The 144,179-nt window shown below is 34.5% G+C and overlaps 1 pseudogene; it reads right to left on the reverse strand.

Moving 5' to 3' along the window:
- Window positions 1–21,614: 21,614 nt before the first annotated feature.
- Window positions 21,615–96,128, reverse strand: LOC112923663 (MIF4G domain-containing protein pseudogene; annotated as a pseudogene).
- Window positions 96,129–144,179: the final 48,051 nt, after the last annotated feature.

Below are 144,179 nucleotides of genomic sequence, written 5' to 3' on the forward strand. Positions count from 1 at the left end.
ATCAAATGAATTTTTCTTTTAATTTCAGATAATATAATATTCTATTCTAGAACTTCTTTTCTGTTCGACAGTTTCATTTCTCTGCTGACATTCCTTATTCATTTCTTCGTTATGTCTCCTTATTCCTTTTATTCCTAGAATATATTTATAATGGAGGATTAAGTCTTTGTGTGTCAATTATAACAGGTAGGTCACATTGACATGTAGATTATGGGCCTTATTTTCCTGCTTCTTTACATGTATAATAATGTGTGATTACATGCTGAACATTGTATGACACATTGAGTAGAGTCTGAATTGTGTGACCTTCCTTTGAAGAATATTGAATTATAGTCTTGTAAGCATTAAACTACTGGTGGATTCTTTCAATATTTCCAGGTATTTATTTATTTATAATTTATTTAGGTGTGTTTCTGTTTGTCCTTAGTCCTAGGTACACAATTCTTTCTCCTAAAATATGGCCTTTTTGGAATCACAACTAAATGCCTGGGATACATGTAATTATGCTCTCTACTCTGAGAAGTGCAACATACCCCAAGCACTGTGCAAACTTGGGTGTCTTCACTTACCCCTCAGTTCTGTAATAACTGTTGTGCCCTAAGCATTGGAAATTCTGTGTATACATATTCCAAACTTTTGTGAAAACCATACAGTGTAACTCGCACAGCATCGGAGGTTTTCTGCTTCACAGTTCCCTTCTCAACAATATGCTGCTTCACAAATTCTAAGCATTTTAGCCACCATCTCTGCCTCCTCACCTCAGAATACTACATGCTCTGCTTAGGTTTTATCTTCATGTACTCTGAATGTGTCTCCAGGAGGAGTCGAAGCAAGCCCATAGCTGTCTCCATAAAAATACAGTTTATTACTTCTTATTTCCTAATGTCTAAAACAGTTGATTCATATTTTTTACCTAGTTTTATAGATGCTTCAGAAGGGCATGTCTGGTACCAGTTACCTCATCATGGCTACATGCAGATTACTTTTATTTATTTCTATGCTAAAAAACAAACAAAATAAGTGTAAAGTGAAGGGATCATTTTCTCCCATGTAAAATCCTAAATAAAAAAAAAATACACCTCTGCAATTTAATAATATTTAAAAATTAAATCTGGAAGGGTGAAGATGGTGGAATAGGACAACCCTAGGTGCATCTTGTCCCATAAATACGACATAACCATCAAATCATCTTAAACATTTGAGAAATCAACCTGAAGACTAGCAGAAAAAACTCTGCAACTAAAAGTAAAGAGCCCATATCAAAGAAATTAGGAAGTGCAGAAATATGGTTTAGGGAAGAAATGGATCCTGGAGGGAGCCATGGTCATGAAGAAGAGAGAATGGAGCACACAAGACACTATACAAAGAAAACATTTGCCCATAGCCATTGACTTGGAAACTGGAAGTGTTGAATTTCATGAGCTCTTGCAAACAGTGGAGCTTAAAGACTGGTTTTAAAGGTCAGTGGACTTGGCTAGGATAGAGCCCCAAGGGCACTGTGATGCTCTTGGAGAGAAGGTAGGCAAATAACCTGGGGGCATGAAATGTAGAAACAGTCATCCAGAGAATGCTTAGGGCGCTCAGTGGGGAGATTATTTGCTCTTTTAAGAGCATATCCCTGAGAGGCAGCATTCACAAAGACACCTCTCTAGTGACAAAAAAGCTAGCCAGTGTCATTTTCCTCCCCTGTGCCTCAGCAAAACTGAACCACCTATAGGAATCAATGCAGTATCACAGTGGCTGCCTAAATTGCTTACACTGAGCCCCACTCTCATGTGCTCCAGTGGAACTGCCCTTCTCAGTCACATTTACTTCAGTCCCAATGTGGCAGCTCCTCCTCCAGAAGACCAGAACAAACCCATGCCCACACCTTATCTCCCAACCCAGAAAGTTATACAGGGCCCTGCTCCAGGGGAGGTGTTGACAGGTCTCATTTCACAAGCAGACCAGAGCACACATAGTTAAAAATCACCACCTTTAGGCCAAGGACCAAATACTGCCCACAGAGGGCAAGGAGAGCCTCTGCAAACAAATGACCTGAAGGACAGAACAGTCAGAACACAATAGCAGAGTGGATGCAGCACACACAGGAGACACCCCCTGAAGCACCAGCTCCTGGGCACTATATGACTTCTTCATAGGCCATGACTTTCAGGAGCAGGAACTAGAACTGGTTTTTCTAACACAGAGAAGAAGGCAGAGACTTAGACAAAATGTGAAGACAGAGGAATTTATTCCAAATGGAAGGGCAAAGTAAGGCCATGGCCAGAGATCTAAGCAAAACAAATATAATAAGTAACATACTTGAGGGAGAATTTAAAGCAATGATCATAAGGATACTCATTGGGCATGAGAAAGAATAGAAGACATCAATGAGACCCTTACCAGAAAGATAGAAGTTAAAAAAAATTAATCAGCGATGAAAAGTATAATAAATGACATTAGAAACAGGTCTGATGAAATGAACAGCAGGCTGGAAAGGTAGAGGAATGAATTAATGACATAGAAGACAAAGTAATGGAAAACAATGACTGAACAAAAGAAAGAAAGAGTTATGCAAAATGAGAATAGATTTAAGAGATCTCAGTTACTCCATCAAACATAGCATAGTAACATTCAGATTATAAAAGTCCCAGAAGAGGGAGAACGGGGGCAGAAAATTTATTCAAAAAATAATAGCAAAAAGCTTCCCCAATACGGGGAAGGACACAGACATCCAGAAGGCACAGAGAACTCCCATGAAAATCAATAAAAACAGGCCAAACCAAGATATATTACAATTAAATTTGCAAAATATGACAACAAAGAAAAAAAAATCTTAAAAGCAGCAAGACAAGTCATTAACTCACAAGGGAAAAATCCATAAGGCTAGCTGAATATTTTCAACAGAAATTTGGGAAGCCAGAAGAGAGTGGCATGATATAGACAAAGTGCTCAATAGAAAAAAAAACTGCAGCCAAGAATATTCTATCTAGCAATTCTTCATTAAGAAGAAGAGAAAATAAAAAAAATAAAAAAAAAAGAAGAGAAAATGTTTTTCCTAGATAAACAAAATCTAAAGGAGTTTGTGGCTGCTAAACCAGTCGAATAAAAAATATTAAAGGAACTCTTTGAGTAGAAAGAGGAGACCAAAAGTGACAGTATAGAGGTAGGAAACACAAAAGCAGTAAAAATATATGCAGAAGAGGTTATCTAAAAACCTAATGGCAACCATATACCAAAACCATTAATGAACATGTAAAAAATAAAGAGAATGAAATCAAAATATATCACTGAAGAAGATCAGCAAAACATGACAAGACAGAATCAAGAGAAAATCTCCAGAATCAATGACAAAACAAATAATAAAATGGCAATAAATACATATCTATCAATAATTACTTTGAATTTAAATGCACTAAACACTCAAATCAAAAGATATGAGATGACAAAATAGATAAAACAAAACAAACAAACAAACAAAAAAACCAAGATCCACCTATATGCTGCCCATAAGAGACTCATTTAGACCTAAAGATATCTGCAGATTGAAAGTGAGGGGGTGGAAAATATTTACCACGCAAATGGATATTGAAAGAAAGCCAGAATAGCAATACTCATATTGGAAAAACTAAATGTTAAAACAAAGACTATAAGAAGAGACAAAGAAGGGTACTATATAATAATAGAAGAGACAATCCAACAAGAAGATCTAACAATTGTAAATATTTATGCACCCAACATGGGAGCACCCAAATAAATAAAACAATTAATAACACACATAAAAAAATAAAGGAACTAATCAATAATAGCATAATAATAATAGGGGACTTTAACACAACCACTTACATCAATGGACAGATCGGCTAAACAGAAAATAAGGAAGAAAACATTCTTTGGAAGTTCACATGGAACATTCTCCAGAATAGATCACATTTAGGTCACAAAAATGGCCTCAACAAATTCAAGATCAAATTCACACTATGCAGTGTGACTACAGTGCTATGAAACTAGAAGTTAACCACAAGAAAACAATCTGGAAAGACCACAAATACACAGAAGTTAAATAGCATGCTATAAACAATGAATGGGTAAACCAGGAAATGAAAGAAGAAATACAAAATTAGGAGGAAACAAATGAAAATGAAAATACAATGGAAACAAAACAAAACAAAACAAAAAAACCCAAAACTTTGGGACACAGCAAAAATGATTCTAAGGATGCATACAGCAATACAGGCCTACCTCAAGAAGAAAGAAAAAAAAAAAAAAACTTAAATAAACAACCTAATCTTACTACCTAATGGACCTAGAAAAAGAAAAACAAAGGATGTCTAAAACCAGCAAAAGAAAGGTAATAATAAATATTAGAGTAGAAATTTATCATATGAAAATTTAAAAAACAAACAAAACAAACTAGAGCATATCAATGAAACCAGGAACTATTTTTGAAAAAAATAATAAAATTGATAAACCTCCAACCTGATTTATCCAAAGGAAAAGAGAAAGTACAAAAATAAATAAAATCAAAAGTGAGAGAGAAATAGCAACCACCACCACAGGAATATAAACAATTAGAAGAAAATATTAAGAAAACTATATGCCAACAAGTTGGATAAACTAGAGGAAATGGATATATTCCTAGAAATAAATAATCTAACAAAATTGAAACAGGAAGAAATAGAAAGTTTGAACAGATTGAAAACCAGCAAAGAAATTGAATCAGTGATCAAACATTCCCAACAAACAAAAGTCCAGGGCCAGATGGCTTTACAGGCTAATTCTACCAAATATCTAAAAATAATACTATTCTTTCAAACTATTCAAAAAAATAAAAGAGGAAGGACAACTTTCAAATTCATTCTATGAGGCCAGCATTACACTATAATAACAAAACCAGATAAAGACTCTATTAAAAAAAAGGAACTACAGGCCAATATCTTTGATGAACATAGATGCAAAAATCTTCAACAAAATATTAGCAAACCAAATCCAACAATACATTAAAAAGAATCTTTCACCCTCACCTGGTGGGATTTATTCCTGGTTTTGCAAATGTGGTTCAATATTGGCAATCAATGTGGTACACATGACATGAATAAAAGAAAAGATTAGAACCATATGATCATTTCAATAGATGCAGAAAAAGCATTTGACATGTCAAATGTACATGTCACATGAACATCCGTTCATGATAAGAACTCTCAACAAAGTTGGTTTAGAGGAAACATACCTCAACTAAATAAAGGCCACATACAAAAATCCCGCAGCTGATATGATCCTCAATGGGGTAAAACTGAAAGTTTTTCTTCTATGGTCAGGAGCAAGACATGGATGTTCACTCTTACCACTTTTATTCAAAATAGAAATGGAAGTCCTAGCCACAGCAATTAGACAACAAACAGAAATAAAAGGCATCTAATTTGGCAAGGAAGAAGTAAAAATTTCGCTATTTGTAGATAACATGATACTGTATATGGAAAACCAAAAATACCACAGCATTTTCCACAGAGCAAGGAAAAACAATCATAGACGTTTTATGGAACTGCATAGTACCTGGAATAGCCAAAGCAACCTAGAAGAAGAAAAGCAAAGCTGAATGCATCACAATCCCAGACTTTACAAAGCTGTAGTAATCAAAGCACTATGGAAAGAAAGAAAAGAAGAAAGAAGAAAGAAAAGAAAAAAAAGAAAAGGAAAGAAGAAAGAAAGAAAGAAAGAAAGAAAGAAAGAAAGAAAGAAAGAAAGAAAGAAAGAAAAGATATGGATCAATGGAACAGAATAGAAAACCCAGAAATGAACAACCTACAATTATATGATCAATTAATCTTTGACATAGGAAGAAAAAACATATGGTGGGAAAAAGACAATCTTTTCAACGATTGTGTTGGGAAAACTGGACAGCTACATGCAAAAGAAGGGTACTGGGCCATTCTCTTTCACCATACATAAAAATAAATTCAAAGGGAACTAAAGACCTAAGTGTGAGACCTAAAACCATAAAAAATCCTTGAAGAAAGCCCATCTCTGACATTGGCTGTAGCAACTTTTTTTTTCTAGATAGGCCTCTGAGGCAAGGTCAACAGAAGCAAAAATAAACTATTGGGATTACATTAAAAAAAAAAAACCTTCTGTATGGCAAAAGAAACAATCAACTAAACTAAAAGACAACCTACTGAATGGGAGAAAGTATTTGCAAATAACATATCCAGTAATGGGTTAGTATCCTAAATATAACACTGAACACCCAAAAAGTAAATAATCCAATTAAAGAATAAGCGAAGACATAAATAGACATTTATCCAAAGAAGATATACAGATGGCCAACACGCACATGAAAAGATCCTCAATGTCACTCATCATCATCAGCTCATTCATTATCAGGGAAATTCAAAACAATACCACAATAAGATATCACCTCACACTAGTCAGAGTAGCTAAAATCAACAACTCAGGAGACAACAGGTATTGTTGAGGATGTGGAGGGAAGAGAACCCACTGGTACTGTTGGTAGAATGCAAACTGGTTCACCCATTGTGGAAAACAATATGGAGTTTCCTCAAAAAGTTGAAAATAGAACTATCTTAGGATCCAGCAATCATACAATATATTTACCCAAAGAATACAAAAATACTGATTCAAAGGGATACATTCACCCTGACATTTATAGCACCATTATCTACAATAGCCAAATTATGGAAAAAGCTCAAGTGTCCACTAATTGATGCATGGATAAAAGATAATGGTATATTTATACAATAGAATATCACTCAGCCATAAAAAGAATGAGATCTTGCCATTTGTAATGACATGAAGAGAACTAGAGAGTATTATGCTAAGCAAAATAAGTCAGAGAAAGGCAAATACCATGTGATTTCACTCAAATGTGGAATTAAAAAAAATGCACAAAGGGAAAAAAAAAGAAAAGAAAAGAGAGGTAAGTCAAGAAATCACTCTTAACCATAGAGAACAAATTGATGGTTACCAAAAGGAGAGGTAGATAGGGGGATGGGTGAAGTAGGTGATGGGGATTAAGGAGGGCACTTGTGATAAGCATCACTTATTGTATGGAAGTATTGAATCACTATATTGTACACCTGAAATTAATATTACTCTGTATGTAAACTAATTGGAATTTAAACACAAACTTTAAAAAAATTCAAAAACTAATAACTTCATCCATCCCCTCTTCATTTTCTCAAATTAAAAAAAAAAAATGTTAGAAGGAAGCAATATAAATAATTCTACAAATAACATTAGCATGCGAATTCACCAGTTACTAATACTTGCCATTTTCATTTCCTGTCTTTCTAGATAATAAAACATAGAAATGTGTGGTTCAGGAGGTCTGGGTGACTCAGTTGGTTGAGTGTCAAACTCTTGGTTTCAGCTCAGGTCATGATCTCATCAATTGTGGAATGAAGCCTTGCTTTGGGCTCCCTGTTCAGTGGCAAGTTGGCTTGAAGATTCTCTCCGTCTGCCCCTCCCCCGCTCCAATTAGATAAATAAATCTTTAAAGAAAAAAAAAGAAATGCTTGGATGTACTTGGTTAGTCCTTTGAGAGTACTGAAAGCCACCATCCCTCTCTCTATAAAAAAAGAAAGTACACATTCACAGACACATATAACATTGCCTAAAATTTCTTATAATGGATTACATAGATCCCACTTTAAGCACCCTGTAGGCAAATTATCTAGGCAATTTGACTCAAATCTCTGTTTTCCTGAAGCCATATCACGAGGGCAGAAAACATTTAAAAAAACGCTTTAAGTTAAAAAAATATAAACTACTCTATGAAGTGGTCTTTTTGTAGATTTCTCCTACTGTTAAAAAGTTTTTCCTTTGCTTAAATAGAAAGTGATCTCCCTATATGCCCCATCACATTTCTATTTATTGAGATCTTAAAGATTTAGATTTAATTCCTCATTCATGGCATAGTCTTTCAAATACTTGAAGGCATCTCTTGGAAGTCTCATCATTAGTTTTTATAATTACTTACATAATACTACAGTAATTTACCTGTTTGTTCTATTTATTTGCCAATTGGTATTTTAATTCTTACAAGTGGAATCTTCACAACTGATTCCAAAAATCTAATAACATGTTATAAGTATACTCCTGTGTTCTGGAAATACTGATTAATTTTGTTTGGCTGGGAATACATCCTCTACGAAGGGGAATAGTAAGAAATGAATCTAGAAATTACATTGCGGTAAGCTCCTGAAGGGGCTTTCATGTTTCCAAGTACTTTATATTTTATTCTATGTCTAATAAGAAACTGTTTTTGCTTTAAACAGGATTTTCTTATGATTACAGCCACACTTTGGAATAATTACTTTGACAGTGGTATGCAATTTGGACTGGAAAGTTTAGAGAAGGCACTTAAAAAATGCTGAATGAAGAAAGGCAGGCAAAAGTTCAATTAAGAGGCTCATATAATTGCATTACTGAAAAACAATAAAGTTCTGAACTTTATGTCAGTGATGATAGAAATATAAATTACACACATGATGGAGCTATCAAAGAGGCAATGTCAATAATAGCCAATTACCTGGTTGGAAATTTAAAAATGAAGTAAGAAATAATTTCTTTTTTGTGTGTTTTTACTGACACCACCAACAGAAAAGATCAATCAGAACAGGATTTGGGGCACTTGGGTGCCTCAGTGGGTTTAGCATCCAACCCTGGATTTTGGTTTAGGTCATGATCTAAGGATCCTAGGATCAAGCCTTGTGCTGGTTCCACACTCAGCGAGGAGTCTGCTTGAGATTCTCTCCCTCGCCATCTGTCCCTCCCCCTACTTGTGCTCTCTCTCACTCTCAAGTAATTTTTTCTTTTTTAAGAGCAGGATTGGGTAGAGAGGAGAAAGATGATAACAATTGTAATCATAATAACAACTATGTCATTAATATGCTCAAACATGGTTCTAAGTATTAAATCTTGTAAATTTTACATTTTACTGTATGATAAATACCATTATTATTGCCATTTTACAGATGAGGAAACTGACACACATGATTAGGAAATCTGCTGAAGTTCATTCAGGCAGTAAGTCATAAAAGCAAGATTTTAAATCGATATAGTCTAGTGCAAAAGTCTGTACTCTTAACTCATTGTGCTATATACTGCCTCTATATGACAGTCCAGATTATTATTCAAATAGTTCTTACAATAATAAAACCCTCTAATTTTCAAGAATATATTTAAAGCCTTTAAGAAAATTATTATAGCCAGAACATAAAATTATAATTAGAAGCAGCATTTCTCATAGCGCACCTCTGGCTCAGATCTATGTCTCTCTTTAATCAAGGTTAGTAGGTGGAGATTAACCTCTTCAGTGATGTGTGTCGAGTAGCAGAATGGAGCTATGCTGGAAAGCATGAAATTCTCCTTATCCCATGCAAATCAGTGAGGTATTATTTCTGATTTTATTAACATTATCCACAAAATATTAGTCCTTTTTTATTAGGTATATTATTAATTTCCTTTTCCCACCAAATATCCTAAAAATATTAATACCAGCTGATGACTAATACTTTCCAACTTTCTGAGCCAGTACAGTGACAGAGCTCTTGCCAAGTGGAAAAAACAAAACAAAAAAATTATTGGAAATATGTCTCAGACCAAAAGAATACCTCATGAACTATAATCAATGTTAATTCAGTAATATGTTGGTCTCATATTTTATATTAGATCTATGTCAGCCCCAAATCTCTATGAAACGAGGTGTAGAATATTTTACATGAGGTAAGAAACAAATAAATGCATATTTGAATAAATAAGCTGGCTAGAACTAAAACTTCTCACTATTTGGGAATTGAAAGGAAGGTAAGAGAAGAATAATTTAAATAATGTTAAGTATATGGCTATATGGCCAAAATCAATCACACACTGACTGCTTAATTAGTTAAATTTCAACCCTCAATTCATTTCTCAGTAATTGTATGTTAAGTTCATTACATGCAATATCTCATTTTATGCCTAAAACAAATGATTTATGAATTATTAGCAGTTTCTCATTGACACATGATGTGAGTGAAATTATTTCATCCACATGAGGCCCAATATTAAAGCAATATAGTGAGTCATGGAATGCACAGATCTCCTAATGAAAGATATGAAGTTAAAGGGGAAAAAACACTATTTCCTCTTTTTCAATGTTGATGAGGGCTCTCTGTGACTGTAGTTGCTACAGCCACAATTCAGGTCAAATATTTATCCCAATATTACAAATTTTATATTATCACATATATTTTTTCCTGTACTTTATATCTGTACAGAAAACCTGTTAGGGGATCCCTGGGTGGCTCAGCGGCTTAGTGCCTGCCTTTGGCCCAGGGTGTGATCCTGGAGACCTGGGATCAAATCCCACATCAGGCTCCCTGCGTGGAGCCTGCTTCTCTCTCTCTCTCTCTCTCTCTCATGAATAAATAAATAAAATCTTTAAAAAAAACTGTTAAAGTTTAGGATGATGAGAAATGTAATCTCAGTTAATATTTGAAGGTTAGCTTTTTTTCTTAACAACTGAGAAAAAAATATATTACTCCTACCTCAAATGTAGGCAATTTCGGAACTGAGATAAACATATGGGATAAAAGTCAGAAATATTAAATATATATATATATATATATATATATATATATAGCATATTGCAGTTTAGAGTTTAAAATGCCACACTGAGAGCATCTAGGTTTTCAGGAATGAAGTGTTATAATTACATTATGTATAACAATTTCAAAGACTCAAGGTGAATAAACAAAAAGTCTACTGTAATATGGGTACTGAGTAATTGAAATAATACTGAGCTATAGTATACTACATCTTCAGGAACTTATAGATCATTTTGTTTGGGTGTCTCTCTCTCTCTCTCTCTCTCTCTCTCTCTCTTTTAAAAAGATTTTATTTATTTACTCATGAGGGACACAGAGAGAGAGGCAGAGACACAGGCAGTGGCAGAAGCAGGCTTCTTGAGAGGGAGTCTGCTGTGATTCGATTCCAGGAACCCAGATTCACACCCTGCACCAAAGGCAGATTCTCAACTCCTGAGCCACCCTGGTGTCCCTCTCTCTGTGTGTGTGTGTGTGTGTGTGTGTGTGTGTGTTTTAAGTTTGGTTTATATTTTAACTCAAAGAGAAGTTGCTTATTCTGTACCTAGATTTTCTAAGAGAAATTTCAAGTCAACTCTTTTACTTCTGCTTATTTTAAAAATTCAAAATTCCTTCTGAAAAATGCACCATGTTTATTTGCACCTATGAGCATTTCTCTTCAACTTGCATTATTCAAAAGAATATTAAGTCAATTTATATGATTAATTCATCAAATATAACTTCATATTTAACAGAACTTCAAAGTATGCAGCATTATAAGAAAAAATAAAAATTGTAAAAAGCCCTACTCTTCACCTCCAAGGAATCTAACTTGCATAAGTACTCAAAATTTTATTTTCTACTGCCTATCTACCTATCTATCATCTTTCTCTCTCTTCTTACCTACCTATTGTCTAACTATCTTCTCAAACATATCCTTTAAGTTGGATTAAAAGTGGAGAGTGACAAAGCCACTATCAATTCTCCCAATTTTCCTATTAAACAATATTGAATTTAGGTAGACAGAAATTGATCTAATTAAAAATTCATTTTTTTTTCCAGGCCACTGTGTTCCAGGGCCAGAGAGGTTGAGGGAATGAGGAATATGACATAATTCTGGCTAATGATATGTAGCAGAGTATGTTGGGTATTTCTGTAAGATCTTTATTTGTTAAAAGTTGACAAATGTAAAGATTGCTTTTTCTCTTCCTATTTCCCCCTTCCCCGCCCCTCTCCCTCCTCTTCCTTCATCTTCTTCCTCTTCCTCTTCTCTCATTCTTCTTGCATTGAATATGGATATGATGGCTGGACCTACAGCAACCATCTTGAAATCAAAAGGAAAAGTAGTAACAACCAAAATTATAAAAAGTAAATATTAAATAATAGCAGATTTTAGGCAAAGTAATGAAATATTAGTCAGATACATATCATTTATATGAAAATGTTTTTGGCAAGGACACATTATATTGCAAAAGTTTTAAATGGTGTACAAAATATTCACAAAGGTAATACTGTTTTGTAAACATATATAGAGGGAAAAAATGTAGAGAGTCTGAGTATTCCCTGGGAGTGGAATAAAAAAATAGGGGTGATAGAAGTGGTTTATACCCGATGCAGCCAATAATGGGTTGTGTTCTTAATTATAGGTCTTAAAAACAGTAATAAAGTTAACCAAAAGCTAATAAGTGATTTATTGCTAACATGTACCAGCTTATTTTTGTTTGTTTGGCAGAAATGATATTTTCAAAGGATAGAAAACTGGGAAAATAAGAATATAATTTTACAAATGTCATTTGTAATCATCCCACCAAATTTTCCCCCATTTTTTTCATACCACTTCAAATGAAGTGGCTCAAAACAACAATTTGTCATTGTTTCATTTCAATATTATGTGGGTCAAAAATATGAGTAGGGTCCATAGGCTTATCTCACCTCTATAACATTTGAGGCCTCTGCAGGGATAATGTGAATGATGGGGCTGCTGGAGCTTCTCTCTGTCTCTGTCTGTCTCTCTTTCCTCCACGCCCCTCATGACCTCTCTCCATGTGGTTACTTTGCACTCTGTATGACCGTCACATGGAATGATCCTACTTCTTAAATGAAAGTTAAGGGCTTCCTCCCCACCCCACCACAAAAAAAAAAAAAAAAAAAAGTAAAAGAAACTGACAAACCTCTTAAAGGTTAGGTCCCAATCTGTCCAGCATCTTCAAAGCTTGGATTCAAGAAAATGGGATATAGTCTCCACCTTTCCACAGAAGGGATGTCAAAGAATTCCCTGGCCATTTTTTATGTGTCACCACGTATATACATGTTTTATTTAAGTATTTGATTAAATGGCCAGATATCTTTCATTCAAAATGAAACTCAATATAGGTTAATGAAAAAAAAAAAAAAACTCTAATAAAAAAAAAGAAGTATACAATAAATTGTCAGATTGATAGAGAAGATTAAAAAGAGGCAGTAAATATATTGGCTAATTTAACTGAAACATCCACAGTTAGTTATCAAGCAAGGCTAGAGTGTTCAAATCATATTCTCTTTCTTTCACCTGCTCTTTCACGATGGAATAACTCAAACATAGAGACTTTGTCATAAGGCAATACCTATAACAACACTGTAGCTTGGAAAGAAGGGTGTCTGGTTAGTCAGCCTGAACCACAGAACCAACCCTGTGGCTAGAGAGAAGGGGCCATGTAATTTTATCGCCAGCCCCATGAGGTGAAACAAGTATATTTCAAAAGGAAGCATTAGACATTAGTTTTTATGAAAATTTATGTTCACATACTTTAAAAGGAATATAGGTATCGTAATAATATTATCAACAATAAAAGATATTTTAACCTTCTACATGGATTTCCTGTTTGTATTATTTGTATTCTGAATTAATACCTGCTATTAGGTAGAATTATAGTTATTTTAAATATAAGAAAATTAACAGTACTTATTACAGTTTAAATAACAATAACTGTGACTTGAACATATGCCAGGGAAATGTATCTCAAGATTTTACATAAACTAATGATTTTCAAAATACCATTATAGCTTGTTAAATATGCACAGAGAATTAAATCATAAAGATAGAGAATCACAGAGTAGAAGGTAGGTATCTCCCCCATCTGAGCATTAGCCCAAGCAGCCAGACCAACTACTGACTTTTTTCTAGGTCAGCCTTAAATAGTTTCACTAGAAGGTTAAAAATCACTCCCTGTCAACCATTACCCATCAGCACTAACATCAAGCAGAGGAGAGATGATAGTCGAAATGAAGGTCTTCAGATAGAACAAAACCTACTGCAACATGGATTATTCTCAATATCTCCCCAGTTGGAGAACTTTAAAGCCCATGGGTGAATCAGGCTTCTGAGTCCAGTCCAATTAGCACTTGTGTTGCATTCACTGTTTTCCACATCAAGGAGACCTATGTGCTAGGGAATTTCCAGAAATATCTTTCAAATGAAGTGAGGTTAAGAAATAAAATGTGGCATACCTGAATTTGTCCCCATAACCTATACATGGGTATGTTTCAAGAATCTGACAGTTTCGATCAAACACAAATTTAGGAATAGTAGTGAGTCTCAAAGATGATGTTTTTGTTAGTAGTTAGTAGCTCATAAATGGGATTATATGCTGTTAGGATGATGCTGGTGAGAGAAAGAGTAAATTGTAATGATTAGAAAAGAACAAAAAAGTAGTTCTAGGAGTTGAAGAAGATGTAATTGATGAAACATGTCATATATGCCATTACCCAATTGAAAACAATCTTTAATAGTCATTTAGATCAATGCTTTTCAAACGGTGCTACCACCGTCCAGGGCTCTTCAGCTGTTGAGATAAGTCAAGAAAGAGTGTACTGGGTGATTGGAATTTTTCATATACACTTCAAAGTCCAAAGCAAATCCAGCTGGATCAAAATAATTTTGTTTTGTATTAATGTATGTGGGTGGATGTGAATGAAGATTTTATTTGAAGGGAAGAGTCCATAGCTATAAAAATATAGAAATTACTGAGCTAGACCAAATATTCTTCAAATATTAATATGGATTTAGTTATAAATGCCATGTCATTGTAAATACTACATTCATTATGATGAATGTCTATCAGAGATTTTTAAAGGATATAAGACATATTTCAAATTTACTTATTGTACAAGGTTTTAGGCCTTATTAAAGTATTATATTAATAATATTTTAATGAAAAAAATATGATTGATCTTGCAGGTTTATTTCTGACCATTTTTATTTATAAATTTGTGGCTTAACAATTTGAGCCTTAATACATTTTACAACTGTCTTTTAATAACTCTCATTCCTGAAAAATATACATGAAAGCTGTATAGGTCTAAAAGGAAGACCATTGATAGCTGTGATAACTTTGTGCTGGTCAGCATATTTATCTTAAACAACCAATTGTTCACAGATTTTTTTGACATGTTGCAAATAAATAATAGACTAATAGAATGTTCGTTTGTTTTTAAATTGTTAGTAAACTGGCTTAAATATCTCCTGAATCTTTTCATTTAGATTTTTTAAAGAGATAAGACACGTATATTTTCAATAATCTTTTTTATTTTTATGTGCATTATATAAGAGATTTTAAAGGTATTATTAATCTTATTATGACAATAAAATCACATAACTGGCACAACTCCAAACACCTGTTTTCAAAATGACACTGTCCATTGCATGAATTTCTTTTTATTTATTTTTTAGTTTAATTTTTTAAAGATTTTATTTATTTATTCATAAGAGACACACAGAGAGAGAGAGAGGCAGAAACACAGACAGAGAAGTATTCTCCATGCAGGAAACCTGATATGGGAATTGATCCTGGAACTCCAGGATCATGCCCTGGGCTGAAGGCAGGTGCCAAACTGCTGAGCCACCCAGGAATCCCAAGTTTCTTTTTAAAAGCATTAGCTTTCTCATTCATTGTAAAAAAGTCACTTTTATGTTGAAAGAACAGAACTTTTATACTTATTTTCAGTTATAATAGCTCAATAGGTTATTATTAATAGTCCCTTGTCATTCCACAAAATGTCGACAAATTCAGAGCAATATTTTTTTGTAAAAGAAGAATACATAATTCATATTTAACTTGGCAAGTTGTCTTTTAGGGACTACACAGAGGTAACTAGTAAAATGTTGGGCTATATAAGGTTTTTATGATATCTTGATAGAAACATAATACAATTTTATAATTTAAATGTGTTTTATTATAACACTAACCACATTTAGGAAATGTTGGTATACAAGTATAGTACATTGAATAAGCTGAAAGTGTATGCCAGTGAAAGCAAAGTGGCACAGCCTTTGCATCCGTGAGAACACATGCTCTATGAAATGAGCGAGAGTTCCAATGAAAGCCATGTATTAAATTGTAAAAACTGAATGCTGTCATGATTTAGGTAAAAAATATATAAATATGATCCTTTTTTTAAAGGTTTTATTTATTTTATTTGAGAAAGAGGAGGGTGGAGAAGCAGGCTTTCTGCTGAGCAGAGAGCCGATGCATGGCTAGATCCCAGGACCCCAAGATCATGACCTGAGCTGAAGGCAGACACTTAACAGACTGAGCCACCCAGATGCCCTAAATAAAATCTAATATTTCTTTCTATACTTATACAAAACATATAATAAATACACTGATGCATATGCTTGCCTCTGTGCAGACAACACTATTCTGTCAACAGTCCATACCTATTTAATTGCTGTGAGAATTCAGCCTATATGCCATTAACAGAGAGAGTAAATCTCATTAAGTTGGAGCTCAAAAAGCTTTATGTGCTCCCCCTTGGCTAAAGATAATGCGCAGATGACTCACCATAGCAATCATGGCTCCTATTTTCATATCTAAATCAGCCTCTCCCCGTGACCTTCCCTGGAAAAATTAATTATATACATCGGTCATATCTAGAGACTTTTAACTGGATGCGGCCTATGTTTTCCCACCTTGGGGCTGGTGCTATTTTAATTCCTTCTGCGTCTCTTTTACAATCATCACTGCTTCTACAAACCCTACTTCCCTCAAATACACCACATATTTTCCTCATTTTTGTTCCCCTGAATTAGAACTGCCAATTATGTGTATGTTTATGTATATGTGCGTGGCTGTGTGTGTGTTTTAACAACACAGAGTGCACTGTCATTAGTTTTATATGACCATGGGAATGTGTCCTTTCTCTACTATATTAAAAGGGAGGATCATGCCTTGCTCATGTTTATGTTCTAATATCCTGGATTAGCAATAAGGAAGGAATAGCTTGTCAACTTCTTAGCTTTCTAAGAAGCTGATGCCAGTTCAGCATCAGGAACAATATTAAATTGTCTTTCCGTGTTATTTACTTTTTAAATAACACTGTTATTTTATATATAATTCTTTTGCATGGCGATAATATTGTTTTTATAAAGTTAGGATGACTTTTTTCCTAGATGAATTACAGTTAACATAAGAAACTACAAATACTATTGCAATAATGTAAGATCATAAAGGGAAAATGCATAAAATCTTTAATTACAGAAGGAAATGCTCTAGTATTTTTATATATACAATGAGGGAAACATCCTGTACTATAATTATTAAGCATTGATAGGTACAATGCCCAATTTTACTACTTATCCAAGCGCATAAAATAAATAAACCCTGAACTTGACATTCCAGAGACCTACTTACAAAATCTTGGAAGATAATAATGTATTTTTAAAGTCATTTAATAAGCATTCAGCTACATCTCTTTTTTGAAATAAGATTTTTCCAATTAAATTGAAGAAGTGAAAATGGTTTATGCTTTTATTTGATGTGATAACCCCACATGTCAGAGTTAATGGCATACAATTCCAGATAACACAAAGAAATAGACTAGCTTTAGGGTATTTTTTTCTGATATACAGTTTTTTTATTATAATAAATATTTCTTTATTAAAACCTCATGTTATCTGTTGATTTAAAGTACATTAGATTAACAGCAGACATTGAAAGCACTAGATTTTAAAGTGGGTTGTTACAAAACACTTCACTGACATGAGTATTGAATTTAGAGAATTGCTTGAGAAACCCATTGGGGTAAAGATGTGATATGTGTGTGTGTACACACACACACACACACACACACTGGAAAATAATCTAAAAAATCTTTTAAAAATCTAAAAAATAATCTTCAAAAATAATCTTTAAAAAATCTTTAAAAAATTTCTGTCATCTCATAATATTATTTATTTATTTATTCTTTTTAAAGTTTTTTAAAAAATTTTATTTATTCATGAAATACAGAGAGAAAGAGACGCAGAGACACAGGCAGAAGGAGAAGCAGGCTCCATGCAGGGAGCCTGACGTGGGACTTGATCCCACGGCTCCAGGATCAGGCCCTGGGCTGAGGGCAGTACTAAACCACTGAGCCACCTGGGCTGCCCATCATAATCTTTTATTTAAATGGTACATTTTATTGACTATTACTGTTATTGCCTATTGACTTAGTATTCTAACATTTTGAAAAGCAGAAACATGAATAGGAATGAAATATTTGGTCTCAACAATGGAATGGAGTTCTCCTAGTTAAAGATTATCAAAATGTTTGTTTGACCAGAAAAAAAGAAAAATGATTTGTTCAACATGAGCAGTTGTCTCTTGGATTCTTGAATCATTGGTGACCTTACAATGAATCTTTGGTGGATTTACTGCTCAGGATAAAAAATCTGAGATCTAAAATCGTGGTTTTAAAAAAGGCTTCACCTCTCAACACTGAATGTGCCTGTCTGAAAAAAGAATATCCCTAGAGATATTAGTAAGTGAATAAGAAGGCTCTCTAAAGCTGCTTTAAGGGCATATGTTTTGAAATTTACCGAAGTAATTTATGGTGGAGGCAAATACTTTAGTTTCTCTCAATTCTAAAGAGAGGATTAAAGTGTACAATATGAAAATGGTGAGCATATTAGTCCCATTCTCCTATTCAAGATTTCAAAACATTTATAATGTATGTAGACATTCTGCTCCAGTGGGAAATATCAGAAACATTTTCTGACTTGACTTTTTCATTTCTTATCTTTTAAGTAAATATCAACTGACTGTCTAACATATGTTAGTTACGGGGCTTAATTCGAAGATAAGTCTCATGACCTAATTTCAAGGAGCACCAATCCTAGTAGAGGAGATAAATGTAATGATAACAAATGTGTACAGAGTATGTGAACAGGAAGAGGGAACAGGGATTCCAAACTGAAGTTAGTTAGAAACAGCTTACCCAAGGAAATGCCAGGCTGAATTTCAGTAGGTGAATAAGGATTATTTATTTAGACCCAGAGAGAAGAGGATATTCCAGAAAAGAAAAAGATAATAATGTTGTATGGAAGTGTTGAATTACTATATTGTACATCTGAAAGTAATATTATAATGTTAACTAATTGGACTTTATTTATTTATTTAATTTATTTATTCATGAGAGACACACACACACACACACAGAGGCAGAGACATAGGCAGAGGGAGATGCAGGCTCCCCATACGGAGCCGATGCGGGACTCAATCCCAGGACCCCGTGATCACGACCAGAGCTGAAGGCAGACCCTCAACCACTGAGCCACCCAGGTGCCCTACTAACTGGAATTTAAATAAAAACTGAAAAGGAAAAGATAGCAAATGCCTATATATATATATGTGGGAAAAACCAAATAGGGCTTCAGAAACATAAAATGTAAGGTACCACATGATGGGTCTGAGAAATAGCACATCATGACCACCTTTGAATGTTATGTAAATTGCCCTATAAGTGGGAGGAAATCATCCCCATGCTTTTAAATTGCATTTGTGAATGATACCTTGTGGCTTTGTAAACTGAATTTGAATGGAGAAAGGAGAAAGCAGGAAGACTGCTAAAACCGAAAAATAAAAATAAGGCCCTGGGCTGTGTTGGGAGGGCTGTGTGTTTGTTTCTAAAGAATTGGTCGTTGAACAATGACCAGCACATGACTGGCCGTATTCCACTCGTGACATACAGACACGAGTGGAATAAATTTATTAATAAATTTTCAGAAGTAAAAACAGACAATGTGATATGATACTCTTCTGAAAAATCTGCCCATGTGGCATAAAACCGTATTCACGCAGTACCAGATTAATTGACGACACGTTGAAATCAGCAAAAAGCATGCGTGTCTTTAGCTAAACTAAAATACACATAAATTTTCAAAATTTAAAGGGCTTGCACGTATAATCTGTAAAGTGATGGCTTTCTCTTTGGAAATTACTGCCTTCAACAAGGACAGAAGTTATTTGCGGTCATGCTTTCCTATCCAGGGACCTCTACTCCAGTCCTGTCATCTATTTCTCAATACTGGGAACAAATTTCTGTTTTTTTTCCCCCAGAGGTTGTCTTATGTCAAAACCACCTTCAGAAATCTCTGCATAAAAAAAGTGTTATCAAAAAGGAAAAAAAATGTCAGTGACTTAAAAGGCACATACGAAATGACACATACATAATTTGGTGTTTATCATTCATACAAATGTTTTAATACCTAAACTACATAGGTATGTTTCTATGAACAATATCTAGCATTGCACTGCATACTTTTTAAGCTTTATATAAATTGTGCCATACTTAAGTATCCTGGGGCAATTTGATTTTTTCACTCACATTCTGCAAGATTTTTTCTGATGACATCACAATTTATTGATTCACTTTCCTATCATTGGACCTTTAGGTTGATTCTAATATTTCTCCATTACAAACTATGCTCAATTTTTTGAAGATGTTTTCCCATGCACATGTATGAGAATTTCTACATAGTTGATGGTAGAATGTTGATTTCTAGGGTTTACAGATCTTATATTTAGTAGCAGCTCCTCTCCAAAAATTATATTTAAGTAAAAAAATGCAAATGTTATATATCAAATGACAAATAATACATGTATAAGTATGCCAGTTTGTGAGATACTATGTTACATGCTGTGTTAATGTTTTACATATTATCTCATTGAATCCTCCTGAAAACTAAGGCTCAGAGTGATGGTGACATGCTGGGGGCTTCACAGTCTAAAATTGGCTGAGTCATGATTGAAACCTAAGTCTGAGATCCCAGACCTCTTTCTTGTCTGCCTGTCTAATCTGCCCTAACATTTCCTACACTAAGTATCTTTGGAAAGAAATGAAAGAGGAGAGTCATTTGAAAATCTCACAAAGTACAAGAAAAGAATACTGATATAGAAGTGAATATTAGAAGAGAAAACTGCTTTTAGGAGTCAGGCTCTGGTTTTAGAGTCAAAGAGCACTGGTTTTGGAGTCAGATCTTAATGAAATGTTCTGCTCTATTAGTCAGATGCACTGTGTGAATAAGGGGAAATTAGTCATTCTGAGTCTCAGTGTTGTCCTCCATAGCACAGTTATGATATTAAATATGAAATTGCCCGTAAAGCCTCAAGTGCAGACTCAGGTTCTGAGTGCTTATTAACAGGTTGTATTGCTCTTGCTGAAAGATGAACCAGAATAAGAAGAGAAGAGAATGAAAATACCAATATTGATTTCGCTCCCCAAAGCAACTTGCAATTGAGTCAACAACAATACTTTCAGACATGAGTTTGATGTCTTTCACTAAGTAATTCTTTGTTTCTTATATTTATTTTTAGTATTAGAAAAGGTTAGAAAATTCTCACCCTGAACTGGTGTAGCCTGTGATGTAGTACTGTCATTTATTAAAACCCACTAGAAGCAGGTTTGTTTCTAGAGTGGTCCTTGCACAAAATGTATAAAAAAGCAATTTCTGGTATGACTTGTGTTCTGTCCCTTGATATGCCAAAGTATCCCACCAGTAGCTATGGGTACTCGCTTTACAGATGGGGAAACTGAGGCATCAAGATGGCTGTTGCACCAGTGGATATACAGTGGACTGGTTGTTTGAAACTGCCTTTCTCTGCCTGGCCCAGGTGGGAAGTTATGGAGGGGGAGGCTGATGGGATGGTGGGGATGAGTCTGTTCAGTGTCTCCCCAAACCCTGAATCCAGGAAGGAAGGTGCTCCAGGAAGGACTAGGTTGTAAGTAGGAAGCATCTCAGGAATTGCTGAAAGTCTAGAAGGGACAGTCCTTGGGAGATGCCATTTCCACTGCAAACCTGGGAGATAGGTTAGGTGAAAGGCCTGTGCTGCTGGTGAGGCGGCCTAATCTGGATGCCTCCTGGGAGACTTCACTATGTAACCCTGGACAGCAGCCAGGGTTATCTATCTTCCAGCTGGCTGTGGGAAATTCGAGGATTTCCAGTAGCAGCACCTGGGCGAGAGAGCTGAAGCCGCTTGGGAGCAAGAAGCCAACTCAGATCAACACCAAGAGCTCATCCATACATTCTGTTCATCTTCTTCAGCTACATCCCCCTGCGGTGCAGCTATAGCACCAGGAGGTCCACCTCCTTCTCCACGCTCAGACCATCAGGCTGGGCCAGCTAGAAGAGGCAGTGGTGGACGGGGTTCATCTGGCCCATTAGGTGGGATGTTGTTCACCCTCAGGTGGTCAACGATGTTGCAGATAAAGGTGACCTAGCCTCCCCATCCCTGCAGGAACCGGCCTCACAGCTCTTCCCCAGCCTGTACTCCCACTGCAGTGGCCAGTTCAGTCCCCACCAGACGACACTGTGATCTTCTTGCTTGCTCTTGGCCTGAATGATGTTCCACTTGTTTGCTGAACACAGAGTCCTCCAGAGAATGCTCCACAGTCATGTTAGCCACTTGCTCCAAGTCTAGGTAGGGCACCCGGAAGATTGGATTTTATAGTCCTATCAGCCTTCCCCATGACCATCTAGCCCAGGTGGGACACCCATGACAGCACCTGCAGGCCCAGTGCCACACCCACTTGCTGGGAGGCCTCTGGGCAATGGGCGGGAGGTGGGGGCAGTGGGCTCCCCACACTCTAGCTGCTCCCGCAGCCCACCTCGCCTCCCCTCACCTCAGCTTAGATCATTTTCCCTCACAGTGCCAAGACTGTTGTACATATTTTTATTTTGTTTTCTGCTTCAGTTATAAGCCGAGGCTCCAAAGGGAAAGAATAAGGAAATGAGAAAAGGATAGAGAACTGACCAGCTCTATCTCATGCTAAAACAACCAGTACATTGTGACTAAGATGAAAACAATGTCACCAAATCAAATTGTAACCCATCATTATAAATCTGTACAGTGTATGTGAACATTAAGGACACCGTTTTGAAAATTAGTGAGGAGAAAGAGAATGAGTAGGTGTGCTATTTGCAAAATATTAGACAAGAAGAGATATTCTTGCTTTATATTAGCCCACGCAAAATGAATTTGTGGGAGTGAACTGTAGAGTGGAAGCAGTATGGGCCAAGAAAGGAAGTGATTAGTATGACCCAGTATCTTCTTCTGCCCCCAAAAAATGATCTCAAAGGTTTAACATTCTGACAAATGCTTTCACTCATACCTCACAGCAATTAATCATTCCTGTTAGAGGTGGTACCACTGTCACTTTCCCACAGACAACACTTCTCAGGTCATGTCAGTGTCTCCAGGCAACACCAACATCACTTGTTGGTTCTCTTTCCACACTTACAGCAATGAACTGAGGGTAAAAGCAAGGCTACTGTTGATAATTGGCAAGATATATTCAAGACTCAGAAACCTGCTTTCTGGATTAAGACATCCATCAATGTCTTAGCCATCCTCCCCATCTGTCTCCCACTGGAGATAAAAAAAAAACTATCTGAGAGGGAAGAACTTTTGATTCTTTGATATTTAGAAAGTTACATAATTCACAGAAAATCATTTTAATCCTTTTCCCCTGATTTGTCATTGAAATTTTTTAAATGAATTAGCACATGATTCTGAAATTTCCACTTCATAGAACTTTAATTTGCTGTATAATACTATTTACTATTTAATTCACTACTTAATATGTTTCTATAGAATAATGGATTCATAAAAATGAATTTTTGTTCTATATATGTAAATCATAAATCAAATGGGCATAATTTTATCAAATCCTTGAGCAGTATACAGGAGAATTTCATACCTGTGCCCTATCATAGTAAATAATAACCACATACATGGGCACTCACATGGACAAATATACACACAGTCATGAGAATGTAGTAAGGGTTTTCAAAAGTGTCATGAGGCAGAAAGTTTCTTTTTAAGGACAGAATATATTTGAGTAATGCTCTTGATTAAAACATATTATTGTCATTCATATTACTATATTGACTGAGAAGGCAAAATAGATTTCAGTATTTTCACCTAGTTTTTTTTTTTTAAGATTTTTTATTTTTTCATTTGAGAAAGAGAGAGAGACACACAGCATGAGCAGGGGGAGGGGCAGAGGGAGAAGCAGACTCCTGGCTGAGCTGAAAGCCTGACATGGGGCTCAATCCCAGGAGATCATGACCTGAGCTGAAGGTAGATGCTTAACCAACTGAGCCACCCAGGTATCCCTTCACCTAGCTTTAATAACAGTAGTGCATATTATTTTTATTGAATTTTATCATGCATAAAGTATCTTTATAAATGTCATTATTTGTGATCCTCATAGCAACTTAGAAGTAGGCAGGGTAGGATTACTCTTCCTTATCTACTACACATAAGGAACCTGGGGTTTACACAGTCATGTGGCTAGTAGGCAGTAGTGCTGAAATAATAATCCAGTCCCTCTGATTCTCATATCACTGCTCATTTTCCTTTATCAAATAATCTGTTAAACTACAGTGACCTTTAAAAATACTTAAGTCAAAATACACAATATTTAAAAGAATGAGAAAATTCAACATGTCAAAACAAGAACATGTCAAGCACCAAATGAAACACCTGGATCCAAAGATGAGTGGAATAAAATTCAAGCTCTCAGTAACTTTAAGGTCTCATAGAAGGGAAATTATATTTCAAAAAACAATTATAATACAACATATTTAAGAAAATACCGCTATATAGGATATGTTTCGTAGTGTCAGGAAATGAGGATTGATGCATAGCCAGATCTTAGATCCTGGAAAGCCTTAAACGACAGTGCGAGGAATTGATTTGTTTTTCCTTACAAGTAAACATAATACAAATGAAACGTGAGCAGTATAGTGACAAAACAAGACTTGCATTTGGAATTTCATGCCAGGAGTAGTGTAGAGAATGAAATGGAGGGATATGAGAGAGTTCAGAAGCTATTTGAAAAATATAGAAGAGAAGGGAGAGAGATTAAATAGGTATGAAAAACACAAAAGGGGGGATTTACATACCATTAAATATTAGAAATAATGAGTGCTTCCAGAATATTTATAGAGAAAATTATGGATGAAGGTACCATTCAACAAAACATGAATGGATGATAACATACAAGTCTCATGGGAGGATGTGAAGGAAAGGTGTTTCATGGCATCTGAACACTATGAGTTGTTGTTGTTTTTAAGTTTTTTTTTAAGGCTTTATTCATTTATTCATGAGAGTGACAGAGAGAGAGAGAGAGAGAGAGAGAGAGAGTCAGAGACATAGGCAGAGGGAGGAGCTGGCTCCCTATGGGGAGCATGATGTGGGACTTGATCCCAGGATCACACCCTGAGCCAAAGGTAGACGCTCAACCACTGAGCCACCCAGGCATCCTGACCACTCTGAATTTGAAGAAGCATAGAGACAGTGAAGCACAAACTCCTAGTGAAACTAGGGAGAGAATGATTATTGAGAAAATGGCTTTAATAAAAATAATTGCAAATCTGAAAATCAACCAGTTTCTAGGGTTTGTGTGTGTGTGTGTATGTATGTGTGTTTTAAGGTAGAAAGAAAGAAAAGAATTTCAGCCAGATTCCTCAAATGTCAAAACTACTTCTCAGTTTCAAGTTAACCATATTTGTATCTAAAGCTATCATTTAAAACACTAATAGAACACAATGGAGAGGAATCAGTTATTTAGAATCTTTTTAAAAATATATTTATTTATTTATGTTTTATTTTTTTATTAAATTCAATTTACCAACATATAGTATAACACATTGGAACATATTTGTTAAGGAGAAATATAATTACACACTTAGAAAATGTGAATCAGTATTTCCCTACTTCCTTTGGTAGAATTTGAGTTATCTGGGGCTGATGGGTGACAAATGAAAAACAATGGATGAACCTTTCTTTACCATAAACAAGTATTTAAATTTGCAACATTTAATGTTTACACTATGGCAAAGTAGCCATCTATTATTGTCACTAAGATACCCAGTAAAAAATTGAAAAAGCATGACTTTTTGGATCCTTCATGACACCAATTAGAGATGGATGAAATTTCCTTTTCATTCTCCCTACTCCAGAACCCCAAAAGATCCAATTTATATTAGATGAATCTGTTCGACTATACATTAAAGCAATATCATACAACTGTAATTTTTTGCTATCTAAACAAATAATATACTGACTACCATATGGTTAGCTTTAGATGGTAAAATGTAATTCTTTCAAAGATGGAAATATAATTATATTCTAGGACTTTAACTGGTTAAAATAAATTTTACTTTAAGGGCACCATTAACTCTCTATCATAGTGGGGATAAGTTATCTGCCTGGTAAAGTTACAATACAAAGAACTTGAAGTAGAATCAAAGCAGAACCATGTAAAATATACTATATAAGTGCATTAAAAAAAGAGGAGGGGAATGGCCTGCAGGGGCCTACACTGAAGGACCTATAGCCCAATGTGTTATAAGGAAGACTGATTAATTGTAAAAAATTGGAAACACCTCAGATTTTCTATAAATATAGGTAATTGGTTTCAAGCCTGTTATCAAAATGACTAACATGATCAAATAAATGTATTAATGTTTTCTACCTTTCCAATTACAATACATGGAGTTGCAAATATGATTTTTTCAAAGCTATGGTATATTTTAATTCATAGAGATGAAGAGATAAATAACAAGGACTCTGAACTCTATACAAGATGATTTGAATAAAACTCCATTCGCTAGTTTTCCATTAATGAATGTTAAAACTACTGAAAAAATTTGAATTTTTCATGCAAAAACTTATCACCAGTGGTCAGAAAAAATAAGCTATATTCATGGGGCTTTATACAAAGAAAAGTTTGCATAATTAAAAGTGCAAATTTTTAAATAAACTCACACACACACACTTGAATTTATTAGAATCCTAGTCCCAATGAATGATTAAACTATCCTATGTTTCTCTAAGACTTATTTTCTCATCTGTTAAAATAGGAAGAATAATAACTAACTTTAAAGTTAGTATTAGATTGGGAAGCATAATATCAAGCAAGTCTCCTGATACTTAATACACTCTCAAAACTAAAAATGCAGGAGCTTCACTTTAGAGTCTTGTTCTGTCATAGGCAACACACTTCCCTTCAAACAGTTTCTAATCAGCAAATTGTGCAATCCCCTGATTTATTTCTCTATTAGGCTTTTTCACATAAACCCACATGAACAAATCAATCACATTCTTGAAGATTTTGCTCAAAAGTTACCTTATCAATGCTCACCCTGAATTATAAAACTAATTTTCATAATTATTGGATACTAGGGGTGGTTTTTATACTTTCCAACCTAGTATTTCTATACCTAGAAAGTATTTTATACTTTCCCACACTTAGTATGCCTCTTAAGTTGGTCTATTGTTTTTCTCTTTTCTATAGTAGTAACCTCCTTTTAACATACAATTTATCTGTTCATTATATGTCTTTATTTTTTTTAAGTTGGAGTCTGACACCGGGCTTGATCCTTCAACCCTGATATCATGACCCAAACCAAAATCAAGAGATGACCACTTAACTGACTGAGCCACCCAGGCACCCCTATATTTATTAATTTTTATCTACATTTTCTTCCTCACCTGTAGACAAGTAATGAAAATGAATACTATGAATGCATATAATAAATTAGATAATCCCTGATTCTAAAGAAGTAAAGATACAATTTTCCATGAATATTGCCCAAAATAGAAGAAAAAGATGAAAATAATTGCCCCTATTCAAACACTTATAAACAAACAAACATCAGAATGACAGTCTTCTGGAGGGTGAGGTGGGGAATAAAGCAAACTAATCTACTTTGGAAGTGTCACCTACCCAATAGCTACTTATGCAACCTTACTAGACAACTCCAGGCATTTTACCTAACTCACCGATTGCCTTTTTTTTAAAGATTTTATTTATTTATTCATAAGAGACACAGAGAGACAGCGAGAGGCAGAGGTACAGGCAGAGGGAGAAGCAGGCTCCACTCAGGGAGCCTGATGTGGGACTCAATCCTGAGTCTCCAGGATCACGCCTTGGGCCGAAGGCAGATGCTCAACTACTTGGCCACCCAGGTGTCCCAATGCCTTTTGAAATTTCTTTCTACATCATTATATTTGGAGATAGTATTTAACATGTCAATCTCTCTTATCCATAGAGTTGTTCAGAGTACATTTTTGTTAAGTAGAATATTAGACGTATTTTCATGAGAAGAACTGGGAGTTCGAGAGCAAAATATAATGTTATATATAAAGGCTTTAAATATTCAAATACAGAAATTCATATTTATCTACCTTTCCATCTCATCTGCACGATATAAGACCTGTAGTCTCCTTGGATTCCATGGAATTTATTTTATTTCTTTTTAGTATAGTGATATATCCAGATATGCATTCTCTTCACTTTGAAAGGATACCACATTGGGATGTGCTTTGCATTTACATAATGCAGGAAGAGGAACACTTAAATTATTGGGGACATCTCTATTTAGGAGTCTTCATCAAATAGTGTATTTAGGATGGCTACACTTCTTATCCCTGACCCTTGCATAATGGTTCAGTGCACTTTTCAGGCCTGGAAAGATGATTAGCTTCAGCTAAACCACAGGCATATTTCTTAGAGGAACAAATGTTTCATAGAGATCTCAGAATTGACAGATCTGAATCTCTTTATTCTCTGAAACTTGACAGAATTCAAGTTCAAAGACAGGAGGATACAAAGTACAGGTTGTTTTATTGAGACTAACATAGAAGTTGATCTATGTCTATTTTATATATGAAAACTATGATCATTAAAATCTAAAATAGCCATTTAGCCACTTCAATTTCTTGAGTTTAAATATAACCAAATTTATAAATTAATCTATTTTCCACACAAAAGCTTGATTTGTTAAAAATAAAAAATCTGCAATGAATGCCTACTACACACAAGGCACAACTGCTGTTCCCAGAGAATGAAAAACTGAGTAAGAAACAATCCTGGTCCTCAAGAAGTTCATAGTTTTAACAAACTAAAGCAAAAATTAGGTTTATAAGGAGTACAAAGCAGAAGTGCTTAATTTTGACTGTAGAGATGAATAAAGGAGGTTGTAGTTGATGAGACTTTGAAGAATCTTTGTGGATTTTGCTGAGTGACATAAAGGATTTCTAGCTAGTCAACACAGAAAGGGCATATAGATATGAAGTTGCTCAAATTATTAGAGGATTTCATGGGAGATCATTTTGAATGGAATATTAGTGTCATGAGAAGATCCACAGGGTAAGAAAAAGCTGTAAAAGAAAACTGAGAATTGTTTAAAGTCATATATATTTTTTAATCTTAAGTGGCAAATTTAAGAAAATAGGTTTTACTGTATTTGCAATGAATATTTTGAAACCACTTAAAGTATCATTATTTAGAGAGAGATAGTTATTTTAGATAGAAATCTAATGATTAGAGACTGGAATATTAATTAAAATTTAAAATGAGCCTTTCTGTTTTTCCCTGTTTGATAGACAGCTGCACCTTCTGGTGCAGTGCCAGCCACATCCCTGAAACATGATCGTGAAGGCTGCAGTAAACTGATTTGGCCATACTGGGCTCCTAGTCATGTTTTTAACTCTGGCAAAGTGGACACTGTCTCCATCACTGACACCTTCATTGACTTAAACTACATGGTCTACATAGTCCAGTATGATTCCACCCATGGCAAATTCAACTACACAGTCAAGGCTGAAAAAGGGAAATCTGTCATCTGTGGAAAACTCTCTGCATCTCCCACAAGCAAGATCCAATCAAATCAAATGAGGTAATACTGGTGCTCAGTATGATGTGGAATCCACTGGGGCCTTTACCACCATGGAGAAGGCTGGGGCTCACTAGAAGGGTGGGGCCAAGAAAGTCATCATCTCTTACCCTTCTGCTAATGCCCTCATGTTTGTGATGAGCATGAACCACGAAAAGTATGACAACTCCTCAGGATTGTCAGCAATGCTTCCTGCACCTGACCTTGGCCCCTCTAGCCAAGGTCATTCATGACAACTTTGGCATTGTGGAGGGACTCATGACCATCATCCATTAGTTCATTTCATCACTACCACCTGGAATACTGTGGATGGCTGCTCTGGGAATCTGTGGTGTGATTTTAGGAGCTATATAGAACAATCAACCCTGCTCCTATTGTCATCTCCAAGCCTATAGGCAAGGTCATCCCTGAACTGAATGGAAAGCTCACTGGCATGGCCTCTGTGTCCCTTTCCCCAATGTATTACTCATGGGTCTGACCTGCTGCCTAGAAAAAGCTGCTTGCTAAATATGATAACAACAAGAAAATGATGGAGCAGACATTGGAGGGCCCCCTGAAGGGCATGCTGGGCTATGCTGAGGACAAGCTGTCTCCTGTGACTTTAACAGAGACACCAACACTTCCACCTTCCATGCTAGGGCTGGGATTGCTCTCAATGATCACTTTGTCAAGCTCATTTCCTGGTTTGACAATGAATTTGGCTATAGCAACTGGGTGGTGGACCTTATGGTACACATGGCCTCCAAGAAGTAAGAGCTCCCTGTATCACCAACCCCAAGAAGAGCAAGAGGAAGAGAGACTCTCTCCTTGCTAGGGACTTCTTGCCTCAACTCATCCCCCAACACACTGAAAATCTCCCAACCTCTATACAGTTTCCAACCCAGATGCCTGAAAGAAGGGAAGAGACTCAAGGAGCCTTCCTTTGTTTTGTACCGTCAATAAAGTATGCTGTATCCAGCCTAAATTAATAAATAAAATTTAAAACGAGTGACACAATTACATCATTACCTACATCAGGATAATAGTGATGATGATGTCACATTTTTTACCATTGGCACATTTATTTATAATTTCCTCATTAAATTACAGCCCTTTAATGATACTCTTAGTATATAAACCTGTCACTAAAATCACTTTGAAGACACTGTATTCCCGATTTCAGGAAACTGGAAACATAATTTGAGTAAACACTCATGCAAGGCAAGAGACTGAGCCATTAACCTAATGCTAAAGACAGTAAAGTCCCCAAATAAGTTAGGTAAAGTTGTATATGAATGGACCAAGAACAGAGAGCTTTTCAACTGGGATGATAGTAATTTTTAATGACAGTTTACAGATCTGCAGTATGAAATCAGAGTTAAAACTCTTTTATTGAAAAGTATCTCATGCAGTAGAATAAAAACATATGAAATCCTTAGGAATAAATCAAGCAAAACAAAATCCTTAAGGGATTTTGAACACTCTGAAGAACTAGAAACTTTGTTCAGAGTGATTAAAGAAAAACAAAACAAAAACTTGGAAAAGATAAATAATTGTGCAGAAAAAAACTGTTTATGATTATGTTTCAACAAGGTAAAATATGAATTCTAAAATTGATCTATAGGCTCAATATAATCCCAGTCAAAAGATCAGCATGAATTTTTTGTGTAACTAAGCAAGCTTTTTCTAGATTTAAGAACAGGACAAATCTTTCTAAGAATAAAAAATGGAAGAACTGACTGTTCCAGATATCCGTATTAACTATAATGTTATAGTAATTTAGGCAATGTAGTAGGCAGAACAATGTTCCCCTAAAGATTCCCATGCTTTAACTCCCAAGAACTGTGAATATGCTACTTTATGTGGTAAAAGATACTTTGTAGTTGTGATTAAGGTTAAGAACCTTAAAACAGGGAAAATACCCTGGATTATCTGGGTTGAGCTAATATAACGAGGTTATCTTGAATTATCTGGGTGTGCCAAATCAAATCACTGACTGATGTAAATAGAAAAAAAGAAGAAAGAAAGAAAGAAAGAAAGAAAGAAAGAAAGAAAGAAAGAAAGAAAGAAAAGAAAAAGAAAGAAAGAAAGAAAGAAAGAAAAAGAAAGAAAGAAAGAAAGAAAGGCAAAAGAGTGAGAGAAATGTCATGACAAAAGAAGAGGCAGGAGAGATTCAGTCTGAGTGGGACTCAACTCAAAATTGCTACCTTTTAAAGATGGAACCAAGGATTGCAGGTAGCATCTAGAAGCTGAGAACACTCTCAGTCCTATAACCACAAGAAACTGAATCCTGCCATTCTCTCCTAGAAACCCCAGGAAGGAAGGCAGTCCTGTAACACTTTGAATTGAGCCCAGAGACACCAGTATCACATGTGTGACCTACGAGAACTCTAAAAGAATACAGTTCAGTGGTTTCAGCCACTACATTTATGGGAGGAGAAGAAAAAAGACTGGTTTCTGATTCAGCATAGAAGGAGCTTAAAAGTCACTAGCCCATCCTAAGAACAAGCAAAAGCTGAACATAATAAAATATCAAAAAGTTTTCTTAAGGAAGTAAGAAAATGGAGGACACAGGGCAAACTGCTACATCAGGGATTGCAGAGACACACAGATGAATACAGGAAGTCATGGCTTACCAGAGCAGACTCATGAGTAGAAACTGTCTTCAGGACCAGTACCCAGGTAGGAAAACTTGAATTGTAATGACTAGCTGCTGAAGGCTTGGTATAGATAATTTGGAGAGTTAAAACTTCCATGAAGACCCCGTCATGGGAGGAAGAGGGGGGCACACTTTCATAATTTTTACTACCAGGACCTTGATAAAGTTCTCACAGTTAATATTAGAGAAAAATTCCCTCTTGCTTTCAACAGGAAAAGGGAAAGAGGAACCACTTTGAAATAGACCAGAACACTCCGTTCTTAACAAGGCCTGCCTTCAGGTGAAACTAGTTAACTAGAGCCTAACAGTGGGATAAATAGTATCGGAGCATTATTGACCTAGGAGCAGGGAAATACTTAATTCCAGCTGGCCCTAGCCTTCCACACAGTGGAATGGGAATATCCAACTTCAGCCCCCTTGAGCCAACCTGTCTCCCTTAAGTGGGGAGAAAAAAATGAGAAACACTTGTCATGTTCACAGTCCAAAGGAATAGGTTCACTAAAAGACTGACACTTAATCATAGGACAATAGAATGATTGTTTTCCCCAACTCCTCACCATCACATTACTAAAGACCTACTTATAACAGTTACTTTCACCCAGGACATCATGTACAGCTATCAAGGAAAAATCACAGTGCATAACAAGAGGCAAAACACAAACAAAAAAATCCCACAACTTAAAGGCACAGAGCAAGCATCATAACTAGACATGGCAGGAATGTTGGAATTATCAGACCAAGCATTTAAAACAACTCTGATTAGTATGCTAAGGTCTCTAATGGATAAAGTAGATAACATACAGGAACAGATGGGTAATGTAAGCAGAGAAATGGAAATCCTAGAAAGAACCAAAAGAAAAAAAAAAAAAAAGAACCAGAAGAGATGGAGAAATTAGAAAAACAAAAACACTGTAACAAAAATGAAATAGGCCTTTGATGGGCTTATTAGTAATTTGGACACAATTGAGGAAAGAATCTCTGAGCTAAAGGATATATCAATAATAACTGTGAAAACCACAAAAACAAAGAAAATAACGACTGAAGAACACAGAATTGAAAATTCAAAAACTGTGGGACAATGACAAAAGGTGTTACATACACATCCTAGAACTACCAGAAGGAGAAAAGATAAACTACCAAAAGAAATATTTGAAATAATAATTACTGAACATTTCACCCAGATTAATGTCAGACATCAAACCACAAATTCAGGAAGCTCAGAAATAACTAAGTAGGAAAAATGCTTCCTCCTCCTCCCCCCCCCCCCCCCCGCAAAAAACCCCACAGCTATACCTAAGCACATCATCTTCAAACTACAGAAAATCAAAGATAAAGAAAAAAATTTGAAAGAAGCCAAAGGGGGTAAAAAGAAAAATTACATTACCTATGGAGGAATAAAGATAAGAATTCATCTGACTTCTCAGAAAGCATGCAGGCAAGAAGAGAATGAAGTTATATAACTAAAGTGTTGAGAGGAAAATAGAACAAAAACAAAACAAAACAAACAAAAATCTCACCAATCTAGAAATTCTACCTGAGAAAGTAAAGAAGAAAAGAGAGAGAGAGAGACTTTCTCAAAAATTGAGGGAATTCATTTCCAGTAGCATAGAAGGGAATAATATAGGTCAGAAACTGGGATCTACATATGATGAAGAGTATCAAAGAAGGAATAAACAAAGATAAAATAAAAAAGTTCTATTTTTCTTATTCTTTATTGAGGTAACAGATAAGAGTTTGCTCAAAGTAATACTAATAATGTACTTAACTATGTATGCTTATGTATATATCTTATATATATTTTGTTATGTAAACATAAATATAAGCCAAATGAATGATAACAATAATATGAGAGATAAGAGGGAGGAATTATGATTATTTTGTTATAAATTACACCACCTTGATTTGGTGAAGTGTTATTTGAAAGTGGACTTGAATTAGTTGTACAAGTTTACTGCAAAGTTTAGGGCAATAAAGAAAAAGTAAAAAGGGAAGTATAACTGATATACTAAGAAAGGAGAGAAAATGGAATTATATAAAATGCTCAGTTAAAACCATGACAAAAACATGACAAAAAGGAACAAAAACAAATAGAAAAGAGCAATGGATATGGTAGATATATCAATAATCACTTTGAATGTCAACAATCTAAACACATCAATTAAAAGGTAGAGTTTGTCAGATAAGATAAAAAAAGACTAAAGTATATATTGTTTACCAAAAAAAAAAAAAAAAAACTACATTAAATATATAGACCATATGGATCAAAAGTGAATGGATGGACAAAAAATATACTCTCCTAACACTGATCAAAAGAGACTAGGAGCAGCTCTTCAGGTAGAGCAGATTTCAAAGCAAGATAAGTTGCCAGCAATAAAGAAGGAAATTACATAATAATAAAAGAGGGAATACTCCAAGAAAACATAAGAATATCGATTATGTAGGTGCCTAAAAAATGTCAAACTATGTAAGGCAAAAACTGATAGAACTTCAAGAAGAAATAGCTAAACCCACTGTCATTGGTGATTTCAACATCCTTCTCCCAGAAATGGATAGACGTAGCAGACAAAAATCAGGAATAACCTAAAATGCATTTTTAAATAGATTATCATTAGATTATAGTTTTTAGCAAATCCAAACTACAGTAATAGTAGTAAATCAGTAATAACCTAAAATGCATTTTTAAATAGATTATCATTAGATTAGTTTTTAGCAAATCCAAACTACAATGAGATATCACCTCACATCTGTCAGAATGGCTAAAATCAAAAATACAAGAAACAAGAAGTGTTGGGGAAGATTTGGAAAAAAAGGAACCACAGATGGTGGTTATGCAACTGGTGCATCCACTGTGGAAAAAAAAACTATGGAGTTTCCTCAAAAAGTTAAAAATAGAGGGGTACCTGGGTGGCACAGTCAGTTAGTGTCTGCCTTCAGCTCAGGTCGTGATCTAGAGGTCCTGGGATAGAGCCCCATATAGGGCACCCTGCTCAGCAGGGAGTCTGCTTCTCCTTCTGCCCCTCTCTCTGCTCATGCTTGCATTCTCTCTCTCTCTCTCTCTCTCTCTCTCTCTCTCTCTCTCCCTCCCTCTCTCTCTCTCGTAAATAAAATCTTAAAAAAAAAAAAAAAGTAAAATAGAACTACCCTACGGTCAAGCAATTGCACTACTGAGTATTTACCCAAACACACACACACAATTCAAAGGGATATCTGCATCCCTGTGTTTATAGCAGCATTATTAAAATAGCCAAATTATGGGAATATTTCATGTCAATTGAATGATGAATGGATAAAGGAAATGTGTTATATGTCTACAACTGTATATTATTCAGCGATAAAAAGGAATGAAATCTTGCCATTTGCAACAACATGGATAAAGCTAGAGAGTATAATGAAATGGTCAGAAAAAGACAAGTACCATATGATTTTACTCATTTTACTCAATTCCACTCATGTGGAATTTAAGAAACAAAGAGCAAAGGGAACGAGAGAGAGAGAGAGAGAGAGAGACATGCTCTTAGCCATAGAGAATAAATTGATAGTTACTAGAGGGGAGGTGGTTGGGTGGATGAGTGAAAGAGGTGATGGGGATTAAAGAATACGCTTATCATAATAAGCACATGTATAGATATGTCAAATCACTCTATTTTATTTTTTACATTTTCTTCTTTAAAGATTTTATTTATTCATGAAAGACACACAGAGAGAGGCAGAGACATAGGCAGAGGGAGAAGGAGGCTCCCTGTGAGGAGAAGGAGGCTCCCTGTGAGGAGCTGGACGTGGGACTGGATCCCAGGACTCTGGGATCATGACCTGAGCCTAAGGCAGGCACTCAACCACTGAGAGACCCAGGTGCCCCAAATCACTCTATTTTACACCTGAAACTAATATAACACTATATGTAAAGCTGTACTAGAATTAAAACTTTTTAAATTAATAAAAAACTTAAAAATAAATTAAATAAAACAGCAATCAAAGGAATAATCTCAATAGGAATTCAAAATATTTTGAGCAACAACAACAAAAAAAGAAAACACAGCTTATCAAAATTTAAAAGATGCATATAGTGCTTAGTGGAAAATTTGTGTCATGGAATTATTTGAAAACAGTAAAGATTAAGGCACGTGGGTCACACAGTTGGTTAAAGTCTGATGAAAAGACCAATCAAAAGACTTACCAAACTAAGCAAAAAACAAACAAAAACAAAAACAAAACAAAACAAAACAAAAACAAACAGAAGGAGGGAAAAAAAAAACAAGAATTGGAACAAAAATCAATTAAATTCAAAGGAGGAATTTAATGGTACAAAAGTCAATAAAAGAGAAAATTTGGTTTTTCTGAAAGATCAACAAAATCATCAAGCCTCTAGCCCAGCTAAGAAACAAGAGATAGGATACGAATGATTAAAATTATAAATGAAACAGGGGTTATAACTATAGATCATAAATATTGAAAGAATAATTTAAAAGATATGAACAGCTATATGCCCACAAATTTGTTAACTTAGAATTCTTTGAAATATGCAATTTATCAAAACCCACATAAGACGAAATAGACACACTGAATAAATTTATTAAATAAAATAAATCAGTTATTTTAAAACTTCCAAAACAAAAAGGACAAGGCCCAGATTGATCACTGATGAATATTTTACCAAACATTTTTTGTATATATTTTTTATTGGAGTTCGATTTGCCAATATATAGCATAACACCTAATGCTCATCCTGTCAAGTGCCCCTCTCAGTGCCTGTCACCCAGTCACCCCAACCCTCCACCCACCTCTCTTTCCACTACCCCTTGTTCGTTCCCAGAGTTTAGAGTCTCTCATGTTCTGTCTCCCTCACTGATATTTCCCACTCATTTTCTCTCTTTTCCCCTTTATTCTCTTTCACTATTTTTTATATTCCCCAAATGAATGAGACCATAGAATGTTTATTCTTCTCCGATTGATTTACTTCACTCAGCATAACACCCTCCAGTTCCATCCACATTGAAGCAAATGGTGGGTATTTGTCGTTTCTAATGGCTGAGGAATATTCCAGTGTATACATAGACCACATCTTCTCTATCCATTCATCTTCGATGGACACCGAGGCTCCTTCCACAGTTTGGCTATTGTGGACATTGCTGCTAGAAACATCGGGGTGCAGGTGTCCTGGCATTTCACTGCATCTGTATCTTTGGGGTAAATCCCCAGCAGTGCAATTGCCAGGTGGTAGAGTAGTTTTATTTTTACTCTTTGAGGAACCTCCACACAGTTTTCCAGAGTGGCTGCACCAGTTCACATTCCCACCAACAGTGCAAGAGGGTTCCCCTTTCTCCACATCCTCTCCAACATTTGTGGTTTCCTGCCTTGTTAATTTTCCCCATTCTCACTGGTGTGAGGTGGTATCTCATTGTGGTTTTGATTTGTATTTCCCTGATGGCAAGTGATGCAGAGCATTTTCTCATGGGCGTGTTGGCCATGTCTATGTCTTCCTCTGTGAGATTTCTCTTCATGTCTTTTGCCCATTTCATGATTGGATTGTTTGTTTCTTTGCTGTTGAGTTTAATAAGTTCTTTATAGATCTTGGAAACTAGCCCTTTATCTGATATGTCATTTGCAAATATCTTCTCCCATTCTGTAGGTTGTCTTTGAGTTTTGTTGACTGTTTCTTTTGCTGTGCAGAAGCTTTGTATCTTGATGAAGTCCCAACATCTCATTTTTGTTTTGTTTCTTTTGCCTTCATAGATGTGTCTAGGAAGAAGTTGCTGTAGCCAAGTTCAAAAAGGGTGTTGCCTGTGTTCTCGGATTTTGATGGATTCTTGTCTCACATTTAGATCTCTCATCCATTTTGAGTTTATCTTTGTGTCTGGTGTAAGAGAATGGTTTAGGTTCATTCTTCTGCATGTGGATGTCCAATTTCCCCAGCACCATTTATTGAAGAGACTATATTTCTTCCAGTGGATAGTCTTTCCTCCTTTGTTGAATATTAGTTGGCCAAGAGTTGAGAGGCCATTTCTGAGTTCTCTACTCGAAGTTCCATTGATCTATGTGTCTGTTTTTGCGCCAGTACCACACTGCCTTGATGACCACAGCTTTGTAGTACAACCTGAAATCCGTCATTGTGATGCCCCCAACTTTGGCTTTCTTTTTCAATATTTCCCTGGCTATTTGAGGTCTTTTCTGATCCCACACAAATCTAAGATGATTTGTTCCAACTCTCTGAAGAAAGTCCATATATTTTGATAGGGATTGCATTAAATGTGTAAATTGCCCTGGGTAGCATTGACATTTTCACAATATTAATTCTTCCAATCCATAAGCATGGGATATTTTTCCATCTCTTTGTGTCTCCCTCAATTTCTCTCAGAAGTGTTCTGTGGTTTTTAGGGTATAGATCCTTTACCTCTTTGGTTACGTTTATTCCTAGGTATGCTATGATTTTGGGTGCAATTGTAAATGGGATTGACTCCTTAATTTCTCTTTCTTCAGTCTCATTGTTAGTGTATAGAAATGGCACTGATTTCTGGGCATTGATTTTGTATCCTGCCACGCTACCAAATTGCTGTATGAGTTCTAGCAATCTTGGGGTGGAGTCTTTTGGGTTTTCTATGTACAGTATCATGTAATCTGCAAAGAGGGACAGTTTGACTTCTTTGCCAATTTGAATCCCTTTTATTTCTTTTTGTTGCCTGATTGCTGAGGCTAGGACTTCTAGTACTATGTTTAAGGAGTGGTGAGAGTGGAGATCCGTGTCATGTTCCTGATCTTAGGGGAAAGGCTCCCAGTGTTTCCCCATTGAGAATGATATTTGCTGTGGGCTTTTCATAGATGGTTTTTAAGATGCTGAGGAATGTTCCCTCTATCCCTACACTCCGAAGAGTTTTGATCAGGAAGGGATGCTGTATTTTGCCAAATGCTTTCTCTGCATCTATCGAGAGGATCATATGGTTCTTGTTTTTTCCCTTGTTGATATGATCTATCATGTTGATTGCTTTATGAGTGTTGAACCAGCCTTGCATCCCAGGGATAAATTCCACTTGGTCATGGTGAATAATCTTCTTAATGTATTGTTGGATCTTGTTGGCTAGTATCTTGTTGAGAATTTTTGCATCTGTGTTCATCAGGGATATTGGTCTATAATTCTCCTTTTTGGTTGGGTCTTTGGTTTTGGAATTAAGGTGATGCTGGCCTCATAGAACAAGTTTGGAAGTATTCCATCACTTTCTATCTGTTGGAACAGCTTTAGTAGAATAGGTATTGTGTCTTCTTTAAATGTTTGATAGAATTCCCCTGGGAAGCCATCTGGCCTTGGACTTTTGTGTCTTGGGAGGTTTTTGATGACTGCTTCAATTTCCTCCCTGGTTATTGGCTCATTCAGGTTTTCTATTTCTTCCTGTTCCAGTTTTGGTAGTTTGTGGTTTTCCAGAAATGCGTCCATTTCTTCTAGATTGCCTAATTTATTGGCATATAACTGCTCATGAGTTTTTAAATTGTTTATATTTCCTTGGTGTTGATTGTGATCTCTCCTTTTTCATTCCTGATTTTATTATTTAGAGTCTTTTCTTTTTTGTTTTTATAAGGCTGGCTACTGGTTTTTCTATCTTATTAATTTTTTCAAAGAACAGACTCCTGGTTTTGCTGATCTGTTCCACAGTTCTTCTGGTCTCTATTTCATTGAATTCTGCTCAAATCTTTATTAACTCTCTTCTTCAGCTTGAGTAGGTTTTATTTGCTCTTCTTTCTCCAGTTCCTTTAGGTGCAAGGTTAGCTTTCGTACTTGAGTTTTTTCCAATTTTTTGAGGGATGCTTGTATTGTAATGTATTTCCTTCTCAGGACTGCTTTTGCTGTATCCCAAAGATTTTGCATGGTTTTAGCTTCATTCTCACTAGTTTCCATGAATCTTTTTTAATTCTTCTCTAATTTCCTGGTTGCCCTTTCATCTCTTAGCAGAATGCTCTTTAACCTCCATGCATTTAAATTTCTTCCAAATCTCTTCTTGTGATTGAGCTCAAGCTTCAAAACATTATGGTCTGAAAATACGCAGGGGACAATCCCAATATTTTGGTATTGGTTAAGACCTGATTTGTGACCCAGTATGTGGACTATTCTGGAGAAAGTTCCATGTGCACTTGAGAAGAATGTGTATTCAGTTGCATTTGGATGTTAAGTTCTGTGAATATCTGTGAAATCTACCTGGTCCAGTGTATCATTTAATGCTCTTGTTTCTTTGGAGATGTTGTGCTTAGAAAATCTGTCATTTGCAGAATGTGCCATGTTGAAGTATCCCAGTATTAGTGTATTATTAAGTATATCATTACTTTGGTTATTAATTGATATACTTGTCAGCTCCCACATTAGAGGCATAAATATTCATGATTGTTAGGTCCTCTTGTTGGATAGATCCTTTAAGTATGATATAGTGTCCCTCTTCATCTCTCACTACAGTCTTTGGGATAAACTTTAATTTATCTGATATGAGGATGGCTACCCCTGCTTTCTTTTGATGACCATTTGAATGGTAAATGGTTCTGTAACCTTTCATTTTCAGCCTGTAGGTGTCCTTAGGTCTAAAATGAGTCTCTTGTAGACAGCAAATAGGTGGGTCTTGCTTTTTTATCCAGTCTGAAACCCTGCGTCTTTTGATGGGGTCATTTAGCCCATTCACATTCAGAGTTACTATTTAAAAATATGCATTTAGTGTCATCATAATACCTATTCAGTCCCTGTTTTTGTGGATTATTTCTTTGGGCATCCTCTTTCTTTTACAGGGTCCCCCTTCATATTTCTTGCAGAGCTGGTTTGTGGTCACATATTCTTTCAGTTTCTGCCTATCTTGGAAGCTCTTTATCTCTCCTTCTATTCTGAATGAGAGCCTTGCTGGATAGAGTATTCTTGGCTGCATGTTCTTCTCATTTAGGACCCTGAATATATCTTTCCAGCCTTTTCTGGCCTTCCTGGTCTCTGTGGAGAGGTCTGCTGTTACCCTAATACTTCTCCCCATAACCATTAGGGATTTCTTGTCTCTTGCTGCTTTAAGGATTTTCTCTTTATCTTTGGAATTTGCAAGTTTCACTATTAAATGTCGTGGTGTTGAAAGGTTTTTATTGATTTTAGGGGGGATCTCTCTATCTCCTGGATCTGAATGCCTGTTTCCCTCCCCAAATTAGGGAAGTTCTCAGCTATGATTTGTTCAAATATGCTTTATGGTCCTCTGTCCCTTTCAGCGCCCTCTGGATCCCAAATAAAAAGATTTTTCCTTCCGAGGCTGTCATTTATTTCCCTTAACCTTCCTTGTGGTCTTTTAATTGTTTATCTTTTTTTTCCTCAGCTTCCTTCCTTGCCATCAACTTGTCTTCTATGTCACTCACTTGTTCTTCTACCTCATTAACCCTTGTCCTTAAGACCTCCAGTTTGGATTGCATCTCATTTAATTGATTTTTAATTTCGGACTGATTAGATGTAAATTCTGCAGTCATGAAGTCTCGACTCCTTTATGCTTTTTTCCAGAGCCACCAGTAGCTTTATAATTGTGCTTCTGAATTGGCTTTCTGACATTGAATTGTAATCCAAATTCTGTAACTCTGTGGCAGAGAGGACTGTTTCTGATTCTTTCTTTTGTGGTGAGTTCTTTCTAGTCATTTTGCTCAGTGCAGAGTGGCTAAAAACGAGTTGTACTGGATAAAGGAAGGAAAAAAAAAGAAAAAAGGAAAAAAAATCAAGGAGGGGCACCCTCTGGTTCTATATACTGTAAATCCCTCTACTTCCCCTGGAGCTTTCCAGCGCTGCTTGGTGCAGAACTTGCTCTTCCCCTGTCCTTCCAGCTGGTCTTCTGGGGCAGGGGCTGCTGTGCTGGTTCTCAGGTGTGTGCACCTGGGGGAGCTGCCCCCTCTCCCCCGCCAGGTGCAGGGCCCAGTGGGAGCTGTTCACCCCGTGAGGCCCCTGTTCCCTGGCGGCCCCCCCCCCCCCAGGCACAGGGTGACCCCAGGAGGGACACCACCACCGGCGCGGCCAGGTCCCCAGCCCTGGAGTCAGCTCCCCAGGAACCACCGCAGTCTCCCGGTCTGCAGGGGCCTGGGTGCTCCCGGGGCGGGGGGCGCTGCCCTGCACAGCTGGGGGCCCCGGGGCAGGAGCGTCCTCGCTGTCCTGGGCCCTCCCGCCTCCGCCTGTCCCGGGGGGAGCACAGGATCCCAGCCGTGTCCCCAAACCCTTCTCTTCATAGCGTTCAGGCTGTTCTCTCTGTAAATCTCAGGTCGGATTCGGAGATGTTCAGGATGGTTTGAAAGTTATCTAGGTGAGTTGGTGGGACTGGGTGAGGTGAGGACCCTGCTCTCCCAAGAGCTTGCCACGCCCCCTCATACCAAAAATGTAAAGAAATTATATCTAATCTCTATATCTCTTTCTGAGGATAGAAACAAAAGGAATACTTTCTAATTTATTCTATGATGCCAGTATCATTGTGTTACCAAAACCATGTACAGACATTATAAGAAAACTACAAACCAGTATTTCTCATAAACATAGATGTAAAAATCCTCAACAAAATACTAACAACACAATATGTACATACATATCTGTATGCAATGCATATGTAGTAATATATACATATATAATAAAAAAGTCTTCTTGAGAAGACAAGGAATATTGGAAAAAATTTTTGCAAAACACATGCTAGATAAATGACTGTTATCCAAAATCTATGATGATCTCTTAAAATGCAACAGCAATAATTTAAAAAAACAAACAAAAAGCACTTCGTTAAAAAATGGGCCAAAGACTTTAATAGAAATCTCACCAAAGACATACAAATGACAAATAAGCATATGAAAAGATGTTCCGTGTCCTACATCATCAGAAAAAAAACAAATTAAAACAATGAGATACAATTACACATTAACTAGAGTGGGCAAATGCAAAACATGGACAACACCAAATATTAAGGATGATATGAAAAACAGGAACTCTAATTCATTGCTAGTGGGAATGCAAAATGGTACGGCTCTTTAGACAACATTTTGATGATTCCTTAGACAACTAAACACGCTCGTACCATACGACCGAGCAATCACAATCACACTCCCTGGTATTTTCCTGAAGGAGCTGAAAACATGTCCACACAAAAACCTTCACACAGCAGTTTATAGCATCTTTATTCATGATTGCCAAAATTTGTAGGCAATTAAGATGTCCTTCTGTAGATGAATGGATAAATAACTTCTCGTACATCCAGGCAATGGAATATTATTCAGCACTAAAAAGAAAGGAGGTATGAAGCCATGAAAAGACAAGGAGGAAACTTAAATGCATATTACCAAGTGAAAGAAGCCAGTCTGAAAGGCCACATGCTGTCTGATTCCAATTCTATGACATTCTGAAAAACAGGAAACTAAAGACAATAAAATGATCAGAGATTGACAGAGGTTGGAGGTAGGAGGGGTGAGAGGTAGATCACAGGGGACTTTTAGGGTGGTGAAAATACTCTGGATGATATTATAATGATGGATATGTGTCATTATACATTTCAAATCCATAGCATATACACCACCAGGAGTAAATAATAATCCAAACTATGGATTTGGGCTGACAATGGTGTGTCAATATAGTTTCATCAATTGTAACAAATGCACTACTGTGGCAAAGGATATTGCTAATGGGGGAGGCTAAGCATGTGCAGGGGCAAGGGATATATGGGAAATCTTTGTACCTTTCCCTCACTTTTTCTGTGAATCTAAAACTGCTCTTAAAAATGCAAAACTTAATGATAAACCAACAAGTAAATAGAAATTAACCAACAGAGATCACATTCAATAGTTTGCTGCAAACTTAAAAGAAAAAAAAAAAAACCACCTGATAATGCCAAGTATTTTTGAGAAGGTGGAGCAATTGTCTCAATACCGGTGAGAATTGTGATTGAAAATCACTTTGTAAAACAATTTTTCAATATCTGTAAAGGTAAAACTACATATTCTGTGAACTCTCAATTCCATCACTAGGTATTAGCTAGTAAAAACATGTGCTGTGTAATCCAAGATACATATGCATCATTGCTGATAGCAGCATTGTTTATATTAAATTTCCTAACTGGAAGCCTTAAAAATAATCTATCAAAAGTAGAAAAAAATAATTATGAAACCTAATGTACAGAGCAATGCAAATCAACCAATTACATTTATGTATTTCCACCTGAGATGGGAGAATTTCTTTAAAATATTGAGTTAAAATAATTGCCATAAAACAATATGGAGAATGCTTAATTCCCACTTACACAAATTTCAAAACAAGTTTATTATAATGCTTAGAGACATGCACCTATTTGGTATACCTATAAAGCAAGGATATGATTACCATAAAAAGTCAAGAAAATGTTTACTCAAAGTGCAGGAAGGAGATTTTAATTCAAAAGGCAGTTAATGGCTGTGGGCAATCTGGCAAAATTCTGTTTACATAGGCATTTGTGTACAACACAGCAATTATATGTCATGTATTTTTTATTGTTCATGTTTTGAATAGTTTTCTCTAATATATTGCCTCCCACAATGAAAATTTTGAAACAAATGAGATTAAGGGATCTCTTTTCCCTACTGAAAGCCTTGCAATGACTTCAAATTTCACTTAGAGTTAAGCCCAAATTACTTGTAACAAGGTACAAGGACTTAGCTTATATGGCCACTATTATCTGATCTCATCTCCTACTTCTTCTCCCTTGCTCATTCTGCTGTCCACACACTGGCCTCCACCTAATCCCACGTTAGGGCTTTTTCACTTGTTTATTCCTCTCCCTGGGACATGATATCCAAAGATATCCACATGGATTCCCCACACTTGCTCTAGGTCTTTGCTGAAGCTTCACGTTCTCAGTGAACCACCTTTAAAATTGTAAAGTACCATATACCCTGATCCTCATTCCTGAAACCTCACGCCCTCTCCCTTTCTTTATATTTCTCCATATTTCTTATGACCATTTACCTCATTACAATTTTACATATCCATGTAGTCACTTTTTTTGTTTATTTTCATCATCTATGGAGAAACGTTAGCTACATAAGAGCAGGGGATTTCTATTAAATCAGCAAATCAATTAATTGAATGAATATTTATGTTACATAATTTTCTCATGACCTCAAAGGACTTTGCCTATGATGAATGTAAATTTGATGATCATCCTGCATTTACTTTCAAGCCTTCCAACCTCTGTTATCGTATTTTTTTAAAAGAAGTGTTTTTACATAAGATTACTTTATAATCAAGTCCTTATTTTATTTATTACAGTGTGGATTTAATTATTAGTATTCTGAATCCAGAGTTGCATTAAAAAAACAAGGTTTTATTATAAATAAGTCCCTGGTCCCTTGAGGAAAAAAAAATCTATCGTGGCATGATTATGTTACTACACCATAGAAATACCGCATCTCGGGGTTTACTAGACTAAAGATTCCAATAGACTGGTCTTCACCTAGCGAAGATTATATTCTCAACAATCAGTGAATGCCATATATGCAAAGAAAAATTATTAGTAATTTTTTATCTATAAGGAAATTTGGCAGATGTTGTCTGATGAAGGAAACTGACATTTTGGTAATTTTGTAGTTGGCTGTCTATTCCAGATTTAATATGAACAAAAGAAAAAACAAGAATAAGAGCAAACCGGAAAGAAGAGGCAAAGATAGTTAAACACTGAAGAAAAAGACTTGAATGATGTATGGAGATACGCAAAAGTATGTCAAATTATAAGATAGGACTGGGAGATATGAGAATTACATAATGTATAAGAGTTAAAGGTTAAGAGGAATGGAATAAATTGTGAACCAGGAAAAGTGAATTTAAAAAGGGTAACTTTTTGTTCATAGGCACGTTTGGGTAAAAATATTAGTGTTAGAAAAAAAAAAAAGAAGTAGTTAAATCAGGGAGTAAACATTGGGTTGGGAGGGAAAAAAAATCTGTCACTTTCCTCCTTTTGGAGTGATATGTAAGAACAGCAACAATAAAAACAATAGTAGAAAAAATAGTAGAAAATTCCCCTAAGGGAATTGGTGAATTTTAGACAGAAATCTGAAATCTGTGCTTTTGGAAAAAATAATATAAAAGACAAATGGATGAAAAATATCAGCAGAGAGAAATCATCTAAAAGTGGCAATTTTAAAATGCTGTCAAGATTAATGCTATACAGCTTGGGAAAGGTCTAATGGAAGATAAGGTGGGTAAACTTTGTCACTTGGAATGTGAATATATGGATAGCTGTGCCTGGAAGTGCTATTGGCTGATATGAAAGTGAGAAAGGTCAAAATAGATTTTACACATATACACACAGAAGATTGACATATGTATATATATTTTTTACCTATTGACTTTTGAGCCTTGAAAGAAAGCAAATATCCAGGAGATAATGATGAAAAAGTACCAGATTACAATAGCCTAAAATATCAAAAGGCAATCCTCCCATTAAAAACATAAAGGAAAAATTTAATAAAAGTAAAAATAAATATACAAATAATGAGCAAAACCTAATACGAAGACACATTTACAAAGTTCCTTGATGGAAGCCATTACATTCTTCATATACGCATACTAGTAGAAAGATAATAGAACATAGTACCTTAACTAACATAATTCCAAAAACCCCAAGTTAAATTTTAAAAAATTTAAGATGATTAAATTTGAATGTTATTACAGAGTATAAAGGAGCAATGATAAATCAGTGTGAGCTAGAAATGGTAGAAAATATTATTGACTTTCCTATGATTAATGTCCAAAGTTACATTATATCTTTTACTCTGTTTTGAAGAACAGCTAGAAATATAGTTTATCCATGTTCACCTTATTACAAAATTTATTTTAGAATACATTTACATATTAATAAAATGTCCTAATTTAAAATATTGTGCATTACTGTGCATTACTATTAAGATATAAAAAAACAACAACCACTTTTTATCCCTTACTTATAGCTGTATAAGGCAACGTAATAGATGCCATAAAATAGAAAAAAATATGGCTCAGTGGTATAGAAGGAAAAAATGTGTTTGTATATATATACATATATATACAAACACATTTAATATATGTGTTTAATATATATATAAATTTATAACTGAATGCTTAATAAGTCTCAGGAATGCAATGAAACATGTTACATTCTCTCATACAAACACAAACATTTCGATTAAAAGCAAAGTTGTAGGCATTAAAGTGATGATATTCTAAAGGAGAACAAAGATGCTTCAGAAAAGGGAAAATTTCTATTAGCAGGAGGTTCTCCAAAAACTGATATCCTGTAGTAACTTCCTTTAAAGTTTCCCCTCAAAGGAGAGGTAGGTTTTGGATAAATGGACAGAATAATATAGCATTCTATGTGGATGCAGTATTGTCAGTAAAAATATAGAAATTGCCAAACAAGGGACACAGATGAAAAAAGAGGAGATCAGTTTGAGTATACTAAATGTGGGGGGTGGGAAGTAGCAGGAGAAAAGAAAAGCTAGGCTGCTTCACCTTTGCCATATTCCATTATAATATATGAGGTCATGGAACTAAATTTCTTGATTTTTACTGATGTCATTGTGATCACTGCTATTATTTTGAAATCCATGTCCTGATGTAAAAAGTATTATCATTAATATTCTCATTACTAAAAGAAAAAATCAGGTGAAACTATATTTAATGCCCTTTATTCATTAATTATGCCTATACATATTTGTTAAATGTGTAATTATAATCAAAGATGAACATGCCCATCATGACTATTTCCTTACTTCATCCTTACAATTTTTGATAGTAGTAAAACCTATAGGTTTTCCATAAAAGAAAATGACTCTTAGGAACATTCATAGTCAGGATTATTTCTGCCTATGATATACACTTTCTTCTAAAATAGCTTTGGTAGAAACAGCCTACGGAAACCCCCAACCCCCAATGACTCATGGCCTTGTATAATCCCTTCCTTTTGAGTGGGATCACAGCCATCATGACTTGCTGCAAGCCAATAGAATATGGCAAAGATGAGGGAATTTTGCAGATACAATTAAGGCCTCAAGTCACTGGATTATGAGTTTCTCAAAAGAGGGATTATTCTAATTGGTATTTAATCGGGTTAAAACCCTTAAAAGAGGGACCAGTGTCTTCCTTGAAGTCAGAGACTCACTCTCTTCCTAGCCTCAAACAAGTGAGCCACTGTGAGTTCTATAGCCACAAGGAAATAAATTCTACCAGCCATGTGAGAGAGCTTGAAAATGATTTTTTTTTCCTAATGGAAAGACTAATGAAAATTCAGTCTGCCTGAAGCCTTTATTGCAGCTCCAAAATAAGACTATGAGAAGAGGATCCTGCTAACAAGATGCCCTCTTTGACCAAATTTTAGGCAGATTCTTTTCAACCCTCTTCTCAACTAGGCCTTGACCATAGACTTCCATGTCCATTTTTGCATCACTTAATTAATTTTGGCGAAAATCCTAAATCAGTTTATCAAGTTCCTCTTTTTTTTTTCTTTTTTTAGAGAGATAGTATGGGGGGAGGGGAGGAAAGGGGTTTGGAGGGCAGAGCAAGAGGGAGAGAGGATAGTAAGCAGGCTCCACACTCACTGCAGAGCTTGATGCGGAGCTTGATCTCAAGACCCTGAGATCGTGACCTGACCCAAAATCAAGAGCCAGATGATTAACCAACTGAGCCACCCAGGCATCCCAGAAAGACTCCTTACTCTTGATATCTGATCACCTTCAATATCTGATCAAATTTCTTATCCCTTGACCTTTAGGATCTGAGCACCCTAGTCTGCCTGCGGTTAAAACTCTGTCAAGTTGGTTTAGCCAGAATTCCTCCTTACCTTGATTTTTCCTCTGAGTAATTTCCCATCTACTGCCCCCGACCCTGTTCCTTGGTATAAATCCCCACTTGCTCATGCTGCATTTGGAATTTGAGTCCAGTTCTACATTGAGTTATCTGTTTCCCTATTAAAACAGTCCCAAGTAGAATCTGTTTTTACTTTTTTTGTTTTTTAAGATTTTATTTATTTATTCATGAGAAACACAGAGAGAGAGGCAGAGACATAGGCAGAGGAAGAAGTAGGCTCTCCTGCAGGGAGCCTGGTGTGGGACTCGATCCCGGGATCAGGCCCTGAGTCCAAGGCAGACGTTCAATCGCTGAGTCACCCAGGTATCCCAGAATCTGTTTTTACTGTTTTAACCACTATCCAGCTCTGGTTTCTCTTTAACACAGCTAAGCTTTGCCTGGACCCCTGACCCATAATTAGTGTGTTGTTTTCATCTGCCAAGTTTGTGGTAATTTGGTATATCACAAGAAAAAACTAATGCAGCAGCCAACATAGATTTTCTTTTCAGTAATGAAAATGAAAATCCCATATCTGATCACAGACTCCCTCTTCCAGAATAAAAAAAATGAGTACAGATCTGCATGGGAGGACCAAATAATGCTCTCTTAAGCTCATACCCACAGAACACTGATTTCCTCACATCTTTTGTGGATCATGGGGTTAAGTAGTGTTTTCCTTTCTGTTTGGTTTTAGGATCCTTTCAAAGTATCTGTAAATGAGTGAAAAAGTGTTAACAAAGTAAACAATTGTGTTGCAATCAAGAACATTTGTTTCACTAAAGATATTTTAATAATGTGGAAATGTGCCTATGGAAATTTGAGAATTGATTGAACAAATTTTGGGAGATAAGTTTTAATATCTTTTCAATGAACATTGAAATTATTCATAAAATCTTTGTTTAGCCATTAAACAAAAACAACAAAAGGATTTACATTGATAAAAGCTCAAGCTTTAATGGTGTTTTTCTTGACATGTACATTGTCTGATTTGGTTTTACTGGAATGAACCATTGACAGTTAAATGTTTCTATGGAAGTATGTTAACTCCAAGTGTCAAGGGACCCTAGGAGAGTAGTGAATAATATATAACAGCATTTCTTCTTTGTTAGCCTCTCACATCCATGCTTACTGAATATCATGCTGAGTATCCAAAGAAAGTGTATATTTTTCTAAAACAGAAGCAAGATGCTACAGAGCCAACTTCAATCTGACTTCAGAGGATCTCTTGCTGTGCCATCCAGACAATTAAATCACCACATTCCCTTGGTGAGTTACCTGGAACACAGCAGTGCCTAGAAAATTAAATTGAATATATCTTGTTTTTATCCATTTTATTAGAACCATTTCAATTGAGATTTTAAATGATTTTTAATGATTGTTTGCTTACTCTATTATATTTCATAAGGTGGACTTTTCCAATAATAGCATATAATAAATAAAATGAATAAATCTTAACTGGAACTATAATTAAATAACTGCATTGATAAAACACTGAAAATAAAACAGGTTTTTAATGGGCACATAAGAAGGTAGCCCTATAACATTAATAGGCTGCTGTGACTTCACAATACGATGACATATTATGGCTATATGATCAACGACAAAATGAAACCAAACAAAAATACTGAAATATTACTCATGTATGATAAAATAGAAAGGAAGAGGTCAAACGTAGAAAACTTAACTCCAAGTATCGGAAAAGAAATCTTATATTTGCCACTAATGCTACGTTCATGTTGATAAACATGTAGTTGATAAAGAGCATCTTCCAAATGTGAAAGCTGTCTGCTATCCTTTTAAATTGGGTAAACCAAATGAATTGTTATTCCAATAATAATGTAAAATCTCATTCACAGAATTATTATCTTAATAATGATGTGAAGTGGGTTATCAATTTTGCATTTAAACTATCCACGCTGCCTCATCTTTAATTCTTTCTAGATACAATTCAAAGAAAATAATATGCTTTATGGGATGCGTGGGTGACTCAGTTGGTTAAAGTTTTGCCATGGGCTAAGGTCATGACCTCAGGGTCCTGGGATTGAGGCTGGCAGCCAGCTCCCTGCCCAGTGGGGAGTCCACTTCTCCCTCTCTCTCTCTCTGCTCCTCCTCTCCCCCTGTTCATGCTGGCATGCTCTCTCTCATTCAAATAAATAAATACATTTTTTAAAAAAGAGAAAATAATAGTGCTTTAGTTCATTTGAAAAACTAGAAAGACTAATATAATGTAATTATTTTTGTTATTTACGAGATTATTTTTTATAATAAAGACATCTCTTTTCTATTCTTATATTTACCATGTATAGATTATTCTGCTATATATTATAGGTGGCTTAATTGATATACTAAAATGTGACTTCATAATATCTCAGTTGGAGTTACATTTTCATGAAAGTCTGTTAAATACCTGCCAATTTTCACAAAGTTTGCTTAGAAAACTCTAATATTCTTAGAATATTCATATTAACAAGTTAAAGTGTTAACTTCAATTGTTGCTCTGGTCTGAGTGTTTGTGTATCCTCAAAATTCATATGGTTGGAAACCAAATTTCTAAGGTGATAGTATTAGGAGGTGGAACCTTTGGGAAGTAATTAGCTCATGGAGAAGCGGCCCTCATGAATAGGATTAGTGTTCTAAAAGAGTTATGAGCCATTTGCTTCCCCTCTGCTCCCTGCTGTGTAGGATCCATCAGGAAGTCAGTAGTCTGCCATCCAAAAGGGAATCATCACCAGAATTCAATCATGCTGGCACCCCAACCTCAGACTTCCTGGCTCCAGAACTCTGAGAAGTAAATTTCTGTTGTTTATAAGCTACCCGGGGTGTGGCATTTTGTTAAAGTAGCCCTAAGACACTAAGACAATTGTCTACCTGAACATGTCATGATTTTCATGTTTCAATTATGTTAAAGGATGATAATTGTGACAGACGGTATTTTCCAAGAAAGATCACAACATTATCTCCTATCAGACGTGCTCATCTGTAGTATGGCATTGGCACTATCTCATTAAAAGACGGCTTCTCAATCCCTTTTAGCCTGGTAGGACTTGTAACTGCATTGACCAATAGAATACAACAGAAGTGATACTGTGCCAATTCCATAGGTCAACATTAACTAATCCAAAATCTTCTATAGCTTGCCACTTGGAAGCTATTCAGTTTTATGAAGTGCAGTTACCCTAGCACCACCATGCTGTGGAAATTTTCAAGTTCAGGCTTATGGAGGGTGAGCTACCATGTAGAGAGAGAGGAGGTAGTGTAGAGACAGAGACAGAAAAATGGAGAAACCAGTATCATCAAGGTGCCAGACACTTGAGTAAAGAAAGCCATCTTGAAAGTGAAACCTCTATCTCTAACCATTTCAACCAACTCCATATCAATAAAAAATAAAGCACTTAGGGATCCCTGGGTGGCTCAGTGTTTTAGCGCCTGCCTTTGGCCTAGGGCATGATCCTGGAGTCCCAGGATCAAGTCCCACATTGGGATGCCTACATGGAGCCTGCCTCTTCCTCTGCCTGTGTCTCTGCCCCTCTCTCTCTGTGTCTCATGAGTAAATAAATTTAAAAAAAAATCTTAAAAAATAAATAAATAAGCCACTTAAATGAACTCTTCCAGAATCTCTGCCATAACAATTTGGGCAAAATGAAATTATTTTTACCCCATTATATTTCTGTGTGGTTTGTTATTAATTTCTTGTGCAGTGCTTGCTAACTAGAAGCAGGATGCCACCATTGCAAGACAGCAAGAAGAACCCTTTGTAAGGGAAGATTGGAAGGGCGGTGAGAAAATGATACTAAGACTAGATAAAGTTGATTGTACTCTGTATTGTGGAAAGTTTAGTGAAACTGGTGTCTGTAATAACAGCAAAAATAGATACTGTTTTTAATCAGCTGGAAGACCCACAGAAGATACCCAGGCAGGAAGCTGAATGTGCCAACTGGCTCCTTTAATAAAGCTATAAAAAGCCTGAATCGTTTGGAGAGGCCCTGGAGGATGAAATGACATGAGAGGAGAGAGATCAAGTCCAGGGAGCTCCAAGAAATCTGACGTGTAGGCAAAAGGCTATCTTGAAAATAAAACATCCAGTTTTAGTAGCCCTGACACACACCACATCTGACACAAATCATCCAACTACTTATCTTCCAAATCCCTACGCCTTAAATTATGAGCCAAATAAATTGTTATTTTAAGCCACTAATTTTAGAGTGGTTTTGTTATAAAGCAATGAATAACTGGAGCCTAATGATGGATTTCCCTATGTGACTATAATTTAAATAAATTACTCCATTAATTTTTTTAATTATAGAAAATAAGTTAAAATACTGGTTCTAAATGTGCCATTCAAGGTCATAGAAATTTCTGAAATATAAATAGGATCTAAATTTAACAGCTGGATAATTGGATTTTATTTTTTTATTTTTTTTTAAGATTTTATTTATTTATTCATGAAAGACACAGAAAAAGAGAGAGAGAGAGAAGGAGAGAGAGAGGCAGAGACACAGGCAGAGAGAGAAGCAGGCTCCATGCAGGGAGCCCCATGTGGGACTCATCCCTGATCTCCAGGATCACTCCCTGGGCTGAAGGCGGTGTTAAACTGCTGAGCCACCCAGGCTGCCCCTGGATAATTGGATTTTAGAATCGTATTTTCTCAATGGTATATTACTATATGTAAGAATTAGTTTTTCTTAGAATGTTATTTTCTTTATTTATGTTTTCCTTGATTTAAGAGAAACCAAATCAAATATGAAATCTAACAGTTGACACAGCCAAAAATGAGCATGAGTGCCTGTATTTATGTCTCCATATGTTTTCTCTCAGTTCTTTGAATATAATAAGCCATTGGCAACTATATTTTGTTGATAAGGAGTTTGTTTTCAGACTATTTACCATTCCTTTGTAGCCAACTTTTCTTTTCTCTCTCTGATACCTCTAAGGATTATTTTTTTCTTTACTATGTTCTCCAGTATCACTATGTGGTCTAGGATTAACTGCATTTATCCTTTCTAGAAGTCTGTGTGTAGTTCAATCTGAAGGCTAAGATAATTTTCAATTTAGAAATATTCTTAGGCATTTTTACTTTAGATAAGCTTTTCCTCCACTGTGCTCTCATATTAGATATGGTTGAGTCCTAAGAATATTCTCTGTAACTCTCAATTTCTCTTGATAATTTTTAATTACTTTGTCATTTTGTGCTGCATTCCAGGTGAACTACTCAGTATACCTTCCTCTTCAAAAATCTTTCTTTGTGTTCAGTATGAAGATTATGGTGCTGTAGGGAGTTTTATTTTGATATCAGTTATTGTATATTAATACCCACAAACTATAATTTGATTTTAACATCCATCAGTTCTTATATGAGTCTGTCTTGGTTTTATGATTTCTAAATGATTTTAGAAATGTTAGGTTTTTCTATTTTCTCTTTTATTATCTTCAACGTACTTTAAAGTCATTTTGAAATTGCCCTAATGTTTGCATTTTATTTAATTGTTTCTATTTTATTGTTGTTGATTTTGCTGATCATTTAAAAAAAAAATTAGTGTTAGCTCTCCTCACATACTTGGAATATTTGCACAAGACTCACATGAGAACTACCCCCCCTCACCCTGCTCCATACCTCTTCTCCCATCTTTGTCCATTGGTTTTACATTTGCCCCTATCTGGATTCCCAGACCCTATTCTGGAATCAGGAATTATATACCAACTCTCATTCTGTAATGACTCAGGGCTCTTCTAGATCTAGCTACTCAATTAATGAGTAGACATGGTATACAATGATTTCTTCACTTTCTTCCTTCTTTCAAGCAGCTTTATAAAAAAAAAAACAAAACAAAACAAAAAAAAAAAACCAGCTCTTAGAAATGGCCACAGCTTTTTTAGTCTCCTTTCTTACAGAAATAAGGAATCTTATTGCAACCCTCATTTTCATGTTGAGTGACTGGTTCTTGTCCTACACCCCAGTTTTGCCACTCAATATTTTACCCCATAGGAGTTGAAATATGATGCCTCTGCTTATTTAAAATCCTTAATACCAGCATACTCATGGGATTAGCAACAATTTGTGAAAATATAGGTAGATATATATATATATATTTTAAATATATAAAATATATAAAGTATATTTATAATATAATATAATATAATATAACAATATAATATATATAAATATTTAAATATATACAATATAGGTAGATATATATAAATATATATTTTAAATATATAAAACATATATATATATTTTTTTATTTTAGTTTTGTCATGTTTGGAAGAAAAGGGGAAGCTTTGAGTATTCACAAAGTTATCTTGACCAGAAATCTCCTAAATCTCATTGCTGCTTATGTTCACCATAAGTTCCCCATCCTCACTTAGACTGCAAAGCCTTGACTCTAAACATCAGGTGACATTTATTTTTCCAGATATCTATATGCTATAAAGGATCTTTCCTTAAGGAATGCATAAAGACAATAAAAATATTCACTAAAAAGGAAAGCATTTAAACCCAGTTATTGAAATACGTAAAGTTCACTGTATAAATAGATAAAATAAATCATAATGATTAAATATACTTTAATAACAACTTCTCTTTCTTCCTTATTCAGAAACAAGGGATAGATGTACACTGGTTGAACTAGTGCTTTGGACTCTAGTCATTTTGTCTACATTTGATCCTTTGTGTATCTCTGGTTTCCTTGACATATGTTTTGCATTGAGTCTTTCATCCTTAATCACAGATAGTCATTATTCTTTTCCTTCTTAATGATGGTAATTGCTATATAGTATTTCTCTCTTTTTCTTTCTAACCAGATTTCTGGAAGTGTATTTCTCTTGGCGAGTGTGTGTTTCTGTTCTGCTTAGGATATGGAAAAGGCTTATTAGACTAACTCTGGTGGGGAAAATAAAAAGTTGACATGTGTTTTCATCTGAGGAGTGCTCTCCAGTGACAAAACAATGTAAACACCATGAATCTTTCCACATAACACAGTTCCGCTCACCATCACTAGTTTACTCTTCATTACCATTTAGTTCCTTCATGGCAACGTATCTTAGGTATGCAGTGTTAAATACTGAGAATAAATAATGAAAGGCATTATTTTTACATTTAAAGAGTCTAAGAGTTGCAGTCTAAGAGTTGCAAAGAGAAAAATTTTCAATAGATTAATTTTGTTTGTTCCGTGCAGGTTAGAATGAAAGAAGAGAATGTGAGCAACGGACAGATCAGGTGGGGGAAACCTGTAATGGTAAAATGATGTATGAAGGGTCTATAACACAATGATGGTGTAAGAATGAAAAGAGCAAACCAAGAAACAGAGTATGAAGGAGTCAGCCTACTGGGAGAAAAGACCTGAGAAACACAAGAGAGAGGAGTAAAATATCATGATCATAATAACAAGAACAACAACAGGCTATGTTGCTCAGTACTGACAAATATTTCAAGCAGAGAAGAATGAAACAGTGTTAGTGCCAGAGAGAGCATGGAGTAAGAGCAATTTTAATGAGAAAAATTGAGTTCTAGGAGTTCCAAGTTTGATGTGACTATATTCTCTTCTAAAGAAGAAGCCTTCAGCCATGATTTTTAAAGGCAGTAAGACAAGGGGGAGTAGGTAGGGTCTTGAAGAACACTCAAGGAACAGAATAAAATGAAAAACATAGTGCAATTTATCTTAGATTTAGTTACTTTCTTCCAGTCCACTTACGTTCTGGGGACTCAGATGGAATTTTACATTTTCTTTATTAATTCAGCAATAAAGTAATGAAGAAATGTATTATTACTTTTTAAAAATTTTACATCTTCCTTAATATGAATATTTATGTTTTAATTGTGTTGCCTAATTGCCAAATGGTGTCTCTACACAGCATCAGATCCCTATAGGAAAGGCCACTACAGAAAGCTAAAAATTCCACTGCTTCTTTCTGTAAATGCATTCCCATTTTCAGCTGTAATTTAATTCAAAAGAGAAGTTATCATTTTAGATATGCAGAAGTGTAAAGTATGCCTGAATCTATAATGGCCTCTGGAATTATCTCTTTGGAATATCTTAAAGTACTTTGAAATACACAGTGACTTAATAAAACTGTAACAGTTTTCTTGGATTTTTTCTTTTTTTTTTTTCAAGCAACAAAGTTCCATAAAGAGAAGAATTATGAAGCTCACATAGTGTCATTTCTGTCCCTTTCCACCTTGGCACAATACCCTACTTTGTGGAGGGTTCCATAGAGAATTCTATAACACTGGGTGGCGCTATATACTAACAGAAAAAAAATTATTTAGCATGAATATAGGTTTTTCTAGCTTCCGTTCATTTTTGCACTCTTGATATCAAGTATTGGTAGATATTATTTTGCTGGCCATTCTGATATTCCACTCACGCCAATGTGTGGTGCAAATTGGCCTATTAGCAAAGAAATGTCAACCATGTTGCTCCAACTAGGTAACATTTCATGAGAAAGCGTTATGACAAACTGAAAGAAAGTAAAAACATTTGATAAAGAAGCATTTTCCCCTCATGTTGTTGACTGAGGATATTTGTTGTAGGAAAACATTAAACAAATCGTAATTTGCATAGCCAGTGAATTTCAAACTAGCTCCACATTTTCTACGACTTGGTTTTTAAACCAGTGATGTAATAATTCATCAAATGCAATATTGAAGTTATTTAATTCACTCACTTAGATGTCCCAGAGTCATTAAGACAAATAAATTGAGCCATTCTTTTTGGGAAGTTGGATACCAAGGCATTTATATTCAAGAGATAAATATGAGAGTTTTCTTTAAGGTTTTTAACAGAACAATTCAATACATTTTTGAGGGCAAATTTTTTCATTCTTCTTACGATGTATAACTAGGATGCATTTTTTAAGTTTTCAGATAAAGAATTGTATTAGCATGTGACTGCCCTCTCTTGCCAGCACCCTCCCACATCTACCATTTATACTCCATAACTAGGGATAAAAGTTGGTATACCCATCCAATTCTTTTTATGCGCATGAAGTACATTTTTATACATATATATGTATTTCCTATTTTATATTAATAGGATCATACAATGCATATGGTTTGACAACTTGCTTTTTCAATTAAGAACAGATCCTAAACATCTCTGTCAACTTAAAGGTGTAATTACTTATATTTAAAGTCGTGTGATATTCTATAGCATGGATGTCATAAATTCTTTGACCATTTTTCTGATTGAATTGTTAGTGTTTTTTTCCTTTATTACAAATAATGTTGCAATAAACATCATTTTACACATATTTCTGTGCATATGTTTATTTCTATTAGATGGACTATAAAAGTAGAATTGCTGAGGTGAAAGGAATGCATTTTCTTAAGTTATCTAATTTTGCATTCTGATTGTACTAGAATTTAGCTTGTAGGAATCCCAACCCCAGTTCTTGGCAAAAAATGAGCAGTAAGATCTATCTCTTTCTTCTTTCTTTTCTTTTCTTTTCTTTTCTTTTCTTTTCTTTTCTTTTCTTTCTTTCTTTCTTCTTTCTTTCTTTCTTCTTTCTTTTCTTCTTTCTTCTTTCTTTCTTCCCCCTCCCTCCTTTCTTCCTTCCTTTATTTCCCCCCATTCCTTCCTTTATTCCCCCTTCCTCCCCATGTATCTACTGTATTCACTGATAAGTGTATGTGAAATTCTGGATTTTTTTATATTTTTATTGGAATCTATGGGCTTTTTTAGAGTTGCACATTTATTTCACCCCTACACATTTTCGTACTAGGTTAATTCTGTTCTTTGCATAGAATTATAAGCAATTTTTATATCATACATTCTTACTTTTTGTTAGTAATACCCACTCTAAATATTTGTTCTAGCCTCTCATTTGTCTATTAGCATTGTTTATTCATCTTTGATGAATATAAGCTGAAAGTTACTAATTATCTCTATTAGTCTTTTTCTTTATGAATTCTAATTTTTATCTTACTTAAGAAAACATTTTGGGCAGCCCCGGTGGCGCAGTGGTTTAGCGCCGCCTGCAGCCCGGGGTGTTATCCTGGAGACCCGGGATCGAGTCCCATGTTGGGCTCCCTGCATGGAGCCTGCTTCTCCATCTGCCTGTGTCTCTGCCTCTCTCTCTCTGAATGAATAAATTATATATATATATACATATATATATTATATATGTATATATATAATATATATAAAGAAAACATTTTCAACTCCAAAAAATTCAAGATATTTGCATTTATTTTTTATGAATACTTTTGTAGTTTAAACTGTTCTATTTTTCTCTTCAATTCTTCTAAACTTCAATTTTGTGTAGGGTATATAGGAGGGAATCAAATGCTTTCTCTCAAATTTACCCAATTTTCTAGACCATTTATTTAAGAATTTATCTTTGTCCCATTGATTTGAAATACTGCTTTAATTATAAACTCAATAAATCTTTTTTTGAGGATTTAAATAAATGTTTATTTTTTGTTTTATTGTTTATGCTTCACTTTCATAAAATTTCTATCATTATAGTCAAATGGTATGAATATCATTCACAAGCATATTTTTAAAACATTTGATTACATGGGGATACCGTTTCTCAAATTATAATACAACTGAGTTAAGCTACACAAGTTTAAAATTCTCCTTCAAAAAATGTTAAAATAACTAAGTTTTTCTAATTTTTTACATAATTCACATAGTAAGTTTCTTTAATATTTATAAAAATACTATCTTTCTGAAGAGATTTTAAAACAGCTATCCTGGACCTGGAAACTAACAGTCATATAATGATCTAGGTATGAAACAATTTATACTGGCGTGAAGAAAAGATATGGTCTCAGTAATTTTGCAATTATTGTGTCTTTAGAGCTTGACTTAAAAAAAAAGTTCAGCTGGACAAACTAAACACTTCTCTCGGTAATATAGATGAAGACTTTTTAGACTAGATTTTAGTCTTCTAATACATCTTCTAAAGATATGATTGTATGATAATTTTTAATCCAGGCCCTTTTTTTCCTTTGAAGAACAGTAAGAACAGTTTTTTTTTCATCTAATTCTTGATAAAGGTGCAATATTTACATGAATTTAGTGTGAGACACTATGAATTGTTTTTATTCACAGCATTTTTGTGTGGGGTTTTCCTCACATCAACCAATTTCTCACCCTCTGCACACCAAGTGTGTGTCCTACAGTTCAATTGAATACTGAAACTAACTATCCAGATTTAATGCAGACGCCACAAGTTGAAGATTCCGTCCCACAAAACTGCCTTCATATTGCAGATGCTAATAACAACTCCCAGGTGTCCTGCACTTCTGATTGATTGCTACCAATCCACTTGAAAATTTGCTACAATGATTCACAGAACTCAAGAAAGTGTTTTACTATTACTAGTTTAGTGTAACAAGGCAGGAAACAACAAATGTTGGAGAGGATGTGGAGAAAGGGGAACCCTCTTGCACTGTTGGTGGGAATGGGAACTGGTGCAGCCACTCTGGAAAACTGTGTGGAGGTTCCTCAAAGAGTTAAAAATAGACCTGCCCTATGACCCAGCAATGGCACTGCTGGGGATTTACCCCAAAGATACAGATCCAGTGAAATGCCGGGACACCTGCACCCCTATGTTTCTAGCAGCAATGTCCACAATAGCCAAACTGTGGAAGGAGCCTCGGTGTCCATCGAAAGATGAATGGATAAAGAAGATGTGGTTTATGTATACAATGGGATATTACTCAGCCATTAGAAATGACAAATACCCACCATTTGCTTCAACGTGGATGGAACTGGAGGGTATTATGCTGAGTGTAATAAGTCGATCGGAGAAGGACAAACATTATATGGTCTCATTCATTTGGGGAATATAAAAAATAGTGAAAGTGAATAAATGGAAAGGAGAAAAAATGAGTGGGAAATATTAAAAAGGGAGACAGAACATGAGAGACTCCTAACTCTGGGAAACGAACTAGGGGTGGTAGAAAGGGAGGTGGGTGGGGGGTGGGGGTGACTGGGTGACGGGCACTGAGGGGGGCATTTGATGGGATGAGCACTGGGTGTTATCCTATATGTTGGCAAATTGAACACCAATAAAAAATAAATTTATTAAAAATTAAATATGAATTCTTATAAATAAAATATTAATGTAGTCATAATAAAACAATGCAATAATCTTCATGGTAAGATGTATTGATTAAGCAATGAAATCGAAGCATTATTTAAGGATTTTTCAAATATAAAACATATTCATAACAGTGGGCACTATAATCCTGTCATAAAACATGTATTACAGATTTATAATTCAAAGTTTTCATCAACTTTATTTCATTTTATTTATAATTAGACCTTTAAGCTCCACATATAAAAAGCACGAGGATGGCAATCAATGTGTCTTAAGAAACCAAAAGTTGCCATTACATGAGGGTATTTTGATTCAAGTAAACACATTGTTTGGAATATATCTAAATGAAAACAGTAATTAATTATATTGCATTAGTGGTTTTTTTGTTAAAATAATTATTATTCTTTAAATATTATGGGATCTCTACAGATAGCTTTCAAATATCAATAATATGAGCTACTCAAGGTATTGTCATATTTTTATATTAATCATTACTTTCTGAACTAGTATGCATTTAAGATCATTGTTAAAACTCTGATCTGTCTTCATTCCACATAGACTTTTATAAAATCTGGCCTTTCTTTTAACTTGTAAGTCAATATAAGACCACTCGTATTTCTTCAAAACAATATCCCTTATATCCGCTGTGAATCAAATGTATAAACTCCTAAACAGGAACATTCTAAAACCAAATTATTTTAATTCATGCATTAGCAATTTAACTTAATAAATTATTATTTCATAGGAAAGGAAAGAAGTAAGACGTAAATTATTTGTATGAATTTAGCTTTTGCAAATTAGTTTTAAGACAAGACTGAGTTTATCTTTTGATTTTTTTTTTGTGAGTAATATAACTGCAGATTCAGACATTACTAAAGTCTAAAGTAGTCACTCTTCTTATCAATATTGATGGCTACCAAGATGTAATTAGAAGAATTGGGGATACCTGGGTGGCTCAGTGGTAGAGCATCTGCCTTCAGCTCAGGTCACGATCCCAGGGTCCTTGGATCCAGTCCTGCATCAGGATCCCTGCAGACAGCCTGCTTCTCCCTCTGCCTATTTCTCTACCCCTCTCCATGTGTCTCTTGTGAATAAATAAAATCTTAAAAAAAAAAAAAAAGGAAAACTGCATATTCTTTGTACATGTAATCAGATTTCAAAAGGATTTAATATTCATGTATTTGAGGAAAACAATAAAGCAGCCACTCCAATTGAGTATATCTACATTTGACTTTGCTTTAGAATTTCAATAAAAATTTATAGCTTTGCTAACGTGAAATTTAAAGCTATTTCAAAGAAATTTAAGAGATTATTGTGAATGTATTAAAATTTAATATTTTAAACTATACTTTTATCTTTAAATATGCAATTTCTCACAGTAGTGTATTTCAAAACAATGCATTTTTATATGTACACTAGAATGAAAGATGTTGACAATATAGCTACACAGACTTCCACTGTATCCAACAAAGATTCCTTTAAAGTGATTTAATATGCCTTTGATAGTTCAGATGCCTTTATCTACAATGTCTAAACCAGTTCTGTTGCTCTATCTATCCTGCTTCTCCACATATCACATTTCTAGCCATCTTGTAAAAACCTGAGAATGTCCTACCTACCATATGGTGTTGCCTCCGTGCTTAGGTCTTAGTACACTAATGTAACTGAAGCCAATTTTGTATTTAAGCCATTCCTAAGAGTTAAAATGCTGGATATTTATATCCATGGTCCTTAAGAAATTAAGTTAAATTGAGAAGTACATGACAGAAACTGAATAGAAGCCTGTTGGCCAGCCTCAGGTTTCTTCTCTCATGCCTGAGTTAGGTTTATCACCTGTTGCCTTAAGGGACTTGATGTCTGACACTGTCCCAATTACAGAAATATCCACCTAGGCATACTGTGCCAAGCAAACATATTCCTTTGAGTCTGCAGCATCAAATCCAATATTTGGTTATAATTAGAGTGGTAAGAGGATGAACGTAAACATATGTATGCTTTATAACATTTCGAGCCTAAGTTTTAAAATTTTTGAAGTTTCTTCAATTATTTTTTCAACCCAAGAGACAAATCAAAAAGAAAAGTACTAGATAAATGCTTGCTTAACTTTAAAAATTATACAAATAATTATTTCATGGAATTACAAGAATTAAATGATTAATACATGTAAAATGATTAGACTATAACAAAGTGCAACATCTAGAATTATAGATACATAAGCATTTTATAAAGAGAGCAAATGCCACTGTTGTGAAGGATATTAAAGTAAGTAGGGGGCAGCCCGAATGGCTCAGCGGTTTAGCACCGCCTTCAGCCCAGGGTGTGATCCTGCAGAAAATCGAGTCCCACGTCCGGCTCCCTGTGTGGAGCCTGCTTCTCCCTCTGCCTGTGTCTCTGCCTCTCTCTCAGTCTGTGTCTCTCATGAATAAATAAACAAATAAAAAAATTAAATAAATAAATAAAGTAAGTAAGTAAGTAAGTACTAATCAGACACATTTATTAGTGTTAGGGAGCAAGAATTCCTTTTCCCTTCAAGGTTCTTCTAACTGGGCTAAGAATCAAATTGACATGTGACAGATTAATAGGAGAAAATCCAATTTAATTTTGTACATATGGAGAATCCACAGAGACATGGAAATTCTAAAGATGGTTATGAAAAATGAGGTATATATGTCATTCTGAATTAAGAAGAGGATAGACTCTGGAATTTTGAAGGGAAAGAATGCAAATCGCAGAAAGATGAAAAAGTAAATATTTGGTAAACAAACATTTACTGGTCCACTCAGAAGCAATGGGACATAGAGGACTTTCGTCAAACAGATAGTGCTCCATTCTTCTCTGTCTAGTTTCTAGTTTCTATCATAATGTAGATATTTATGGTGATAGCTTTCTCCCCAGTGCTGTTTCTTTGTCTAAATTCTCTTCAGGTAGTTGGGGAGAAGAAAGTAAAGTGCTTTTCCTGATTCTACTGGGTTTCAATTGTTTTTTAACTCAAAATAATCTTCATATCAAAGTGGCCCACATTTGAGTGGCCTGTGCTTGGACCCTACACTTGCCTTAAGAACACACATTTTCTTTAGAGAACAAAATAAGGACTGAATTACCTTTGATTAGTTTTGGTTTCTGGATTGTGTTTCCCATTGAGTATAAGGGTTATTTTAGTTTGGACAATGTTGGTCCCAGGTTTTGTTCAAATTTATTTGCACTAGCCAAATACTCCTGACAAAGAGAAGCAACTTCTAAAATATTTAATTGGGGTAAAAGAAGAAAAATTTGAGAACAACTCCTTCCCAAAAAGGTCAGGGGTGGGGGTGGCAATGAAAAAATTTAAATAGGAACAACTTAGAAATGTTAGCCACATCTGAGCATTTTATAAATTCCTCATGTTTTATGCTGCTACACACTGAGGATATGGTTAATTTTCAGTCAGCAATTTGATCAGTTTCTTTGTAAAGGAACAGTATTCAGGGATGTGTAGTTGGCCTTATATAGAGAAAATTGCACATAGTTCAACAAGGCAAGAGTTATAACAGATGAAAGCCACAGGACAAATAATGTGAGATAGCATATCTCAAATTAAAGAGTGGTTCTACCAGGAATAGGAGCTACTTTAGGATTTTAAACAAATAGTGACATTATCAGATGACATTTTAAAGGAGGTATTTTAGATTAATTAGGTTAAGCTTATATGTTCATTTATTTGACAAATATTCATTGTTACATGTGCCACATACTGCTCATAGATGTTCAGAATAGCAAGGTGAACAGGATAGAAAGCAATCTTTCTTCATAAAGCCGACAATCTAGTAGGACAATGTGACAATAAACAAGTAAATAAATAAGTAATAAGATTTTAGACAGTGATAATAGCATGAAAGGAATAAGTATAATTAAGTGATACAGTGTGATTGATGGGTGTGATCAACAGCTGGCAACACTAAATAGCCATAGCACAGTAAATGAAGATCTTGCTAAAGAGTCATATCGGATTAAGCCTGGAATGTAGAGAAAGAAGTCACACTGGGGGCTGGAGCCAGAGAAAGGGCAAGTACAAAGAGCTAGAGGAAGAGTGAGATATATTAGAGGAATGGAATGAAAGCCAAGGTAGATACAGCAAATTGAATGATAATAAAAGTGGAGCAACTGGAGGTTTAAAAGTTAAACAGCTCGTGTACAGTGTCTAGCAGAAGACCTTGGAAAAATACAGTTGCATCTTAAGAATGGGAATCTATCGGTTGATGCTTAAAAATAAAGTAATATGGTCTTCGTTACATATTTAAAACATAAGTTTAGCAGCTGATAGAACTGTGAATGAGAATGTATGGAATAGGGCAACTATCCAGGGAGATATCAGAAGTGTCCATGTGAAAGTTTGTCCTAAGTGATAACAGAGGGGATGGGGAACCTAGAAGTAGAGCAACCGGCGCTCACTGATAGGATGGATGGGAGGGGTAAAAGGGAAAAAGGCAAATTGAAGATGATTCCAGGGCCTTAAACTATGGAAGATAAACTGAATTTTAGTTTACCTTTTTAAAGATAACATTCAAAATGATAGTAATATATTTCTTTATAGTAAAATATCTTGCACTTAATATGATCAAAGGTTATCATGTTAGAGAGAAATTTATTTTGGGTTTACCTAAACAGAAATCTCAGTATAAAAGTAAGAAAGAACTTGAAAGATTATTAGTGACTCATTATCATTCATTTTTTAGAAGACTAAAGGAAACACTGCAGTTAATATCATATTCATTTTACCAACTCTCTTTCCACTGACACTCTTCTAGTGTTCAGACTGGTGCCATGTACATCTCTCCACTGAGAGTGACTGAGCTAAAATCCTCAATCAATACCTGATGTAAGTTAAACTAACCTGAGTCTCTTTCTTAGGAGAAGCAGGGTAAAGTAATGGAAAGTGAGTAGACTTTGAAGTCAGATAGATGTGACTGGAATTCCACTTATTAAATGAGGGAATCTGGTTAAATTCCTGAATCTTACAGAGGCTTAAATTCCTCATCTGTAAAATGGAGATAACAGTATCTCTCTTACAGAGTTATGGCAAAGCTGGAATGAGATACTATATGTAACTTATTGGACATAGTGTCTTGCACATAGAAACTCAGCTCAATAAATTTTAGACTTTTTCAGAATTAATAAAATTGTTCTTTTACCTACATTGGTCTCCATCTTACTACATCCTTAACACCAAAAAATTGTGATGGTTATTTAATTAATAATTTTACTGTTGGCCGATAAATCACATTATACTTCATTATTTTTTTTTCAATTATTATAATGGTAGCCTTTTTTTTTAAAGATTTTATTTATTTATTCATGAGAGACACAGAGAGACAGAGAGACAGAGAAGAACAGACACAGGCAGAGGGAGAAGGAAGCTCCATGCATGGAGCCGACAGGGGACTCCATCCCTGGTCTCCAGGATCACACCCTTGGCTGAAGGCAGTGCTAAACCGCTGAGCTACCTGGGCTGCCCAATGGTAGCTTTTAAAATGAAAGGTCATTTAAAATAACAATCCTTTAGTTTGGGTGCACTTATTGCTAACTTTTAAGATAAATATTTATTATATTGCTCCTAAAAACTCAGCAGATAACTCTCCTCATCAAATGGCCCTGCCCTATTTTATCAACATTTTTTTTATCATTCTTTTGTATTCATAATATTTTCCTCATTGTACCACACCATCCGTATCTCTGAGAATGCTGTCTCCTCTCCATGCCATTCTTTCTCAACTCTTCGTCAGCAGTTTGAAGCCTGCTCTGCTCTATGTATGGTGCATACGTTAATCTGCATTATTATAGAACCATCCACCTTTCAATCTTGCAGAACAATGCTGATCACGAGTTCCTTGAGATGGGGCTTATTTCTCCATTTCTATCCTCTCATGTCTAGGATAGAGCCTAAATATTTAGCAGTAAATAAATAACTGATTAAATAAAAATAAAACCCACAACGTTCAAATTAAAATGCATAGTTATCAGCTGATACTAGTGTTTAAGATCACAAAGAACTCTTGAAATCTATTATGAACTGAATGCTTGTAGCTCCTCTTGCCTAAAATTAGTATTTTAAAGCCCTAGCCCCAATGTTACTAGACTTTATTGAGAGAAAGTGACAACGGTTAAATGAAGACATAAAGGTAGTGCTCTAATTGGATAGGGCTGATGCCCTGTAAGAAGAGGAAAAGCTACCAAAGTTCACCCTCCACCATGGGAGGACAGTGAAAAAGAAGCCCTCTCTGCAAGCCAGGAAGATAATTCTCACCAGGATTCAAACTGGACAGCAACTCGATCTTAGATTTCCCAGCCTCCAGAACAGGGAGAAAATATTTCTCTTGTTTAAGCTAGTCTTAGGTATTTTGCTATGACGGCTCAAGCTAAGATAAAATCCAATTACACTTTATATAACATGGTGGACTTTACACTTTATGTTATATTCTTTAAGAATTAAACTCTCACTTGAACAGCCCTGCTAGTAAAATATGTATAATTAGTTTACCAAAGCAAAATTAGTATTAATAAATTATGGAAAATAAAATTGTGTTTGGCATTTGAGATTAAGCTAAATGATGTGCAGATGTAAACGCATAGATCCTATTAAAAATTCCACTGGATGCCAAGGATCACAGATAGAATTGAGCTGCCTCCAGTTTTATACATCCATTACAGAATTAGTACTGCTTAGGGTATTTTCACTCAACAGAGTACATTTTTGAGACCCAAATTATATCATTTAATAAAGCTTTGGACGATGGAAAACAAAGCTTCTCTAAGGAATCCACAGTGAAAACAGCATCTACGAAGATACTTGTTTCATAAATCTACTCTGAAATTGAATTCTCCTAAAATATTATTGACATAAGACTTTGGGCTCCAAATTTTAAAATATACTATCAAAACTCATAGATATCAGCAAGAATTTTTCCAGAAAAAGCAATCTCTGCTTCATAATCTATACCTCTTCCCAAGTATGGAATGATATTATTAATCTACTATTATTTCAATCTCTTTCATTTCATTTCCATATTCCTTGAAATAAGCAGGCCAATAAATTAGAAAGTTTTTGAGCTAATTTATTGAAAAAGTATCCTTTTCTTAACTCCTCATTTAAGATCTGAACTTAAAGTAAATTTCTGAAAATGTGTACTGGAAACTACCCTCATATTAATTCAGGAAAACCTGGAGGGAATCATACAAGGTATATTTTCTCATCTCACCCTTGCACTCACCCTAAAAAAAAATGGCATCACCCTTGTTTTATAAAACCAAGAGTGGAGCAAAGAAATGACAAATAACTTACTCAAAGGTAGAGATAAGATTTGAATTGGAATTCCTTTAGCAGTCCAGATATTTTTTTTTTTAAGATTTCACTTATCTATTAGAAAGAGAGAGATAGTATGCACAGTGGGCGGGGGGGGGGGGTTGGAGCAAAAGGGATTAAGACCCCAGGACCCTGGGATGCAGGCCTAGATCCCAGAACCCTGGGATCATGACCTGAGCTGAAGGCAGATGCTTAACTGATTGAGCCCCCCAGGTGCCCCAAGAAGTACAGATAATTTTTATAAAATTGAGTATATGATGATGATGATGACCAAGATAAAAGTCCCTCTTTTCCCCAAAGCTCTTACAATATTAATGTACAGACAGTCTTCCACCTAAACACTTAAAAACAATTCAAGACTTTACAAAAGATATTGTGTCCATAAGTAAAATGAAAGATCAAAGAAGGGGGAGAAAATACACACTAGTAAAGCCACAGAACAGTTCACAAGCAAAACCATTTAGCCAAAACTGTTTTGCATCTGAAACATAATGACACATTATATGTAGTGTATGGATGTTTTTCCTGGTATTCTACAATGCCACAATTTGTTAAGTATTAATATTTTAAATATTATTTTAATCCTAATTATGAAATAAAGAAACTGAGTTTAAGGTCATTGAGTGACCTATCCAAGGTCACTTAGCCAAAAGATGTCACTGCTAGATCAAGAATCTAACATTTTTGCTCCTGTTCCAGAAACATTTTTCTTAAAATCTTCAGTGCTAGAACAAATGTCACTTCCTCTTCCACAAAGCTATTCCTAAAATTGCCTTCAAGCTATAAGTAATCCATACATCTTACAATAAGAAATGCTAATATTCATTAATCAAAGCACTTGTTTATTGGATTTGTTATCAAAGTAAAAAACACATTTTTAATAAATATTTAATTTCCTCCTAAGGGCACCAAACAAATAATACCATCCATCTTCTATCTCTTGTACACACAGGCAAGGAAAGTTTACCGAGGAATAAAGTGTTTGCAGGGCTCAATATTAGACTGTTTAGATTTACAAATTCTTGGTGGTAGCAATGCTAGTAAATACAGCCCATTTGTCACTTTTTATTTTAAACTCAGAAAGGAAATAATATGATCTCTCACACAGCACATTCTGAGTTATGAAACCAATAAAATTTAGATCAAATATTATGTAAAAGGACTGACACAGGAAGAACAATGAGTACAGTCTAATATAAACTTACGAAAACTTTAATCTGAAACAAAACACAAAGAGCTACTAAAAGTGCTTAACACTTCCACAGCACAATTTCACTTTCACTTACATCACCAATTATAGGACTTGCATAAAGATGCAGCATTAATATATTTATAATAGATTTTAAAGACATTTGAAAGAGACATTAAAGCCTTATATAGTACTGAGGGCTTTAAAGACTGTAAAATGTCTTTTTGTTTTGTGAATGAGATTTTCACAAATGTAGAAATGGCATCACACATTGTACGATCTAATGATTACTCATATAGCTTGTAAGTTGGAACTCTTTTTGCTCATTAGGCAGATACTGGAAATAATTAGTATTTAGGGTACCAATAGTGTCATACTGCTTCCAGTCCTGTCTTTCAGTAAATTCACATTTTGATTAATTAATTGCCTTTTCTTTCTTTCTTTTTTTTTGCTCCTATTATTGCTCAGAAGAATGTCTTTTATCATTATGTATTTCCAAATAGAAGCAGACTAAGAGGAATTCATTAATGTCCTTCTTTTACAGGATAATATTTGTAAGTTTGAATAACTTAGTTACTGATGACAGTTCAACACATTAGGTTAATTATAAGACATAGAAAACAGGGTTTAATTTGATTTTAGCCATCTCTTGCCATAGTTCATTGAGTTAAGAGATATATTTAATGAGTAATAATACTTGCCACTGGCAAAACAACAAATCCTAGAGTTCATTAAAATCCATTATATGACTATTTCATTTTAATTTTTTCATGAAATTCTGATTAGGTTGACATATTTTTCTTTGTATTTATATAGCTAATCTTTTTTTTTTTAATCATAATCACTGTATCTTCCTTGGTTGCTCAATGACAGTTAACCATTAAATATGAAAGACAATAAAAAACCCAGAAATCTCATCTTATATTTCTGTTTCTAGAGAGAAAGATATTGTCATTTTAAATGGATTTTACATATTTACATGGAAAAAGAAGTGCATTTTAAAAGTGGCTAATAGTCAATTAGATTTTCTTCCTTGGAACTTAACCTATCAGACTTCTGGTTTTCTATATGTAAAATGTTGAAGCCTAAAAACATCCAAAATAAAACTCTCAAATAAACAACCTAATTGTACACCACAAGAAACCAGAAAAAGAACAAATGAAGCCCAAAATTAGTAGAAAGAAGAAAATAATAAAGATCACAGCAGAAATAGAGACTAAAATGACAATAGAAAAGACCAATGAAGTCAAAAGCTAGTTCTTGGGAAAGATAAACAAAATGACAAAACTTTAACTAGACTTACCAAGAAAATAAAGAGAGAGGACTCAAATAAATGAAATCAGAAATGAAAGAGGAGGCATTCCATCTGATACTACAGAAATACAAAGGATCTTAAGAGATTATTACGAAAAATTATATTTCAACAAATTGGACAACCTAGAAGAAATATAAATTTCTAGAAATATTCAAGCTTTCAAGACTGAATCATGAAGAGATAGAAAACCTGAACGGGCAGCCCGGGTGGCTCAGCGGTTTAGCGCTGCTTTCAGCCCAGGACATGACCGCAGGGTCCCGGGATGGAGTCCCACGTCGGGCTTCCTGCAGGGGCCTGCTTCTCCCTCTGCCTGTTTCTCTGCCTCTCTTTCTCTCTGTGTCTCTCACGAATGAATAAATAAAATCTTAAAAAAAAAAAAAAAACAGAACAGACTGATTACTAGTAAGGAGATTGAATCAGCAATCAAAACGAAAACCCCTCACCTAGAACCAGGTAGCTTCATTGGTGAATTCTACCAAACATTGTAAGAAGAATTAACACCAATTCTTCTCAAATTTTTCCAGAAATAAGAGAGGTGGAAACATCTCCAGATACATTTTGCTTGGCCAGTATTATCCTGATAACAAAACAAGACAAGAACACTAAAAGAAAAAAAAAATACAGGCCAATATCCCTAATAAACATAGATGCAAAAATCTTTAACAAAATGTTAATAAACCAAATTCAACAATACATTAAAAGAATCATGTACATTAAAAGAATCAAGTGGTATTTCAGGGATGCAAGAATGATTCAACCTCCACAAATCAAACAGTGTGACACTTTACATTAACAAAATGAAGGATAAAAATCATACGATCATCTCAATATATGCTGAAAGAGCATTTGACAAGATTCAACATTCATTTATGATAAAAAAAAATCCCAGTGATGTAGGTACACAGGGAATGTACCTCAATATAATAAAGTTCATATATGATAAGCTCATAGCTAAGATCATACTCAATAGTTAAAAGCTAAAAGCTTTTCCTCTAAGATGAGGTATGAGACAAGGATCCCCACTCTTGCCACTTTTATTAAACATAGTACTGGAAGCTCTAGCCGGATTGGGCAAATAAAAGAAATAAAAGACATCCAAGATGGTAAGGAATAAGTTAAACTAGGGCACATGGCCAGTTGGTTAAGCATCTGCTGTCAGCTCAGGTCATGATCCTGGGGCCTGGGATTGAGCCCTGCATTGAGCGTCTGCTTCTCCCTCTGCCTCTCCCTCTGCTTGTGTTCCCTCATTCGTTCCCTCTCAAAGAAATACAGTCTTTAAAAAAAACAAAAAAGAAAAGGAAGGAGTTAAATTGTCATTCTTCACAGATAACACAGTATGATATACGGAAAACCCTAAAGACTCCACCAAAAAACTGTTGGAACTAATGAATAAATTCACCAAAGTTGCAGGATGAAATAATCAATGCACAAAAATCTGTTTTTCTTATACATTAAAAATAAACTGTAAGAAAGAGAATTTAAGAAAACAATCCCATTTACAATTGCATTAAAAGGAATAAAATACCAGGAATAAATTTAACCAAGGAGGTGAAAGAACACTGAAAATTATGTCAGTAATAAGATAAATTGAAAAAGATACATAAATAAAAAGGTATTTCATGTTAATGAATTGGAAGAATTAATATTGTTAAAATGTCTATATTACCCAAAGCAACGTACAGATTCAATGAAATTCCTATCAAAATTCCAGCAGCATTTTTCATTGAAATAGAACAAACAATCCTAAAATTTATATGGAATCACAAAAGACCTGAAAGATCCAAAGCAATCTTGAGAAAGAAGAACAAATCTGAAGGCATCAACTGTCCCTGATTTCTTTTTTCTTTTTAAGATTTTATTTATTTATTCATTCATTCATTCATTCATTCATGAGAGACGCAGAGAGAGAGAGAGAGAGAGAGAGGCAGAGACACAAGCAGAGGGAGAAGCAGGCTCCATGCAGGAAGCCCAACGAGGGACTCGATCCTGGGACTCCGGGAATAGGCCTGGAGCTGAAGGCAGACACTCAACCGCTGAGCCACCCAGGCATCCCAGCAATCCCTGATTTCAAACTATATTACAAAAGTATAGTAATCAAAACCATATGGAACTAAGAGAGAAAAATAGACATATATATCAATGGAACAGAACAGATAGCCCAGAAATAAACCCATGCTTATATAGTTAATTAAGTTACAACAAAGGAGTTGAGAATATACAGTGAGGTGAAAGTCTCTTCACTAAATGGTGCCGGGAAAACTGGACAACCATATGTGAAAGAATGAAACTGGACTGCTATCTTACATCTTACACAAAAATTAGCTTAAAATGGACTAAAGGCTTAAATATTGCACCTGAAACCATAAAACTGTTAGAAGAAAACATAGGCAGTAAGCTCTGTGACATTAGTCCCGGCCATGATCATTTGGGCTTGACACCAAAAGCAAGGGTAACAAAAGCAAAAATAAGCAAGTGGGACTACATGAAACTAAAAATCTACTGCACTGAAAATCATCAACAATATCAAAAAACAACCTGCTAAACTGGAGAAATATTTGCAAATCATATTTCTGACAGAAGTTAATATCCAAAATAAATTTTTAAAAATTCATATAATTCAATAGCAAAAAATCCCCAGAAACAAATAATATGATTGAAAAAAAAAAGACAGATAATCAAAATAGACAGTTTTCCAAAGAAGACATACAGATGGCTAACAAATACATGAAAAGATCCTCAACATCACTCATCATCAGGGAAAAGAAAATTAAGACCACAAGGAGATATTACCTCAAGCTGTTAGAATGGCTATAATCAAAAAGCCTACAAATAGCAAGTGTTGATGAAAAGGGAGTTCATATGCACTGTTGATAGAACTTAAATTGGTGCAGCCACTATGGAAAACACTATGGAGATTCCTCAAAAATCTAAAAATAGAGATCTGTTATTCCAGTTATTTTATAACTGGAAGTTATCCCTCATACCCCCTAAAGAGAGAAGTTAAAAAAAAAAAAAAAAAAACAAGCTCATAGAAACAGAGAATAGATTGGTGGTTGCCAGAAGCAGTGGGTGGAGAGTGGGCAAAATGAGTGAAGAGAGTCAAAAGATAACTTACAGTTAAAAAAAAAATGAGTCATGGGTATGTAATATACAACATGGCAATTATAGTTAATAATACTGTATTGCATATGTGAGAGTTGCTAAAACAGTAATTCTCAAAATTCTCATCACATGAAAAAAAATTCTGTAACTAGATTTATAGTAATGAATGTTAATTAGACTTATTGTAATGACCATTTGCAATATTCATAAATATTGAATTACTATTTTGTATACCTAAAACTAATATAATGTATGGTAATTATACCTTGAGAGCGGGGGGGAGTCAAATCAATGAAATTCAATGGACAAAAAATATTTAATAGTTAAACATTTCCAGTATTTTGTATTCTTATTCTTTGTGAGTCAAAATATTTCAATCATAGATCACTTTCTGTGTGAATTTTAAAAAGGACACAACATAATCAATTTATATCTATATAAAGACCATTAAAGAGCTTTTCTTGGGCAAAGACTTAGGATCAAGGCATAGCCAAAAAAGATAGTTCAAAATGCTGAGACATCACTGTTTGTAGAGTAAGCCTAAAAATAATAAAGAGTTGGTTACCTTTATATTCTGATTAAACCCAACACATTAGTCCAAATTACAGACATAAAATATGTAACTTTGTCCTCCTTACTCTTCTTTTTTTTGCAGACTCGAAAAATTTTGTTTATCCAAAGTACCCTATTAGTATGCATATAACCTACAGAGATTCCAAACTGACCCTTGGCAAAAATATTAAAGTAAGAAGGACTAATGTTCAGGATACTTTAAATTTTCCTCTCATGCAATTTGTTTCACAACTTAAATTCCAACTGCAGTTACAAACACTTTTGTAATATTTCATTTCTCTTTCTCCTCAATGATTTTGAATGAAATTAAGTCAACTTGGAAATAAGGGTATTTTAATTTAACTTGTCTATGTTGCTCTGGGAAGCTGGTATTATTACCATTCTCACAAGAAAAGTAGTTGTCGAGGAGACACAGCTGATAATTAACAAAACAAACATCTGAACTTAGGTCTCTTTGAGTCATTTAACTTTAACTGAAACACTGACAGTTTTTGTTCCTTTAAAGGAACTTCTGACATTATCAAATACACAGAGCAAAGACTAACAAGTCAGCCTCTCTCCCCCTCCCATCTCTTAGTAACCATAAACTTCTGCTACTAACTAGTCTGACACACACACACAAGCATATGCACATGCATACACACACAGTCCCAGAAAGGAACCATTCTTGTTCTTTTCAAAGTGCACTAAAAGCCAAGTAACAGTAACTATTGCATTTCCTTTTATTTTAAACAGTAGTTGGAGAAGCCAGTTGTTGACTCATTCATAAATAAAAACTGAAAGCCTGAAACTGAGAAAGAGTGGTAGCTGAGTGGTTAAAAAGCCCAATAAAGCTTTTGTTAGTTTCAGTTCAAAAAAGAAAGTAATGGGAGTCCAGAGCTCACAGGGTGCAGGGTCTAGTCTTTACATTGTGACCAACATCATGAACACATCTAGCACCTAGATCTTGATGTTTAAAAACAATTCTTCATTAAAAGGGACCAGAATTCCTTGGAGAATTGACTACTCCATAACTGGGGAAGGGAAAGAACAGGATGATCCTGAAATATCATCTTGCCTAAAGAATGAATAAAAATGTTAAAAAGACACTGAAATTAGCAAAAAGGTGATCCTACCAATCAAATCTTGGACAAATTAGTTTTAAAAAAAGTAGCAGTTTATAGTATTTTGGATAAAATTAGAATATTAAGATTGATTTTAAGTTTTGGTAATTAGGAATGTGTTCTATCGGTGCAAGGAGAACCTACATAAATTAATGGAGCATAACATTTGTTTATGTCAAAAATGGCATTTTAGAACAGTAGGAAAAGTTTTCACAATAATATGAAATATATATTTATTGATATATAACTCATACTATACTCATACAGAAAAGCGATTATACGTAAATTGCATATTTAAATTGAGACTAGGGGTACCTGGGTGGTGCAGTCTGTTTGTTTCAGCACAGGTCATGATCTCAGGACGGTGAGATCCAGCCCTGCAACTGGCTCTCCACTCAGCTTGGAGTCTGCTTGAGATTCTCTCTCTCCCTCTGCCTGCCCCCGATCAAGCACTCGTTCGCTCACATGCTCTCTCTCGCTTTCTCAAATAAATAAGTCCTTAAAAATAAACAAACAAACAAATAAATGAATGAATGAATGAATAAATAAATGTGAGGTAGATCATTATGCTTCTAGAAAATATTATTAACAAAGTACAAGAATAATAAATGAGTGTACAAAATAAATGTATATGAGGGTGAGGATACCAATTTTATTATGCTTTAATTCACATATAGTAAACTTAAAAAATGTGAATACTTCCTGGGATATCACTTCCGTTTTCCCGAAATTACCTGTAGAGCATGAGAAGATGGTAGTCAAGTTATCTCAGAGAATCAAAACTTGCTAGCTAATATGTAACAGCATATAACAAGAAATTGCCATGGGCACCAGTTTGAGTGTCAGTCCAGACGTCTATACTGAGAGTTCCTCATCCACAGGTTTGTTCCTTCAATCAATGTATTTTTTTTTTCTATGATTCTACTTCCCTGGATGCAGGTGATTGAATACAGTTGGAAAAATCACCTAAACTGGGATATCCTGATTCTATCTCTTGTAAACTTGGAATGTAAGTAATATTATATATATATAATATTATGTATTATACATAATACAGTATGTATAATATAAATTACTCTTTTGATTTTAACAACAAACTTCATCTATGTCATAATTTTATCCAAGATATTTTGTATTTGTGTATATGTGCATGAGAGAAGAGTAATGCAATTTTTTCCAAGGTGAAATTATTTATTATGGGATAAGCTCAATTCTGATATCAAGAAATTTAGATTTTTGAAATTAGGCATTGTGGTTAACTGGTTATCTTTATACCTAATTAGAGATACAGACCCGAATCAAAGGAAAACTTCTAAATGACATCAATTGCAGGCTTAGAAATAGCATAAACTAGACTGAGGCTATACCTCATTGTCCTCATTGACCAATAATATCATCTTAATTGTAGATTTATACTTCAGCAGATCCTTATATTATGATGGAAGTTTGTACCAACACTAAGTGTTTATACAGAATGCATATCCCTGAATTGTCTTCACAAGACTTTCATTACTGTGTATAAAAAGCACACCCTTAAAGTGACTTATAATTTAGGTGCAATTTTTAGTTAACAAGGAATCTTAGTGACTGTGTATAATGCTAACTATAAACATAACACAAAGGTTATAGAATAATGTGCATGTCACAGGAGCAAAATTAGAGTAAAAACCCATTCTTTATATTTTTGTACATTTAAAAACTGTAAAGCTCTACTTTTTTAGAGAGTAAAAACAAAACACTGCATTTTAAGGAAGGCATTAGGGATGGGGTGTGTATGTGTGTACATGTACGTGTGTGTATCTGTGTGTATGTTCATGAACAAAGTTGCTTCAAAACACTATCAAAAGAAACAAAACGAAAAGCATTGCTTATTAAACAAAATTATTAGTTGAAGTAGTCTTTCACTAGCTTCTTGTAAAAAATATGGTCAGGGGCACCTGGGTGGGTCAGCTGGTTCAGCGTCTGCCCTTGACTGGGGTCAAGATCCCAGAGTCCTGGGATTGAGTCCCATGTGAGGCTCCCTGCTGAGCGGAGTGTCTGCTTCCCCTTTCCCTTGGTCTCTTCCCCTGTGCTTTCTCTCGTTCACCTTCTCTCAAATAAATAAATTTTTTTTTTTTATAAAAAGAAAGTATTATCAGCCAAATAAGTTACACTGCATTGCCATTTCAACTATGATGCTATAAGTCACAGGGTAAATGATAAAAAACTAAATTTCAGCATTTTCCATCCTTTGGATAAATTGAGCTAACTATAATTAAAGTAGCTAATGGTCAGTAAAGGCTTAAACAGAAACCTTCTCATTCCTTTCTGCTTTGCCATCTAGTACAAGAGCCATTTTTAATTTTATATGCAATAACTGGATGCTTAGATCCAGGTCAGTATGATTCAAAAATTGCTAAATTTATGGTTAGCTCTGGGGTTATACCCTTTCTCTGTGACTAGCTTGCTATGTGACAAAAAAGAAATTACAGTTTTTATAAATGTTATTTTCTTAATTTAAGAACTGTGGATAATAGTACCTTTTTTTGCAAAACAACTAAACAAAACACTAAATATAAAGTTCTTGACATAAAATTGTCTGTAGATAACATTTTCTTATTTGCAGAGATGCACTTGAGAGCCTAATAATATTGTCATCGTTCATTCAACATTTTCAAATTTAGGTTTTAGAATTAAAGTGGTGAACAAAATCTTGTTCTTTTGAAATTTGCATTATAGTAAAAAGGTAGATAATTAAAAACATGTTACAATTATTATTATTTTTAAAGATTGTATTTATTTATTCATGAGAGACACACACACAGAGAGAGAGAGAGAGAGAGAGAGAGAGACATAGGCAAGGGAGAAGCAAGCTCCCTGCAGGGAGACTGATGCAGAACTGGATCCCAGGAACTTGGAGTCAGGACCTGAGCCAAAGGCAGATGCTCAGCCACTGAACCACCCAAGTGCCCCAAGTTACAATTATTTATGATAAATTCTTTAAAATAAAAAACAGGACAAGGTTATAAAGAATGAGTAGAATGAGATGGTGCTCCTGACTGTTGTTATTTAAAAGGGCTAATAAAGAGCTCCATATATGGAGACTTTGAAAAAGAAGAGCAAGAGAAAATCGCTTAATTGACATGAGAGAAGTTGTTGAAAAGTAATCAGATACCAGTTTAAGTGGGGTATTGTGAGCCTTGTTAAACAGTGTGATCATTTATAAGTGAAGAAACACAAGCACTTGATTTTAAGCAAGAGTAGTATAGTTTACAAGACTATAAAATCTGTGTTTGCTGTGTTCATGCATTAGAAGAAGATGAATAGAAAAGGAGAATCAGTTAGAGCATTATTGACATAACCCATGAGAAAGCATGCATTCCAGAATTAGGAGGCTAGAATTATAAAGGCCCCAAGAAGAGGTTAAAAAAAATAAATTCAATAAAGTCAACCATTTGATTTCTTCTTGTCTGTGCCAAGAAGCCCCAATTTTCTTGGAAAAAGTCACAGATAAACAATAGAAAGCAAATGTATGCCAGGTTATCAACCTCTATGAACTTTCTCACTCTTATCCATTGCACAGTAGCAATTTGAAACCTGCCAACAATCCTAAAACAGTGACTCCAAATAAAATAAAAGCCATCACATCAGAACACTATAATCCTCCTGATACCAAAGTCTGCATCATTCTCTTATGTTCGATAATTTCTTCCTTCTCCAAAGCAATCCTGCTTGTCAACTCCATAATTTCACCAGCAACATTTTACTATGTATTTCTCTCTCATTTTTGTTTATTTAAATATTGCCTCAGTTATGTCTTTCAACAACTTTAATACCAATTCAAGATGCTCTTGTTAATGGGTTTTGGAGTAATCCACATAGAAGGTAAAAATAATTTGGAAATAGCAATGGAGATGAAAGGATGTGTGTGTGTGTGTGTGCAAAGATAAACACATATAAACATGTAGAGAAATATATATATATATATATTTATCTTGAATATATTCAATAGATACTTAGAAAGTACAATGGACTGAACTTGACAAATCAAAAAGCATAAAGAGATGAAAGCTGGTAATGAAATTCAGCGTCATAGGTGATTTTGGAAGAAAAGTTTTACAAGAATAGCAGAAGCAGAAACAGTACAGGGGGATAAAGAATAATACAAAGTAGACAAAAGAGAAAGGATGAATGTAACTCTTACAAAAATTCGGCTCTAAGCCATAGGTAAAAGGACTACTTTTACCTTTTACATTCTACTGAATGTGAGAATCAACAGCATATGGTTGGAGTTGGCTTTGAAGGGAGATGATGTCTTGTTTTTAATTTTGCTGTCATTGTTAATCCTTGGAGTATTTATGTACTTATGAGAAAGAGTAGGCAGAGGGAGAAAAACCAAAGATCTGGGGGAAATTAAGAGAAAGAAATATCTTAAAGAGCCACATCCATGGTGATATACACAAAGCTTCCAAACAACACAAGGGGAATAATTGCCATTGCACTGTAAAAAGAACATCCTTTTCAGTATTAGGATAAAGAAAGAAAAATACGGATGCGAGGACAGCCCTTTATTATGGAGAATGGTGGAAAGTCGAAGGAATTTCAAAAGAGTGATGTTGCAGCCACTGGAATACACCACTCAGGTCTTTCTTCAAGAGACAAACTGCCATGAAGAGTGTAGTTAGCTGATGACTTCCAGCCACTGTGCCTTCACAATCCTCCACCGTACTTCCTTTGAAGTCACTCACTGACTGGGCTGCTTCCAGGTCATGGCTGAGCACAGTGAGGGCACTAGAGCCAGGCCATTCTGGCCTGACATCAGCCTCTTGTAATGGGAAATCTTTGTTCTAAATCTCCCTATTGGTCTGGCCAAAACTTGATCAGACCTACACTAGCACATGAGACTCTTTTTACCAAATCCTTCTTCCCTAGCTCTCTCCTTTCATGAGGGCCAGACCTGCACTATAGTCTGAAGGCTCTCCACCTGCTGCTGCTCCCTCTTTCTATCATTCACAGCATTGCCCTAAATAAATATCGTGGGTGCTTGTTTTTGTCTTGGTGTCTTTTTCTCAGAGTATCTGAACTGATGGGGATGTCGTCTCTTTTTGATAAACGACTGTATATTTTTTTCCAAAAAAAAAAAAAAAGCTATGAACAATTTAAAAGTTAGACTAAAGAAAACATTTTGCTTATTAAATTTTAACATATCAATAAGCCACAATAAGCAAAAAAACAGGACTAAGATGAATTAAGTATTATAAAGTTTTCAGTAATAGATTATCATATTATTAAAATCTAGCTTAAGAGAAATAGGAAATCACAGATGATATTAAATCAATTTCTGTTTGAACAAAAGGTAAAATTTGGATCCTCAGCTCAAATTATATGCTATACAACATTACAAATAAAATAATGAAATAAAAGATGTAATAGAAAAAAATCAAAATAAAGGGAAAATTTTGATGACTATATACATATAATCATTGGAATAAGGAGTTTCATTTCATTCTTAAAGCAATAAAAATATTGCAAAGAAAATTATGGACACACGTAGTCATAAAATTTAAATGTCTTCATATTAGCATAACTTCCTAAACAAAACTTAAAAACAAAAATATTTTTTTCCAATAAACATTTATATAAATACTAATATCTTCAGTATAAACATTTCATTAAAAATCTCTGTTAAGGAAGTAGAACAAAACGGTAGCTGGGTTCTTTTGAGTAACGTATTTGCCTGTATGAGGAAAACCAATTTGAAAATATCAACCAAGGATGTAGAAAGGAAAAATAAATTTTAGACTGAATGAAACAGTTGTTATACATAAATAGCCAAATAACAGACAGGAGGCCTGGCTAGAGAATCAGACAGCCTGGATCTGAGTCTAGGTGCAACGCATTATGGCCAATAATGACAATTTTATCTTTTTTTGAAGGGATTTTGGGTGGATTTTAAACTAACGATTTTTACTTTTACATATTTTACAAATTTTGCTCACTGGCCATATTTATTCAGGAAGTTTATTTTTTTTAAATGATCAATAATGTAATGTTTTTGTCTTATCTTATTTTCCCCTAGCTTTTAGGTAAATTTCATTTAACTATCGTATCTTCTGACAAAATTCAGATCAGGATAATGGTTAAAAATGTTGATGGTGGATGAACTAAAAGAAAGACTTTTATATCCTTGGAAAAAAGTAGAGTGGTACTAAGCAGATATGGAGCTTCATGAATGAAATGGAAATTTAAGATTTACCTACAATATTTTTTTCTGTGAATAATTTCTTACATGTTAGGGGAAAAGTTTGGGACATTATCTAAGAAGGGTGAAATTCCCTTAACTATTTAGCAGAGAAACCACAAATTTCAAATCATGCATATTTGCTTGTGAATAATACATTTCAGTAAGATCAGAAGCTGGTCCTTACATTATTCAGGACATGCGTATGGGGATTTTTATGAAAAAGTATTGACTAAAATCTAGGTAGGATGCTATGAAATTGATTGTGATATCGAAAAGATTGTAATTATATGCCAGGCTATTATACACAATTTTAATTTTTCAAACTTAATCGGGAATCCATATTAATTTTGCATTATTATTAGAGCAAAGGATATATTGCTTAAGGTAAGCTTCAACTCTAACAGACTGGATGTTTTCCAATTACTCTCTCAAACTCCTATCCCTACAATCCCAAATCTGCATCAGTCATTTGAAGAATTCAGATTGTCTAGCCAGACATTACTGTTTCTGCCAATGAATTCTCAGTGGGTTGAGTTTAAGAAATGTGTGGACAGAATTTTTTTACTTCCCAAAATTTCACAGTTGCCTCTAGTCACCCTCAAGCAATAGCCGGTCAGAAAGAATGGCATTAGATAATTAGGACCCTCTAAAAATGCATTTTAAAGCTTAGCTACCAGATATGTGAAACTTTTTTCTGTTCAAACTTTTGCCCCATGTTCAAATACAGAGGAAAATGGACAGGCCAGGAGAATTACACTTGGATTTCTACAGACCTAGACTTGATGCCAGGGCTGTCATCTAGTAGCTTTAATTTGCCAAATTACTCAAACTTTTAAACCTCAATTTTTTTTATCTGCAAAATTAGGAAAGAAAATATCTAATTCATAAATAAATAAAAAGATTGCCTTAAATGGAATGATGTGTATAAGGTTCAGAGTAAATATCTGAGATAATAGCAAATACCATTGTTAATAATAGTAGTGATAGTAGTAGTATAGTAGTCATAGTATTTTATTACTTCAAAGGTTTATTTCTGTCATATCTGAATGATAATCTATTGAGCTAACAATAGTACATTCTAGACTCTCTATCCTCATTATTGTAAGAGTGCGATATGCATAAATTTGATTAGTAGAGGCAGATAGTTAAAATGCTACTGAGTCACTGAAACAGATTCATCACAATCCCATTATTTAATAGAAAAAAAAATTACCTCAGTGAACACTGTCTAATGTACTAAGCATAAGTACTTGAAATGGTGACAATAGATAAAATTTATGTTTAAGCCACTGAAAGAAACTTCTGATTTCTCTATCCTGTGGTCATGAGTTTCTAATTCAAAACCAGTGAGGATAAAGGAAGAAGAATTGCTCAGCAAGAAGGAAATTGAGTTCAAAACTGTGTAAGCTCGTCTAATATAAACGTGACATCCAAGACCGGGAAATGACTTCAGAATCAGTGAAGAGGGCAACCAAGCCATAAAGGTTAAGATCAAAATAGTTCTTAAAAATTGTACTTGTCTCTTTCAAATTTGCATACAACCCACAAGGTATGCTGGAGAATTGAAAAGTGATCACTGTTGCTAAATGGTCTGTAAATAGTAACTAGATAAGTATCATTATCTTAATCAAAAGCATTCATTAAACCCACATCTAAATTGGCTGGTGGTGCAGTGTTGGGCATTGTGAACAAGGCAGCTTAAAACATAATGATTCCTACTCTGGGGAAAGTGAAAAAGACGAAAAAACTGTAAATCTGGTATGAAAGACAAATGGAATAACATTAACCAAATACATTGATAAGAAAACTATATGCATTAGGATTAAAACAGAAAAAAAGAGGACCCATCATATTTCTAAATGATTCTATATGGAAAGTAGCTCTTTCATTGTTCCTTTAAATAGAGAGATTCATCAGTGTGCACTTACATCACAAGACTGATTTAATCCCAATTTTAAAGGTTACAGTAATTACATATATTGTGGCACATTTAATAGATACCATCCGAGCCCATTTGCAAAAGCCAGAGGAAGTAGCTAGTGTAAGGTACACTGAGTAACCCACAAATCTCAAAATTGTCACCTTCAGAATGATTATGATAGAAAGATCTCTTTATATGTTTTTCCATAATGAGTTTTCATGTGAATGGTTGCCTATATTATAACTTATTTTAATGTATCACACAATCAGGATACTATATCGTGTGTGCATGTGCACATCTCCTGAATTATAGTAGAGGGAGGATACATCAATGCACCTGAGAAGAGGGGGTAATTACTCAGACCATTCAGAAGTCTGTGCCCAGCATTTAAACACATCTCCAAGTCAAATGCCAACTATATATCATAAAATAGCTATGTCTACAAGAATTAATGAAAAATCTTCATGAATTCCTGAATTCTTTGAGAATATTCTAGTTAGATTTGGAGAATACCTACCTTAAAACACTTACAGATGTCAGTTCTCATGCTGTACCCTGAAAACATTCAGAAACTATACAGATGTCTTATAAATGCACATGCTTTAAAAAAAAAAAAATGTTCCTTTTATCCTCAGGTAAAGGAAAGATAGCATCAGCCAATCAAAAGAAGAAGCAAGAGCAATTCAAGGAGAGACTTTTTTTTTATTGCTAATTTCCAGAGGGAATTAACCAATTTTCTGTATTACGATAGAATCAGCATATTGAGGATTGGACCCATAGATAATGTCAAAGCAGAAGAGGTGCTTTCAGCTTTGTGTGCTTGCTGAATCTTAAATATGAACAAGTGCTGGGCTTCTGTTTGCTCCACGATTTCCGGTCAGGTTTCATCAGATTGGAGCTTGCTGTTTAAGCTGTATTTAGGACATGACCCTAGCAGCTGGCTCCAGTGAATGAGCTGCTTCAAGGTGGTTATTACTATGCATGTAATAACTAAAGAATTTGGAAGAGCTAAGAAAAACACTAATCCTGTGTATTCTATTGAATATTTTGGTAGATTTGAAGCCCAACTAAGGAAGGAGCATATGAAAAATAAAAATATGGTAATTTATACTAAAAATAACTTTAATATTACCATCTGGATGAGAGAAAATGCCATATGACTATGTCAGAGTAAGAAGAGTCTATATTTTTAAATGCCCACAACGTAAAAAGAGTTTGAGAGGTTTTATTAAATTTCACAAATTTACAAAAGCATTATTTTAGTAACTGATGCTTGAATAATATATTACAAAGTTAAAAAGGTCAAAATAGGGGAACCTGGGAGGCCCAGTCTGTCTTCCACTCAGGTCATGATCTCAGGGTCTGGGACCAAACCCCAAGATATAGGGCTCCCTACTCAGTGGGGAGTCTGCTTCTCCTGCTCCCTCTGCCCCTCCATCATCTCTCCCCTTATGCTCTCTCTCTCAAATAAATAAATAAAATCCTAAAAATTATAAAAATCAAAATAAAAAAAAATAAAAGGTCAAGTATATTTACCTTTATATATACTATTTGTAAGAATAAAGATCATATTTTATTCAACATTATATCCCTGTAGGACACACCATATTGTGTTCACCAGTAAATGTTTCTTGAATTAAAAATTGTCCGCTAACATTTGAAAATAAAGGTGAGAGCTTTGGAGAAGCTTTGGAGAGGGTCTAAAGAAATTTAAAAGCCACCAAAAAATGCACATTGCAATATGAAAAAAGCACTAAATGTCCAGGCAGATTCAATTTTATTTTTTCTGTGCAAAAGACTAAAAATGAAAATACAAGAGTGACAACGGTTATATTTCCAATTTTTTAGGTAGAGATCAAGAAAGAAAAGTAAGAAGTATATGCTTGCTAGGTTTTATAATATCTATTTGACTCCAGAAAGTATAATATGCAAGAAGTTCTATATCATTTTTTCATAAGGTAAACAACTTGAATGTAGTTGGTATACTTATTTATTTAAATATACAGGTCACTAAACACTTATGTAACTAGTTACCATTACCAGGGTTACCAAACCATTTGGAGATGAGAAATGACATATATTGAAAGTGGTTGTTTAGTATCTGCAAGTGGGGTGGTAAACAAGTTTGTTTTAGGTCAACAATCTAGGGCTATCTCAACACTTAAAATATAGAAAACTCCAGGAGAAATTGTAGCACTAGAACCCATTTCCCAGAATCTGACCACAATGTTTAACGAAACATTAAAATGGTAGTCTTGAAGGCAGGAAGGATTAAATGAAGAAACTTCATCTGTGCTAAAACCAAGATAAGGTATTTAATATATATTAAACATTACAACATTACAAGGTAGTATTGTTTTTAGCCTTTTAATAAAGAACAACCATGGAATTTAAAAATATTTCTTTCTTTGTCCTTTCCCTAAGGCATGAGTAAAATTTCCCCTGTCTCTTTCATTCCCTCTATCCTAGGTAAATGACATATTAGAACTGGATTAAATCTGATCAAGAGTGGTTTGGATTGATCTCCAATGACAGGGTCAACTTCTGGATTCACAAGTATCTCCATGACTCTATTCTCTCCTTCCAGACTCTTCTGCTTGCAGAATCACACTGGGCAGGGATTGTCACTGCTGTCTAGGAGACTACCATGACACCAACATTTATTGCCCCATGAAATTGGGGTATAATCTTTTAGATTGTATAAAGTTAACCTCACTTTTGGCCTTACCTAGAGAGTTTAGGAGTAAACATGTTGTATAGTTACATAAATACATGTTTTCAGTTAGGGTTTCTGTCTATTGACCTGTCTCTATTCCACAGAGACTTAATAGACTCATTTTGCTTTCACTCAATTCTTTCCTATTCATTCCAAATGCTTAATGCAATTGCAGGCCATTATATTGCAATTATTCAATAAGAAAATACTTTTAAATGGGAGCTTATGAAAACATTTCATAGTATTTCAATTGAAACAAAAAAGATGCAGGTACAATTCTTATTTTTAAAAAACGGCAACCAACAACACAGTAAATAGAAAAGCTAATAGATATCTCTCCCCACGTAGGTTGCTAAAGCTGAAATCTGGAGAGGTAAATAATATTACATTTTGTGGCCTTTTTATATTAGATTAGATGTGAAGAATTTGTTTGGCAGATGACAATGAATTCAAACTCATTTATTCTACTGCAATTTTCAGCACTTATGTATTAACATGTCCACATATATTAAATTCTTTTGACTTCACTAGAAAAGTATCAGAATAAGTAATGCTTTTTGAAGTCACATATCAAAAAGAAAAATCATTCTAGAATTTAAGTATACCATTCAGATTTTATAAATTAGTATGTTTAAATAGTCCATACTTAGAAGTCTAAAAATACATAATGGCTCTTAATTTTTACATTATATATTAGAATTACTATAATGTATACTCATGTATAACTTCACATGCAACTGCATAGCATTTGCAAATTCTTGATAATAAATTTTAAATAATAATATTATAAATAAGGACAAAAGGCATTATAGACTTAAAGCACTCAGTATGGGAAAAAAAAGTAATTAAATCCATTTTTTTTTTTATTTTACATAGAAATTTTCTACACCATCCTTGACTTCTCATACTTAAATGTAAATTACTTCAAATTATTGCTGCTATTGAATGTTTGCTTTTCACATGATTTCAATATTTATAAAGAAAAAAAATTAAGTTTTTCACCTATGACAGAATCAATCATGAAACTGCTTTAAAATCATCATCTCATTCTCCTTCCCTTATCTCCAAAAGATTTTAGAATGGCCCAATCTGTAATTCCTCTGCTAATTAAAGAAAAATTCTGGGGACGCCTGGGTGGCTCAGCGGTTGAGCGTCTGCCTTTGGCTGGGGCATGATCCCGGAGTTCAGGGATCAAGTCCTGCATCAGGCTCTTTGCGCTGAGCTTGCTTCTTCCTGTGCCTGTGTCTCTGCCTCTCTCTCTGTCACAAATAAAATCTTTAAAAAAACAAGAAAAATAAAAATTCCTCCAGGCTTTGTTCCTTCTCCATTTATCCTACCAGAACAAAAATAAACATTTAAAAGTAAAACAAAACAGCAAATGAAAAAAACTATGGTATAAAAAAAAGGGGTAATGAGAAATCCAACCAGTCACTTTTTAGAATGGCATATATGGAGCTCTATTTAGATAACTTGAATCAATACTGAGTATACTTTGAAATCACAATCTTTAACAATTTATTTAAAAGTCAATCAAAAAAATTTGGAGCAGTGCTAGTTGCTTACTTAATAAGATCCAATTAATAAGGCATGGCTATGACTGCTTAGTACTTAGTTTTTATTCCATATTAAGTTAGTTATATCAGTTGGCCAGTTACTCTAGATTTGGCTAGTTCCCATAGATTTAAAATCTGCAATACAAATTAAAACGAGTTGAACAAAGTGCAAAGTAACATATTTTAAAACTCAGCTCTACCTTTTTTTTTTAAAAAATCAGGAAAAAAGGACTTGAAATTTTTATAGTAATCAGAAACTGCAAAGAGCTACATGTTATTTCTTTAATACAGATTACCATCTTCTCCCACTTATTTACTTTATCAGAGTTCAGTTAGGAAATAAAAATACAATAATTTGAACAGAAAGAAATTAACATAGAGAATTATCAATTATAGCAAGAGATTGGAGAAACAAAGGATTGGCTAGTAGGCCATAAAGAGAATTCTGAGTTACACAGGAATCACAGATATAATGAATAATATAATAGTGAAGATAATGTATAATAACCACTGTTATGGAATAAATGTTTCCTCTTCCCCCCCTCCCCCCCACCCGTAATTCATATGTTGAAATCTTACCCCTCAATGTGATGATATTAGGAGGTTGAGACTTTGGGGAAGTAGTCAGCCATGGATGAGGTCATGAGGGTAAAGTGTGATGATTGGAATTTGTGCCTGATGAGAATCATGATAAAGTTTGCTTCTCCTCTCTGCTCTCTGCCATATGAGGAGAAGCCATCAGTCTGCAACCTAGAAGAAGGCTCTTGCCATAACTCGACCATGCTGGCACCCTGGTTTCAAACTTCCAGCTTACAGAACTGTGAGAAATGGAATTTCTCTTCATTAAACCACTTAGTCTATGATAGTCTGTCAAATCAGCCTGGACTGATTCAGACTCACTACCCAAATGGTGGAGAGAAAGCACACAGGGTAGTGATCCCTCCTTGTGTGCCCTCACCCATAGCCCAGGGCCAGGATCCACACGTCCTTGGAGAAGGCATGGCCATGACTCATCAGATGACAGAGACATTGTGCTGGGCTCTGTGAACTTGGAAATCCTCCCGCTGGAACTTGCTAGGAACCGGTCCTCTGGGTGCTTGGCAAAACCACCCACAGGAAGGTGCCACTCTTCAGAATTTGAATCAAACCAAAAGGATGTCAGGGAAAACTGCGTGTTGCTGAGTGCTGCTGGCTGCCTTGAACTGCAGAGGCAGGAGCTACAGAAACTACAAGCTCAGAGGAACACAGCAGAACCAGGAAGAAAAAGCCCCTGCCTCCTCCAGCATCTCTTCTGGCAAAGCACTCTACTGGTAAAGCTTAACGTTAGTTCGGCTGGCAAAGGAGAAATAGCACAGCTGAGAGGCAATAATTTGATTCCTGTCATAGCTATTTATCTTATCAAGGAGTATGTCTCTTTTACCTCCTCTCCTAACTGGATTTGTAACACTGATTCTGTTGCTTTGTTTTCCTTCTTAACAGAATATAAAAAGTATCAACTATAAACTCTTGCATCTTTTAAAAAAAATATTTTATTTATTTATTTGAGAGAAAGGAGCAGGGGAGGGGGTGGGGGAAGGACAGAAGGAAAAAGAAAAGTGGGTTCTCTGCTGAGAGGGAGCCCTGCAAGGGCTAGATCCTTGGGTCCTGGGATCATGACCATGACCTGAGCTGAAGGCAGACAGATGCTTAACCAACTGAGCCATCCAGGCACCCCTTGCATCCTTTTCTTTTTTTTTTTTTTTAATTCCTGTCCAGTTTCCTCCATTATGATTAGTTGAAGAAAGTAAAGCTTTACCTTTATTACATATTTTCCAATCTGGAGCAAAGTTTATCATAATTACTATTGGCAACCACAACAAGATTGATGGAAGTCTCAAGACTTTCTAAATCCTTCATTTTAATAATATTAATACATATTTTATAGTACTATATTAATTTATTCTTTTTTCTTTTTGCCTAACTTTAAAGCAAACAGTAAGGTGGAACAAGCTACTAATTCCATGATACTGAAGACAAATAAATGCAGCCCACTCAGTCCATTCCTGCACACTTTTTACAATGAGTCCCTCCCTCCCCAAATCCTATAATGTTAGAATACTGTTTAAAAAGTTATATTCATTTGTCTCACAGAATGAAATTTAAACTCCTTAATTTAGACCTTCACATTCTGAACCCAACTTACTTTTTCATTCTTTATTTCCTTTTAATGAATCACACTTAATATTCTTTCTTAACACACAGTCTGGCTCTCCTTTTCCTCATTAAGTCATGTGTTTTTATGGCAAATACATTACTCATGTTCTATTTCTTCTTCTGGCTCAAAAAGCCAACGTTAATAAGCAAAGTAATTATGTCCACTTGGTGGAAACAGAAGGACCATCTTACTTTATTACTTTCAAATACAGTAAGATAATATATGAAATACATTGAGAGCATTGCCAGGCACATGTAAATGCTCAGTAAATTATATGTCTTTTCTATCATTATTTGCTTAACTTCAGTTTTTTCACCTCCAGCATTAGTGAAGTGACTCTATCCGAAACACTGCACATCCAAATTTTCCTACTTCTGAAGTGAACAGAAATTAAAAAAAAAAAAAAAAATACTGGACTTTTTAGGTGACTAAATTGCAAGAAAAATACAAAGTCAAATGGTGAGTCCCCAAGGCCAGAAGTGTCTGCTTCTGTTGCCATTGCTGCAGCCTTTCCATTACCATCATTATCATATACAAAAGTAAAACACAATGAGTCATTGTGGTCAAGTAACATAATGATAAAAGGGCCGGGTTTGAGCCATAGCATTACCCTACTTCTATTGAAAGTAAATGAGTTTAGTGTAGGGCGAAAGAGGAGGTGGCCCATCAGGGAGAAATCAACATATTATCCAAAGAAAGGTGATAATCTCAGAAAACAAAAGATCCCTACTACATACACTCATTAAAAAAGTTGTCTCTTTTAAAGAATTTTATTTATTTATTTTTTAAGATTTTATTTATTCATGAGAAACACAGAGAGAGAGAGAGACAGAGACAGAGACACAAGCAGAGAGAGAAGCAGGCTCCTTCGAACCCAGGTGGGACTTGATCCTGCACTTCAGGACCACGCCCTGGGCCTAAGGCAGACAGAGGCTCAGCTGCTGAGCCACCCAGGCTCCTCTTTTAAAGAATTTTAAAGTAACCAGCTATAGATTGAAAAATTCAGGTGCCTTGATAATTACTTCCGATTCCATTATTTTAGAGACAACTATGCTAATGGCCCAAAGAATGTGTATTTCGTCCAAGGTCAAACCCCGGAAAATATCAGAGCCAGGAGTAGAACCCAGTTATTTTAATTATGTTAGGGCTTTCACAAGGAGTTATTCTCTAGGAAGGTGCTTTGACATAACAAGCTAAGAAATGCAACTAAATTAGAAGCATCAGCAAAGAAAACTAATAATTTGCAAACGGCTGCATACTAAATAGCAAAGAAGGAATATTCTGCTGAATATCGTGTCAACCCTTCAGATCGAACCAAAATTCACAAAAATTCCTAAAAATGCATTTTTCTAACTCTCTTCCAAACCCATTATTATATTAGCTCGTGGCTTCATGTTTCCCATTAGCTGAGTTATTACTTTCATGTTGTGCAGATTTAGCATATCTGTTTGCGCTGTGCTTTTCAGCACTTCCAAGGAATGCTGATGTTCCTTGCTTCCTCCTGGCATGCTCTCTATTTTGGCACTGATGACCACCTTACATAAGCCCTATGAACCAAACAAGCAGTCAAAAATGGACGTTATAGACTCATGAATTCTCACAGAAAGTCCCCATCAATTTAGTGTTCTGGAGCACACCTGGAACACAGAGGCTCACCTGTTTCTCTCAGGATTCAGAAGAGAGTTCAAACGCCAATTGGAATTTAGAAGCTGTGTGACATATGGCAAGTTACTAATACTTTGTACCTCAAATTCTCCATCTTCAAAATGGGTATAATAAGATCCAGTCAAAGTGCTATTTTTAAGGGTAAGTGAAATGAAAGTACATAAAGTACCTTGCCCAGGAGAATCACACAATTAATGTGTGATTGTTGTTGTGACTATCTATGGTCTGTGAGGTGAAGGCAAGGAGTTTCTAAGCCCAGAAGAGAGGCTGATGGCCTCACTACAGATAGAAAATAAAAATAAAGTGATAGAAAAAACTGGGACACCAGTCCTTTTTTTTTTCTTTTTTTTTTTTAATTTTTATTTATTTATGATAGTCACACAGAGAGAGAGAGAGAGAGAGAGAGAGAGAGGCAGAGACACAGGCAGAGGGAGAAGCAGGCTCCATGCACCGGGAGCCCGACGTGGGATTCGATCCCGGGTCTCCAGGATCGCGCCCTGGGCCAAAGGCAGGCGCCAAACCGCTGCGCCACCCAGGGATCCCTTTTTTTTTTTTTCTTTTTTTTTTTTTAATTTTTATTTATTTATGATAGTCACACAGAGAGAGAGAGAGAGAGAGAGAGAGGGACACCAGTCCTAATTAGAGAAGATGAAAATGTAAGCATCCAAGTGAGCTAAGCACCAAGGCCTAGAAGGCTGGAAAGGACATTTATATTTTAAAGACTATCTCAAATATGACTTACTTATAGTAGCTAGCTTTGGACACTCATCTGTCCTAAACCTTGGTTTCTTCATTTTCTTTTAAAGATTTTATTTATTTATTCATGAGAGGCAGGGAGAGAGAGAGAGAGAGAGAGAGAGAGAGAGAGGCAGAGACACAGGCAGAGGGAGAAGCAGGCTCCATGCAGGGAGCCCAACGTGGGACTCGATCCCGAGTCTCCAGGATCAGGCCCTTGGCTGAAGGTGGCACTAAACCGCTGAGCCACCTGGGCCGCCTGGTTTCTTCATTTTAAAGCTTATATTCACTGAATAATTCTCTTTCCCAGGCATTGTTCAAATATTAAAAAACTGGGATGCCTGGGTGGCTCAGAGGTTGGGTGCCTGCCTTCCACTCAGGGCATGATCCCGGGACCCAGGATCAAGTCCCCCATCAGGCTCCCTGCGTGGACCCTGCTTCTCCCTCTTCCTGTGTCTCTGCCTCTCTCTCTCTCTCTCTGTGTCTCTCATGAATAAATAAATAAATCTTTAAAAAAAAATCAAAAACAATAAATCATATAAGCTCAATTATTCTTTCCTCTTTGTAGATAAGAAAATGGGAACCAGAGAGGTGACATCAATTGCCCAAGATCAACTAAAATTTACTGATGGAACATAGCATGTAGTTTGGCTCTTAGTTTCTTCAAATTCTTAGTCACTCAGCAATTCTGTCTCCTCAAGACCAGCCTGAAAACTATTTTATTAAATATGTCCAAAGATGAAGCTCAAGGATGCATGTAAAACAATAACCATAGAGCCTATCACATAAACTACAATCAATTTCAGCTATTACCATTAACACAATATTGTTGAAATAAAGAGTTCACTGGAATCTGACAGCTTTGTTATGTAGAAAGCACTTACAAGTATTTGTCCCTATATAAGAGAAAGAACTAATTTGAAAGCTAAATTTGTGATCCAAAGAAAGTATGCTTATGCGAATGTGAATGGCTAAAGAAGCAACATTCTTCATGTTTTTATATTTATTATATTTTATAACCATATAAACCATATTATAAAATATAATAAATAGCATATATAGTTCCCCCTCCATTTTTATATCACAGCATATTTCAGTTTAAAAATAATAAAATAGGAATGCCTGGGTGGCTCAGCAGTTGAGAATCTGCCTTCAGCCCAGGGGTTGATCCTGGAGTCCCAGGATCGAGTCCCACATCAGGCTCCCTGCATGGAGCCTGCTTCTCTCTTTGCCTGTGTCTCTGCCTCTCTCTCCGTGTCTCTCATGTATAAATACATAAAATTTAAAAAATAATAATAGAGTATATTAAATTATATTAAATTAAAAATATAATACCACCCAAGCTTTTGGGCCATATTCTTTCTCCGACCCTGACCAGAGTGACTTAGTGCAAACTTGCAGAACTACACATCTGAGTCTTTTTGAGCTTGTTTTCTAAATTCTGTAAAGTAGAAATCAGAACCATTGGCAAATGTGATAGAAGATGTGCAAGGAAAAGCCTTGCAAATTGTCATTTTTTATATATGAAGGAATTGATATGTTTTCATTTTTAGTGAGATGACTCCAAAAGACCTATTTCAAAAGCAGAATTCTAGCCCATGTCTGCAATATAAGAGTTTGCAATTCAGTTGAATTCTTCCATTATGCCATTATATTAAACATTTCCCAAGCCAAATCCATCATTTCCCTCCCATTAGACCAGTATTTTCTTTTAACCAGTAGAAAAGTGTAGTATTAGAATAGACAATAAAACTTCAAGGTCATAGGAGATTCAAAGAAAACCAGAGCCCAGGTCATCAGACTTCTAATTCAAGAGACTTCTAGTTAATTGCAGGTGAGTGGATAAGGGTGGATAATATGAAAGAAGCAGTATAACATAATGTTTAAGGTTTTCTGAGTCTGGAATATTTAAATACAATTTCTTGTTCTGCTACTTACTAAGCTCTGTGTCCTTAGAAAAGTTACCTAACTATTCTATGCTTCTGTTTTCTCATCTCAATTCTACATACTTCAAATGGACATATAGGGACAAACGTATTAATTCACATAAAGTGCTTGGAAGAATCTGACATACATTAAATGAGATAGTTTTTGTAAGATGTTTTTCTGGTTTTTTGTTGTTGTTGTTGTTGTTTTGTTTTGTTTTTTTGAGAGAGGGAGAGTGAGCGTGAGTACAAGCAGGGGTGGGGAGGGGCAGAGAGAGAAGCTTAAGCATGCTCCATGCCCAGCATAAAGCCTGACACAACCCTGGGTCTCATGACCCTGAGATCATGCCCTGAGCTGAAATCAAGAGTCAGATCCTTAATTGACTGAGCCACCTGAGTGCCCCACGTATGAGATACTTATTAAATAATGTTTGTAGTCTGAGCACATTAATAAATCATTCTTTCTTCCTTTCAAGTTCTGATCAAATGATAAATGACACAAGCATGCAAATGGGAATTCATATACAGTTATCAATTCTCACTTGCGGAGCCAGATTACAAAACATGAAGGAGTCTTCTATCCTACTTGGAACTGAAGCCACCAGACTCATGCAGTCCTGACTTTCTCAGGTCGAGAGGCCAAAGAGTGACATAACCCTCTTCCTTCATAACACACTTCCCTCTCCACCTCCCCACCCAACCTGAAGGTTGCAGCCAGAAGTTAGAATCAGAGGAGAGAACTTTAAAGGTAAATAGGCAATATAATCAGAATGCACTAATAGCAATCACTGTTTTGAAAATGGGAACCACTGAATGTGAAACTCAGAAATTAGCTAAGCCCATCAGTATCCTAAAGGGAGGTTGGAGTGAGGTGGTATAAAGACAGCCCATAAGTGTTTACTGTGTTATTTCTCCCTTGAGAAAAGGAGCTGAACTTCTCTGTGGAAAACAAAAGTGAAAAACAAAAACATGGTAAAGGAATAAGCATTCTCTGACCAAAGATTTCCTATGGAGTGGGACATCTACTGTGCAGAAATGCTTTCCTCAAGGACCTGTTCTTTTAACAAACATTAATTGAGATCCTATTGTGTACCAGGCATTGTACTGGCGCAAGATGAAAAAACGGAATTAATAGTCAGATTCAGTGTTGTGTGGATTTTAGGTCTTATTAAGCAAGTTGGTAGAGAATCCTGTCTAGAATCTCTGCAGATCATGCAGATCCTGCATGATCTGCATGATCTGCAGAGACAAAATACAAGTAATAATCATTCCCCCAAATATTGTATAGTGTCCAACACAAATTCTTTGTAACCTACCAGAGTATATACATAAGCATTCTGCAGGTGTTTGATCTAGTGCTGAGGAAGCAAGACTAGATAAATGATTCTCAAATCTTGTGTTTGCACAGATTCCTTTTAAGTGCATAAATTCTGATTCAAAACTCCCAAATGTAAACTGACAAAAGATTGTCTGCTTGGTCTCTCCTTCATCACCTTCAGCTTCCCCTGAGTTACTCCTGAAGAACTCACATCTCCAAGGGACATATTTGAAGACACTGCACCCAAGAGCAACAAGGATTTTTCCTAGTTATTAAAGGGTTAATTCTAAGAAACTCTATCTTTAATACCTCTAGCCAGAATGCTTGAATGAAGGGACACTGCTAGCAGAATCACCTCTCTCAAAACATGCTTTTCTTTAAAATGTAACCAAAAAGCTCTATGCTTCTAAGAATGTCTTAGTAACCATGTGCTTATATGAATTACAAGATAAAAGTTATTACTTATAAAGATAATATTATATACCTAAACTATTGGTTCTGCTCTAAATTTAATCAATTTGTTTGTATACTGTTTTAGTAAAATACATTTACATAAGAAGCTGTTTAGTAAATTTTTCTTCTTTTAGAATTTCCCTGGGTAAACTTTTCTGAGTTTAAGCTATTGTAATAATTCTCTATTATATTTCTACGTATGTCTAAGTACTCATAAGAAAATTTAAGGCTGAGTATGAAGATTAACATTTAGAGATTATGTCTTTTGGAGTATTTTTTTGCCGTCATACATCACATAATAATATATATCAATCGAGTGTTTTGTAATGACAGCTCTAGCTGTTTTCTTTTTTTCTGTGTCTCTGTTCTTCCTGCCTCTTTAAAACGCAAACTATTGAGAAGAAGTGAAGCTATCAGAATACCCACTTTATACTAGCACTCATAGGACACAGTAAAACTGAATGAAGAAATTGGCAAAGAATAAGAGCTTGACAGGGTTTTTTCTGTTCTTTGCGATTTTTCCTTGGCACATGCAGATGGCTGTTTAAGAATGGGCACAGTGTTCAGCCTGAGGTTTGCCGACAATGTAGACTTAGAAGGTAGAATAAAGAGTCATCAATGAGCATAGTAATGGCAGGAAATGGTTCAAAGGAGAACCCTGTGTTGCATACAGAAATAACCTAAAAACCTGAAAGTAACACAAGTAATCATTAGTTATAAAATTTAGGTTTTCAATTTTGGCAGAGTACACCTGGCCAAAAAAAAAAAAAAAAAAAAAAGAAGAAGAAGAAGAAGAATAAGTAGAAGAAAAGTAAAAGAGAAGGAAAAAAGAAAAGAAACAACAACAACAACAATACCGAAGCTGAATGATATAATTACCTAAAAGCTTTTGGAAGCTAATCTTTATAACTAGGATATCATTAATCCATTTATTTTCATGTATAACATCAACAAATATTTACAGCTTGTTAATGTGTGCCAGACACTCTACTAGGAACCAGAGATACAATATTGGGCCAGAGGGCCTTGGTCATGCTTTCACAGAACTTTCACCCAAGCAAATTAGACATTCAGTTAAACACACAAATCTAATTAAGAATGATATGTCTCATAAAGTATTTTCTCCAGGGAGCTATGTGGTGTACTGGAGAGACCAGGAGCTTTGGAGTTGCAGATAATTGCTTTCAGCATTCTCACTCACATTCTAGTTTTGTTGTCTCAGAAAAGTTATTTAACCTGTATGAAACTATTTCCCTAACTGAACTCTGGCTAAGCTTGCTTCACAGTTTTGCCTCAAATGTTAAATGAAATAGTGAACAAAAAGGACATCTTACCTGGCACAATACAGCTATTTGAGATTTTATATATTTATATATTTGTTACCCCCAAATTTCAATAATAACAGTAAAGATTAATGGAATTCTGATGTTTATCTAAATCAGTCAGAGAAGAAATTCTGTTAATAAAAAATAATGAACTTTATTATTTCCCTTTATTTCCCCTTGCTTTATTTATTTATTTATTTTTGCCTATACACAAGTATTTTTATTTATATAACCTAAGGAGGAATACTAAAAAGCAAAACTGACCAACCCTCGTTATTCACAGATCCTGTTTACACCAATTTGCCTAATAGCTAAAATTTATTTGTAACCCCTATATAAACACTCGCAGCACTTTAGGGCAATTCACTGAGATACAGAGAGCAAAGGGATGGGAGATGGGGTTTGAGTTGCCCAGCTGCCACGCTCCTACCTGACATCAGGTGAAGGAAGACTGTCTTCTTGTTTCGCTCTCACACAGATACCGGCAAAGGATGGAGAGAGTAGGGGACAGTGTAGTGTGGTGCAAGAAGCTCCTGCTCTGGAGCTAGTTGGAGAGGGTTCAAATCACGAATCTCAACTCTGACACCTGTTAGTAGGGAACCTCAGAAAAGTCATTTACTTCTGAATCTTTGTTTTCTCTTCTGTAAAATGAAATAAATCTAGCAGGATAAGTGGTTTAGAGGTTTAAGATTATAATAGATGATAGATAGATAAATAGACAAATAGAAAATTTGTCCTGAGAGCAGAAAAATGATTTAATGTTTGCTTATTCAGTGGTTGTGAGACTTTACAGAACATAACTACCATGAATAACAGAATCAACTGTAATTTATTTATTATCTATATTTCAAACTTGATTTTCAGTTTTGTGTACCTCTAATTACCAAACAACAATTCTTTGGAAAATAACCCAAATACTTTGGTTAATTTTTCTTTGGAATATAAAAAGTTGTTGATGTTAGTCTCAGGTGGCAATGAGCTTCACACAGAAGTTTTTACTTTATTATAAAGTGATTAAATGTCTCCCTACTTATAGCATAATAAAGCAATTCAGAATGCACTTTTATTTGTATAGATAGATTTTTAAAATAACATGGTGGTAAAATTTATAGTTACAATTTGTGTAAAGAAGAATTATCAGACTGTCACATTTCAACTAAAGTAATTGAATTAAGTAATCAAAATCATAAATTAAATTACAATGAACATAAAACATTCTCTGTACCCTATCATAATATATTTTGTAGAAATAGAGATAATGCAGATCCTTATCTTTGGCAGATTACCAATAACTATAACTATATAATTAGATATTACTAATGCAATTTTTAAAAAAAATCCCATTATTTGAAATCAGATATTATTTTTAAAGTGCTATAGGGGAACACCTGGGTGGCTCAGCAGTTGAGTGTCTGCTTTTGGCTCAGGGCGTGATCCCAGTTTGAGGATGAGTCCCACATCGGAGTCCCTGTGAGGAGCCTGCTTTTTCCTCTGCCTCTGTCTCTGCCTCTTTCTCTCTCTGTCTGTGTGTCTCTCCTGAATAAATAAAATATTTAAAAGAAAGAAAGAAAGAAAGAAAGAAAGAAAGAAAGAAAGAAAGAAAGAAAGAAAGTGCTATAGGTTTTCTATGAGTTCAAAGAATAAACTGACAAATCTGAAATTTGGCTGAAAACAATACTCTTACTTTTTTAGCCTTTATGATCCAAATACTTCACAGAGAATATTTTAAACTTAAGCTCCAAGTTACTCAAGATTTTGATCTCGAACAAGATTCTGAAAAAAAAAGTCATGATAATTTAAAAACAGTATTTCTGTGTTAGGCATAAAGCTCTTCCAGAAAAGTTTTCAAAGAGATCTGTCAGGCAATGCAGACTGCAGTTGAAATTCTCTCAAAATATCTCCAAGACATGCTAAGCAAAATGAGCTGCCCAGAACTAATGTTCACATGTATTATTATGTATTTTAATTTAAGTCAAGTTCATACTTAAAGAACTGATAGATGAAAAGAAATTTCAAAAACCTATCCAAGTTAAATACTTCTCATTTAGACAAAAATAGCTTCACATTTGGAGTGACTTGCCAGCATATTTTTTATTCTTTTTCTCTTCTGCTTCTCTTAGTTAATTTATAAGGTCCATTAAAACACATGCTGTATATATGAATGCTTATGTTAAATAAAAATATATATCCATGGTGAGAATACGTACCCTACTATTTCTTGGATGCTAACCTGAAATATTCTGGCATTTTTCTTCAAAGACTGATGTGTGATAATGTGGCTTTGATTTTACAAACTCATACTATATTCAGCAGTGCTGCAAGGTGCACATAGTTAAAGCAATAACTTAAAAGGGCTAAAAGTTCGAATTATAATACAATTCTTACTCTGTCACAATATAATTTCTAATAATAAAAGACTAAGGATAAAAAGACAGAAAATAAAGTTACATAATTTTCTCAGTGGTCATGTGAGCCAAGAAGAAATTTTGGATTCCTTTGGTTTTGTCATCTAGATACAAATTGTTCAGGGATCACAGAGACTTATTTCTTTTCTCAACTCACCATACAAATAGAACTCTAAGGATATCAATGCAGAAAATAGATGTTGGCGATTTTTAAAATAACATGACCTAGGCCCGGGGCTCTGTGGATTTGTCACAGAATTAGACAAAATGGAAGTGAGAAGAAAACATCTTGATATTAAATAAGAATAATATACATTTTAAGGGGGAATATAGCATTAGTAATTTTAGCCTCATTAGTAGTACAAGTAACAAATAGCTTTGAACTCTGGTGCCAGATTATTTCTACAGTGCTCTTTGAAATGGCTTTGAAGCACAATTATGCACTTCATAAACATATTAGCATTCCATCAGAGCTGAGTTCATTATTACGTGTATTAAAATAAACTTTGGGTCAAATTATTTTCCTTAAATCTCAACCTTCACCAAAAAAGTTTCATAAATAAGATAAAGTTATAAGGTGAGCATTCAATTCGTACCCTCCAGTCAGCATAATTATAGACAATGCCATTCTTCAGAACCATAGGCCAGGAAAACATCAAAGACATGAAAGGTGTTATACTTCCAAAGTCAGAGTATGTAAACTATGCCGTGATAGGCAGAATCAATGTCCCCCAAATATATCCACATTCTACTCCCCAAAACCTAGGAATATGTACCTTACATGATAAAAGGGATTTTGCAATGTAATTGAATTGAGGAGATGAAAACAGGGAGATTTTCTGAATTATCTATGTAGGACTCATGTAATCACCAGGCCCCTTGTATGACTCAAGAGAAAGAATCAGTTGGTAATGTGAAAAGAACTCAGTCCAATCTTGTTAGTTTTCAAGATAATAGAATGGGGCCAAGAGCCAAGGAAATGCAACCTGCCTCTAAAAACTGGAAAAAAAAAAAAAAAAAAAAGCAAAACTTTCTCCAAGGGCTTCCAGAAGGAAAACACCCCTATCAATATCCTTATTTTAGCTCAATGAGACAAAACCATTTGGGATTTTGAACCGAGAGAGAGAAAGTAGATTATTTTGGAGGTGATGGGATTGTTCTGTACCTTGATTGTGTTTGTAATTAAGTATCAGTATGTGTTTGTTAAATTTCATAGAATTGTACACTGAGTACTAAATTTTACTGTAAGTGAATAAAAAGATTTTTAAAAGGTAAGGTTTCACTAATTTTTAAGAAGTGTTTCCTATTTGTATTTAGAAAATTCTCTGATCTTCCTTGTTTCCTATGAATGTTATTTTCTCCTACCATAATCCTCAAAAGGCAAATTAATGTATTCTTTTTTCAGTAAATAACCTTAAAAGGTTTATATCAATAGGACTGGAATCTTATGTGTGACCTTTGACTCTGTTTTGGAAGGATAGAAAGATTATAATTCAATTATTTATTCCTTGTATAAAAATAATTGTGGTCACTCTATGCACTAAATTTGGATTGAGACAGGCATGAATAGAAATTTCATGTTAAATTCCTGAAAATTCTCAATAAAGAATTCAGGAAACTCACAATTTAGAAATACTCATGAACTACTGAATAATTCAACATTCATTAAAATTCACACCATTTGGTTCCCAATCAAAAAATTACTAGACATGCAAAAAAACAGGGTCCAACACAGAATGAAAATTAAAATAGACTCAGAAGTGACAGAAATCATGAAATTAGCCAACAAGTATATCAAGCATCTATTGTAAATATTCAAAAATTCAAAGGAAATGTAAAACAAAATAATTCATAGGATGAACTTAACACATTAGACAATGCAGAAAAGGATAATAAATATGAACAGAAGAGGCTGTCAAATATGAAGAAAGCCAGGGTGATCTCTGGGATCATATCAAACAATTTAGAGTCCATGTAATTTAAGTCACAGGAGATGGGGGAGAGAATGCAGACAAAATATTTGAAGAAATAATGGTCAAACATCTTCTAGATTTATTGAAAAACATAAACCCACAGAACGAAGTAGCTCAAAAAATATGTGTAAACAGAAAGAATACTATACCAAAACGTCTCATATTCAAAATTTTGAAAACTGATAATAAAGTGAAAATAGTTAAAGGAGAGATAAAGACACACTGCATCAGAGAAGGAAAAGTAAAAATAATCACTTTCTTTTTAAATAAAGCAAGCCAAAAGTCAATGGAACATCTTTAAAGCATTGAGAGGGAAAAATAAAAACTCTACAGTTCTGTAACTGGTAAAAATATTCTTCAAAAATGAAAGCAAAGTCAAGTCATGTTCAGAAAATGAAAAGCCAAAAGAATTAGTCACTAGTGTAAGAAAATTTGGAGCATCCTAGTTTATAGAGACTCTGGAAGGAGAGTTTAATATAAATAGTGAAAGGTTAAGAGAATAGCCATTCACTTTGGTTGCAGTGAGTAGCAATAGGTAAAATTATTATTATTATTAAAGATTTTATTTTTTCATGAGAGACATAGAGAGCAGCAGAGACATAGGCAAGGGAGAAGCAGGCTCCCTGCAAGGAGCCCGATGCGGGACTCGGTCCCCAACCCCAGGATTATGCCTTGAGCCAAAGGCAGATGCTCAACTGCTGAGCCACCCAGGTGTCCCAGGTAAAATTAATATTAGAATAAAAACAGTAACAAAAGAAATGACAGTTTTGATTAAGAGTAAACAGAATTTTATTTTGTTCCCTGGGTTTTACGGTCATATTATTATTAATTTGGTTAAAATGAATAAGCTAGCAACATTTTGTAAAATGTATCACAACTGAAAGAGAATGATTTCAAGAATAAAGACTGAAAGAGATGTTTACTAGAACATGTGTGAGGTAATAGTGACATGAAGCAGAGTGGCCTTGATGGTAGAAATAAGATAACAAATTTTCTGTACTTATAGTAAAATTGTGTTCACTACTTCCTTAACAACACATTAGCTAAATTTCTACTATGAGCTGTTGTATTGCACCAAGAGCTGAGGGGGTCAAAAACATAAATAGGTTATTACCACAGAAGTGAAAAAAATGTTATAAGAGGGGTATTTGCAAGTTATTGAGTATTGAGAGATAATTTGTATTTCTGTATATCATTGTCAATTTGCTCCAGATAACCTTTTTTCAAGAATGTCCTTATAAGCAGAGAGCCTCAGATGAATGGTGGTTTCTCTCCTTCCCCTGAAAGAAAGATCGAGATCTCTCCCCCACCCTTATCCCAGGCTTATTTACATTCCAGGATAGTGAAAATGGATGACTCTCTCTCCTACCTTAGGGTAGATACCTTTTCAGTCCAGGTTAACAAAGATAATACCTCTCTCTTTCGGAGAGGATGGACAATTTTTCCAGTAGCTCTTCTATAGGAGGGTTTCCTAATCTCAGAGTTTCTCTCCTATAGTGGGAAACACACCAACTACTCTGCCTGTGTAGGGAACCCCTAACCTCCTTTTCATCCCTTTTTGGGAACCGAGGCTCAGACAGCTGGCACAAAATATATCTCTGGCTTCTGTGAGTGCGGTGAGTAAGAAATTCTCTCGTACATTGGATCCAAAAGCCTTGTGTTTTCTGCTATAACTTATGAAATGGTGACAGGCTAACTTGGTAACTTGAAGTTGGGGGAATATCTCCTACTTTTCACAGTTTCTCACTTATCAATGAGGGTATAAGGGAGGGAAGGGTGTAATTACATGGAGAAGTTAGCCAAAACTTCACTGTTACAACTGACATTGCACTGGATCTTGAAGATGAAGTAGGGAGAAATGTCTGAACTAATAACAGGGGAAGCTGCTTGTCTTTTAAGTGACAGTTTCTGTGACTTGTAGTGCCAAAGTTGTCATATTTTCTTTCTTTCTTTTCTTTTCTTTCTTTCTTTCTTTTCTTTCTTTCTTTCTTTCTTTCTTTCTTTCTTTCTTTCTTTCTTTTTTTTCTTTCTTTCTTCCTCTTCTTCTTCTTCTTCCTCTTCTTCTTCTTCTTCTTCTTTCTTCTTCTTCTTCTTCTTCTTCTTCTTCTTCTTCTTCTTCTTCTTCTTCTTCTCTTTTTTATTTTAAAGAATTTATTTTTTTAAGTAATCTCTGCACCCAGTGTGGGGCTCAAACTCACAAGCCCAAGATCAAGAGTAACATGCTCTACTGCCTGAGCAGTATATTTTCAGCCAGGTATATTTTCAATCTGGTAATTAATGATTAATGCTTGCTTAATCAACCTGAAGAACAGCAAGTTTTGGAAATGAGAGGATTTTTTTTAAAGAAAGCATTATAATCTTTTCCACAAGTCCCAGATATTCGGGTATACACCTTCAACACTCCGATTCCTGCCTCTGGGATTAGCTTCCAAATCTTTAGAATCAACAATAATGAATCACTCTCATAAATGTGTTATACCTCATTCATGTTCAGATGGGAAGATACACAGTATTGAAGACCATTATTATACAGTGTGTGTTTTGTCTTTGTTTTTAATGAATTTTGCACTAAAATATTACAAAGTATTGTATACTTCCATTATACAACTAGTAGAAGATACTAGGTGCCTGGTGAAATGAAATGAATGCATCCCAGGTGCCAGCCACTCAAAATTCAGGGAGAATTGACTTATTCCATAAACTGTTTCTAAGCTATTTCCTTTCAGTGCAGCTGTCCAAAGTCCTACACAAGATTTTTCAGCAAATTCTTTAGAAGCTTCCATTTTCATATAAGGTCCTTTTTCTATACATGCAGGAAAAGTTACATCTTCTTTTTTTTAACTAGAGAAGGTTTTCCTAAAGCAAATGCTAATGTTACTATATTTAATCCAAAATTTCACATTGTTTTACAAAACAGGAAAGCATTTAAGAAATAAATAAAAGTTAGCATTGTTCCCATGCCTTTAGTCTTTTTCTGCAAGGCTGGGAACACTATACTCAAGTTGGTCTCTCTGGCCAACTGAAAAAAAAAAAAGATTAATTGAATATTAATGCTTATTTGAGTATTTTCATAGAAAACAGACATACCCCTGAGATGGCCAGCAAGAACTCTTAGCGGCATTATCAGTATCTTTATCTGGGAGAATGGAACACAGAAAAAAGGAAGAGATTACACAGGTACTATAGTACACACATTGATGAATGAATGGCTTTATGGAAAACTTCTGGTTTAGTATATTGTCTAGGATAAAGAGTTTTAATCCACAGGTAAAACAATTCCAGAAAGAACGTTGTGGTCCTGCTACTCCAGCATAAAGTTTCCTACCTGAAGAATAGGGTCAGATACATTAACACTTAAAGCTCTTTAAAAAATAAATGAACTCTTTTCAGAGCTGCTGAATTGTTCAAATTAACATGAGCAGGTGCTATGGTATGTAATGGTGATGCCTTCCAGAAATTTAGCAATTGGAAAAGCTACTCTGGTTGTATTTGCTGAATGAAATGAAAGGAATTATGACTAAATTGTGTCATTGAATATGTTGTCACGGTATTTCCTATGGACTGAATTGTGCCTCCCACCCATAATTCTTGTGTTGAAGCCCTAATCCCCAATGTGACTGCATTTGCAGAGAAGGTCTTTAGGAGGTTATTAAAGTTAAAAAGTTTATTATGTTGGGGCCCTAATCCAATAGGGTCAATGGCCTCATAAGAGAAGGAAGGGAAAGAGATCATTCTCTCTATATCTGTGCACCCATGTGAGGACACGGCGAGAAGGCAGCCATCTGCAAGCCAAGAAGAGAGCTCTCACCAGAAATAGAATCAGCAGGCATCTTGATCTGGGACTTCTAGCCTCCAGAATCATGAGAAAATAAATCTCTATTATTTAAGTTCCCTGGTGTATGGTATTTTGTTATTGAAGTCCAAGTAGACCAAGACAGTATTTATTTCTTAAGTCTTAATCTGCTGTCTAACAGATATGTATATCTCACTCAGTTTCACACTAAAAAGACAGTATTAACAACAAGGTCATATTTTTTAACAGCCCATGGAAAAGAGAATCATAATTTTTAACTGAAACTGAATTCACGGTATGTTAGGAGTTATTGTCATGGCTACATTCAGTTCTCTGTTGCCTTGGATAAATTTTCTTCCTATTGTCTATTTGGGTAAAGTTGTCTTGCTCTTTCTAATCAAACATCCAATTACCAAAATATAACTTAGATCTGTTTCCTAAGAATCTGGATCATATATTAGCTGCTCATATCTAGAATGATGTACTTATTCATACTATTCATATATAAGACACTTCAGAAAAGTAGGAATCAGTAAAAGGTATAAAAAATTTTATTTTCATAGTAAATAATAATTATTTAGAAATACAGTGTCTCATTTGATGTTAGTCAAAGACCTCAATTATTGGTCATTCAAGTCACCAGAAGGATACGTATTTATTAATAATAAAGGTACAGGGACTCAATTCAAAGTGGGGATATATTTTAAATTCCCATCACCAAACTTATAAATTCAATATTTGGAACGATGAAAAAAATTAATAGTCACAGAGCATGTTCAGTTTCATATATTTGTGTATTTTTACAGTTAAACCTAAAACTCAAAAGCCATTTGCTAACATAAAACTTTTCTCTCCATAATTTTACTAACTTTTAGCTACTAAAAATGTTTCTCTATGTGAAATATGTAGGGCTGATTATGCTTGTAATACCCAATAAATTATCTCATTTCATGTCATTTGTTTTATTTTTATGAAGATGGTATACTTAGGTTTCACTAATATAGTTGAAATTTATAAACTTGTATTGAATCAAGAAAAAATAAGTTTCATAAGACATATTTTATATAGCAAGAGTGAAACAAAACATCTAAATTTAAAATATCTAAATACAATTACTAAAATCATCAGCATAAAGCTAAACTGTTTGCAGTCCCCTAAGTTATTCTCTTTCCCTTCAGAAGACTAAATCATGAGCATTTTGCTTAATGCTCCATACAAAATGACAGTAAGAAATTAAATTTGCAGGAAAAAAAAAACTTCTTTTAATCCTAACAATTATGTTTTCTACAGAAAACAAAACTGATATTTTCCCTCAGGAAAAAATAAAATTGAGCCGGTCACTAGAACACTGAAGCATTTGAAAAGCAAGATATAGATCTATGTACACTAACCAACATCACATTTTCTGCTCATTTTTACCCAAGTGAAACTTAAAAATAATAGCTTTCTCTTTTCCTGTTTGTATAGTATGTTTTAAATGAACTACCAATTTCATCCTCAGAGAAAAATAAGTTTCTTGCTATTTGAGGGGGTAAGAAGCTTCCCTTCCCTCCGCGCAAGCCAAACTGTTTCTTCATATGAAGTATAAAACTCAAGTGACATTCAAATTGAGTAAAACTGTCTACTTTTTATGTATGCATCCTTATGTGATCATAAATCATAGGGCTATTCCCTCCTCAATTTGTTCCCCATCCCCAATAATTCCTTTGGCCCTTACTTTTTGCTGTCTTTTTATTATTCTTTTCTGAGCCTAAAAACTATTCCTAACAACTTTTATTCTTGATCATATTAATTTCTCTGAAGTTTCAGAGGGTTTGAGATATTACCCTACTTGTGAGCTGAACAAGTTAAGCTGCAGGAACTTCAGGGATAGTGACAGAAGACACGAGACTCCTGGGTCAGAGACAAAGTATTTTATTACTCACAGCATAGCAGACAGCACTGGCTTCGTATTTGCATCAGTTACTCACTCTTGCCCTTCAAGTCTCGTGGGGCAAAAAGGAACAGCCAAGGTAAATGGTGCACACAAAATGAGTTTGTGTTACTGCTATGGTACCTCAGGCTTAGGGAACCCTGATATGTTATCTTGTAATGGGCTGCAAGGAAACATGCTGACCTTTTCCCCAGAGAGAGATACTGTCTTTTTTATTCAGCATACCAAATTAACATACTCTCTGCTCTAGAGGAAGATATTACCTTTATCTTTCAAGGTTTTTTGCTACACAAACATCTCAAAAAGACTGGGCATAAAGCTGGCAGTGCCTTGGCTCACACAGCATACATACAGGAATGAGAATAATCCAAGTAGAATTTTCTCCCAACATAACTCCCTTCCTTTTTTTTTTTTTTAACTCCCTTCCTTTTAAAAAAATGCGTATGTTAATAAGTTAAAAGCATGAGAAGTTACCTGGCCTAAACACGTATACACACGCAGCACACAAATATCTATCTGTGTTGTAATGTTTAATTTATGTTTAGTGTCACTGTAAAATTATGTGGGACAGTACATAAGACTGTGCTTTGTAAAGTGTAACATACACAAATTTAATTATTATTGTTCTGTCAATATGTCTATCATTTAGATCTTCTTCATTTTTATTTAGCATTGGCATGTAAATACTTTTTTAAAAGATTTTATTTATTTATTCACAAGAGACACAGAGGGAGATGCAGAGACACAGGCAGAGGGAGAAACAGGCTCCCTGTAGGAAGTCTGAAGTGAGACTCTATCCCAAGATCCTGGGATCATGACCTGAGCCAAAGGCAGATGCTCAGCCACTGAGCCACCCAGGTGCCCTGGCACATAAATACTTCTTAACAAAGGTTATGCCTTCCCTCATAAATTTTTCTGAATTAGAGGAGGGTTCTATATAAGCAAAATGATCTCTGAGATTTAGAATATCTAAGTGTACAGAGTATATGACGCTGAAAATATTCCATGATTGCTATTAAATATTTTCATTGTTCCAAACAGTTTATGAAAAGTATCTGTAGCAAATAATCTTCTATTAATTCCTTTTATTGACAGATAAGGACTGAACTATATTTAGCCAGGATGGCACTAACTGATAGTGATAAGTAATTTTAAATTTCCAGCCACTACATTTCAAAAGATGAAATATGTTAATAATATTGTTATTTTATCCAAAATATCTAAGATAATACCACTTAAACATATGCTTATTGTTTTAAAAGTTACTAGTGAGAAAATTTCCATTCTGTTTTTCATACTAAGTCTTCAAGACCCAGTGTATACTTTATAGTTGTAGCACATCTCAATTCAGATACTCTTTTTTACTGGACTACAGTTCAAGTGTATTTAGGTTAGAGTGTTTCATTTCATCTAATTTTTATTTCAAGTGCTCAATAGCCACATGAAGCTATTGGTTGTCCTACTATACAATATGGAGTTAGAAGCTACTGAAAGTAGAATTTGTGTTATTTCTCAAGTCCACTTGGTAGATTCCTTCCCACCACATTCTATTTTCAAAAGTGCCTTAGGTACATGGATTACTTTCAGGCCTGGAAAACCCATTTCAAGGAGACTCAATATAAAATATTTGCAAGACAGTGCTACTGAGCATCAGTAAATGGAGACCAACAGCACAGGAGTAAACAGAAACCATATCCAGATCAAAGTGGAAAGAAAGCTTCAGTAATAAAAGCAAGGGTATAACTTGAAGATTTGAGCTATATATTAAGAGTGAAGGGGGGTGGGAGGAGTGAAGGGAGAGGCATTGAGCAAGATATTAAGAGACAAGGAAATACTAATGAGACAAGATAGGAGATTGAAATAAACCTAAGTCATTGTGAGAGAGAAATAATTTAAGGATACAAGTATCAAGGAAACTATAAAGAGATAAATAAGTGTTTGAATTTGAGAACTCAGTTCAATTCCCCAATCCACACACACACAAAGACCCATACACATATATGCACACATATACACAGAAAGTGAATGGAAGATAATTGGCTAAGAGTAAAAAATGTAAAAGGAATATAATTATAACTTTAATATTTTGTTATTATCTTGAAAGTTGACTACTACTATAGTTAATATAGTTAATACTATAGTTAATACTATAGTTAACATTGTAATAATTGTAATTCTGCAATAACACTATGTTAATATATTACAGCAACTAATGAGCTTAAATAGATTTTAATTGCAAACTGAAATGTCCCATTAATCTCTCGTGATTTGTTATGCACTGGATATCTAGAAAAAAATTCCTAATATATTTTATTTTTAACAAAACTAGCATAAACCAAATGTTTAAAGTATTAATATGCAGCCTAAGATGAACCACCCCACATATTTTTATCTTTTAAAATTCCCTATTAAAAAAAATAATAATAAATAAATAAATAAAATTCCCTATTGATCAACTGTTTTCATTATATATACAAAATTCTTCAATTTCCTCGAGATATGAAGAATGTCAAAGATACATATTGAATGGAGGCAATTTAAGGTAGACTCATTACAAACAGATTTATACCTGATTTAGCCAGTTGTTTCGAAAGAATGTTTCATGTCCTTTTAAAGATTTTTAAGTGAAAGAAAAGATACAGTTGAAATGCATAACTGAGGTTCCTCCTTATTTAAGTAAATACCACAAAGTGTAAACACTATAATATGAATATTTTAGCACATACAGCAAGCAGATTTATCAAAACCCTCGGGAAACATGAACTCCAAACCTAATGAGAGAACACTTGCAAAGGACAAAGCATATGATTTGGAATACTTTGAAAAGAAAACAGATGCAGGGAAATTAGTGCTATATCTTTATAGCTCCCATGATGCTCTTTAGAAGCAACTGAATGCAACATTGATCTGTCAATATCTGTTAATATCATTATACATTAAACTATATGGAAATCCATGCAAATTGGTAAACCTACTGAATATAATTTTATATGTTTCTTCTTTTGTTGCCCTGGGCATTTGTATCTTTATTATATGCTCTCATTTTTTTTCCTTATGTGATTTTGTTTTCTTTCTTAATTTAGTATTTCATGCTGTCAGAGCTCCTATGGAATAATTTTAAAACGTGATTTTAAACATATCTCATTGCTTAGATATGCTCTTTCTTACCATTCCCAAATTCAGTTTTTTTGTTTGTTTAAGAGACAATGATATCAGCTAAAGATTATTCTCAAAGCCACATCCTTCCGACATTATCTTGGATAGGAGCACAGAAGAAATCCAGAATGTTGTGTTGTAGCTTTTTTACTATGTAACTATGTATCAGACATTTTTCCTGGAGACAGTTCATTAAAAAGGCCTTGGCGGCTGTTTTCTCTCCTTGTGATGGATGTTATGCTCATGTAAAGTGGGAAATAACTGCTATTACTTTTTGTTATGTCCCCTGGAGGTTCTTCTGCTTCAGAAACTGTACTTATTCTGGATTTAACAGTCAGACCCCTCAGATGTGCCATATTTAATTGGGCTACATGGAGGCATCCCTAATAAAATAATACACATTGCTGTGAGCCTCAGGATTTTTCCTTCTGATTATCTTCACATGTGCCATGCTGAAGGGAGACTGTGAAATACAGGAAAGGTAACAATACTTTGTCATAAAATAACCTTGTTAAATCACAGGACAACTAATAAATTCAATCATGTTCCACATTATTGAGCTTCTACTGTCTTCTACGTTGTGCTAATGGGAGACCCTTATCATTCCTAACCTTGTATCTTCTTTGCTCTTTTCAATGCCTAACATACAAAGAACTCACATTTGTCTATTATCTTAGAAATATGGGCTTGCGATCACAGAAGTCACTGGATAAGTGCGAGCAGACAGATAGGTAATTTATCTTACTCAGGAAAACAACAACAACCAGAAGGTAAATAATAAATCATAAGAGTAAGCTAAAGAAAACCCAAAGTCAACTGATTCATCTTTTATGCAAGGTATTAGTTTTTCTTTATTATACTCACCACTAGGATTTTTTTTTTTTTTTGGCATCTTTGGGTAGAAAAACAAAACTTGCTATGATAGCTGACCAAAAAATCTTATTTCCCAACACCTGTTGAGACTTTTCAGGACATATTATTTATTTATTTATTTATTTATTTATTTATTTATTTATTTATTTAGGGAGTTGGGGACCCAAGGGAGAGAGAGAGAGAATCTTAAGCAGACATCATGCTCAGCAAGGGGTTGGAGGTAGGGCTGGATCTCACAATCCTGAGACCATGACCTGACCTGAAATCAAGAGTTGGATGTTTAACCGACTGAGCCACCCAAGCATCCCTCAAGACACATAATATTATTTTATTTTTCCTTAAGCTATAATAATAATACATTTATTTTTATTATAGTATTCCACATACATATTTATTGTATAAGTTATTACATGATAAGCATTAGGCTATGTGATCTACATACATTGTCTCTAATCTTTACCATAAACTTACAAGGTTTCAGTTGCACTTTAGATTAAAAAAATGAAGTTTAAAGAGGTTAAGTGACTGGCTGAAAGCTTACAAAATGGCTGTTGGGACACTAAAGATACTTCAAATGTAGAGTACTTAATTATTGAAGTGACTAAAGCATAAAGAGTAATATTCTCTAAAAGAGAAATTGAACATAGCTACATAAAATATAAACTTAATGAAGAGCGTCTGGGTGGCTCGGTCAGTTAAACGTCTGTCTTCAGCTCTGGTCATGATTCAGGGGCCCTGGGATTGAGCCCCATTGTTGGGTTCCGTGCAAAGTGGGGAGTCTGCTTCTCTCTCTGCTCCTCTTCGAACTCAAACTCTCTTTCTTTCCCTCTCAAATAAATAACATATATATATATATATATATATATATATATATATAAATTTCATGAAATAGGAATGTCTATTAATATGTCAACACAAATTAATAAACTAATTGTATTTTTAAAGTTTTCCATCCAATAAACAGGAAAATATTGAGAATTTTAGATTCCTGCAATATTTAAACTATGGTTTTAAGAACGAAATACACTTTTTCTTTGTGCTACTTTATAACTGGTTTCTCATTTCTGACTCCTCTTACTTTGTTTAAATAATAATTGCCACTCTTAGTCAAGTATTTATTTAATATTTCTACAAAGAAAAAAAAAACAACAACAACAACTAAAACTCACTCAGACACACTCTAGACCAGGCAACCACCTGGGATATAATACGGTAAAAAGGTCATTTACTGCACTTAGATTGGGATAAGTAATCGTCTTGCCAAAACACTTGAATTACTCTTTTTATTTTACTTCATAATATCTTACTTTTTACTCTAATATCTCACTAAAAGAATGTTTTGTTTATCAAATTAAGAGGTATGTTGAACTTGTATATTAGGAATAAAGGATATTATATCAAGAAACAAAAATATAGGGCAGCCCGGGTGGCTAAGTGGTTTAGCTGAAGCCCAGGGCAAGATCCTGGAGACCCGGGATCAAGTCCCATGTTGGGCTCCCTATATGGAGCCTCTTCTCCCTCTGCCTGTGTCTTTGCCTCTCTCTCTCTCTCTCTATCTCTCATAAATAAATAAATAAATCTTTAAAAAAAAAAAAAAAGAAACAAAAATATAAAAGCCATAAACTACTAATAGAGGGCTGAAGAGGTCTTTATTCTCCTAAGATCTTTGTTACATCAGAAATTAATCCAATAATTCGATAATGTTTGTAGTAAAAAATGGTATTGCAATGACCTTACTCAAGGTTCTTTGATATTTATACCATCTCAGCCTGAAAACTAGGATACATATCTACAATATGAAGCTTTCAAATATTTCATATCACAATGCTTTAGAGAAAAAGTTGTAATATCTCCATAAGCCAACTTGATTAGTATTGGAGGGTGTTTATTTAAGGGCAGTATTACATGAAGCTGCGGTGTGAAATAACACATTCACAATTAGCACCAGGTTGGTTTTTCAAACAGGCAGTGATACAATTTTAAGAGTTCCCCAAAGCATTTTAAAGACTGAGCAAACATTTGTGTCATTACAAAGCCATAGTTTAAAGCTTATGAGCTTTCCACCCTACTAAGAAAAGCATTTAAAACAACCCACAGAGGATAGGGTAGGACAAAAATAGGTGGATCTGTAATTACTAGGAGCACTATGGTTCAGCATACAAAATAGGATCTCTCCTTTATCTATGAATATTTAATGACAAAATATATTTTCTTTAATAGTCACCAGTAGTCAGTTTTTTTCTGTTTTCCATGCCCTAGAAATCTTGACTCTATAAATTTTTTTTGTTGTTTATGAGAAAAACTAATTTAAATTATTTGGTTGCCTTGGATGTATTTTTACATCTCAAACCATATCTGCTTCTATGAATAGTATTTCTGTTTGGGATAAATGTTTCCACTTTACCAAAAGACTGGACCCTCACTTGATTCCAGTTTTCTTCAAGATAGATATTGTCTCAGTGCATAGAACAATTCCAGAGCCATTGAAAGGATATGGACTTTCGTTTAATCGGTCTACTGAATTACAGTGAACTAAGTGTTGTAGTTTATGTTTTCTCTTTCAGCAAATATCATTTATTTCTTTGGCTGCAATACTCTCCCAAGCCCAAGTATGAGTCAAAACGATTCATCTTTTAGAATTACATTAGGCTTCTCATGAAAACTTTGCAACCACTAATGGGTTGCCAGTTGCCATCCACACATATTCACATTAAGTACAGTGATGTGGGCCTTGATTCAAATTTCTTGAGTAGAGAGAGAAAACAATTGATGATGTATTTTTGTCATTGGTTATTGCTTCTACCTTACACAGTACCACCCTAGTCTTGCAGAAATATAACCATAAGAGCCCTGGTCTTCAGATAGGACAGCCCTGTTCTACATCAAATAACCTCCAGGAAAAAATATACTTTAGGAAATTCTCTAAACATTATCCCCTCCCCACCTTAAACAATAATGGTTGTTATGTATTTATTCATTTCTCATCCTGGATCAAATATTGTAGTAATTCCTTCATATTAATTATCTCACTTAATATTCACAAAAAACAAGGAGATAAATAGTATAAATAAGTTTATTACTATTTACTTACATAAGTTACTTTATTCTTTATAACTAACACCCAGAGTAAAGTAACTTACCTAAGGTTTCATGTAGTTAGTGGTGGAGCTAGAATTTGAACACAACAATACTGTTTTTCTTGAAAACATTGCATCTCCCTTTGATTAGTTCCAAATTTCAAAAATATCCAGAATACAAAATAAAAGCAAGGATTCTTAGAATTGGGGGCAGCTCAGGACTCCATGGTTAGAGCAACACTACCTTGTTTTCAGTCACTGAGCTCTTCATTCCTCTCCCTATCCTCAGATCTTACATTCTGTGTTTAAATACACAATAATTAAATTAACTTTTAGAGCTTTACAGTGTAAAATGTGGCAATTGATGATTATTCTTGGGTTATCTCAAAATCATGGCTAAGAATTACTTAAAATGTTAGAAAAGTATTTATAATGCTATATAATAAATACAAAAACTTTCAGTAACATGAAGGACCCCTGTATTCAGACAGAGAAATAGAACTATCTCCTAGATGGTGTATTTCAATAGCAGATCACGTTTTTGCTCAATATATAGACTCGTATATTGCAATCTGCTCTTTCCAGTCTTCTATGTGATAAGCTCATTTGGCCTTATAAAATTCTATAAACTGCTTCACATAGAATCATTCTAGAAAACACTATTACTGGAAGGCTAATAAAGTAGGCAAGTGTTAAAAAATAGATAATAGATGGCACTCATACCTCAAAGATTTCTCCAAAGCATACTATATTAAAACACATCATGGACAGGAAGGTTGAATTCCCACTTGATCTTTTATATTCAGTGTTTTTTGTTTGCTTGTTTGGAATAGTCAGTGTCACCACCAACAAGAACAAGAGTCACCTTGAATGCAAGGAATGAGCAGTATTTTTTTTTTCTCAATAGTACACACTGTATCCATATTTTAACAGAATCTTAAAAGAAATCTTTGGCATTCAATACCTATACATTTTATTTAGACATACAGATCCCTACTATAAAAAGTGATAGCATACTTTTTAGAAATTTTAAGAAAAAAATCATACCTTGAGTTGTGTCAGTGGCTTAGCGCATAGATAAATTTCAGTAAACTACACTAATTTTGAGAAACAAAACAATATAAACATAGAAAGTGGATTAGTCTAGCAATTTGCCTACATGCTTTCATAGTAGTCATTCCTTTACTGCACACACATTTATCATCTCACCTTTCTGACTCTAACTTCCCCTCCCATTTCCTTACCAAAAGATTTTCTTCTGATTCATTTAGGTTACTTTCTAACTAACATTAGTTTCTTCCTTGAACACCAAACAAACAAACAAAAATGCCTGACTAAGATGAAAAGCAATAGCAAGCACTATCAATTCAGAATCCCAGAAATTCTTGGAATGCAGAATATTGATTCATCAAAACCTGCATTCATTCATTCAACAACCAATATTTATTGAGAATTAGACATGTTGTTAATACCTCTCTGAAAAGAACATAACCATAACCTTGTGTAACTTAAAATTAAACTTAAAATTAAACTTAAAATTGCATTTTCCCCCATTATCCTGACACTAATTGTTCCCTTTGAAATAAGAAATAGGAATTCCTTATTGATATTAATGCAACTCTGTGCTAAAACTCTTGTGTTTCTATGGTCTAGAACGAGCAGGACATGCTATCATTTGTAGAAACAAAGGAGTAATAACTGTAATTGTTTGAACAATCAAATCACTAAGATTTCTTTTTTTGAGAAAATAAGAATTATCAATAATTTTAGCACACTGCAATTACGTTATCAACTAATCACTTTAAAATAATACAAAAGCATATTGTGTGAGTCTGGTTTTTTCAGCACTTGAAGATTCTATCAACTTGAAGTATCTGTGGCATCATGACAGATGGTACGTTTCTTTAGAGTTTTCTTTTAATATGAAAATGTGTACTAAATGTGGATAACCTGTTTCTTCTCTTTGAAACAACCGTTTTATGAGCTTTCTGTCCAAAGTTTAATTAGCTCTTCCACACTTTGTCCCTTTTACAAAATTGCAGTTATTTTCATTTTCATTTGGGTTAAGAAAAAGGTTGAGATGTATGTTTAAAACATTAGCTAGTCACCAAAGAGTAGAACTGCCTCCCGAGCTCTGCCAAGGAGAGTAAATTGCTTGGAAAGATGTCAACACTGAAAAACTGTCAATAACTTTTTTGGCTGCTGTTGCTCAAAACATTTTATTAGTATTTGATCGTGTTTTTGAAACAGACCAAAATACACTCAGAATTTATAGACTTTGGAAACAAATAATTATATATGAAGCCAAAATCCATTCCCTTCTCATTATACCATTTCTATTCAAATGTATGAATCCATATTTGAAATTCTGGCATTATATATATATTCCTGGATATGAGGTATGCTCTATCTGGATCCCATCCAGAGAGCTTTAATAATTAAAGTACCAGTGAAATGCCTTGTAATGTTGAGGAAAAAGCACACAACAAATATCCAGGAGACAGATTCCAACCATTACAGTGGTCAGATGCCTTAGGCTTCAGTTCTGAAAATGAGAAGATAATTCTTTCCTTCTCTATTTTAAGGGATCGTTGTTAATATGAAATGAAATCTAAATCTAAATAAATTTTTACAAATTAGAAGTATCCTATAAAATATAAGTGCTTTTGTATTGTAAACACTTGGTATAGACAGAAGTGTGCCAAAGAATCTTGATTTATTTAGCAAGTGCAAAATGAATTAAGTGTAAAAAACAAGACAGAAATGGGCATATATAGTGCATACTCAGCTGTGTAAAACAAAAACAAAAACAAAAAAAAACTTAGAAATACCAGAAGATAAACACACTAAAATGTTAATTATAGGTCTCTCTCGGTAAGGTGACTAAGGTGAATGCTGCTTTCTTTAATATTATCTGAATTTTTTTTTTCAGTGGTGAGTATCTATTAGTTTTATAAGAAAAATATCAAGGTAAGACTTGAGAATTATCTTTCTTTTCACTCACACCTCACTTATTTTATTGATTAATAGTAAATATAAGATGCAAACATTATAGCTACATTAATCACAATTGCTTTAGAAATAAGATTTGGTTAACACTGAAGTTTTCAGGGATGCCCGGGTGGCTCAGTGGTTGAGCACCTGCCTTTGGCTCAGGGTGTGATTGATCCCAGAGTCCCATAGGCTTTTCCCTCTGCCTATGTTTCTGCTTTCTCTCTCTGTGTCTCTCATAAATAAGTAAATAAAATCTTTAAAAAAAAAAACTGAAGTTTTCACAATCCTAGCCCTGGATATCTCTTTTAAATATATTACCTACATCTTCCATCCATTACAAAATAGAGAAATATTTTCTTTCTTATGTGGATTTTTAAAGTTTTTCTCAAGGTTATTATTTTTCTCTTCTAATACATTAAAATTTCCATTCTCTTTTACAACATTTTGCATGGGATCAGCTTTTTTTTAATCAAGATTTTTTGCTCTGGGGTGGGCCATGCTTCTTTAGCTCTCTGTGTCTTGCCTGAATGCTAGCCAGGAATTGTAGCCAACATCTTACATGCTCCTGGGGATCCACAGACAAGGTATACTCACAGTATCTTTACTCCTGCAGTTCATGGATAGTGATAGAATGACTCTCATACTAAAGAACAACTAGAAAATGTCAAAGGAGATCTCAGTTTTGTGTATGATGCCCTCCGGAAAAGTAGGAATGTATTAAGTGTGAAATAGTTCTTAAATAGTTCCATGATACTAATGAGGTGAAAACTGAAATCATTCTGCTTCCCTATATTTTTTCTACTTTATAATAAGGTCAAGCATTAAAATTGTTGAAATTAAGGTTTGGTGCTGTAGAATTTAGGTCATTTTTTTTTATAACCTTATATGAAGAGTTCAAGGTTTCAGAAACTAAAAAATGAGGATGGGAAAGGGAATGATGGAAAGAGATAAGTTTTTTTCCCTAATATCTATCAGGGAAAATATTTTAGCATAGTAAAAGGAAATTTAAATGTGGATCATGTACTTCTTTTATTAAGGCTCCATTTCCCTCCCCTATAAGTTCCATGAAAGGCAGCAGGTAACTCTCTCAATGGTACCTGTGTTACCCATATGAAAGTTAATTGAAATCAAAAGGTAAGTACTCAGTACTTCAATCTTATTCAAAGACTATTATAAAGTGCATTGACTAATGAATGAATTAGGTACTTTGAAAACCATCTAAAACATAATATATAATTATCTTCCATTAGAGGAACATATCAGAAAGTTTTATTTTCATTTTTTTAAACAGTTGAGTTCAGGCCAGTTTCTCACCTTGTTTCATTTTTCTCATCTTGCTCTGGCTTGTGTTCAGAACTCCCATTGACTTCCAGAAAGATCTTTGCATTTGGCTCAGCTTCAATAGTAGAAAACAAGATATTGAACAGAGCCAATGCTTCTGAATACCTCTAAAATAACAACGTTCCACCTTCTTTTTTTAAATTTTTTTTATTTTTTATTTATTTATGATAGGCACACAGTGAGAGAGAGAGGCAGAGACACAGGCAGAGGGAGAAGCAGGCTCCATGCACTGGGAGCCCGACGTGGGATTCGATCCCGCGTCTCCAGGATCGCGCCCTGGGCCAAAGGCAGGCGCTAAACTGCTGCGCCACCCAGGGATCCCAACGTTCCACCTTCTAACTGGCTACCCCGCAATGTATTTTTCATCATCGATATCAAACAGTACACATGACACTGTACAAAATATTTTATAAAATGAATTCAAAGACTATAGAAGGGTTGCTTACTGTTTTGTGGAATTTTCATTTTCTGTTATTGTGGATATAAAATTTCATGGGATCCTTATATATCTTGTGAAATTTTTAGGTAGATGTAAGTTTCTCCATTGTGCAGAGGAGAAAACATGGAATAGAACCGTTTGCTGTTTCATAATAACTCCTAGCTCTGTCAGCAGTCTGTGTACTTCAGACATCTGACAGGCTGCAGCATTACTTATGGGAGTTTTACAGGTCATTAAGGTGCACTGAGTATTGTCTCTAGAACGTAAGTATTTTTCATGTATGTATGTACTATAATATTGAAAAAATTTTAGATTTCACTGTCTCATTCAAAGACACTATCTCAAAGACAGACTGAAATGCCAAGAATTTTTCTCATTATAGTATCAGTCTCTTCAATAGCTATGACAGTAACACAAATAAGCCATCAGTATTAATGAGTGAGGCAATGAATCATATTTGAAAGAATCTACAAGTTAGAATTCTCTAATTTATTAATAAAATATGAAGTAATTCTTATTTTTACCTAAAATACCATAATATTCATAATTATCTTAGAATTATGGGAGAAAAAAAAGATTACATATTAAATGATGACAGAGGAGAGGACAGATGATGGAGAATAAAAATGTAAAGGACTCAATAACGAATATGATGTGAAAGGAAGAGTAAAACCAAAGATCTAACAGACCCTGAAGGAATACCTGTGGATGAAAAACAATAATGTGAAATAGAGACAAAGGATATTTAATATATCTCCTAAAGGGAAATAATACCACTCTGCTTTCCTTTCGGATACAATTATCTCTACTCTTATCATCATAAATATTATCAAATTGTTGGTTGTCTTCTTATTCAATAAGGTAAAATGTGTGAACAAAGGGCATGCAAGGAAATATTTTGATGTTTATAATATGAAAGTATACTTACAAAAACAATAAGAAACTCATCTGAACATTTCTCCCCTATCTCTTCCACAAAATAAAAGCCTTAAAATGTGGAAAGAGGGGTGACAAACACTGTCGGTCATGGTGCATGAATGAAATCCCATTGCATCTGTGGTAGAGGAGAGAAAAAAAAAAAACTCAAACTCTGGTGGAGAGGAAGAAATACAAGGTAGGTTCAGAACTTTGCCTAGAGAGAATAAAAATCACTAGGCCACACACCCAGGACTCTAACCTACAGACTATCCCACAAAGAGGCTTCATTAGAACAACAAAGAATGCCTCATAAGTTTTCCCTCTTTTAGCAAGTGTTGAGGAAAAAATAATTTGTGAGACACAGAGCCTCTCTGAGGCACAGTGCAATGAGAAAACTTAAAGCTGAAAGGAGAGCAATCTATGATCAGAAAACAAAATCTTCCAGCAAACCATTTCCCACACTAAACATAAGGTATCACTAGAGGAATTTGAAGCCGGGGGTGCACTGGGGATAACTATGGAAACAACAAACCTCAAATCTGACTCAACTTCAAATGAGATTATCTCACATCTTGCACTAGAGACAAAACAGAAGAAAAACATTTCCAGATAGAACACTGATGTACTTCACTTCTTATTGTCTTGCAAATGATGTCCATCCAACTTTCAACAGAAATATATGAGACCTATTAAAGGGGAAGGAAAACGATACCCTAAAAGGTGAATTAATTATCAGAACCAGATCCATATATGCCACACAGACACTGGAATTTTTTCAGAAGAAACTTGAAATAACTATGATTAATAAAGGCTTTAAAGGAAAAGATGAACAATATGCAATGCTGGGTAAGTAATTTCAAGGGATACAAGAATCAAATGGAAATGCTAAGAATGCAAAGAGTAAACAGAGATGAAGAATGATGTCTTTCAAGAATTCTTGCTATAAATATATGCTTTGAAAGACAGTCCAGCACAAACCCGTCAATGCCACACCTCTAACATGTGCAGAAATGAGAAATTCATGGAAAGATTATGTCTCCACAGTCCAAATTTGAATGATTATGTAATGTTTCTATAGAGAGTCAAACTCTTACTGTGATATTATTATATGTACTTTTCTGAATATTCACAGTATTTCATAGCTTAAAATAATGTTGAAAATACACAATAGTTTTAAAGAAATATTTAAATTCTCCTATACTTCTCCAAAAGAGGCAGTAGTGCCACATCCATCAGGAGCTCCACACTCCAGTGCTAGAATTCCTTTGGTGAGATAAACCTGACATCTATGTAAGTATCTGATCTTGACCTATTGGTGCTTGAAAACAAATTGCATCAATTAGAATTTTTTTTGGTTGCAATAAAAGAAGCAGGTTTTTACAAGTTGAACACAGTTTTTAGACTATTGGTAAACCACACTTTTGACAAATGACTGAAGTGGATTCTTATGAACCAATGTAACTCCTGTGCCAGAAGGAAGGACCCATACTACAGAATGCTAAATATAATTAACATTTTTCCAGTCCAACATTTGAAGTTCAGATTTCAGCATGGGAGCATTGTTTTTGTCTAGGCTGGATCAAATGACAACACCCAGTCACTGCCCATCACATATATCCGATAGAGGAGGAGAGTTCTCAAACAGAAATGACGGTACTCTTAAACTTAGCCCAAACAAATTAAAAAAAAAAAAAAAGACAAAACAAAAAACAGAAAGCAGATGCAAGAGATTCACTGAAAGAGTGGTAGGAAAACAGTATTATTAGAAACTTCTAAAGACTCCATCCTATTGCTAAGATACAGTTACTATATATCCCCATCAGTACTTTATAAACCTAACAACTTTCACACCTGGTCCTAATATATTTTGAACCTTGGTTATCAATATCCCTCATTTTCTTCATCTTTCTTGATCTCACTTATTAGAAAAAACTGTAGGACTCAACAATGGTATTAAATTGATTCCTCCTCATATTTACAACTGCACTGCCTCCTTTTAGCCTTTCTGCTGACATTCCAACTATCAGGATCTTCTCATTTCCCTCTGACTTCCAGGTTCTTGCCTTCATTTTTCTTTCAAAAAACAAATTGGATGACATAATCTAGTACTTAAAAATGGAAAAACCTATAATAAAAACTCTGTTAATGTCCCATTCTAATATCCCCATGGCATAAGACATAGATCCACTCAATCTCTATGTAATTTAAAGAATAAATTATTACAAGTAAAACACTGCAGTGAAATCTATTTTAATTTACCTAAAACAAGTCAATTAAATTAGTGAGTAAAAAGCTCACTTTTTGAGAATAAGTAATAAGTAAAATAACATTTCCATTTTTTCCTTGTTTTTCCTATGGCATTATTTTCTTTTTACAATGGCAGGATAGTTTATTTAGAGTCAATGGCTTCCTTTATAAACACTACAAAATTAAATATGATGTATCCTTTAATCAACAAAGACTACTCTGAAAAAATAACTACACAATGATCAATAGATTTTTATCAATAGTTCTTGTTTCAAACTGCAGAAGGAGCCTCGATGTCTATTGACAGATGAATGGATAAAGAAGATGTGGTCTATGTATACAATGGGATATTACTCAGCCATCAGAAAGGACAAATATCTACCATTTGGTTCAATGTGGGTGGAACTGGAGGGTATTATGCTGAGTGAAGTAACTCATTCAGAGAAGGACAATCATTATATGGTTTCACTCATACGGGAAATATAAGAAATAGTGGAAGGGATTATAGGGGAAAGGAGGGAAAAGGAGTGGGAAAAATTAGAGAGGGTAACAAAACATGAGAGACTCTTAACTCTGAGAAACAAACAAGGGGTAGTGGAAGGAGAGGAGGGGGGGATGGGGTGACTGGGTGACAGGCACTGAGGGGGGCACTTGACAGGATGAGCACTGGGTGTAATACGATATGTTGGCAAATCAAACTTCAATAAAAATATATTAAAATACTTATTTCAAAATATTTATTGAAAAAATTAGTATGATTATTTAAGTAAAATGACAGCTAGATGAAATAGTATCATTGTTGACAAAGAAAATGTCCAGAAGTGCTTACTATAATTTTAAAAGGCAAAAAATGTCATTGAAAGGTAAAAGTTTTTATAATAGATTTATATTCCAAAGACAAAAGAGTTTGTATCCTATTTTATTTTATTTTATTTTATTTTATTTTATTTTTTTTGTATCCTATTTTAAATGTAGCAAAAACACTTTGACCTACTTCCTACTTTATTAAAAAAAACTATTTAGCATATCAATTGAATTTAATAACATTTATTTGGTTCTAAGTTACTTAAGCAACATATTTTTTACCATAGTTTCTTTTAAAAAATTATATAAAACTTCAGTCCCAAAGTCTAACCAAAAATATTCCAAGATTAAGTTAGAATGCTTGTAATATGCATTTAAGCTACTGTAAAAATATGAAGACGTCTTTCCTATTTGAGTGTGTAGGAAGATGTGTGCAAAGGCTAACAGTTATACATATGCAAAACTTATAAGCAAGATTGCTTGAAAACTGTTTAAAAACCTGAGGCTCTAATTTTATGTTTTGAAGGAATGGGTGAAATCTATTTATGATCATTAATGTTGATGTCTTGACCTTTGCCCTTGAATCACATAAAGTGGCCATCTTCATATATTTTTATGCTTTAAAAAAGAGCATGCTGTATCAGGCCCATTTAGGTACTGAGCGCCAGAACTGAATCCAAAATTGTAGTTCCTACATTACCAGATTCTACTTTGTATCAAGTAGTTTTACTCAAAAAATAAAACAGAATGGGGCAGCCTGGGTGGCTCAGCGGTTTAGCACCTGCCTTCGGCCCAGGGCGTGACCCTGGAGACTCAGGATCCAGTCCCACGACGGGCTCCTTGCATGGAGCCTGCTTCTTCCTCTGCCTGTGTCTCTGCCTCCCTCTCTCTCTCTGTCTCTCATGAAAAAATAAATAAAATCTTAAAAAATAAATAAATAAAAAATAAAACAGAATGATTTTTAGTTTTAGTCAATCCATCCACATGCAATTGAATTAACTATGAAGATGCTCTCTCTTTTCTATATGAAAAAGGGAAAGGCTGCTCACATATGTTAACAAGGTACCAAAAATCTGTTGGGGAAGATAATGAATTCAATTACAAATTCTTTAAAGACCTATAATTTGCTTATGCTGAGGTTAAGATGGAACATATATTTTATTGGAAGATGGGTATCAGTAAAAATACATAGTGTAGAAATGTATTAAAATATCAGAAAGCAACAAATATAGTTACAGTATTCTTTCTGCAAGGAAAAGAAAAATAAATATGAAGTGGATCATTAAAATAAGTTAAATGAGAGTTAAATTTTTCATACAATTATACATATTTAAGAATTAGATATTCCCTTTTTTCCCCAGAGGAGTAGTTGGATGAGAACATGGAAATAGTACCAAAAGGTTTTACTTCAGCCTATTATTTTTTTTTAAGATTAAAATAAAGCCATTATATAACAGTTCCAAAGAAAACCAACCCATTGTAGTTCAGAACATAATAACAGCTGAATATAAAAGTCCACACAGACTTTAGATGTGCTCGAAAGAAAATATAGAAATACAAAGAATTATTTGTAATAATTTTATCTCGTGAAGTATTCATTAGTCACATTAATATTTCCATTGTCTATTAGTATGTTTACCAACTATAACTGCATTTGTACATTTCAATGATAGAAAACCAAACCAAAAGATTTCTATAATATTTTGCTGATTTTAAATATCATTGCACACTTTAATAGTAACTTTTAGAGTACATTTTAGAAAAAATAACAAGTTGAAAGAAAAATTCAAGCCAAGTGTTTCACAGTATGACAAGTTATGAATAAAATGAAATCTCCATTTAAATATACCAAATAGAACATTAAAACATAGTTGCTACGCATGTGAAATAAAGCCCATCATCACATTGACTGAATTTCAGCCACATCTACCTGCTGTGAGACCTGGAGCAGTCATATAAATTCTTCCCCTCAATATATTTACATTGAAAAATAGTTTAGAAATAGTACTTCCATTAGAAGGTCATCTAAAGATTAAATGGTTTAATTATTGAAAAGTTCTTAATGCAGTTCTCACTGCATGATAAGCACCAAATAAATGTTGGTATTATTATTAACTGATTTGTAGTAGGATCTGCAGATTGTAACTGCTGCCTTGAATCTCTCACTTGGGTGTGTTTTGTTAACACAGAATTAAGTTCACTGAAGTTTCTGGCTGAACTTTTCTGATTTGGTGTCATCCTCTCCCTAAGCTGTCTGAGCTGTGGGCCTCTAGTTTAGTTCATGCTTGACTATTTTCAAGCAGAAGAAATGTGTCCCGGTCAAAGCATATAAATATATTTGTTAATGTTCAGCATCTCTTTTATGTCTCTAGATACAACTGAAAAGCCATGGAAAGGCAGCCCCGGTGGCACAGTGGTTTAGTGCCGCCTGCAGCCCAGAGTGTGATCCTGGAGACCCTGGATTGAGTCCCATGTTGGGCTCTCTGCACGGAGCCTTCTTCTCCCTCTGTCTGTGTCTCTGCTACTCTCTCTCTCTGCATCTCTATGAATAAATAAATAAAATCTTAAAAAAAAAAAAAAAGAAAAAGAAAATCCATGGAAGCCTTTGAGCTCTGGGGACCCTAATTTAGGACCTGAGATAAATCTATGGTCAAACTCACCTACTGAAACACCTATTAAAAGTTTAAATGATTTAATTTCCATTTTCCTCTTCTTTTCCCTTAATCACTCCATTAAAACTATACAAGAACACAATCTTATTGTTTTAAGTACTGGTTATAGACTTAAAGAAAAGATTAGTAATATTTTTCCTGAAACAACTTCAGTCCATTCCAGAAGTCACTGTCACCACTGTCAGTATCATATGTGTATGTCTAATAAAAATCTATTTTTTTCAAGTTATACTACATATTTTTCCTATAAGTTATATAAATATAAAATTTAAAGTTATAAATACAGGGATGCTTGGGTGGCTTAGTGGTTGAGCATCTGCCTTTTGCTCAGGTCATGATCCCAGGGTCTTGGGGTAGAGTTCTGCATCAGGCTCTCCGCAGCAAGCCTGCTTCTCCCTCTGCCTATGTCTCTGCCTCTTTCTGTGTGTCTCTCATGAATAAATAAATAAAATCTTTTAAAAATAAAAATTAAGTTATAAATACATGTAATATTTAAAAATAATATGCAAGACATAAGAGGTATATTTAAGAGGTCTATCCACCTGATAAGAAAAGAGATATTCCCCTAATACATACATACCTAATGGATTAATTTTTATGTACTTTCTAACATATACATGTTTACATATATACGTGTATGCAAATGTGAGCATAATCTGTATATAAATACAGAGAAATTCAATATTTTTAGATTGATCCTTGACATTCCTACAAGTGTTACATTATTTAGAAATATACACACAAACATAGATACACACACATAAATAATTTCTCAATTGATGGATATCATTTAACATACACATTTCTTATTTTTGCTTCCATAAACAATTTGCAATAAATGTTTTTGTATAAATCTGTTAGAATATGAATTTACAAAATGTATGTACATATACATACATACTTAAAATTAATGAGTTTTTGGGGAAATTGCATGCACAAAGTAAAATTTCTGGGTAAAAATGGATCCGTATTTAAAATTTTAAAATATATTTATAGCATAGGCCATTGAAATTGAGGGAAGCTGTTAAAAATTCCAGAGTCTACAGCAAAAATAAATAACTGTATAAGAATTTTTTTAATCCACCTATCTTTACCATTAGGGAGATGGGGGAGTGACAAAATCTTGTCACCAGAGCTAGAACCTTAATCCGGAAAATTGTTTTCCAGTAAGTTTATAGCAATTCCCTCTCCGAGTGGAGGTATATGAAAATACTCGATAGAGTAGGCAGTTAGCTAGACATAAGTAGGGAATGGAATTAACTGTTGAAAAAGAAATAGCCAACCACCTCCCCAAGGCAAACAGCCAAGGAAAACCCTGCAGAACCCTTGGCCCTTCCCTAAAACCCTGGTCCTATAGTAACCTATGGCTTCCTTATAATACATTTACATTGCAGTTTTGATCCTCTTTTGCGGGATGCAGACGGTTGCCATGACAGTTCCTAGAAGGACCATATAGAACCAAACACTTCCCCTCCTGATGGTAGGTGGATTCTCTTAAATGATTTGGAGGCAACCTCAGTCAGAGACTACCCTGGCTATGACCCATTACCCATGCAAGTATAAAAAAAATAAGACAATTCTGTCACCTCACCACCATCCAACCCCCACTGCTACCACTTCTGGGCCTGCCTACTCTCCCACTTTGAGAGTATACTTTCCCTTGGACCACTATTACATGCTTGCTTAAGAGTTTGGCTCTGAATTCTTTCTTGGTCAAACTCAAGGACCAAAGCCAGGGAACAAGACTTCCCCTAAAATAGTTATCTCTGCACGTAGTATCATCAACCATGGACATTATTCTTTTATCCTCTAACTTTGTTGGTTAAAACTATATTACATTATTAATTTAATTTCCATTTCCTTGACATTTAGTGAGATTGAACAAAATGTTATGTATTTTACTGGTAAAGTGATTTCATTTATTCTGAATTATATCTTTATTAATCATCTATTTTCCTCTTAGGTTAACTTATTTCTCATCATTAAAAGAATTCCTATGATATTATTTATGCACATTGATTTGTATTAGTCACAAGTTTGCATTCTGTTTCTTTATTTGTAACTTATTTATGTTGTCTTTTGCCTTAAAAATATTCAATTTTAAGCATTAAGACATATTTTATTAATATGTCTTTTATTTAATATGTCTTTTATTAATATGTCATTTATTCTGAATTATATCTTTATTAATCATCTATTTTCCTCTTAGGTTAACTTATTTCTCATCATTAAAAGAATTCCTATGATATTATTTATGCACATTGATTTGTATTAGTCACAAGTTTGCATTCTGTTTCTTTATTTGTAACTTATTTATGTTGTCTTTTGCCTTAAAAATATTCAATTTTAAGCATTTAAATATGTCTATATTATATTATTTAATATGTCTTAATATAGACATATTTAAATGCGTCTTTATGGCTTTGCCCTTTCTTTCCATACACAGATAGCTTCATTTATTTGAATTTCACATTTGTAATCATAAAGCTTTTATTTATTTTTTTAATAAACTCTATCTTGCAACCATACTTCATGGTTACATATATTTCTTCATGAACATCAATTATACTGTTAGGTTTTGAGAGAAGATGAATAACAATTCATATTATACAATTCATATTATACCATATGGGTAGCTTTGAGGATGTATATATTATGTGCAACTAATTGAAAAAAAATATAATATTTGCATACCAAGTCAAGACAAAATTTGTTATGCAATTTGAAAAATATGTTACATTCTTCCCCAAAAGAGGGACCAATCTAACTCTACAAGATTTTTTCCCTAAAGATAGGAAAATATTTATGTCTATTTAAATGTCCAACACATAACTGAATTGCTGGATTTCTGCACCACAAAGCATGGAAGATAAGATTTTAACCAGGAATATTTTTAGAGGAGATGTTGTCAGTTGTCTAACTTGACCTTTTCTATCAAATGTATGATTTTGAATAGTTATGTTCGTAAATGGTCCTGCTAGGGTCAGTCAGATGTAAAATGTATCAACAGTTAATTTAAAAAAATTGATCAAATGGGTGGGTTCTGTTATTCTCCTTTTAAGATTGCATACTATCTTCCAAATTAAACAGAGTTCTTTTCTTCCATAGTTGCCTCAAAGTGCACTTCCTGGCACTACTTAAAAAGACCAAATGATATGTCAAAAAGCACAGGTTTTAGGATAGAAAAAAAAACATATTTTTAATACAGAATGAGACATTTTCGTATTTACTATAGTAAACAGACACTTTCTTTCCTAAAAGTTTATCTATGTGTTTATAATATGCATTAAATGGAAATGTGGTTCATTGAATGCAAGAGTCTGGTGTCTTCATATTTGTCTGACTGATGCCTATCACAAAATTTGGATAAAAATCTGAACAAATTATTTAAAAATACATGAAAGGAAGACTGATATAATATTTCATAACACTTGAGTTGAAATCTGATACAAGACTTTTCCATTTATTCTGACCCCATAATAGTTTTTAAGCTGCAAACTTTGAAGAACTTTTGATAATCTTGGGTAAATGAGGAGTTGATGTAATTTGATACACAAACACTTTCTAACCATAGTATTTCACTGTAGTAGACTGACGAATGTCATGATAACTCATGATCTTGGCTATTTATCAATATAAATTGAGAGTACAACAAAGACAGAATAGCAGTCTGGGCCTCTCACATATTTCACTGAATTTTCAAACCCGAGGTCAGAGTTTATTAAGAAGAAATAGACTGGAAATTAAGGAAGCCAGATTTTTAAATACTAACATGTAGTAAGTGCTTACATCATGTCAGGACCTCCACTAAGAATGTTACTCATGTATTGACTTTAATTCTGACAGCAGCTATATGTGATAGAAACTACTAGTAAGTCCTTTTTTTCAGATAAGGAAAAGGAGATATACACAGTTGAACAACATCATCAAAGGAATTCACAAAGCTCTGATGGGAATGTAAATTGGTATAGCCACTGTGGAAAAGAGTATGAAGTTTCCCCCCAAAAAAATAAAAATAGAAATACCACATGACCCGATAATTACACTACTGGATATTTGCCCATAGAAAACAAAAAAATACTAATTCAAAAAGATACATGCACTCCTGTTTATTTCAGCTTTATTTACAATAACCAAGCAACCTAAATGTCCACCGACAGGTGGATGGATAAGGAAGATGTGGTGGTGTACGTACATATATAATGCAATGTTATACAGCCATAAAAAAGGATGAGATCTTGTCATTTGTGATGACTTAGACAGACCTAGAAGGTATTATGCTAAGTGAAATAAGACTGAGAAAGACAAATACTATATGATTTCACTCATATGAGGAATCTTAAACAAACAAACAAACAAACAAACATACAGAAAGCAGAATCAGACCTAGAAATACAGAGAACAAGCTGATGGTTGCCAGAGGGAAAGGGGCTGTAGGGATGAGTAAAATGGATGAAAGGGAGTAGGAGATACAGGCTTCCAATTATGGAATAAATATGTTATGGGAATAAAAGACACAGCATAGGAAATAGAGTCCATGGTATTGTAGTAGCATTCTATGGTGACAGATGGTAGCTACACTTATAGTGAGTATAGAAAGAAGTTGAATCACTATGATGTAACCTGAAATTAATATAACATTGTATGTCAACGATATTCAAATAAAAAATTTAAAGAGGAATTTACAAAGCTAAAATATGAACGCCTATTTGATTTCAAAACTCATGTTTTTATCAACTATACAAAAATATATATTAGAGTGTGTATGTGTTATTGTTTGATTTATCATTTTTTCCTGTGTGAGACCTTTCTTTTATTGCTAGGATTTCTTATCAAAACAAGAGCAAGAATTACATATCTCTGATTATTCTAACAGAGGCCAGAAAAACAAACCACTTCTAATATGATATATTATTGGGAACAAAGCCCCTTTCAAAATACTTGAACAAAATGTTTATTATTTATATGTGTAACCAAAAGAAGATGACAGTAATTTTTGTTAAACAAACAAAAAAGAACCCATAGACATTCAGAGCCAAAGTGTATGAATTACTTTGATTTTAGGAGTCTGATTATGACATTAGAGCAATCAGCACACCATCTCCGTCTTCTTGTATATATCCATTCATCACTCCTTTATTCATTTAACACATTTAAGAAGAGAGCTTTGCTAAGCAATGTGAACATAAAGATGAAGAAGATATATTTCCTTGTCTTAAGACAATTTTTTATCTAATTATAATAGAGCAGGATAAACGCTTCAAAATAAATAAAAGAGTTTAAACAAAGTATTGTGGAGTAAACAATGAAGTGATGATTTCTACATAATTATGTTTGAGGACTCTCTCATATAAGTGTTAGGTGATACAAAACTTGAAGTTCATAAGACACAAAAAGTGGAGGTTATTCTTGATACAGGAAACAATGTAGTCAGCCAATGGTGCATGCTAATTGTCCACTGCCACATAATACATTTTTATCACCTTTACCCAAAACCCTACAAATACATACAATCTCTCATCAAATTGCATTGTTTCTGTAACCAAAAGCTATAATGCATTGCTTTCCAAAAGTAGGTACTTCAGAAGAATATTTATCAGTGCAATACTGTTATTTGGTACGAATTGCACTCATAAAACCTTGCATTTGACTTTTTAGTGAGTTAATGATAAAGTGAGATTTAAAACAATAAGACTTTTGATTTAGTAAGGCAGACTAATTTGTACCAACACTTTTATTGAGACATTTGGAAAATATGAACAAAAGATTATCTCTTTTCTTGAAAATTTTAAGAAGGCTTTCAAAAAGTGAAAAACTATAGGGTCAAGATCCAGAAGAATAAAGAAATGCAGAGAGACAACGTAGTATATTTCATCACTTACCTCTAAGGGCATATGTGGATTATAGAAAGGGGAGCTTCAAAAGTTAAAGCAGCTATTTGGATGGTGTAACAAGACTGTCAGGAAATTTGAGCCTGAGATTTGTTGCTATGTGGGAGCTTTTGATTACCTGCCATACACACACCCTCGTTAGGTTTAGATAACAAAAGAATAGGGAAAAATGGATATTGTTCTTTCTAGAGATTAGAGACAAGAGACAAGCTTCAAATGATCTCAGTCATTGAAATTAGAAAATAGTGTTTCTGTTTCCCCTAGCTACTTCTCAGAAGCGAACATAAATCTTCAGTAGAAGAATATAATTATTCTTGGCCTCAAATATTTCTCCAATTTTTACATAGAATGACTGGTTTTTAATTAAACGTAATCAGACTTTCAAACACACAAGAAAGTGATAAAACAGACAATAAAAACAGTCCAACAAATGCCTCCGATAATGAACTTATTAGATGGTATTCTAAAAATATGCTAAGTATATTCATAGAATTAAAAAGACATGATTAAGAATTTTAACAGAGAATTAAAAATCATAAATCATAAAAACCTCAAAGGTAAAATAACTTTTAGCTTAATCAATGGCTTAATGGATTATTTAAACATTAGATTAGACATAGACAAAAAAGGATAAGGAACTGGAAGATAGATCAAAATAAAACATTCACACATATGGATGAAGAAATAGAGTGGGTAAGAGAGATATAGGACAGGCTTCTTACAAGGTTTGTTTGGTGTTTTTTTCTTCTTCTTTCCAAACCACTAATACACAAGCATCCACAGAAACTAATAGAGAAAAACAGACAGAAAGACAGGGAGGAGAGAGAGATTAGAGAATAAAACAAGGCACTGCATTTTTGTTTTTATTAGCCAATAGTAGCCCAAAGGTAAAGGAGCCGACAAGAAACATTCTATTCTATACAGGGTTCTGAGATTCTACACAGGCATATGTTCTCTCACTCTCAGTGCTCTCTAACTGGAGATTATTTTTAATGAAAAGCAATTTTCTCCAATTCTAAAAATGCCGTGTATTTAAATACACTCTCCTAAACAAAATATTAATCTCAATCTAAAGTAGAAGTCATTACAAAGGATGTAGAACATGGTAGTCTATATTAAATGTCTCCAATGAATAAATGGATGAAAAACAAATTAATAAAATATGAATAATACCATTCCTGTCACTAGCTGCCTACCCTACAAAGTATCCTATACTCTTTGTACCTTCATTTGTTCTGCAAAATTAGCAATATTATCTTTCTCTCTCTTCGAGGTTTTTGCAAGGATCAAATGAGATAATGCAATGAAAATCTTTTGTCAATCTTAGGTCATTTTTTCCCCTAAGTGAAAAGCTAAGTGGGTTTAATTTAAGAGAATAAAGTCTCTGCAGAAGAGAACTGCCTTTCAGCCATTCCTGACTGGCATCTGGTTTTTAGAAAAAAAAAATGATAATGTGCTTTTTCTAAACACCATATGTCTACTACTCTTCTTTCCCTTGAACTTTAACATTCCAGTTAGGAACATTGTTAACCTAGGCTGACAGTAGGAGTAACAGAAAAATGAAAAAGATTAACGTAATTTAAGTTATTCTTCTTTAGTATTATATTAATTTAAATGTGAACATTAAATATGAAACACCTCTGGATCTTGATTAGAAATTTCAATGAGTCTTCCAATACTGAACCAAACTGGCAGCATAAAAATACTTTTGTCCTTATGGATACATTTTTCTTAGTGTTTCCTGCCTTACTTTAGTGTATTATTTCTAAAAGAGGTCTGAAGAAATCATTTTTTTTATATTCTTTTTTTTTTTTTTCATTTTTTTTATATTCTATTCTCTGAGAGAAATTTGGCAAGTGGTACTATCACAGACCCACCATTCACAAAGCAGCATAAATGTATAGAATAAATTCTAAACCTAAAAATTAAAGATTTGGGACACTTGGGTGACTCAGTGGTTGAGCATCTGCCTTTGGTTTGGGTCATGATCCCCTGGTCCTGGGATCAAGTCCCACATTAGGTTCCCGATCCCTCGCAGGGAGCCTGCTTCTCCCTCTGCCTGTGTCTCTGCCCCTCTCTCTCCGTGTCTCTCATAAATAAAATCTTTATTAAAAATTAAAGATTAAATTTCTAATGAGTCTTCATGAAAATCAGTCGGAATAATATAAAGTTATCCTTGTATTCATTATCAAGACAAATACAAACAAGGGAGTGTAGAAAAGATAAAATCTGTCAAAAAAAATCTCTAAAAAAAAAACTACATGGAGTGTCAGCTATTCATGGTCCTTCTGGTAACCTGGCAACTACTGAGAGATGGAAGGGGAAGACAGGACTTGGAAAGTTTTTATTAAGGCATCTTGTACCACTTTTGTAGCACAATTATGGTCACCAAACTTGGAGCAGTTTGTTTCAAGAATTTTTATGTAATAGCTGACCAATATTTTCTGCTGTGTTCTGATGATTCAGTATATCTGTCCATTTTATCACTTTCTCTTCTCTAAAATTTTCCTGATTAATTTTACATGTTCTTCCTATTGAAAATTATGCCAGGTTTAATTTATTAGGAAAACTACTCAATATTAAAAGAAATACGTCCTTTTCTGTGCCATTTATTTCAGAAACTATGTTTCTGATATTATTTGTAGTTATGACAGTTGGCCTATCATAAAGTCTGCTGAAATTAAATTCCCACATGATGAGAAAAAGAAGATTCTAAAGCCGTAGGCATATATGAACTAGTTTCAGGGGTCTCTTATAGCTAAGGTGACCTCATAGTTAATCATATTCTCTGGGACACCTTCAAGAATGAAAAGGAATGTTCTTAATAGTTATCCCATAAGAAGGCATAAACCAGATTTCCTGAGCATACTGGCAAGCATGATCACTGTTCTAATAATAAAACAACACTAAGGCACATCGAGAGTTTAATTTCTGTCATTGCCTATTATAGCATTTTACTGTCTTTCATATAAATCCTGGTTAAGGTATTTGCATTTGGATTGTCTAGATACTGAGCAATCAGAAAAAGTAACTTCAGAGAACTCCCAAGTTCTCTGAAAAAGCTCCCAAGGGAAGAAGCAGCTCTTTACTTTTATGGATACAGTTTCGCTGAGTCTGTATTTAGCATTAGCATAATTCTTACTGAGGAAGATGCATGAAAAAAATATTTCAGAAAGAGTTCAGGCTGTAGGAAGCAGGTTCATTTCCTGTTGACACTTCTAATTCTAGGAATTTATAGAACTGGTTTCTTTATTGGGTAGACGGACAGCAAATCCAAACCACATGCCTTTTAATCTCATATGCCCCAGTTATTCTCAAAGCCTTCAACACTGGCTTTCAGAATAAAAAGATGATTCACCATCTATTTTTCTGTTTTCCTGTTCTAGTCCAGCAGTGCCCAAAGTGTGGTTCAGGACTCCAAGGAACTCCTGAGACTTTTTCAGGGAGTGAGCAAGATCAAAACTAATAATAACAATACATAATAATTCTAAGACATTACTTGTCATTTCAAAGTGTTGACATTACAATGATGATGGAAAAGCAGAAGTAGGCAAAACTGATGGGATCTTGGCACAAATCAAAGCAAGGACTCAAAACTGTATGAGTAGTTATGCCTTCCTCAATACCATGCACTGTGATGAAAGAAAATGCAAATTTTAGCTAAGAATGTCCTTGATGAAGCAGTAAATATACTGATTTTATGAAATCTCAACTCTTGAGTATACATCATTTTAATTTTCTGTGCAATAATATGAGAAGTACACACAAAAACTTGCTGCTATATAATAAAGCACAATGGTTGTCTCACAGGAAACTTGTATGAAGATATGTGTGCTTATATGTTTTTTTGAGCCAAAATTAAGCACATTTTTTCATGAAACACAGTTTCTTGACAAGATGACTGACACACAAACTATGGCTATTCAGACTTGGGGTTTTGGCAGACATTTTCTTGAAAATAGATAAAGTGAACCTGCCATGTCAAGGAAAACAAGTGACAGGTATGTTGCCAAGACTTTAAGCACAAAGTTGATTCTGAAAAATGTCTACCCGTTCCCATGAGCCTAAAAGTTCCTGATAGATAAGTAGAGAGGTAATATTAATGGAGGTGACATTTTGGTATTTGATTTATATGATGAAATGTGCCAAAATCTGGAAGATTTTCATAATTCAGGGGACAAATATTTTGCAAGTGACCAATGTATGATGTTACAAATAATCCACTTGAAAATGAGCCAATCAAAATGCAAAATAGACAGTGGACTTTAAGGTAATCATCTACAAAAAAGTTCAATGATATTATTTAACATTCTATATGGCGATTGACCTTAAAGAAATCACATGTTGATTTTTTTTTTAAGATTTTATTTATTCATTTGAGAGAGAGAGAGCAGTGGGAAGGGGCAGAGAGAGAAGACAGAGAAGCAGACTCCCCGCTGAGCAGGAAGCCCTTTGTGGGGTTTAATTCCAGGACATAGAGATCATGACTTGAGCCGAAGACAGACACTTAACTGTCTGAGCCATCCAGGTGTCCATATGTTGATTTCTGAGGTAGAATCAAAGAATATTCCAAAATATCTGAAAAGGCTACTTAAATATGCTTCCCTTTTTCAACTGTATATAAGTATAAGGTCAGATTTTCTTATGTTCTGCAACCAAAATAACATTGCAGCAGGTTGAATTCAGAGACAGAAAAAATTTTCTTGTATCTTCTATGATACTAAACATTAAAGAGATTAGCAGATATATTTAAATGATTTTATCAGTACTTACGTTTCTATTTTGAAAATTGCAGTTATTTTGTTGAAATAATTTCATGCTATCATAATGAACTTACTATTATTCATAGTTTAAAATTTGGTTTTAATTTCCAATTCAATAAATATTGGTGGATATAACTCCTGTAAACAAAAGCTTTTTGGCATACTCAGACTTTTTTAAGATTATAAAAGAGTAAAAGAGTTCTTAAAGCAAAAGTTTTGAGTATCATTGCTCCAGTCAAAAGCTTTCTGTCTCTTCTGAATTCTTTTTTTTTAATTGATGAAGATATAGAGATAAAAATCAACATTTATTTCCTAAAAACCTTGTTGTGCACAATCCCTATTCTAGTCAACTCTTGTTTAATTCTTATTTTAAGAAGAAAATTAATAAAACCTAAACCATAAAATTATCTGTTATAAGCCTTGCTCTGATGGTAGAAAAATCAATTTGTTGAGGTTTATGTAAAGTACAGGCCAAAGTAAAGGGGCAGTGATATGATTATGATTCTTCTGGTGTGTCTTTTCCACGAAGTATTATGTGAAATTAGGAGAGTTACGCTGTGGGTTTCTTCTCTGGATGAGATTATCCCCCCATTTCCATCTCCTTATCTATTGTGAGCTGCTTTCAAATTGTTAAAGTAATGGGTTGCATAGCTAATGTATTTGTTCTGAAAGAGAAGAAATTGTTTTTGACATACATTAAGAAAAATACTTCTAAGGTTTTCTTAGGATTAAACTTATTTTTTGTCTATCTAGGTTTGGTCATAGTGACTTTTTAACCTGTTTGGTTTTCTGTTTTGTTTTATTTTGTTTTTGGAATTTTAGGACACAAAGCTTTTTGTTTTCTTTTCTTTTTCTTAAACTCTCAGTTTCCTTGTGTTCTGAGTTAAAGTTTAAGGATTTCATTGAGGAATTTACTGTTCACTGATAACTTACTGCAGAGCCCGTTTCAAGAGGGAAACTTGAAATACCTTAAGTTCCCCAATTTCAGGTATATCTCTCACATTATGACTCCTGTGTTGTAAATAAAGAAGAAGGAAGAAAGAAGAAGAAGAAGAAGAAGAAGAAGAAGAAGAAGAAGAAGAAGAAGAAGAAGAGGAGGAGGAGGAGGAGGAAGAGGAGGGGACGAGGAGGAGGAGGAGGAGGAGGAGGAAGAGCTTTGAGAAACAGGAAAACTAAGGAAAAATGAGTAAAGTGAGTTTAAAAATATGATATTCCAGATATAAAATCTAAGAACAAACTCTCTTACAGATCAACAAACATCATTTGACAAGTTGAAAACCTTAAAGTAGCTGGGAGGTGTACTTTGGAATCTTGAGCTGTGATGCTCTGGGAGAGGATCCTTAAGGAACAAAGAGACTGGATGTGTCTAGTCAGAAAAATAGTAAAGGATTTTTTTCTCATCCTATGACTCAAACTTCTAAATCATATTAGAAATTCCTATTTATAAGGATGCTCAAGATATGTTCTTTTCTAGCTATTTTTTATTCAGTATCTAATAGAGTTCCTGGCACACAGTAGACCTAAAATGTATGTTTGTTGAATAATAATCCAGACTTAGTTCTATGTTAGTTTTCTTCAATAAATTTCAACATGCAAAGCAACAACAACAATATAAACCAATGCACCCAATATTCAAATTCTTTACTTTTCTTTCAGGAAATCATTGCCAGTCCAACAATAACTCTGAAAACATCCCCTGTATCTTCTTTTTCCTGCTTCAATTCTAGCTATTTGATGTAAAAATTAAATACATGTGTGATTTGGAAATATAACAGCAATAAACTTTGGCTGCTATACTCAGACATGTGACTATTTAGGTAATAAAAGGTTAATACTATACCAGTGAGAGCCAGGAACTCTTTTCTTCTTGCTTAGTATAGAAGAGTCAAATGACAGCATGTGGCAGAGCACAACTCAGAAGAAAATGTGTGCCAGAGGTTTACAGAAAAAAAATATCCAAAACCCAGGTGTATAGTAAAAGCTGCCTAGGGAAAGGGAAGAGGACACATTTCCTCTGAAATCTTTTGAAATTCTGCCTTTTAAGTCTTTCTGTGGGCTTTTGGCTGTCAAAATGGCAAAGTAGACACAACATAGGAGGAAAATGATAGAAGAGTTGCATTTTATACCTGCAACTTGGGGTGCTGTAGTAGAGGCCTTGGGGAAAGAGTGACTTCACAGCAATGTAGGGTAAACATTGCTTGCTGTGAGGTTCTCACATTTCCAAGTTTGGCTGGAGGTGAGTATTGATATAATAAAGCAGTGCTATAGACATGACGTGCAAGATCATTCAATATTCTTATTCAATATTCTCATTCAACAATAAACTGTGAAGGCACAGTTCTAAGCCTTGCAACATTACTTTATATAAATAAGAAAAACAACTGGCAAATGATCCTGACAATGAGATTGGGAATGCAGATCAATTTGGTCAGCTCACAGTGAAAAAAAATATATTCTGGATGGCCACCAAATGCGACCTGAGATTAGCCTGTGCCTAGTAGTGGTAGACATGGAAGGATTTCTTTGAGCACAGGAATAAAGAAGTATCAAGAAGTGCTGAAATGAAAAACCTGGAATACTGAGAAGATAAAAGTAACTTTAGTCTAGAACTAAGTTATTTAGGTTAAAAAAAAAGTAAGAAAATAAAATTCAAAAGGCATTTAAATTACTTCCACTAATGACTTTTTTTTTAAGATTTTATTTATGCATGAGAGACATAGAGAGAGAGAGACACAGAGACACGGACAGAGGAAGAAGCAGGCCCCATGTAGGGAGTCTGATGTGGGACTCCATCCTGGGTCTCCAGGATCATGCCCTGGGCTGAAGGCGGCGCTAAACCACTGGGCCACTGGGGATGCCCACACTAATGACTTTAAAGAATACTTCATATTTACAAATATAGTCCCCTTCAAAATTTTCTTACAATTCTAACTTTGAAATTCTCCTTTCTTGAAGGTTTCTATGGTTTCAAGAACTGTTTTTGTTTAGCCCCATGTACTTTTAGTGACATTTTTTATTTACTTCATCTAACTTTATTTTGCTTCACCTATATAATGAGACAATATCTATCTTACATTTTATAAGTCCTCAAAGTTTACTTCATGTTGTAATTGGTAATATTATTTAAATAATTATAGTTGGAAACTTATTTCACAAATGAACCCTAGAAAGAAAAATCAACCCAGTTATAAATTGTTAGTTTCTTCTAATGGTGTATTTGCCTGACGACCTTTGCTTGTATTAATGAACTTTATTTTACCTAAATAATAGTTTATTTATCTTAAACCATCTATGGTATTTATAAAATCTAAAATATTTCAATGCCTATCAGGCAACAACTTATTTTTAAAAATACTTTCCGTATAACATATGCTAGTTTATAGATCCAATCTTCAAACTTCAGCATGTTTTAGTAAATATTAATGACAAGTACAGATACTACTAACCCTTATAAAAAAGAAAGAAAGATTAGTACTGGTGGAATAGCTTTACTGGACTTATTTTTGTACAGATACCAAGTGTGGCCTCTGGACAAAGAATAAAAGGCACTACAGAGTGATCAAAATCAGACAGAAACTGGAGAGAATTTGACTCCTGAAAGAAAGAAACTGCATTGGATTAAATCCATGTTTATACAGATTTTCCCCTAAGGGCATTCCCACATCTAAAGGTCAAGGAGTAGCTAAACTTCGGGGCGGGGGGGGGGGGGGGGGGAAGCCACAGACTTATTAGGTTGAGGTGTCACAAGACAAGATTTGGGGCTGCCAGACCGCTGGAATTTAAAGGAAAAGAAAAACTGAAAAGGAAGGGCACACAGTAGGAAACACTGGGGAGACCCAAAACCTATATATCAAATGCCGGGAAACTGTGCATTCATGGGGAGAATTTAAAGAGCCCAGCAGAAAACAATATATTGCTAACAGCACAAGAGACACAGAAATCAGGACATTCTAGATACTGATAAACAGATCAGGTTTCTGTTGAAATCCAAGAATGTCCATGCCTGTTTCTCAGCTCTAAGGAACTCACTCTGGGACTAAAGGTAAAATAAACATAGACCTACTCTGAGAAAGTATACAACCAAGACTTCAGGATTATAAATCAGTCAGCCTATCATCTAGAATACCAATTTTTCACAATAATAATAAGAACAAGTGTCTTTAAAATAAATCATCCAGATGATAGTAAAAGTTAGTAATATGAATAGGTAAATTGAACTCATCTTCAAGAGAAGAAGTAGCACACAGAAACATACACTTAGGCAACACAGAGATTAGATTAATAAGGACTTCAAAGTAGCAAATATAAAATGTGGAAGGAATTAAAGGAAAATCTGGTCATGATAATCAGACTGATGGATAACTTCAACAGATAAATGGACACTATAAAAGGAGATAGGAATTCCAGAGCAAAAAGTACAATATGTGAATTTAAAAATTTACAGGTTTCAGAGAATATTAAAGTTGGCAAAGTGAGAGAGACAGGGACAGAGGATGTAAAGATAATAGAAGGGAATTTATCTAATATGCAAAACAAAGAAAAAAAGAAACAAAACTGAAAAAATTAAACATGTATATGATATAAATGCAAAATATAAATATTATGTACATATATAAAATTGTGTATCCGGCAGAAGAGAAAGAATGGAAAACAAAAATAACAATAATACTTGTATAAATATTAGAAGAATATATAACATAGATCTAAGAAGCTCAGAGAACTCTAAGCTTTATAAATATGAAAACATTCCCATCTAGTCACATCACAGTCAAACTACAGAAAAACCAAATATGGAAAAAATCTTGAAGGATGCTAATAAAATAAGACTTTATATAAAGGGGAGCATTGATGATAATACTGGCTAAATTCTGGTCATAGAATACGAAGGATAGAAGACAATGGATGTTATGATATCTTTAATGTATTAAAAGAAAAAATATATATCAACCTTAGAATTATCTATCTGGCTTAAATATTCTTCAAATACAGACTTAAAAGTTGAGATATTTCCAGGTAAACAGGTGCCAAGAGAATCTACTCTTAGAAGGCCTGAACTACAAAAAATGCTAGATGAAGTTCTTGAGACTGAAGGAAAATGATGTAAAATGGAATTCTTAGCTCCACAAAAAGGAATGAAAAACTTATGAAATAGAAAATACATGGATAAATACATAAAGCATATAAAAGACCATTTTAATTTTTATTCCCTATATTTATTTAAAAAATTAACTAAGAGGGGATCCCTGGGTGGCGCAGCGGTTTGGCGCCTGCCTTTGGCCCAGGGCGCGATCCTGGAGACTCGGGATCGAATCCCACATCAGGCTCCCGGTGCATGGAGCCTGCTTCTCCCTCTGCCTATGTCTCTGCCTCTCTCTCTCTCTCACTGTGTGCCTATCATAAATAAATAAAAATAAAATTTAAAAAAAAAAAAAAAAAAAAAAAATTAACTAAGAGCTTTAAATGGAAACATCCTAATGTGAGGTTTGTCATATTGGTGTGTGTGTGTGTGTGTGTGTGTGTGTATGTGTGTGTGTGTGTGTAAGAGTATTACAAAAGTTGGAGATATTGCACAAGTCTTGCATTTTACTTTCATTATACATCAGCTCTGATCAAAATGTAATAAATTATGAGTATCTATTATAATCCCTAGAATACCACTAACTATGTGAAAACTAGAATGAAAAGGCAATAGTGGGATTAAAATGGACTAAAAATAATATTTGATTACCACAGCAAAAGAGGAATAGAATCCAGGACAAATATCAGAGAAATATAGTAGAGCTAAATGCAACCACAAAAATAATTACAATAAAGTTAAATGAAAACAAAAGGCACTTTTGTCAGACTAAACCGAGAAAGGAAGGCTTGTCTCTAAGATATTTGCTTTATGTATTTATTTTTTAAGATTTTATTTATTTATACATGAGAGACACAGAGATAGAGGCAGAGAGAGAAACAGGCTCCCTGTAAGGAGCCGGATGTGAGACTCGATCCTGGATCCTGGATCCCTGGATCACACCCTGAGCCAAAGGCAGATGCTCAACTGCTGAGTCACCCAAGCATCCCAGGTATTTGCTTTAAATAGAAGGACCCAATTGGTTGAAAGTAAAGGATAGAAGGATATATATCATGCAAACATTAATCAAAAGAAAGCTAGAATGCTTATATTAATATGAGATAAACTAGAGTTTAGGGCAGCCCCCGTGGCACAGCGGTTTAGCGCCGCCTGCAGCCCAGGGCCTGACCCTGGAGACCCGGGATGGAGTCCCACATCAGGCTTCCTGTATGGAGCCTGCTTCTCCCTCCACCCGTGTCTCTGCCCCTCTCTCTCTGTCTCTATGAATAAATAAAATCTTTAAAAATAAATAGAGTTTAGAATGAGGAATATTATTAGAGATAAAGAAGGGCATTAATGTCAATGAAGGGCCAGTTCATCAAAGGAATGAAACTATCCTAAATAAGCCTCATCTAATAGCAGAACCTTGACATATATGAAGCAAAAATGGTGATAAAAATTAAATAAAACTAACGTTTGCACATGTAGGTGGATATTGACCGGGAAATGCATGAGGAGTATTTCTGGAATAATGGAAATATTCTATATTTAATTTGGGTGGGACTACAGTTTATATGAATTTGTGAAAACATACGGAACTGTAGTTTAAGATTTATCTGTTACACTGCATGTAAATTCTACCTCAGTGGGAAAAAAACATCAAAGGAACTAATGCATGTCTGACACAGTTATGCACGAGACAAGATTTCATTTATTATCTGTATGCATATTATGAGGCAGATATCATTATTTTTTTAATATGATGGAACTTATTTTAAGAGAGATTAGATGATTCATTCAAGGTCACAGAATTAGTTAGTGGTAGAATCAATATTCAAATGCAGTTTGGTATTCTCTCCATTGTAGCATTCTCTAATTAAAAGACCTTACATAACATAAGCATTACAATCTCTCATAAAATCATATGTGTCTGATATTGAGTTATGCTTTTCTATTTTTGTGTTCTTCATTAATGATCATCTTGCTGTAAATCACCCAGCTGCTATATGCTCAAAGTTTTGAACCTTCCGCAAGGTCATTGTCAAGAGGATCTTTCTTTGTGAGAAGTGGAAAATTTAAGATAGCTAAGATAAACTTCTCAGTGGTCACTGGTATGTGGAACTTTTTGAGAATTACAAATAAGCCCTACCAAACATCATGCTAA

The sequence above is a fragment of the Vulpes vulpes genome, chromosome 2, assembly GCF_048418805.1.
Source record: "Vulpes vulpes isolate BD-2025 chromosome 2, VulVul3, whole genome shotgun sequence".
NCBI classification, from domain to species: domain Eukaryota; kingdom Metazoa; phylum Chordata; class Mammalia; order Carnivora; family Canidae; genus Vulpes; species Vulpes vulpes.